The 123,299-nt window shown below is 39.4% G+C and overlaps 1 protein-coding gene, 1 long non-coding RNA gene and 1 pseudogene across 7 annotated transcripts; 2 read left to right on the top strand and 1 right to left on the bottom strand.

Annotated features, from left to right (window-relative positions):
* The first annotated feature begins 18,253 nt into the window (after window positions 1–18,253).
* LOC308634407 (heat shock factor-binding protein 1-like) lies at window positions 18,254–18,539 on the top strand (annotated as a pseudogene). The gene has a single exon. The product of its transcript is annotated as a heat shock factor-binding protein 1-like (transcript).
* Window positions 18,540–28,711: 10,172 nt separating this feature from the next.
* Window positions 28,712–107,935, top strand: SLC16A12 (solute carrier family 16 member 12). Of its 5 annotated transcripts, none has more exons than XM_081267567.1 (7): window positions 28,714–29,000; window positions 91,637–91,886; window positions 95,117–95,220; window positions 98,352–98,495; window positions 100,097–100,676; window positions 102,823–103,082; window positions 106,788–107,935. In XM_081267567.1, the coding sequence occupies exons 2-7, from the start codon at window positions 91,777–91,779 to the stop codon at window positions 107,048–107,050; spliced, it is 1,461 nt and encodes a 486-aa protein (XP_081123693.1). In that variant the 5' UTR covers window positions 28,714–29,000; window positions 91,637–91,776; the 3' UTR covers window positions 107,051–107,935. The 5 variants fall into 5 exon arrangements, with proteins under 5 accessions (XP_081123697.1, XP_081123693.1, XP_081123694.1 ...); XM_081267568.1 differs by having other exon boundaries at window positions 28,714–29,048; XM_081267570.1 differs by lacking the exon at window positions 28,714–29,000 and adding an exon at window positions 29,088–29,235.
* LOC308634015 lies at window positions 41,455–68,834 on the bottom strand. Its single transcript, XR_014018949.1, has 3 exons — window positions 68,698–68,834; window positions 44,077–44,228; window positions 41,455–41,752 (listed from the first exon to the last, which is right to left on the bottom strand). It is a non-coding gene; the product is annotated as an uncharacterized lncRNA (long non-coding RNA).
* Window positions 107,936–123,299: the final 15,364 nt, after the last annotated feature.

Below are 123,299 nucleotides of genomic sequence, written 5' to 3'. Positions count from 1 at the left end.
TAGACTTCATGTTCTCATTGCTTAAGTAAACTCAACATCTCCAATGTCAATGGCTTTTTATCTCAGGAGATATTGGTATTACTGAGTATCTTAAAGTGTGTTTTAGGCTAACATACCTTTGAATAACCTGGAGAATTTGTATAAAATGCCTGTTTGGGAGCCTTTTTCCAGATCTATTGAATCTGAATCTCAGGAGTGGGGCCCCAGAAAGCTTTCTGTAAAACTCCCCAAATAATACTTAAATATTCAAAATATGAGAATCACTGTCTTAAAAGGTCATGTTACTATCAGTATTTAAAAGTGTATCCAGGGACTGTGGGTGTAATTCGGTGGTAGAGTCTAGCATGCAAAAGTCCCTGGGTTCCATCCAGCACCAAAAATAAATAAATAAAATAAATGCATATCCACACTTAAAACTTCCTGGGTCTCTGGCAGGTCATACCCAGTTGTAGGAAAATAGGTCTATGTGATAATCCACTAATGAATAACCCAACCCAATTGCTAACTCTGTGTTCAAAATGATTGCACCACATACGTGCCAATCAACCATATCTGTGGCAGGCATGATGACTATTCCCCCTTAAAACAATAGAGACAAATGTGTCCCCTACTTTGTGTTGAAACTGATTTGGCAAACACAGTTTTGTAATCCAATTTTAGTTTCCAATTCTCCTCCTACATTTTTCTAATATCTCCTTTGGCATGAGGAGGCAATTCTGAACTTAGTTTGCAGGGCAGAAGGAATGTCTTGGTGGGACAGTTACTCTGCTTGACATGCTGACACTCAGGTGATTCACTTTCCTCCCTTCAAACATGAAGTAACAAAGACAGATTTGCCAGGTCAACCTGACCTTACTGTTGCTGTCAACTCTGATTGCTCAAAAAACAAACAAACAAACAAAAAACACACAAACAAAAAACAAACACTGCATTTTTAAAGTGCCCTATAACCACTCTGGACACTTTAAGTACAATTGGAAAAGAAATATAAACATTCTCTTTCTTCCAACATATCGTTATACTGAATGGCAACTATACAATTATTCGGAGGTATAGGAAAATAGTAACCTGTCATACTATCATGCAGTTCTTCTTTATCTAGGGAACTCCAAATTTTCCTAACAACAAGAGAAACAAAATTCTGTGATAAAAAAATCTCAGCTATCCAAGTCATGTTTATAAAGGTCTTTACGACCGAAGTGCAGCTGCACCCCATTGTTTGCTAATATCCATTGCATGAAAAGCCTACTAAATTCAACCAGTATTCATAACTTATAACCTCTTATGATCCAACCTCTGTTTGTAGTCCTAATTTTTGCCAACCTAGAATCCAGGGCCCACTGATTATCTTAAGAAGGATTTTTATATTTTTCCCAAATTGTAACATAAAAGTAATAGCAAAGCATTGCTTTTTTTTTTTTTTAAGTTGTGCTCTCCATGAGCTGTGTAGAGAGAGCATGCTTTAAATTCTTCAGGCTCTGGAATGTCAAAATTCCCAGATGACTGAAAATCACTTACTCATCTAGATATTTAGGCAAGCTTTACAAAGTTTATTAGCACATAATACCTATATCTTGAGACCATATTACTTTGAAAGACCTGTACATATTGAATATTAGAAAATGAGCATATTGCTCTCAACTTTTACTATGTAACTGTTAGTTTTCCTCCCTTTGGTGATTTTATTTATCCAGAACCACAGACACATTTTCCCCCACTTAATGAGATGAAACTGAAGTTATAAAATGTCAGAGCACTATATTTGGTTTTGCTATGTATAGATTATATTATTCTGAAAGTATAAGGTCATAAATTTGGAGGCTTAAGCTATATGAAGTGTTTCATTATAAAGCTATATATATATATATATATATATATATCTTTGTGTATATATAGTTGTTTCATGGACTTAGTTGCAACATAAATTGCTATTTAAATCTTATCATTAATAACCATAAACATTTTATTTAAAATAAGATTGTATTAATTGTAATATTTCATGCAATTATGACTCTTATTGCTTCTTTGTTGCACTTAAACAAAGATTCCACAGGAGGTATACAAAATCCCCCAAGGATTTTGACATTTGAACTAATTACATCACTTGGATCAAGACTCCTTGTTATTGGAAGTCACAGCTGGCTGTTCTAAGGGCTGGCCACCCACAAGACTCACTGAGCAGAGGTGTTAAGAAATTTGGGGGTACATTTTCTGCTTTCAGAGAATCAATATCACATGGTGATTATAATTATTTTTTGGTTCTTTTTTCCCCTCATTATTATTTTCAACAAGCGTGACTTTCCTGAGGGTTCTGATGGAAGACAGAGACCACTCTTTCAAAAGTTAAAGTTGTAATGGCACACGCTTATAATCCTAGGAACTTAGGAGGCTGAGGCAGGAAGACTGCAAGTTCAAGGCCAGCCTCAGCAACTTAGCAAGGCTCTAACCAACTTAGAGACAGGGTCTCAAACTAAAAAATAAAAAAGGGCTAGCATCCCTGGGTTCAATTCCTGGTACCCCTCCTCCCCCAAAAAAGTTAAAGTTGGTATTTTAATCAACACAAGGCTGAGGCTGCAAAGAACATTCTGATCATATGACCACACCACATGTTTGATTTTAAATCAAGTCAGGGTTGTGGAGGTGATTAATAACACACATTGACTTGAAAGTCAATTGGCATGATTATAAAGGGAAAACTTTTCTGGCTTTGGTGAGGAAACATAATTGATCTTTACATTCCATTCTACTTTAAAAAGGCTTTCTAGCCTTTTAAAAAATCTTCACACTTGGGTTACATATTAAGCTTGGAATTATATGGTTTACGAATGTGAGATTAACACACTTTCATCTTGGCATAAATATTCTCCAAATATTTATTTAAAAATATGCAACAGTTATGGCAGTCATAATTTAACACAGATGGTAGGACTACACGAACACTATGTATTAATAGCAGAAGTAGTCTATTTGAATTTTCCTAAAATTTTGCTGCTGGGAAATTTGAAGGGACCTAAGTCTAATTTATTTCGACTCTGTGCTTTGTGGAATACACAGAAGGTTTGGAATGCTTCCTCAGAAGTAAGAACTCCAGAGACGTGCACAGCTGTCCAGGACAGAGGGAGTGAACTGCCAAATGTCCACAAGGGCTGGAGGGCAGATGTGAGGATTCACGCCTCCATCCTCTTCTGGCTCACTGATGTGTCCTCTCATTAGGATGCTTACTTCATTTTCTGGCTCTTTGGAGAACCAGCATTGGCACATATTCCCACACCAAGACTATTCATTTTCCTCATTAGGAAAGATTAGGGGGAAAAAGAGAAAAATGCAGGAGGGCAAAATGCATGTTGCCCATATACGCCTCCCCCACCTTCAGCTGTGAAAGACCAAAGAGTCTATTTCTATTTATTTTTTATTTATTTTAATTAGGTATATATGACAGCAGAATACATTTTGATTTATTGAACACAATTGCAGCCCAATTTTTCATTTCTCTGTACTTGATGTAGCATCGCACCATATGTGCAGTCATACATGTACCTAGGGTAACGATGTCCATTTCATTCCACCACCTTTCCTGCTCCAATGTCCCCTTCCCTCCCCTTCTTCCCCTTTGCCCAAAGTTCCTCCATTTTTCCCATGCTTCTCCCTCCCCCGCCCCATTATGGATCAGCATCCACTTCTCAGAGAGAACACTTGGTCTTTGGGTTTTTGGGATTGGCTTACTTTGCTTAGCACGGTATTCTCCAACTCCATCCATTTACCTGCAAATGCCACAATTTGTCTATTTCTTACTGGAAAATTAGTGACTCTAGGATATAGCTCAGGGCCTGGTGCACAGTAGGTACTCAGTCTTGAACAAAAGCATGTCTCCTCTAGTCATACTTTCCTTACTTTGTAGGGACTCACAAATGATGTTTTTATTTGTTCTTTTACTTATTGACCCATCCACACAATACATACCAATTAAGGACCCACTGAGGACCCACTACAATACCAAGGACCCGACAAATATTTCACCTAGACACTTCATTTCTGTCCACAAATTGTATTGTAAAAATAAACATCATTTGATTTTTCAAGCACTTTGTTTCTATTTGGCATTCAGTAGTTTCCCCACAGCACAGGAAACTATGTCATCCATGTCAGGAGCCACCTGATGTCTTCCATCAAGTGACAATTGAGTCTGCCTAAACTTTTGGCCCAGGAGGTAGTTATTAGTGAGCATAGGAAACAGGTGCAGGGCCCGTAAGATGCAGATTTCTTGGCCCTGTCTGCAAGAGATGCCAATTAATTTGCAGGGTGAGAGGCCAGGTCTTCAAAATTTTTAAAAATCTCCCCAAGTGATTATAATGTGCGGTCAAGGATAAGAGCCACCAGATTAATGGGCAGGAAGGAATGCTGAAGGTAAGCAAATACTCATAGTATTTCAGCATCAGCAAACACTTAGTGAGAGCTTCTAGCTGCAGGGCTTTGGGTGAAGGAAGATATTAATTTTTCTGAGCAGGATGATGTGATGAAACCATGTTTCTTCTTTTCATTTTTTTCCAACTTAAAAGTTATAAAAATAACACAAGCCCCTTGTAATTATTTCATAACATGTCAAATGAAAGTCACAGTTTCTTCTTACCCTACTCCCTTTTCCCTAAGATAAGTATTCGTGTCATTTCAGAAAATATTTTTCCAATTTTTCACTATTATACTTGCATTTTCAGGTATTCATTGAGAATATAGCATTTTAACACCATAGACTGGGTATCTGCAGATTAATACATACTTACATACTAGAAATATAAAACCATACATGGAATAATAGGAAGTTCAAGAGAAGGTTCTTTGAGGAGGAGACAAGGGAGGAGGTAAACAAGAGGTGGCTTCACCAGTGGAGAAATACACTGAGTCTCAGGTAGACAAGTGTTATTTATATCATACTTCTCTAAATGCATGAAGTGCAATACGGATTTATGCTTTTATTTTGTGTCAATATTCATTTTTTTCCCATTACTGGTGCTGAACCCAGGGTTGCTCTACCATTGAGCTGCATTCCCAGCTCTTCTTTAATTTTCTAAATTTTGAGACAGGGCTTCACTAATATGCACTGGCTGGCCTCAAATTTGTGATTCTCCTGCTTTAGCCTCCGGAGTTGCTGGATTTATAGGCTTGCACCACTGTACCTGGCTTGTAATACATTTTAAAATATGTTCTTATAGAACAGTTTTAAATTCAGAGAAAAATGTGAACAGAGTTCCTATCTATACTGTGCTAGTGTTCCCTATCATTAACATCATTAGCACGGTACATTTGCTACAGTCAATGAACCAGCATTAGTACATTACAATTAATTGAAGTCCATATTTTATTTAGATTTCCATAATTTTTACCTAGTAACCTTTTTCTGCTCCAGGATTCCACCTAGGATATCATATTGTTTAGTCATTGTGCCTCCTTAGATGCCTTTTGGTTGTGACAGCTTCACACACTCTCCTTGTTTTTGATGACCTTGGCAGTTTTGAGAAGTACTGGACAAGCAGTTTGTACAATGTCTCTCAACTGGGATTTGTCTGATGTTTTCTCATGATTAGGTTGAGGTTATGGATTTGAGAAGAAAGGTCACAGAGGGAAAGTGCCATTCTTTTGTTTGTTTCCCCACTTTGGTATTGGAGATTGAACCCAGGGGGCAATTAATCACTGGGGCCACATACCTAGCCTTTTTAAATTTTTTTTTTATTTTGATACAGGGTTTCACCAAGTTTCTTAACACCTTGCTAAGTTGCTGAAGATGTTTTCAAACTTGTGATCCTCCTGTCTCAGTCTCCCAAGCAGCTGGGATTACAGGCATACAACATTACGCCAATCTAAAGTGCCCTTTTAATCATATTATGTCAAGGGCACAGACTATCACAACTGGTAAGATGTTAATCTTGATCACTTGGCTTAAGTAGTGTTTGTCAGGTTTCTCCTCTTTAGATTTTCCCTTTTTAATGCCTTTTTGATACTATACTCTTTGGAAGCCTCTATGTGTGGTCCACACTAAAGGAGTGAAGAGTTATGCTCTACCTTACATGATTTATTTTGAATTCTTGTGTAAGGGGAAGGACTCTACAGATGGCCCCTAGATCTCAGTCAAAGCAGCATGATGGGAATTCACTTCTAGATGTTTGCCAGGAGCCCCTAGGGCTCTTGAATATTGATGCCCAGATTTCCCTGCTGAAGCAAGCAACAAATTGCATACCATTGTGCTGGAGGGGCTTTTAAATTTAGGCCAAGGTTCTGTACCCAATGTGTTGGTTCTCATCAAGTTCCAGATCAGAAACCACATTATTCACACTCTTCCTGCAAGATCACCCTGCCTGGGCCCCTACTGAGAAGTGTCGTATCCCTGGTCTCCTGTGTGCCTTTAGCACGTTCTAACTTCTAGTATTTTTATTTAATTATGAAGCTTCATTATTAAACTCTAAATTTTAAGGAAACTGGCTTTCACATCTTCATCTTTTTGTAGCACTTAGGGCATTCCCTCAGTGGACAAATGATAGGACAAATATTTTCTATTGTATGTTTTGTGTAAATGTAGATATGACCAATTAATATGCTCTACACATTTACTGCATTTAAAACTAACACTTTAGTAGTAGAATTTAGTATATTTACAACTTTAACAGTATCTAGAACATTTGTAACATCTAATTCCAAAACATTTTCATTACTCAAAGGAAACCTTGCACCCAATAGCATCAACTCCCCCAGGCCTGGGCAAGCATCAATGTGTTGTCTCTATGGATTTATCTATTCTGAATATTTCATGTAAATGGAATCATACTTATTTTGCATCTTGCTTCTTTCACTTACCACAATGCTTTCAAGGTTCACCTGTATTTGTAGTATGTGTCAGAATTCATTTATTGTCATGGTTAAATAATTAAGCATTTTGCCTTCTACTGAAGATACATGGCCTCTGCCCTGATCTTACCACTAGATGGCATCACTTTCCTGGTTGTTGCCTAAGCTGCTTAGTGAAACTAACCAAACTAAAGTGAAATTTTATCAATTCAAGGACCGCTTTCATTGCAAAGCCGACTCATACCTAAAAAACTAGCCTCTGTGGCTTCTTTCGTGCCCCATCACACACTATGCCATAGGTCTAGTTATTATATGTGGGTTATGGGCAATTGTGGTCTCTAGAAAGTAATGTTTTTCAGATGTGTTTAAAAATATTTCTTTCATATTGAAAGAATTATTATACCATAAATCTTTTATTCAACCATCAGTGAATAGTACTCCTGTCAAGGTTTGAATAAAAAAAATATTATAGGGGATTTTGTTTTGTCCTTGTGAAATCTATGTGACTTGATTTAGAAAACCTGGTTCTATTCATTAACTAAAGGATCCTAGGCAATTTACTCAACCTTCTTGGGTTTACTTAATCCTCTACAAAGGGATAAAAATAAGTAACATCTTTCTTTCTGAGTCTGATGGGTTTCAAATGAAACAATGTCTGTGGAAATGCACTATAATCTGAGAAACATGTTAACTTTGAGTATTTAAAAATTCACACTCATGTTGGTATTTATGTATTAAACTATTAAGGTAGTCGATACAATAAAGCCCAGGGCTTATCAAGGATTTGAACAATCTAAAAGGCAATTCCATTTTGAGGATCTCTCTGGGGCTACTATCATAGAGGGTGCTTTGAAAAGATTCTGTGCAGAAATTCTAGCAATTATTACTTGACTTAGCTAAAATACATTTTGGTATGAGGAGCATTTATCCTATCTGGTGACAATAGTTCACAGCCTCTTTGTACCTTTAGTGCCCAATATGGATTTTGACATGTTATAAGCCTTAAAGAAGTATATAATGTTCTGGACGTGGTGGTACACATCTGTAATCCCAGTGGCTTGGGAGGCTGAGGCAGTAGAATTGCAAATTCAAAGCTGGCCTCAGCAATTTAGCAAGGCTCTAAGCAACTCAGTGAGACCCTGTCTCTAATTAAAATATTAATAAGGACTGGGGATGTAGCTCAGTGGTTGAGAATTCCTGGGTTCAACCCATGGTTCCAAAAAAAATTATATAATGTGAAACAATAAGCAAATTCCATTTCCTGTATTTTTCCCTCAGTTGACCAGGTTTTGCTTTAGGGTAACAACAGTTTCCTTGTTTATTAAATTCTTCTTACCTGGCCCTCAAAAAAATACAGCAAGTGAATTATTAAATCCACTGAATTCTTAAATGAATAGACAAAAATATTACTACTAAAATGAGTTTAAGATAGTTTAAGTTTTGATATTATTACCAGCCTGTTACAAGTTATACATTCTCTGTTAGTTGACACAGCTGCTTAATTAAAGTTGCCCAAGAGGTAATCATTTTTTTAAAAAAATATTTTTTAGTTGTTGATGGACCTTTATTTTATTTATTTGTATATGGTGCTGAGAATCGAACCCAGTGCCTCACGATGCTAGGCAAGCTCGTTACCATTGAGCCACAGCCCCAGTCCAGAAGTAATCATCTTTTGACAGGTGTTGTTCATAGCTAAGTTTACAAATAATTCAAGTGACCTGAATTTTCCAAAATATAAGCAATACAGAGCTCTTTGCATGTGTAGGAAGAAACGGGATCTTGAAAACAGGATAGACAGAATTACATGAGATGATCCACACAAAGACTTCAGCTGGCAACTTTGGGATAACAAGGTAAAGACCTCTGGGCAGTTGAGGCCCTGCAGATCCAGTTTAGCAGGTTGGGTGGGGACGGGATTTCTATCCACTCGCACCTCCTTGGGTAGCAACCTTGCTTAATGAACAACTTGCAGAACTATTTTTGGAAGCTCTAGTGCTAGTTATTGTCATTTAGAGATGGTAGACAGAGTGGTCAGACTGCTTCCTCCACATGAGCTGATGCCTAGTAACAGAATTACCTGGGCCTTGTTTCCTCAAAGGAGACAATATTTTTTTATTGGTGCATTATCATTATACCTAATAGTGGGATTCATTATGCCACATTTGCACATGTGCATAATTTGCTGAGTCTTATTCTCAGTGTCTTTCCTTTCTCTATTTCTCCCTCCCCCACCCTCTTGCTCAACTCTACTGATCTCCCATCAATAATATATATAAAACTGGGGTTCATTGTGGTATAATCCTACATGGACATAGGGTATTTATTAATTCATGGTGCTGGGGATTGACCACAGGCCTTCAGGCAGGCTAGGTCAATGCTTTACTTCTGAGCTACAGCCCCAGTCCCTGATTCCTAGTCTTTTGGGGGAATCTCCATACTGCTTTTCAAAGTGGTTGTACCAATTTGCAGTCCCACCAACAATGCATGAATGTACCTTGTCCCCACCTCCTCACCAGCAATTATTATTTGTATCCTTGATGCCTGCCATTCTAACTGGGGTGAGATGAAATCTTGGTATAGTTATGATTTGAATTTCCCTGATTGCTAAGGATATTGGACACTTTATTATATATTTATTGTTTATTTGTATTTTTTCTTTTGAGAAATACCTGTTTAGCTCATTTGCCCACTTTTGACGGGGTTGTTTGTTCTTTTGGTGTTAAGTTTTTTGAGTTCTTTATATATTCTGGATATTAATCTGTTGGACGAGAAGCTGGCAAAGATTTTCTCCCATTTTGTAGACTCTTTTTTCATGTACTTATTTCCTTTTCTGTGAGAAGTCTTTTACTTTCATGCTATTCCATCGACTGATTTCCAGTTTTCTTGAGCTTGAGGTGTCTTATTAAGGCAATCAGTGACTGTGCCGGTATGGAGTGTTGGCTCTGTTTTATTCTAGCAGTTGCAGTGTTTCTGATTTAACTCCTAGGTTTTTGATCTACTTTGAATTGATTTTTGTTCAGGGCGAGAGATAGGGATCTAATTTCATTCTTCTATTTATATGGATATCCTGTTTTCCTAGCACTATTTATTTAAAAGACTATTTTTCTCCAATGTGTTTTTGACATCTTTGTCAAGGATCAAGATGACTGTATCTGTGAATTTGAAGAAGACAATAATATTCACCTTATTGGGTGAATATTAAGCAGACCAAATGAGTGGATACTAGCAAAATGCAGAAAGGTGTTTTGCAAATGTCTATATTCCAGAAAATGCAAGCTATTATTATCAATATTTTCCAGATAGACTAGTTCTAAAATGATAGACAAGGCAAAATTGCATACACCAATCCTTTGACGGTCTTGTGGAATGGGATTCAGGGTATTGAGGGTTTTTAAAATTAATTAATTAATTTTAATTAGGTATATATGACAGCAGAATGCATTTTGATTCATTGTATACAATTGCAGCACAACTTTTCATTTCTCTGATTGTACATGATGTAGTGTCTCACCATATGTGCAGTCATACATGTACCTAGGGTAATAATGTCCATCTCAATCCACCATCTTTCCTGCCCTCATATCCCTTCTCCTCCTCTTTGCCTAATCAAAGGTTCTCTATTTTTCCCAAGCCCCCACACCTCCATTATGGATGAGCAACCACCTATCAGAGAGACCATTCGGCCTTTGGTTTTTGTTTTTTTTGTTTGTTTTTTTTTTGGATTGGTTTACTTTGCTTAGCATGATATTCTCCTACCACATCCATTTACTTGCAAGTAAATTATGCAAGTGCCATAATTTTATCCTCTTTTAATGTTGAGTAATATTCCATTATGTATATATACCACAGTTTCTTTATCCATTCATCTATTGAAGGGCATTTAGGTTGCTTTCACAGTTTAGCTCTTGTGAATTGAGTTGCTATAAACATTGATGTGGCTGCATTAATATAGTATGCTGATTTTAAGTTCTTTAGGTATAGGGTGAGGAGTGAGATACCTGAGTCAAATGGTGGTTCCAATCCAAGTTTTCTAAGGAATCTCTATACTGCTTTCCAGATTGTTTGCACCAATTTTCAGTGCCACCAGCAACGTATGAGTGTGCCTTTTCCCCCACATCCTCTTCAACACTTATTGTTGTCTGTATTCTTGATAACTGCCATTCTTACCGGCGTGAGATGAAATCTTAGAGTAGTTTTGATTTTCATTTCTCTAATTACTAGAGATGTTGAACATTTTCTCATATATTTGTTCATTGATTATATATCTTTGTCTGAGAAGTGTCTGCTTAGCTCCGTAGTCCATTTATTGATTGGGTTGTTTGTTTTTCTGGTGTTAAGTTTTTTGAGTTCTTTATATATCCTGGAGATTAGTGCTTTATCTGATGTGTGTGTGACAAAAACTTGCTCCCAAAATGTTGGCTCTCTCTTCACCCCATTGATTGTTTCTTTTGCTGAGAAGAAGCCTTTAAGTTTGAATCCATACCATTTATTAATTCTTGATTTTATTTCTTGTGCTTTAGGAGTCTTGTTAAGGAAGTTGGGGCCTAAGGGTGTTGAGGTTTTGAAAAAAAGATTGTTCTCTGCGCAGAGCTCTGATAAGAACACCATGGCCACATGATCTTGCAGAGAATTATAAGTACTTAAACCCTATTGGAAACATCCAAAGTTAGAGGAGCATGAAATTCTTCCTTATAACTCCATAATATTATTTACTACTTCAGTTCCAGTGCCTTTCATCTGGGTGTTCAGCAAATATTTGTTTGGTGGGCTTATGCAGTCCTGGGAAATTTCTACAACCTTTGTTCTCTGTTCATCCAGACAGCTTATTTGTTAGGATTGCTAGTTTGTTCTGAAGTCTGAAGTCAGATGAGACAGTTTTCTCAATCTCTTCTCCAGAAATAATTACTTATTGATACCTTTTCAAATATGACAGCCTCCTAAAGCATGCTTTTCTTTATCACTTGGATTTTCTGTCACCTGCCTTTTATTATTATGAATATTCCTGTTCCCGGGATGACAAGGAATATGAACAAGCACAAGAATCCTCAGATTGCATTCTGCTGGAATTTGAATACCAGACTTTCTCAACAGACTTCATTTTTAAGGATATTTTAGGTTCACAGCAAAATTAACCAGGAAGTACAGACAATCCCATATGCTCTCCCCTCTAACATCCTCTCCCACAAGCAACATCCTACACTAGAGAGGCACATTTGTTACAGTTAAACCAAAATCAGCATGTCCTTATCACCCAAAGTCTGAAGTTGGTATTAGGGTTCATGCTCTGTGTTGTACATTCTGTGGGTTGAAATAAATAAAAAATATTATGTGTCCACCATTACAGTATCATACATAACAGTTTTCTTTTCCTAAAATTGCCCTATGTTCCAGCTATTCATCTCTCCCCACTGCCCACACCTGCCTGAAGCTCTGGTAATCACTGATCTGATAATTTACAATCTCCACAGCTTTGCTGTTTCCAGAACACCAACACAGTTGGATTAAAACAGTAGGTGGCACTTTCTCATTGACTAATTTTGCTTAGTAAAGTGCATGTAAGGCTGCTCACCCTAGTACCCTGTTGTTTTTTTTTTTTTAAGTAAGTGACGGTGTAGTGGTGTACACCTGTAATCTCAGTGGCTAGGGAAGGTTGAGGCAGGAGATCGCAAGTTCAAAGCCAGCCTCAGCAACTTAGCAAGGCTGCAAGCAACTTAGTGAGATGCTGTCTCTAAATAAAATATTTAAAAAGGGCTGGGGATGTGCGTCAGTGGTTAAGTGCCCCTAGGTTCAATGCCAGTACTGCTAGAGAAAAGAAAAAAAAAAGCATTTAAGTTTCTTGGGTGTCCTTTCATGGATTGATAGCTAATTTTATTGTATTTTATTTTTCATGTTTTGGCAGTACTGGGGTTTGAACCTAGGGCCTTCTATATGCTAAGTAAATGCTCTACCACTGAGTCACATCCCCAGCCCTTTTATTATTATTATTGGTTCTTTTTAGTTATACATGACAATAGAATTCATTTTGATATCATTATAAAAGCATAGAATATAATTTGTTCTAATTCAGTCCCCAGTACTTTTCCCCCTTCCCTTCCTCCCACCCCATTTCCTTCCCTCTACTGATCTTTCTATTTATTTATAATTTTGTTTAAATTATTGTCTTGTGACTGCACATGATGGTGAGATTCACTGTGGTATATTAATATATACATAGGAACGTTGGGTCAGATTTATTCCACAGTTTCTCTATCGACATGGCAGGACCCCTGTGTGTTCTGCTGTGTTGCATCAAACCTAGTGCCCCGAGCAGTTAGTTATTTGCTGAGGGCCATTACCAAGTAGGAAATTTCCTTGCCAGCGTACCCCATGTTAATTTCGCTGTTGACATTGCATGTTAGGTGACCCTGCCCAAGGACGAGGGTGGATCCAGGATTAGGGTGTATCCTGCAGTTTGAGGAAGTATCCCAATCCTTGGGTTTAGGGCGTTCCCGGTTTAAGACAAGTTTAAGGCGTTCCCAGTTTAAGACCTTGGATTTTAGGGAAGTTCGATGTTGAGGATTATTGCTGCTGGAATTAGGGCGTTCCTGCTGCCTAAGCTCCTGTTGAACTCTCGTGAGATTCAGAGGGCATTTTGGGAAATAAGCCTCGTGGAGTAGGTGAATTGGGTGGCAGCAGAACTGGGATTGCCCCAGAACGTGTGTGGAGGCCGGTGTGAGTTCGGGAATAAAGAATTGCTGTTTGAATCTACAAAGCTGTGTGGTGGCTCGTGATTCTGTGCCCAGCCAAGACTGCGGCAGTTATTGACTGGTCACAGGCCATCAGCAGATAAAGGTGTGGGAAGTTCCAGTGGTGAACACAAGAGGATGCTGTTGTCTCATCTTTCCGACCCTGGCTCCCTTTAAAATCTTGGATATCCGTTAAATGCGTTTTAAAACCTAGCATTAAAGAAGCAAGTTCTTTATTCTATTGGGTTCAGTCAAAATATTTAAGACAAAGCAATTTAAACTGACTATCCCTCTCTATTGGGTAACATAAGGCATAACGATATTATAATTAAGGGAACGGTCTGTGCCCTCTTAAATACTAATTTGCTTTATTAATCACTGTGGGCCCCTTTCAGAGATAATTGCTAACCCTGAACACTTCATTCCACATTTACTGACTGCCTTATAGGTGCTGGGAAATTTTCTGGGATCTAAGTGGGGATCCCGGTATTTAGCCTGGTGGATCTTCCACCAGGAGAAGGTTGGGGGCAGAATATACCTGCTGACATAGGTTTGACAGCCTTGAAACTTGATCTTGGGGATTATCTTGGAAATAGATTTACGAAGGTGAAAGGGGATTTGGAAATACCTAGTGGAAACTCAGATGCCTAGAGGGGCCAAGTGAGGACTGCCATTAGGTGAAGAACAGGTGTTCTCTCAGTCAGCTTAGGCTACAATAGACTACAATTTTCTTCCTTCCTTCCTTCGTTCCTTCCTTCCTTCCTTCCTCCCTCCCTCCCTCCCTCCCTCCCTCCCTCTCTCTCTCTCTCCCTCCCTCCCTCACTCCCTCCTTCCCTCTCTCTCTTTCTTTTTTTCTTTTTTTTTAACAACCAAAAGCAACTCCTCCTTTCACTATAACACACACACACACACACACACACACACACACACACACACCCCTTATCCTGGAGTCACCAAAGAGGAAGTATCACTCTGGAAATGTAAATTAAAAACAAACAAACAAACAAAAAAAAAAACAAGAGGAATGAGATGACCAGGCAAACCACTTTGTTGTCTTCCCACCCCCGCCCACAGCATGAGTGGTAAGCAAAGGTAGGGTACAAGTGGGGTCTCTTGTTTTCCTGTTTCCTTACAGAGTTTTCTAGACTAATAAAAGGGCTTCCCTTCCTGGACCTGGTTCTATGTCTCCTGCTGAACTTTGCCACGACAGAGCATGGGGTATGACCATCCTCAGGTACTATCAGAAGTGAGGTGGGTAAGTTGTGCCTTCCTCCCTTGATGCTTGTGAATAAAAGAATGGGCAAACCAGGCAGGGAGTCCCTGAGACTAGATTTTTCCAGGGAACTCAGATTTTGATTTTTCAAAAGAAGCCAGGAATCCAGACTTTCATAGAAACTCTCCCAATTTAAAAAGTTTATCAATGAATGAGAATTTTTTTAAATGCTTTGAGGGTCAATCCAAGCTCATTGGAGACCTAACCTTGTATCATTGTCTAGGAGTTTAACTGATAACCTAATTCAATCCCTTAATTTTACAGATGAGTTGATAGACTCAGAGAAGTTAAGGAATTGCTCAATGTTATCACAAAATCTATATTCCTTTCATTTAGTCATAAAATAGCTACAAAAAGTGGGGAATATGTCTGATAGCTATTGACACCACTGTTGAAATAATTTGGGATTGAGATAAGCCATGCTCCTTGGCAATATTCATGCTAAGATGATTTGAAAGTGTGTGATTTATACAAATAATGACTGTACTGTGGACCTAATGTGGAAAATGAGGATTATTGCAGAAAGGCTAATGAGAAGACCAAAGCTCTGCTACCCTGACTGTCCTGTGTTATAAGCAGGCACCAGGATGATGCTGTCAAATATGAATTGTTACCAACACAACAGTGTGTTGGAAAACAGATACAGGATAATGTCACAAGAAATCCTGGACAAGTCAGAAATTAGTATTTTATGAATCTAATAAAAGAAGTACATACAGATTTTACTATTAAATTAAAAAGAATGGTCCAATATCACATAGGAAACACAATAAATATGTGGATTTGAATGAGTGAATGAAGGAACATTCAAGTGAATTCAGTAAGAACTGCAAATTTGGGGTCCATTTCAAATGCATTCAGTGTTCATTTCATGGAACCAGGGAATATTTTTTTTTCCAAAGAAAGTGCTACTTCTTTGAATGTTTATCACACCTGGCTAATTTTTGTGTCAAACTGAAATTCAAAGAGGAAAGCCAATGGCAGATGTCATTATCTGGTCTTGCTAAGTTTTTAACTTGTTTGTCTTAGGGACTTCCACACCTTGAAAACTTTGAATCCTTTCATTCATTCATCCAATAATTGAATCCTAAATATACATCAGGCACCACGCTGGGTGCTGGGAATACGACGACGGCAAATGTGGTGGGCACCATTTTGGTTCTCATTGAGCCAGATGGTTTAGAACCAAACGTGATAAATGTAAACAACAACAAAAAAACTCACATTGAGCCGGGCGTGATGGTGCACACCTGTAATCCCAGCAGCTCAGGAGGCTGAGGCAGGAGGACTGCAAATTCAAAGCTGTCCTCAGCAATTTAGCGAGGCCTTCAGCAATTTAGCAATAACCTGTCTCAAAATGAGAAAAAATTTTTTTTAAAAGGGGGCTGGGGATTTGTCTCAGTGGTAAAGTACCCCTGGGTTCAATTCCCAATCCTAAAATAATAGTAATAATAAATAAATAAAACTTCAAATTGGATGGAAAACACTCTAAAGCCACTGGGATTCAGTTTACTGTTTCTAAACTTTGCAGAAACAAAAACAAGCTAGCATTTTTATCATGTTATGCTTCTCCACACTTCACATTCTATTAGAATAAAATATAATTAATGATAGTTATTATTTATATTGCTAGAAGCTCTTTGGTTCTTCAAGATGCTTGAATGAATTGTGATTTATTAACTTAGGGATGTTATCATAGTCTTATCTAGAACCATGAGAACTAATTAAGATGAACATGTAAACTTGTGTCTCAGTGGAAGGAAGCAGACACAATGGTATCTTGTATGTGTAATTTGGATAACACAAGATGTACTTAGAGCATAGACAGTAATGGGGACTTGGCCATTGTTATTTATCGGGATGTCTTATTCATTTGCTTTGGCTTTATCCTGATCAAATACTTTCTTCAATTTGCATTTTCTGAATGAATAAAGGTGAAGTAGAAACTTGCTAATTAATTCATTGAGAAGATCAACAGAGAGAGTCAGAAAGGGTAAATCAACCCCAGCAAAGCTGGCTATGTCCCCTTTTCAAACAAGTTTAATTGGTCTTCACTTGTGTTTCTGCTGTTAGCAGATGTTAGCATCCCTCCCTTCGAATGACTTACAAAAATGGTCTGATCTTTCCAAGCACAGACATCCTCCCCTATAATTCAGCTCAGGAGGCTGGGGCAACAGGATAGCAAGTTCAAAGCCAGCTTCAGCAACACAGTAAGGTCTTAAGCAACTTAAGGAGTTGTCTCAAAAAAAAAAAAAAAAGGCCGGGGATGTGGCTCAGTTGTTAAGCACCCCTGGGTTCAAAAAGATCAGATTTAAGAGGTGGGAACATGAGTTGAAGGGAATAATTCTATAAAATGAGCCCACTGTGCTGACCCCCACATGCTTTCTTTTACAAGAAGCAATTTACCTGCAGCCCTACCTGGCTTAAGAGGACAAGATAATGCCACATTTCTCTGCAAACTACCTGTTACCTGCAGAAGAAATGGAGGCCCCAAATAATGTTGATAAGAGGAACCCAAGTTAGCTTGAAGGAGGAAACTTTTGTGGCCTTTTTAACAGACCAGATACCAGAACTCAGGGAGACAAGGATAATTCCTCCTAACCATAAAATTTGTAAGAATTTATGTTTAAGAATCCAATTAGAACAAGTTAGCATGGGCCAAAGTAATCTAAAATTGTCTTAGCAGTGGGGACTCGAAAGTCTGATGTTATCCTGCTGTCAGTCAAGTCAAGGGGTGCTACTGTGTGGGATTTTCTGGATCCCAAATAAAACTGGGGTATAGGAGAGTGCCACAGTCTGGCTGGGCACAAAATAACCAAGCCGCCACAAAGCCTTGTAGGTTCAAACAGCAACTCTTTATTCCCAAACTCTCACTGGTACTCTACACACACTTCCCCGGGAACACACTCCCTCCACCACACTCCCTCCACGGGCTCCCCACGCCAATTCTCCCAGAACCCCGCAGTAACTCAATGGGAACTCCAAAGTAGCCGGATCCGCCCTAATCCCAGCAGGATCCACCCTAATCCTGGAGCCACCCTATTCCCGGAGCAGGGTCACCTTTCAACCATTCTAGCAAAATGCCAGGCTTCATTCAGACTAAACTGTGGCTCTCAGCAGGAGAGGCACATTGTCCCTCTCCTCTTGGAGTGGACCCACTCTCTCCTTTGAGAGTGTTCCATTTACCCCTTTCCCATCCCTTCTAATAAACTGTTAATCTGAGCGACCTGTCTGAAATCTTTCTGATTGACCAAAAGAATTGGGGCTTAAAGGGGGGAGGTCTTCATATTGCTTCAGTTTCCTGGAAGGCCCAGCCCTGTAACACTTATCACTCATTCTTTCTTGAAAGAGCCTTTATTGGTGGACAAATGAAGTGTGGGTGATGGTCTGAGACATTGTAGCCAAACTGGGAACTGAGGACATGGCCGAGACTGATCTCAAGATAGTGCATGACTTCACCATGGTGGTGCAGACACTCCTGCAGCAGATGCAAGATAAATTTCAGGCCACATACAAGCACATATTTGGAAGAATTAACGGTACGAGTAGTCACCTTGATGATCTGTGGAAAAATATCACAGACCTCCTGACACTGGGCTGGGGTAGAAGAACTGGAAGGTGAAAACATGATACCTGCTACACAAAAGAGTTGTAGGTTGCTAATTACACTGGAACACCTTTTTCCAAGCCAAGAGAAGACAGAATGACATTTTTGCAACTAACTACTATGTGTAAACAAGTTTTTATGTTATAGTGCATTCTTACCACATACTATGCAATTAGTTTTTAGAGTGATCTCTCTCTCCTGACCTCCAGGTTTGGAACTTGGTCAGTTGTGCTCTTTGTTATTAAACACAAAAATTTTGGTGGTTCCTGTGAAGGAAAAAAAAAATGAAGAAGAAAGAATGAGACTGTGTGCTCTTTTGCTGGTGCACAGCCTGCCCTTCCCTCTGTGATTATCATACTTACAGAAGCCATGCGGTATTTGTTCCATCCTGTATCTTCCTTATCTCCCTCACTAGACCTTGCAGGTATTCCCCAAGGGCCAGTCCTTGCGCAGCTGCTCTAGCTTCATCTCACCTCTGAGGCACTAATTTTTTTCTGGCCCAGAGTTTCCCCCCATGGCCCCTGATCTGAATTTCCAATACTAGCTGGGTATTTCATTGCCACCCCAAGTTCCATGTGTCCAATATTGAATAGTTCACAAGCTGTTAATGATCCACTTCCTCCTGGCTATGAGTCACAGGGGCTTCTCCCAGTCTCTTCCACTCCATATCTAATCAGTCTCTTTGTCCTATTGATTTTCCCAGTTCTCATTGAAATGGCTTATTTACTCACTTCCAAATACACCTCGAACTTTTCCACTGCAAATATTATTGTATGCAGTTTGCTCAACCAAGACTACTTTCCTACTTGCTTATTCAAATGCTCCAAGAAGGGGCACGAGCCCCACCTATGGCTTGCCAACTTCTCTCCCAAGCAATCTACTTTTCTTCATTGTCCCAGCAAAAGTAGATGTCCTTTATGGAAAGGATCAAATACTCCTTCTTATGGTAAGAAATTCTTTGTTGTTCTTGAAACCCTTTATTGTTATTCAATCACTCTCATTTACATGGCTATTTATATTTCCAGTTAGCTTATAGATTCCTTGAAGACAGAAGTCATGTCTTAAAATGCCATTGTACTGTGCACAGAGCCTCTATAGACCAGATGTTTCAGCACACTAGTTGGTTGTTAGCTTTGCACTGCATCTAACTAGTGACAAGGAGTGATCCAATTTATAGGGTGTGGAAATGGGCCCCACTTCCTGTTAGGAGGAGCTACAAAGTCACATTGCAAAGAAAATGGAAACAGGGATGGTGGAGAATCCCAGCTATTTTCGCACTCAATCTGCCCCAGAATTAGACAGTCCTGGTTTGAAACTGGACAAATTCTTTAACCATTCTGAGCCACTTTTTCCTCAGTTGGAAAAGACGTATTGTGCAAGTTGAATAAAATAACACATAAGGCCTGGGACATGATAGGTACTCAAAAAATATCCTCACAACTCTCCCTCCAAGTAATTGCTCTTAACATTAAAGAAATTAATTAATTTTATTTAAATAAAATTTGGGGAAACAAAATGCTAAAACCAAGACATATTTCCAGAAAAAAAATGACAGAAGAGATGAGTCTGAATACATTAACTAGAAAGTAGCCTGATGTTAGTGAATGAAGAAGAGGAAGAGGAAGAAGAGGAGGAGGAGGGAGGAGGGAGGAGGGGGAGGAGAAGAAAAAGCCCATGTGCTGACCCAATGAGATCAAGAAAAGGTAGGACAGAAAGTTTGTGGGTCAGACCATGGGGAGTTTATCACTTTCCTTTTTTCATATTCCAGAGCTGGTTGGAGCGAGAGAGAATTTGGGAGATATAGAAAAAGAGACTGAGTCTCAAAAGAGAAGTGCCCATGAGCAGCTGGAATTCAGGAAACACTAAGGAACTTATAAAATGCAAAATAAACATTTCTGAGCAACCCAGAACTTATCCTCAGCCTGTGCCCTTGGCTGGCACCCTTGACCCATGCCTTTGCGTGCAAAAAGTAACCGGAGGGCAAGTAATAGCAAGCACAGGGAAAACTGGCACAAAATTAAGTAACTACCCTCTGACTCCACCTCTGGTCCAGCCCCTTGCTCCTTTCTCTATATAAATATCAACACCCCAAACCAATGCCTTGCGGTCTCTCTCTCTGAAGATGGTCCATTCTCCCTTGAATATGTGTTGCTTGCTTTACCATCAAAATGTCTCTCCCTTGAGACAACCTGCAATCTCTCTTGAATGTACATCTGCTTTCTTTGATAAATTTGTCTTTATCTCTGACTGGCACACGCCGAAATTCTTTTCTATCACAAATGATAAGGACCTCACTTGTCTCGAATCAAGGTCCCCTTCTACTAGAACTGCTCTGGTGACAGGAGGACTAGATGAGTAAATTTTCTTCATCTCTCGTTCTCCACACATTTATTCTTATTCTAGACATATCCTCAGAAGGGTTTTAGATGGCCCAGAGAGCACTTTAAACTGCACAGCAGCACCCAGCTAGGACACTATTGATGTCAGGGATGAAGTATTGGGTTACATGTGGGTTCTGCCAGTGGTTGCTGGCTTTGTTCATGATAAATGCTTCATAAACACTAAGTGAATGGATCTATTAGAGAAGAACAACAGTGGTGATCAATAAAGGTGACACATAACTGGCATTCACTCATTCTGCAAAGATTTATTACATTTCTATTCTGTGGGCCTTCGGGAGTGGTAAATGGGTCAGAAGATTCCTGTCATCAAATAGTTTATTCTCTATGTGTTCAAGGAAGGGATTTTGTATTTTCAAGTAACATTTATTAAATGCTATGCTTCAATTACTGTGCTAAACACTTTTCAAGTTTAAATCCTATTGAACCTTCACCAAGGTCTTATGAAGAAGGGAAATAAATGCACTAACTCAAGTTCTGAGTTGTTGTGTAACTTACTCAAGGGCACCCAGCTAGCAAGAGATAGAGCTGAGCCTTAAACCCAGATCCGATGCCAAAACTTGGGTTCTTGATGACTATGGCTAGATTTATGGGGGGTGGAGCTTTGTGGGAAAACTGGGATACTTATTTTTCATTTTCTTATTTTTTTAGTTTTACTATTTTTTTAAATTTTCTTATGAAAGTTTGAAATAGAAAAAATTGGAAGAATTCCACCACGAATATCTCTATGTTTTTACCTAGATTCTAGGTCAATATTTTAGAAAATTTGATTTATTACACAGCTATCCATCTCTCTCTACCCATTAATCATCTTATACTTTTGATGCCTTTCAAAACAAGTTACAGACACCAATAGAAGTTGAGATTGGAATTTGACCTTGAAGGATGTGGTCAGATCTCTACAGGCAGAAGAGAGGGAAAGGAGAGGCCATGCAGACATGGGAAAGAATATGGGTAAAACCTAGGCACTGTGATTTCATGAAATAAGAAGGTTGTGAACAAAGGGTGATGGTTAGTGTCCAGGAGCATGGTAATAAAGAAGGCTGGATGAAAGAAGCCAACCAGAAAATTATTTTCATTTCAGTGAAGTAAATATGGGAAATAGGAACCACCAGAGTTTCTGGTAGAAAGAATGCTGGGGGGGCTGGGGATGTGGCTCAAGCGGTAGCGCGCTCGCCTGGCATGCGTGCGGCCCGGGTTCGATCCTCAGCACCACATACCAACAAAGATGTTGTGTCTGCCAAGAACTAAAAAATAAATATTAAAAATTCTCTCTCTCTTTCTCTCTCTCTCCTCTCTCACTCTCTCTTTAAAAAAAAAAAAAGAAAGAAAGAATGCTGGGCACAAATAGTGTCAGGAAGGTTAGTTGTGGAGACGAGCAGGGAGAAACTGAAGTAATGGAACCCTGGCTATTCTAGTGCGCCATGCATGAGGGAATCTGAGACTGCAGAGCCCTATCAATAGACGGGGAGATAAAACTGTTAAGAAAATGTAATATAAGAAGTGTAGTGATGTTTAAATTAAAGAATAATATTTTCTAACAAATAGTAATTCAAAATAAGACAATCTAAATTTCATTTTCCAAAAAAAAAAAATGTTGTTTCACCTGTAATTTTTCAGAGAACCCCTCACCTTGATAGGAGCTTTATAAACCAGTAGTGGACCTCTGTATGGTTTGGATTGGAGGTTCCCCCCAAAAGCTCTTGTCTGAGACAATGCAAGAAGGTTTAGAGGAGAAATGATTGGATCATGAGACCCTTAATCCAATCAGTGAATTAATTCCCTGATGGGATTAACTGAGTGGTGACTGGCCTTCGGTAGGTCTGGCTGGAGGAGGTGAGTCACTGGGGGTGTGGCTTTGGGGGGTGTTTGTATCTGGTGAGTGGTGTCTCTGCTTTCTGATCATTATGTGAGCCGATTCCCTCTTCTACACTCTTCTGCCATGATGTTCAGTCTCACCTTGAACCAGGGGGAATGGAGCCAGCTGTCTATAGCCTGAGACCTCAAATAAACATTTCCTCCTCTAAAGTTGTTCTTATCAGCACAAAAGCTGTCTAAAACAACATCCATGTCCTTCCAGTGGTGGTCCAGGTCAAGCTTCAGCCACTTTCCCTTTGTCATCTCTGGGTTTATCCCTGAAGCACTCAGAGAAGGCACTATGTCCTCCTCCAGTTTTGTGCTCACCCCATAGGGACATTTAGCAGTGTCAGAGGACAATTTTGATTGTCTTGATGATGGGGTTACTATTGGAATTTAATAGGTAGAGAGAGACCAGGGATGCTGTGGAATGTTCTACAATGTACAGGGCAGCCTCACAGTAAAGGAATCACCAAGTCCAAAGTATCAATAGTTCAGAGATTGACAGTAACCTAATTGGTACAGAGGTTGGGATAAGTTGCTGCTCAATCAATGTTTTTGGAATGATAATAATGGTCTCATTTTGTAGATGAGAAATCTGAGGGTCAGACTTTAAGAAATTTCCTAGGCTCATACTGCTAAAAAGTGGTAGAAAGATTTTTATTTTGGTCCTCTGATTGTAAAGTCAACATCTTTCAGTTATACCATGATTCCAGGAAGAAGAAAAATGGATTGAAATGATTCCATGACTTCAAGTCATCACAGATGGAGAATTTTAGCATCAGAGATCAAGACAGTGAGGTTGGAAAGGAGAAACTTGAGTTACTGAGGAGCAAAGAGAACAAGGCTGTGATAACTTCAGTTCCTGACATTTTAAAATTTGAAGTGATGTTGTGGGGGTGGGGGGGGGAGAATGCAAGTGGAAACATCCACTGGGTGTCTGGTGACAAGAAGTGGAGTTCAGAGGGAGGTCAGAACTGGAAATGCAGTGTTGCTGACAGCAGTCATGAGAAGGGGAATTGAGATATGTATCCAGAAAGGAGAGCAGGGGCTGCGGATGTGGCTCAGTGGAAGAGCACTTGCCTGACATGTATGAGGCTCTGGGTTTGATCCCAGCACCACCAAAAATAAATCAACAAATAATAAATAGAGTCAAGAAATAGGCGCTGACTTCTAAGAAAATGCTGATAAGTGAAGTAGTAAAAAAGGAAGTCAAAGAAAACAGTCAAGAGTGTGGATTTGAAAGGTGTCCAGAGGCCAAGATGTAAAGAAGTCAGATGAACAGTAGTCCAAGAGGACAGTTATTCAGAAATCTATGTTTCTTGATATCCAGATAAGAGTTTTGTAAGGGTCCGGCGGACCGTCGGAGAAAGAGACCACACAAGAGACTGGCTCCATGCAATTGGCAAAAGGGGATTTATTAATTCAGCATGCTGAGGTTCCAGGCTCACTCAGGAAGATAGAGCAGCCCAGAGCCCAGAGCAGAGGTCAAGCAGAGCTTAAGTACACTTTTTGGAGAGGGCAGGGGGCTTTGCATGCATCAGAACAAATCATCATGAGGCGCGGGAAAATTGAACAACAACTCTGAGACATGATTAGTCCATTCATTGGCGGGAACAGTCTGGGCAGGGGTGATTGGTCACTTCTAAGTGGGGTACACATTTAAACTGATTGGTTTTGGAGCCTAGATGCTTACGTGCCATGCTACCTGGAGCCCTTAGCTATTAAACAACCAGGGAATCAATGGAGATATTTACTGGGCAGTTCGGGTATTGTCCTAACAACTACAGAGATTACAGGTTCTGGGGGTAGCAGAGGAGTTGTAACAATGCCTTGTCTTTTTACTTTTAGCCCAGGCCTCGCCATTTAGAGACTTTACAATGCCCGGTCTTTTACACTTTAACTCAGACTTTTGCAGCTTAGAATCAGCTTAGAAATTTTACCTTTACAGTTTCATTATGTCTATGTATTGCCCTAGTTTGTGTAGCTGACAGAATAAAATACTTACGCCTTACTTAGGCTGCTTGTAGTTATTCTTAAAATCCGTATTAGTCTTAAAAATGAAATTTCTAATTCCATTTAGGCAAAAGCCTTAAGCTTCCATCCCAACCTCCAACCTTTTGGTAGCTTTCATTCTGATGTAAACACTCCAAATTCTCCTTATCTGGAGCCAATGTTCTTTTTATTTATTTTTTTTCTCTCTCTTTCTCTGCTGACCAAATAACAAGAGCAAACAATTCCTTCCATAATGGATGTACCCTAAGGTGAATGCTTCTCAGAACCTCATCTGAAAATTAATTGCACTGGTGGTACAATAGGATTTTAGTTAAGATACTTGTTATTTATTGCCTGCAAATGGTAGGGATTTGACCAAGTATGCTATGCCTCCAGGCTAGAATAATACAGGTAGCACTCAACTCTAGGGAGAAAAGGGAAGGGAGGGATATGGAGCGCAGCTATTAATGGTAGCTGAGGTACCAGATCAGCTGATCACATCAGAAAAAGGTTATTTAATTAATAATTATGTGGGGCTGGGGTTGTGGCTCACTGGGTTCGAATCTCAGCACCACATAAAAATTAAAAAAACAAAACAAAACGAATTGTGTCCACCTAAAACTAAAAAATAAATATTAAAAAAATAATGATGTGACTATAGTACCATGTCCCCTGCTAAAGAAAAAAATTATTCAGTGACACTTATTAGACCATGATAAGGATGACAATTCAGGACCATTGACAAGCAGAGGGATCTGCAGTAAAAGAGAATGGGTTCTACTCCAAATACAGCATGGAAATTGACAGCTAAGGGAAAGGATGGAGAAGGGCTGGAGGAAATATCATGCGTAAAGGAGATTGTGTTGCATTACAATTCTTTTTTTTTAAAGAGAGAGTGAGAGAGAGAGAGAGAGAGAGAGAGAGAGAGAGAGAGAGAGAGAGAGAGAATTTTAATATTTATTTTTTAGTTATCAGCGGACACAACATCTTTGTTTTGTATGTGTTGCTGGGGATCGCACCCGGGCCAGCGTGCTACTGCTTGAGCCACATCCCCAGCCCCACATTACAATTCTTGTAACGCAAAAATAAATAAATAAAGTAAAAGAGATTGTGATAAAAGTGACCTGACAGGATTCTTGCTGAAGGTAGGTCAGAGTAATCAGAAATCACATGGGGGATGATAGAGGATAAGGAACCTGGTCAGATCTCCAGGGTCATCAAATATGGCGCAAGGGGGTCTTGCTAACCTGACTTACCAATACATTTTGATAACACTAGATTTTTGTAGGGAAGTACACAGAAGACCTAGAGAGGTTAAGAACTAAAGCTGGACCAAACAAATAATCTTTATCACCCTCAACTTTTTTTTTTTAATTTAGAAAGACCATTAAGTAATAGAATGGTTTAATAACTATAACATATTTACTATGTTCAGGGCATTGCATTAAGTACATTCTATGGATTATCTCATGTGAACTCTCACAAGGGCTCAGTGGTTCAGATTTAATTATTATTCCACTGTTGGCCTTTGAACAAATCACTAGGTCTTGGAAAATCTCCTTATCTGTACTCACCTCCTTACCAAAATCCTGGCCTATAAGCATCAGTGGCCAAAAATGGTTTATGGGCTGCCCAGTACAGTAGATGCCAGCCACACATTGGTATGAAGCACTTTGAAATGTGGCTAGTGCAGCCAAATAGCATTAAAAACAAGCAAATAAAATACACACACACACACACACACACACACACACACACAAACTGAATTTAAAGCTTGGTGCAGTGGCACCTGCTTATAATCCTAACTGTTGGGAGGCTGAGGCAGGAGGTTCACAAGTTCAAAGCCAGCCTCAGCAACTTAGGGAGGCCCTGAGCAACTTAGGGAGGCCCTGAGCTACTTAGTGAGAACCTGTCTCAAAATTTAAAAATCAAAAAGGGCTGAGGATGTGGCTTAGTGGTGAAGCCCTTGGGTTCAGTCTCCCGTACCAACCAACCAACTAATAAACAAATAAAAACCAAAAAAAAAAAAAATCCCACCCAATTACAATTTAATTATTTAATTAAAATGTAAAAGTAAAGAGCCACATTTCAGAGCTCTGTTGGACTGTGCAAATATTTTCATCACAGAAAGCTCTATTGGACAGTGCTATTTAGAACAGATACTGCATCTCTCTTCCTGCCTGGTTGGATTCTAGGGTTCTACCTTTAATTTTCTCCCAGAGTGTGAGCTTAAGGGCTTTCTTCTCTCCTTCCCAGTTCCTCCAGTCCTCCAACCTAAGAGAAAGGCCATTCCTTTTCTCTGCCCATATCCACAGCAGCAGCTATTTTGACAGCTGTTATGTGGGGGACCCCACAGGAAGTGAACTTTCTATATCAGGCTCTGCCTATCTCCTTTACACTATTCTGTTCTTCTCTATCTTCCTCCTCCTCCTCCTCCTCCTCCTCCCCATCATCATCATCACCCGCCCCCACACACAATTATCAAACTCTTAAAGGATAAGACTCTGTCAGAGACAGAGTTAGGCAAAACAAATCTGAACACTCTCAGAATAAAATAACAACCACACAGCACTTAATGGAAGAAGCAAAATATTTGCTTTGGGCTTTGTTTGAGGCCCTGCAAATGGTGATTGAGAAGGAAACCAGTGAGTTTTCCTTCTATCCTTAAAATAAAACAAAACCGGTGTCTTACATTATTTAACTGAGAGAAGTATTTTATGAAATGCAAAGGTATTCGAGGCTTTAACCTAAAGACCTTGACAACTGAGAGTTCAGGGCTCAAGTCTGCCCTGTTTTAGAGTTTCATTTTCAATGCTAATGAATTCTTTCACTAGCTGTATTCCTTCCTTCTTATGTGTATTTTAAACATATGTTCACTAGCCCTCGCTTAGATTTAGCTTAGAGGTTTTTGCAAATGAAAAATAGGACTTAAATTCAGATTTATAATTAAAGGGCAAGAAAGAGAGGGGAGGGGAAAAGGTAAAATGACCAGAAGGAAAAATGAGAAAGAACTTCACTATTCTGAAAACATCCCAAGTAGGTCTGGAGATGTGGCTCAGTGGCAGAGTGCTTGCCTAGCATGAACCAAGCAAGCCCTGAGCTCAATCTCCAGTGCAGCAACAACAAACAAAAAGCCCTAAGTGGCAAACAGTGCTAGTATCAGTGACTTTCTATTTCCCTTCTTAGAGAAAAGTCAAATTTATTTAGAAACTTCGATGTACATCTGAGCCTCTAAGGAATCTTGTTAAAATGCAGATTCTGATTTAGAAGATTTGTGGTGGGGCTAGATAGCCTGCATTTTTAACAAGCTCTCAGGTGTTGTTGGTCAGTGGATCACTATGAGTAGCGGGAATGCTGACCTCAATAAGTTGGAATCAGAACTTATCAGTTCAGAGGGTTGGCTTCTGATAAGAAGAGCATTTTACGGAAAGGTTAGCCTAAAACCTGCCTATGTGGAGTACCTCCTAGAACGACTACTTTAGGTTTTAAGTCAACATTTACTGGAGGCATGTTATGTACTGGGCCCCTGCATCTCGCTCTCAGCAACCAAGTGAAGTTGGAGCTATTATTTTCCTTTATTGTGCAGATGAATGTACAGATGAACAAACTGAGGCTCAGATAAATGGACCGCCCGAAGTTATGGGCTTGTTAGCAGAGTTGAATGTAGGTCTGTTCGATGCTGTTAACTAAAGCTCTGGCGCATTAGTTTTCTGTGCTGTGAAATGGTTAGCAGGAGTCAGATCACCACCAGAGACACCTAAGAGTACTTGTGCCTTTTTCCTGATCTTGCTCTTTGACCCCTCGGGGAAAAGTTCATTTTGAAAATACTGAGCCCCCTTGGCTTGTTTAGGTCAGGGGCTCTCACGGTTGTTCCAAGGAGAGTCTGGTAGTCCTGGAGCGAGCTGGCTCGGGACACAGCTCGAGCTGATGCATTACATAACCACGAGGCGTCCCTCCTCCCCCGCGCCCCTCACCCTTGGCGGAGCCCCAGAACAGAGAGCGGATCCCAGTGATAAATCCCTTTTGCCTGCCCGGCACAGTTCCCAGCGGAGCTGGCGGGTGTGAACCAGGCAGTGCGTTCTGGGCGCTGAGCAGTGGGATTTTCCCCGCGCCGCACTCCTCCCCCGGTGCTGCCCTCAGGGCCCGGGGCCTCAGTCCCGCCGCGGCCTCCGCCCTGTTGGCTCCCCGCCCCTTGGAAGCGCGGACCGCGGTGCTTGAGGCTTGGGAAGAGGCCACCACTCAGGGACGCGCGGGTGCGCCCTAGGGGCATGTCGGCGCTCCACTGCCGAGGCTGCAGCGGTCCCCGCGAGGTGAGGCCGCAGCGGGACCGGGCTGCGGGCGGCGCGGCAGGAGATCGGGTAGGGAGTGGGGCCGTCTGCATGGTTTGAGGGACTCAGCAATCTGGTCCCACCAGGATGTCCCAGACTGGGTCTTAAGAGCGACTTGGTGCCCGGATCCCTAGAACCGGGCCGGGAAGCTCCCTGCTGCGCTCACCCTCTTCGCTCTTCCGACAGAGTGGGCTGTGCCAAGGGCGAGGTGGCTCAGGTGGCACGGGCATCCTTCGAGACAGGGTTCCTGGGTGGCGGGACAGTGGGGCGATAGGGATGGGTTTGGAGCTGGCGGAGGACCGGGACGCTCCATTCTTTCTATGCTGTCCCAGTACCCAGTGCGCGCCGTGAGTCTCCGACCCCAACTTGGGTCGCTCCGTACGCCTGTTGGGTTAGGACCGAGACACGTGCCCATTCTTTCCGTCTGTGCCCCGCCGCGCTTTGGCGTAATTTCTGGACAGGTGACTGGAGAGCCTTTGGTCTCCATATCCCGCGGTTTCCAAATGCAGACTTCCCGATACAAAAGAGAACGGCTTTCTCCTGCATTCAGTGTTCTCTGCAATTTTTAACCATCAAGCCCTGAAATAATGTTTATTTACTTTTTGTGGTGTCTTAAAAATATACTGGCCTTCAAATTTTTCAAAGGATTAAGCGTAGTTTCTCCAGTTGCTTCCTATCTGGGGAGGAAAAAAAAATCGGTGATACTTTGCAATGAGAACTCACAGCTCAGCATTCTATACCAAACCCTTCCATTTTGAAGAGTCTGTCTTTAGTTTCTTTCCCCTACCTGATTCTTTGCTGAGGTCTGGGCGCTCCAGCCTCTCAGCCAGGAAGATCTTCAGGCCTGCCAAATGAAGAAACATTTGTTTCCAAGGTGTCTGAACTCCCTCGCTTTTAAAATCCGACAGCCGCTCCCTACCCCTCGCATAATTTGTCTCCCTGCCAAAATCATGGCAGGTTACAGCTAATGGTGTCTAACTCTCCTAAGGTGTCCAACCTGTGTCTGTTGAAGGAATGAAAGATGGAAAAGAGTTACTTAGTGATCTGGCTTGATCACTTATAATCACAGGATCTTAGAAATCAGGATTTCATAGATCATCATCTACTAGAATCAAACCTTCATCTTTCACAGCCCAGGACACTCAGATCCAGATCTCCAGGATAGGCTAAAGTCATGTTAAGATAGAGGGAAAACCAGCACTTGAATCTGGGCCTTCTTGTTTCCTCCTAGTTCTGTTTTCCAGGCATATTGCCTGCCCGCGTTTGAACAAAAATGATATGATTAGAATCACCTCATATCATTTCCTCTCCTTGCTTTTTATTTATCTTTTTAAAAAAATCTGGTAGAATTCTGAAATAGATAAGAGAGGTTGATTTAGTCAAACTGCCTTTGTAGCATAATTGAAAGAAAAATAGGCATCCTTAATTTTAAGTAATATTTTCAATTCTTCTTTATGAAGATGAATATGCAAATATAGCCCAGGTGAATCCCACAGGAAGAAAAGTAATCAAAATAGATGAAAGTCTACACCAAACTGTCCTTGGAGTTTCTTCTGATTCTGTACTCTGGATGGTGATGTTTGTTTAGAGATAAAGACATGATTTATGGTGTTAGAACTGACTTGAGAAAAGTGGCTTATAGGAGGACCATTTATTTGTTATGATTAATACCATGATCTATAACAGAAGTTGTGGTTTAAAATTTCAAGGAATTGGTGCTGGAGCTGTAACTCAGTGGTAGAGCGCTTGCCTCACACATGTGAGGCACTGGGTTTAATCCTCAGCACCACATAAAAATATTTTTAAAAATAAAATAAAGATATTGAGTCCATCTACATTTAAAAAAATCAATTAAAAAATAAAACTGACTTTTCTAGTATTTTAGAATTGCATTACACTGCATATTTTTCGCATTTTAAAATTTAATTCAAATTAAGTAACATATTTATTGAGTGCTTACTATGTGCACAATACTCTTCTGGACATTTGGGATGTGTCAGTGAACAAAACAAAGAACTTTGATCCTGTGGAGCTCATGTCATAATTCATTCATTAGAATTTTTCCAGAATTTTGTTAGGCAGATAAAAGAGAATTGCAGTTTCGCTTAAAGCAGGGAAATGAACACAAATGTTCCAATTTGCCTTCCTCCCAATCCCATGATTCTGTTGATTAAACATGGGAAGTAAAAACAAAAACAAAACAAACAACTCAGCTGAAGTTGCTTTGACTTTGACAAACTGACTTGCTACTATATATGAATAGCAGTGCTCATCTTCGGCTGTTTAAAATATGGAGTCTTTTTCCTTTATTGTAGGGACATCATTTGGTGACTTTAAGACTAATGAAGCATAGGAGGATTAGTTTTCTCAAAAGTGTGAGTGCTACCATGTTACTGTTGGAGACAGTAATTGCATTAGCTTGCAGAATGTAGCTGGTTTTTTATTTATTTATGAAGGTGGCATTTCATTTTTATTTTGTCCCCCTCTCATCTCTGAATTCTTAGGCAGCACAGTGTTGACTTATTGGTAAATCTGTTACTGTGATTGTTTCATTAGACATTCCAGTTTTCAATGTTCTCTAATTCTCTCATTTGCATTTTCTTCAAAATGGCATGGTTTGCAAGCTCAGGCATGTTTGTTGTTTCTAACAAATGCTTATCAAAATGTACTTGGCAATCTTTTCATCGTATACAGCCAAAAAAAAAAAAAAAAAAAAAAAAGAAGCAGCAACTACAGCATTCAGTGATTCAGTGCAGCATTTGGGTTTGTTTTTTGCATTCCTCACCTAACCAATTGCTTTGCTTTTAGAAATTATTGAATCAGAAGTTATTGAGTTTATGAGTTCCCTGTAAATATATATAAAAATTCACCCATTTAAGTAATGTAATTTAACTGAGAAAAACCAAATCCACAGTTGAAGGCATTGAGAGATTTTGAACACAAAGATTCTCTCTGTGTCTGTTTTAAATTTGCTGTACATCAAAGGATGCTAAAAGTGTTATTAACTAACAGTGTCCTATTTAAAGGTGGTCTCTGTTAAACACATTAAGTCATAATTTCTGATGGCTGCTGGGTACCCATGGAAATTGATTTTTATCTTCATTCACCCACCACTTTGTTCCATCAAATTCTCATCCTGCTGCCTTTTTCTGTATTGATAAGGGGGATGAGTTGCTGTAGCCGAGTACAAAGTTGCATGTCATTAATTAATTATTTAATAAACTTATTAGTTTATTATACTTCTACCATATTTCAAGCACCTCTTTTTCTGTGCTGGTGGCAGTAAGGGGTTTACAGACACAGAACCTGCCTCTGAAGAAGCTTTCAGCCTGATTTGGAATATAGAACATTCTATGACTGACTAGCAGTTATAACTAGCATAAAAGATAGGTAAATACTTTCCATATTAAAAGGCAGGGGAAAGCATGCAGTCACTGTGGGGAGTTGAGGGTTGGGAAGACTTTATAGAGAACATGTCTGAGCTGCTTCTTGAAAGACAGTAGCATGGTAAAGCTTTCATAGAGGGGAAAGAATAAACTCCCTTTATGGGAGCACATTCTTACCTCTTCTGTTTCTTTTTTGTGGTGCTGGGGAAGAACCCAGGGGCTTGTACGTGTTAGGCAAGTGCAATACCACTGAGCTACAGCCCCAACCCCACTTGCTTCTTTTTGAAGATAGATAGAAGACTTCTTATTAGGGACCAATTGAGGTTGTGTTGGGTTGTCTAGTAGATACTTATCGCTCTGCACCCTTCTGCACACCTCCTCCTCTGTCCTGGGTAATGGACCACTGATCAATACCCAAACAACTCAATTGTCTGACCAATGTTTCCCTTCTCCTCTGAAATATACTGATTGTTGCTCAGAGTACAGAGATCATTGTAGCAATAGCAATCACAATAAATTTGCATAGTTTTCTCTTTACAGCTCAGGAATGCACTTAGGGTGCTGTTTGGTCACAGTCTTGTTTATGCCAGTTGTAATTTTTCAGTGTAATTAAATATTGCACAAATTAATTTAACGTGAATGCCAACAACGAGTTTGTGTCTATGAAAGCTGAGTCAATTTGCCATATGGGCCCTTGTGTTTGTTAGTCAGCTCCTGGTTGCTATAATGAAATACTTGGGGTAATTAGCTTTTCTAGAGAAAAGGTTTATTTTGGCTCATGGTTTTGGAGGTTCCAGTCCAATATTGGGCAAACCTGCTGCTTTGCCCTTCTGGTGGGAGTGCTGCATAGCAATGGTGGGTTGTGCATGGTGGAGAAAACTTCCACCTTATGGCCAGAAAGCAAAAAGAAAAAGAAAGGATGGGTGGAGTCTGACAATCTCCTTCAAAGACATACCCCTCATTACCTAAGGACATCCCATAAGGCCCCACCCACTTCTCAAAGGTTTTACTGCCTCCCAATAGCACTACCGTGAGGACCAAATCTTTAACACTTGGAAATTTGTGAGACATTCAACATCCAAACTGTAGCAGCCCATGAATGTAAGCCACATTTTTTTAAAAAATCAATACATGCTGTGCCACGGATGAACCTTGAAAACATTAAATGAAAGAAGCCAGATACAAAAAGACCACATATGGTATGATTCCATTTATATGAAATGTCCAGAAAAGGCAAATCCAAAGAGATAAAATATGAATTAGTGGTTGCCAGGAGATGGAGGGAGATAGGGGGAAGTGGGAATGACAGATAATGGCAAAATGTTCTTTTTTTTTTTTTTTATGCATGTGATGATGGCTGTTTTCTGGAACCAGATAATGGTGATGGTTGCAGAACATTGTGAGTATACAAAATCACTGAATTGTACACTTTAAAATGATTGAATTGTCAAAGTTTATGTTAGGTGAATTTTATCTCAACTGAAAAAGACTATAAGGCTTTTTAAAAAGCCACATGAACAAACTACTACTCTTAGGTATAGAATACACAGCTATAAAGGGTTGGGAAAGGACAGTAAAAATCTAGAAAGATTTTGCACTCAAGCATTTTATATCTATCTTTACAGTCCTGTTTTAAGAAATGGGAGTAAGAAATCATGGGTGTGGTTTAACCAATAAAGGCAACTCAGAACTCCAACTGTGACTCAATATCCAAAGATTCGTGGATGCATTTATGTTCATTTATCTGACTAAAGTTGAAATAAAATGTTTGAAATATATTGATCAACTTTCAATTCTGTTTGAGTGACTTCGATTGCTTCAGTTTCCAGTATATCTTGAAAATGGCTCATCTCTCTGCATCTGGCTAGAAATTCTTGTTTATGAGCCTCTTGGGAAATATAATTAGTCACTTAAGCTTATGGAGGAGACTTGAACTTAGTTTTCAGGTTTCCAAATCCCTATAAAAATCAGCAACACTCTCCCCTACAACTGCCTGGTTTGTATATGTCAACAGAGTAGTAACATAAGATGTTAACTCCACCAATACTTCAAATTTATCACCCCAATAATTTGTAGAATATAATTTTTCAAAATAGTCCTGAGCACGATTCACCATCTTGTGGTTTATTTGACATATTACAAACGATGAGTGTAATTCCTTATTTTGGGGACAAACTGGTATTGTTTTTGTAACTCTGCTTTGCTTGATGAAATACTTTCCATAGAAATGAGCTCATATTTATCTATTGAAACCAGCTGTATTTCTTGAAATAGCAATTTCAGTTCTTTGAAATCTGTAACTTCAAAACAGCCACATTATGTCCCATGGAGGAACCACCAAAAAACCCCCCAAAACCCTCCCTCACAATCAAGTTAAATCTGCTTTAATAAAGAATAGTGTTGCTTCTTCAGTCAGATATGGGTCAGTCAGAAAGGTATCCCGAACCAAGCTTAACTCTCATTATTAAATAGCTATGAATAGGAGTAGTTCAAACTCAAAAGAATAACTGGTATCAAAAAGATGTGGTTTGTTCATATGGATACCTGATAACTTAGTAGCCAGAAATCAGCTGACTCAATGGTTCTTAATGCTGGATACTCCTTAGAATCACCTGGGAAAGAAAAATATACTAGTGCCAAGGCTCACTCCCCAAAATTCTGGTTCTGTAGGTTTGAGATAAGATCAGGGCATCTGTATTTTTTAAAACTCCCTAGTGAAGCTCACGTATGCTCAGGGTTGAGAGATACTTAGTAATTTTATGCTTCTTCAGAAAAAAAATTTTATTGAAAAAAAATAGTTACATAATATTTTAACATCTGATGAAAAAAATGATACTTTTTCTTATTTTCACTGTTTGTTTGTATTTACTCTATACGGTGCCCATTCAGTATAGGGGAATTTTTTCCCAATGGTTAAATTAATTTTTACTGATTTTTTACACCCTGTGGAATTTACTAAGTATACAGTATCAAAACAATCAAATCAACCTTATTGGTCTGTTTCCTATTGTTGTAACAAAATTCCTGAAGGTGAGAACTTTTTAAGGAAAAGAAGTTCATTTAGTTCATAGTTTTGGAGATCAAAAGTCCAAGATTGGGTAGCATCCTCTCTCTGGCTTCTAGTGAGGGTCCCCTTGGCTGTGTCTCATCGTGGTGGGTGGTATCATGGTGGGAATGTGTACGAGAGGCAAAGATCACATGGAGAGACAAAACCAGAGGAAGATTCAGTCTTGTCCTTTTTAACCAATCCACTCTATCAGAAATTAACTCACTCTGGGAGACCAGTCTTAATCACTTCCAAGGGTGATGCTCCCAATGACAACCACATGTCGTTAGGCCCTACCTCCTAAAGCTCTCACCAACTTTTAACATTGCCACATGGAGGACGGAGCTTCCAACGGTGAACCTCATTCAGACCATAGGGCATCACCAAATTGGAATAATTAGAGTCAACCAACAAATTAATTGACCAACATTTTTGTGTGTGTTCTTGGTGCTATCATACAGGTATATTTCTGAGGACAATAATTTGACCTTTCACTCTATAACGACAATCTGTTTCCTTTAAAATAACACAGATGTGTTTCCCTGAATTGAATGGTCAACCTTAATGATCAGACTGCTTTCGTTTTATTTAATTGTATCAAAATGGATTTTCAGAGTATAAAGGTTTTTACGTAGAAAGATATTAAAGAGGGCTATTATGTAAGAAAGAAGCTTTAACCTTGTCTTGTGTGACTTTAACGAAGTCTGATTGATTTTAGGTTGTTCTCTGTCATTAGTATTTATCGTCTGTGAGAAAATGTGGTAAAGTGATTGACGTGGAAACAGGAAAAACCTATCAAGAAGCATCTCACTTTTATCAGTTGGCTTTCTCAAATCGTGCTTTGACTGTTAATTTTTTTTTTTTTTGTTAAAAGGTGGTGCCTTCTAATTAAAAAAAAAACTATAAGTAAATAACAGATCTGTAGAGCAGAGGGAAGAGAACAGGGGGAGGGAGAAAGGGAGGGGGAGAGAAAGATCTGGGGTCAAATTAGGACAAATTATATTCCATGCTTTTATAATTATATCAAAATGAATCCTATTGTCATGTATAACTAAAAAAGTAGCATTTTTTTTTTTTTAAAGACAGTGGTGTCTTCATGGATCTTGACTCATAGACTTCTAGGAGTTTCAAGGAGCTTTTCAGGGGCTGTTACAGGGCACAGGGACAATGGGAAGGTGAGAGGAGAGCTTCAGCTTCCAGCTTAGGGCTTCTCTCTGGTGGGCCCCCCTGCAATGTGAGCAGGTGCTCTGGATTTGACATCATGGGTTTCCAAGTAAGATTTTTTTTTTAAGAGAGAGTGAAAGAGGAGAGAGAGGAGAGAGAGAGAGAGAGAGAGAGAGAGAGAGAGAGAGAGAGAGAATTTTTAATATTTATTTTTTAGTTCTCGGCGGACACAACATCTTTGTTGGTATGTGGTGCTGAGGATCGAACCCGGGCCGCACACATGCCAGGCGAGTGCGCTACCGCTTGAGCCACATCCCCAGCCCCAACCAAGTAAGATTTTGGATTTCTTGGCTGAGACAAATTTGTTACAACTGGGCTCCCTGTTTCTAAATCTCTGATTCCCTCGCCTCTGCTGAATTTGGTTCATGTCCTGGCAGCCACTAATTATCTGTAGCCACTGTTGTGCCTTTGTATTGAAAAAGCACAGTGAGACTTTGGTCTTATTTACTTTATAGATTTTGGTGCTTGTGGTGGGAGGGAGCCAAGTGAGCAGTTAGATATTTAGAGAAAGAAATGTAGATTGGAAATTATTTGTATAGAGACTCAGCTCAAGTCATATGTCTTCCTTCCTGAAGGGTGTTAATAGAGAAAGGTGAAGACGGGTCAAAGACAAAATCTGGCCTGTTGGACCAGACACCCTTCTCTATACTCACATGAACCCAGCACACATTTGGTCAATGAAGCTCTGTTTCCATGTTTTAATTTTATATTTTTTACCACATGCGTCTGCCTAACTGTCAAAAGAGTGTTTATGTGTGTGATCAGGGTGGAGGGTAGCCAGATGGAGTCAGAGCAGAGGTATAGGATATTGCTCCTTTCTTTGAAAACCCTCTATCCTGCACACATTTGTAGGGCCCCTTATGTATGCATATTGAAATGTAGAACAAGAGGATTAACTTGTACGGTTACTTTATGGATTTGCCATTCAGTCACTGTGGTGTTCTTTAACACAAAAATGTTTTAATAAATATTGTGACTGATCTCAGTGGTGCATGCCGAAATCTCAGCCATTCAGGAGGCTGAAGCAGGAGGATCACAAGTTTGAGGCCAGCCTGGGAAATTTAGTGAGACCCTGTCTCTAAATAAAAACATAAAAAGGACTGAAGGTGTAACTTGGTGGTAGAGCACTTCTGGGTTCCATCCCCAGTGTATAGTTTCTTAACGTTCAAACTAAAGAGATCACCCCCAGGTTTCAGTTCTCCCTAGTGGAACTAAAATGTTGTCTGCTGGTTTCTGGTTGTGACCCCACAAGGTCCCAGGGCTAAGTCTCGGTTCCACATGAATCTGTGCTTCATTGACCCATAACCTACCCTCAATGCTGGCCAGCTATCTGGCAAATTTAGTGACAAGGATCACTAGGCAACAGTATATTAACTAAATTTAAGAACTCATAAACACTCTTAGAAAAAGCTAAAGTACTCAGGTAAAGAATAAATAAATGCTCATAAATATGATACTTGTTAAAAGTATTTTACTTATTAGAGTGTTCCAATGATAAAGGGATTGGTCATTGTGTCAAAGATAAAGACCTACACATTTCTTACTTTCTTTTTACTTCTTTTTTTTTAAAGATTTTTTTAAGAGAGAGTGAGAGAGGAGAGAGAGAGAGAGAGAGAGAGAGAGAGAGAGAGAGAGAGAGAGAGAATTTTTAATATTTATTTTTTAGTTCTCGGCGGACACAACATCTTTGTTGGTATGTGGTGCTGAGGATCGAACCCGGGCCGCACGCATGCCAGGCGAGCGCGCTACCGCTTGAGCCACATCCCCAGCCCTCTTTTTACTTCTTTATCTTCAAAATTAAAAAAGTACATATTTGTATATTATACATATTATATAATATATAATTCAGTGAACTCTAAATTCTAATTTTATTAGATATGAAGGTGTCATTAAAGTTTCAGATGAGGCTGAGACAGGAGGATTCCAAGTTCAAGGCCAGCATGGGCAACACAGACCCTGTCTCAAAAAAAAAAAAAAAAAAAAAAAGGGTAGTGGCGGTGATGGCCTGGGATCCAGTTCAGTGGCAAAAAATGCTTGCGTAGCACATGCAAGGGTTTGATTCCCGGTACTGAAAACAAAATTCAAACAATTCCAAGGAGCTAATGTGCTCAAATTTGCTTTTCAGAATCTTCCTGGTATAGTCTGCTTTCTTTATAAATTCTTTCATGCTACAATAGCTAGTTGACTATAAATGCAGGCTATGTTATGGTGAAGTTTCAATTTATTTTTTAGTCGTTTTAAGCAGAAACTGCAGAAGAGACATTTGAATTCAATGAAATAAAATTATTTACCTTTAAAGTCTGTAGTAAAAATGCTGTGATTAAACAATGTTAAAATAACTCAGTTTACCTCTTCACCAGGCAGGTGTTTACTGTGTGTCACCACATGCTAGGTGCTGTGCTGGGTGCTGACGGCCTGCAGATAATAGATGGGCCCTTTACTCAGAGGTTGTCCACCTCTCAGAGAGGGCAGGTGCCTGTCCAGAGAATCACAGCACTGTGAGGAGTCTTATGACCACCTGCTCTGGAGGTCAGAGCCAGAAGCAATTCGGTCTGCCTAGGTTGGTCAGGTTGTTAAAGAAGTAGAGAGATTCCTGTGGTGAACATTCTGGCAATAAGAGCGACATGTACAGGTACTCCGAGGTGGAGAAGTGCACTGGGGTTGAAAGCACATCAGGTTCTTCACAGCGCTGCTCGGGTTGACATGCAGGGAATATAGCTCTGGTGATAGATGACACCAGAGGACAGGCAGGAGCTGGAGCTTTTAGGATCTTGTGTATTACACTGAGGACTTTCAATATTGCTTTGGCAGCTTTTACACAGCAAGAGTTGGGAGGCAGTGGGGGGTTTCATGATTAAATCAGCTGTGTTTCAGATAATTCCTAAAGGAAGTTTGAAGAAAGGCCCCAGAAAGGGATGAACTAAGGGTCTGTTGACAGAATGCAGGTGGGAAATAAAGTTAGTGCCTCCAGGTAAGACTTTTATTTATAGTTATATTCTTTTTTTTTTTTAAGAGAGAGTGTGAGAGGGAGAGAGAGAGAGAGAGAGAGAGAGAGAGAGAGAGAATTTTTTAAATATTTATTTTCTAATTTTCATCGGACACAACATCTTTGTTTGTATGTGGTGCTGAGGATTGAACCCGGGCCACACGCATTCCAGGTGAGTGAGCTACCGCTTGAGCCACATCCCCAGCCCTATAGTTATATTCTTGATGCCTGATATTCTGTAGGGGATATCTGATAGGCAGTTTGATATTCTGGGCAAGAAATCCAAATTTTGATATCATCTGCTAATAGAATCAGTTGAAATCACATGTCTGAGTATAATTACCTGGGGGAAAGTGAAAGAAAGGTATAAAGCAAGTTAAAGAATTAAGGAAAGGGGCTGGGATTGTGGCTCAGTGGTAGAGCGCTCACCTAGCATGGGCAGGACCGGGTTCGATCCTCAGCACCACATAAAAATAAAGGCATTGTGTTGTGTCCATCTACAGCTAAAAAATAAATGTTTTAAAAAAAGAATTATGAAGAATAACCAGGCTGTGCTTATGCGGTACCCAAGGTATGTCTTGGTCCTATGGTTTGGATATGAGGTGTTCCCCCAAAGCTCATGTGTTAGAAAATGCAGGAATATTCAGAGGTGAAGTGATTAGATTAGGAAAGCTGTAACCAAATAAGTAGATTAATCCATTTTATGGATTAATAATTTGAATAGGTGATGAGTGGTAACTGTAGACAGGTGGGGAGTGGCTGGAAGAAGAAGGTCACTGAGGGGGTGTCCTTGGGGTTATATTTTGTCCTTGCTGCCGTGAGCTGAGCAGCTTTCCTCCATATACCCTTTCACCATGATGCTCTGCCTACCCTTGGGCTCAGAGAAATGGAGTTGGCCATCCGTGGCCTGAGTCCTCAAAGTTGTTCTTGTCAGGTATTTTGGTCACAGCAATGGAGATTGACACACGTGCACCTTTCTTTTTATACTCTAATTGTCTACCTATGTGATGGTCTTTTTCACTGGGCCAACTGTAACGGCAGGGTCTGTGTCTTATTCACAGTGTTACTGCCACTGTGCACCTTCTGAGAGTGTCATTTATAGGTCTGTGTGTTTCTGCGCTGTGAACAGTATCCTCTTGAGTGGCACTTCAGCTGTTCCTGCTTAACTGATCCCAGCAGCCATCATAGTACCTGCTATGGTTTGGAGAAGGTTTGTCTACTCTGAGACTCATGTGGAAACTAAATCCCTACTATGAGGTATAAAAGAGGTTGGACCACATGGGACCTTTAAAAAAGGCGATTAGGGTTTTGCCCTCAGGAACAGATTAATCCATTCATGCTATTAATGGATTAATGGATGAATGAGTTATCTCAAGAGTGGGTCTGCTCTAAAAAAGCCAGTTTAGCTAGATCTCTTGCATATTTTCTGTCTCTCCCACAAGATGCCCTGTGTGGCCCCAGGACTCTGACAGCAAGATGGCTATCACCAGATACAGGCCCTTGACTTTGGTCCAGAATTGTGAGCCAAAATAAATCTTTTCTTTATAACTTACCCATAGTCTATAGTATTGTGTTTTTAGTAACAGAAAACAGACTAAGACAGTGCCTGTCATATGGTAAGTGTTCAACATGTTTATTGAATGAATGAATAAATGATACATCGTATCGTCAGAGGGAAAGAATCTAGCACAAGGAAGTAACAACAAGAGGTCCGCAGCACCCCCCTCATGGAGATTCAGGGAAGAACAGTTCTGATAATGAGAGCAAGGTGAACTTGCCAAGTGCTACAGAAGGGTCAGTTAATGAAGGGTGACAGAGTAACCACAGGAAATGAGGAGTCATTGGTGATAATGTCAAAAACATCTTGAGTGGTGCCTGAGGGAGGCAGGAGGCAAATTCCATTCCACTGAGGTGGAAGGGAGGACTAGGGGTGAGGAAATGGTGCAGACAGGTCCTGAAGAGGCTGGGTTTGTGAAGAGAAGAAAGAAATTGGTGACAGCCGGAAAAGGTGGTGAGGCTGTGGCAGTGGGGGGTGGGGGGGGGTTCTTCTCTGCTCTTTTCTTGTCTTCTCTCCTTCACATTCTTCCTCCTGCTTTTAAGAAGAAAGACACTTGGGTAAATTTCTAGGCTAAGGAGGACCCAGGGAAAAGTCTAGATTCAAGACGTAGCAAAGAGAAGAGGGAATACTCCTGGAGAAACTAAATACAAAAGGGCATGTCATTTTTTGAGGCTGGAAGAAAAGAAATAAGAATGTAGGTGGATATGAATAAACTAGAGGGATAAACTGAAGGAAAAGAAATGGAGAAGAATCCCAAAGGCTTCAGGTTCTGTCTGTAAAATAGTAACTAGTGTGTTTTGAACACTTTCGAAGTCCTGACCAGTCCTGTAAAGATGGAATTATTATCTAAAATACAGAGAGATTAAGCAACTTGCCTGAGGTTATACGGCTACTGAGTGTCAGAACCAGGTCACGGAGCCACTGACCATCTTGCTATGCTGCTGAAATCGACAAGTACACAGGGTGCTTAGGACTTCAAATAACCAACAGGCAAGCAGCAGGTACAACATATTGCTGCCCAGTCACACCCAGAACTTATTTTTGTTGGAATTCATAATCTGCAAGGTCAGGAGGTTTCCTCTAGCCAAACTTGCCTTACCAGTTACAGGAGTGGAATTTTTTGGATGTTTGGATTGATGTGGAATTAGGGATTGGTAGTGTGGGATAGAGATGCCAGCAAGGGAGCAATTGAAGTGATGACTGATGAGCTCTCACCTCCAAGGAGAAAGACAAGAGAGCCGGGTGATAGGATTAGAGAAGATGGAGCAGCAAGGGCGCATCTCAAGGAGGTTGAAAGCCAGGTGCAGTAGGAGTTAAAGAATTGGAGACTTGTGGAGGAGAGAAAGTCAGGCTTAGAGAGGGGTATTTTATTTTCACAACAACCCTAGGTTTCAGAAGTGAAGATTGGCATGTATCGTGATAGGTTGATGGTGTGGTTTGGGGATGGCATGGCTGACGGGTTGCAGGTGACCTGATGGGCCATGAGATAATCTCCACTGTGCTCTGCCTGCCATTGGAAGATAGTGCCTGGTGGCCCTAAGGGCTGGTTTAAACTTTAGAAAACTCTAACTCAAGTGTGTATGGGTCTGGGGAAATTTAAGTTAGCTGATTTACTGGCAGTCAGTAAAAAGTGCTTGATGGACTCAATAACACATTGTCAAAGAGCAGCTGATGAGCTTTGCCCTGTGATTTTTGAAAAAGAACTTGAAGTATGAATCAGCAAAACAAACAGATTTCACAGGTAACTGAGTGGAGAACTCAGGGAAAAGTCTAGATTCAAGTTGTAGAAAAGAGAAGAGGGAATACTCCTGGAGAAACACTCCTGAGATCTATCTCATGGCCCATCATTGTTATTTAGGAAGGAAAAGATGACCGACGTGATCAAATGAAATCTCCTCCCCTTCCTTCCTCCCCGCTTCCTTTTCTCCTGATTCTGTGCAGCATAACACTCTTCAGGCAGAGAGAGAGGCAGCTGAAGACCATCAGGCCTCCAGATGTGGAGCTTTGTTATGACTTGAGGGGGTCGGGGTCATACAGGATGAGCCGGAAGCTTGGGTGGAATTCAGTGTGGTGTCTCCTGCTTCTATAGTTAGCCAGGCGATGGGAAACCAGCAAGTGTGCTGACCCTACAGCTGCACAAGCCATCATCTCCTCTGCTCTGCCCATGTGGGATTCCAGGAAATCGGAATGAGACCCGACATGAGCTTAGAAAGCCCAGCGTGGGAAGATATAGAGCTACCAAGGAAGGGGATTGTATGTGTACCAGGTCTGATACATAAGTGGCATGAGTGGAAAATGCATCAGTGAGGATATTTGGGGATATCCCAACTGCCCCTGACCTTGGACTGGCTTCCATAGTAAGGAAAGTATTTCTCTATGTAATAGAAAGTCCAGAAGCAGAATGAATGACTGGGCTTTAGCTTTGCCTCTCTGTGATCTCTTGTCCTGGTCCTGCCATTTGTTGGTTGGTTTCTCAACCTGATCCTCCTCATAGTTTCAAGATGGGTCCCACAGTGTGAAGGGTCACACTGAGCTAGGAAACGTAGAGTGGATAGGGAGAGGACACTGTGTCATGTCTCCTCGGCAGTGAGGAAGCCTTTCCTGGAAGCTCAATGGAAGACAACTGTTCCTCAAATCATTGGTAAGAATTGGGCAATTGCTTTTTCCTTAAATCAGCTCATCCACCTACAAGAGGACCAGGATTACCATAATTCTTTTTTTTTGTTGTTTTTAATTTTATATTTTTATTTTTAGAGGTACTGAGAATTGAACTCAGGGGCACTCAATCACTGAGCCACATCCCCAGCCCTATTTTGTATTTTATTTACAGACAGAGTCTCACTGAAGTTGCTTAGCACCTTGTTTTTCCTGAGGTTGGCTTTGAACTTGTGATCCTCCTGCCTCAGGCTCTCGAGCTGCTGAGACTGCAGGTGTGCACCACAGCACCCAGCTCCATAATTCTTGATTATCCATTTTGAGTGGATGGGATGTTGAGAATCAGCTGCAAAGTCTAAGAGAGAGGGGACAAGAGGACATTATTATGACATTCAGGCAGCCTTGTGGAGGGGAAAGAGCCTCGGATGGCAGTCAATTCCCAGCTTCAGCATTTGTGAGCAGCATGAACTTGGACAAAGTCCCAGCTTCTGTGACCCTCAGTTTTCTGGAATTGTTGCAGAAATTGAAAGTGTTTTACATAAACTCTAAGTAAGAATATAAATGTGAATTATTCATTTAACGACAACAACAATAATAATAGCAACACCACTTCCACTTTCTCTTCCTGAGCACTTAGTTGTTGCAGGCACTTGGCTACAGGCTTACCTGTATGCTCTTCATCACTCACTCAGAATGTGTAGAGCCATAACTATACTTAAGATTCTTTGTTGGGCTGGGGATGTGGCTCAAGCGGTAGCGCACTCGCCTGGTGTGCGTGCGACCCGGGTTCGATCCTCAGCACCACATACCAACAAAGATGTTGTGTCCGCCAAGAACTAAAAAATAAATATTAAAAATTCTCTCTCTCTCTCTCTCTCTCTCTCTCTCTCCCCCACACACACTCTCTCTTTAAAAAAAAAAAAAAAAAAAGATTCTTTGCTAATTGCTTTATTTTCTATATTCTAAATGCCAGTTAAGCTGAGAACATGAATCACTAGGGTAGGGTAGGGGCAGAGAACAGGTGTGAGCTTAGTTTTATTCAGGGGTCCTGTTTTCTTGCCTTGTGTGACAGCATAGTGGCATCTGTGCATAGGACCTCAGATAATTGCTCTTTTTTTTCTGCTTCTGATTGTCTTGTTCACCAGTTCGCTGCACAGGGGATTTACAAAATCTAAGTGTGTATTTGCTTTTAAATCACTTAATGCTTTTCTTGCCAAAGTTTCTTTGTTCCCAAATATGAGATTTTTGCATTTTTCTGCTTTTGAAATAGAAGAGGGATTTTTCAAATGCTTATTAATTTCCTGTCTTATTTTTGAACCTCATGAAGAAGTCAAACCTGAATTTTTATTGTATTGAGGCATTGCGACCATGGGACCCATCAGTAAGGTATGAAGTTTGGAATTAGGCGACATTATTTTTTTGATGTTGCAAATTGCCTTGTTTCGGACATCCTTGTGACAGGAGCTTCTTCCATATTTTGGTTCATGTTTTTATGATAGATTCCTTGAAGGAGAACTCCTGGGTACAAGGTTTTGAACTTTGGAAAATACAGATTGCCTGATTAATCCATGGAAGCTCTTTGAATGGTAAAAAGAACACACTTATAGGGTTAGCTTGGGATTATGAATTTTGTCTTTCCATAATGCTTTATGTGACTGGGATCATAAAGTATTCCTAGAAAATTTGAATTGTTTTCATATTATATAACCTATTTTCCCCCAGAGCTCCGTTATAACTATAATAAAAATAGTTTTTATATGATTTAGTCTGTACTAGATTTTGAAGGGACCCAGCCCATATCAACTCCTCCCCCTTAATCCATCAAGTCTTGAGAAGAAACTAAACTTGTACATCTTAATCCTTCCTCCCTTTGTGTGAGTTACTTCTTATGAGATTTCTGATCCTGTGGTCACATAGACTCCCTGTAGGCCTATCTCGGGACACATCTGCTTCCCATTCACAGTTCTGGTCCTCACAGCAGGACCCCTGCTACACTCTTAAATATTTTGGAATAAATTGATAGGAAACATGACGTGGGAGATACTAGGGTTTTGCTGACACAGTATGAATATAGGATATTTGTTTTAGAGTTGTACTGGAGATGAAAAGATTTTCATTCATATGACTTGATGCCCCAGGGAATTCTTTGGACAATTCCTAAAATACCAGTGCTTTCTATACTCGCCCCCACCAAGATATATCGAAGATGAAGCTATTGGCAATAGAAAATCAGAGGAATGAACTGCCATTATTCTTAAATAGATTTTTAAAAATTACAGTTGTGACCATAATGTGTACAAAGTAACACCTATTAATATTTTAGTCACCTTATATGTTAGGTATGACAATAGGAAAAAGGAAAGACCCACCTGCCCAGGATGCTCCCAGCCCCAGGGGCCACAAAGCAAGGCCAGTAGTCCTGGGGAAGGTGGAGAGAGTGCTGTGGCAACTGTATCATTTGAGGGAGGGCCCCAGAGCAGCCCTGTGATGTGTAAGCCCAAATTGGAGACCCAGGAGGCCCTTATGCTGGGTCACAAAGCAAATCAATGGGAAAGCCTGGATTTCAATCTTCCTAGGCATAAATTGCATATTCTTTGTTTGCTTTGCTTGGGTTCTTTTTTCCAGATTTGAATTTTTAAAATTATCACTAAGAAAATAAAAGAGTATTCTGCTTCCCCTACTTTAACTGAGAACAGTTCAGTGGGTGTGCCTCCAGAAAATTGTCTCTGCCTGTTCAAATCACCTAAGGAAGCTAGCTGTGCCAGCGTCCAGCCAGGCAGAACAGCTGCTGGGGGGGGGCGGGAGTGCCTTGTCCTCTGTGGCACCTACCTGGGTGAGACTTGTGGCATGCCAGCTCTGGGGACCAGGGAACTCCCAAGTTTAGCAGTGAGGAAAAAAAGCATGGCCTCACAGCCCACCCTTTTGGCATAGGAGAGCTAATGGTACCCTCTGGTTTTCTGCCTGCACTGCTCTGACTTCCCAAGCAGAGAACAGGGTTCCTCAGTAGTGGAGAGGTCGTGGGGAGGCCCGTCATCTTTTCTTTAATGTCTGGTCTTGTTGGTGCCCAGCTACTTTGCACAAAAGGAATGAAGATACCTAATTCTGCAGATAACTTGTTTGAGTGGCTTTGGGCAGGTCGATTCAAGGTTAGATGTCTAGTCTCAGTTTTTCACCTAAGGTGCCCCCCCCCTTTTCCTTTCTCATTTTAATGTTTCTGAAATAAAATGTGATTGGCATTAGGTATGTATCAATAAAGTGTTTCTTAATTTTCCTTTTTTATCAAAAAGTTGTTAAAGTCAATGGAGTAACTTACAATTTAGGTTATTTTAGGACTGTGGGAATATGACAGTCGGTCCATTAAGGAGTCATTTGAACAATGACCACAGCCTGATAAATTGCTCTGTGAACTGTGAAGCACTGTATAAATACAAAGGATCAGAAAGTTGCCAGCCAGGGAGTCAAACTTCTCAGAGGTGCCCAGTCAGGAACTTCTTGACTTCAAAGCTACATGACAGTCTTCTATTCAATGAAGTTGGTATTCTAGATTGTAAGAATGTACATTTCTATTTTGTCCTCCACCCTTTACAACTCAGCCATTTTCCTTTTGAATTAAATAAACAAACATGGTTCCTAAGCATCTGGATTTTTCTTGGATCACCTCCTTACTATGGATTTACTGGATTCCTAGCCTTTGCTGGAAGTATCAGGATGGCCACAAAACTCTTGTTAACCAGAATATTAATCCAAAAGAAGGTGTTGTAATTCAAATTGAAAACTAGAATGCCATTGAGTGCCTAAAATAGGCCAGGCATATTAAAAAACAATTACTCAGACACTGCACTCTGTTCTGGTCCAGATGGAGTTCAGTGTAGGCAGAGCAAAGAAAGAAACACAGGTACCCAGCTAAAATTTCACTTTTCAGCTAATTCTACCAATTTGCCCTAATAACAGGGGACTCAATCAGATCCAAATAATGTGCCCTTTACCTGGTAGGAAACTAGGTAAAAATAGGGCGTGAATCAAATAACCCATGGAAGCAAGATCACAGAGCGAATATTTACATTTTGCAAAAAATCTGTTATGTGAGCAAACAAGTGCAAGTTAATGGTCTGTTACAGCACTGAAAGCAGGAGATGCAATCAAACACCCTGGGGGGCTCAAGTATGAAGTAGCTGAGCTATTGCATGATGGTGGGGGGACGCGTTGGACTGTAGCCACATGGGAAGGATTGACCCATTCTCTCACCTTTCAGCAGATACATTTTTAAAAAAGTTATTCAGGTCTTATTTCATTTCTTCTAGTTTTGGTAAATTGCATATTTCAAGAATTGTCTACAAACTTTCTTGGCATAAAGTTTGTAAACTGTTCCTTTAAAAAAAATTGTCCTAATTTGTTATACATGACAGCAGAATTTTGACACATTATACTAAATGGAGTATAACCTCTCATTCTTCTGGTTGTACATGATGTAGAATCACACCAGTCTGTAGTTATATATGCTCATAGGGTAATAATGACTGATTCCTTCTAATATCTTTCCTATACCCATACCCCCTCCCTCCTTTTACTCCCGTCTGCCTAATCTAAAGTACCTCTATTTTTTCCTAGCCCCCTCCCTTATTGTGAATTGGCATCCACATATCAGAGAAAACATTCAGCCTTTGTTTTTTTTTTGGGGGGGGGGATTGGCTTATTTCGCTTAGCATGATATTCTCCAGCTCCAACAGACACTTCACAGCAGATACTTTTGTTCTTTCTTGGTGCTAGGAGTTCATTAGTAATCAAAATCGACTAAAATCCCTGTCCTGGAGTTCATGATCTAATCTGCTGCTGCCTTAGAAAACAAGTAAACTAGAATTATCTCTATTATATTAGAATAATTATATTAAATGTATCTCCAGGGGGCTGGAGTTGTGGTTCAGTGGTAGAGTGCTCACCTAGCACATGCAAGGTCCTGGGTTTAATCTTCAGCACCACATTAAAATAAAGGTATTGTGTTCAACTACAACCAAAAAGAAAAATATTTTTTAAAAAAATGTATCTCCAGGTAAAAGTAAATTAATCAGACACATTGGTGTGCTCCTGATCTCTGAATAAATTGAACAGATTTTGGTTTTGTTGGTGTTGAGATGTTTTCCACATAGAGAATATTTCTGGATTAATGATTTCTGGATAAACAAGATTACTATAATTATAAGAAGAGGTAGCTTATTTTTGAAAATCTACTTGGTCTGTTGCCCTGATTTGACAAATAACCATAATTATTAAGTATTATTGGCTCTTCACAGCAGCACCTGTTTTTTTCTAGTTTTGCTGTTCAATTGAAAATAAAAACTTTGTCGTGAAAAAATCCCATTTTCTCCATCATGTTACAACTGTGGTGACTTAGTGTGGTCAGCTCAGGATGGCCTAGTGTGGTTGAGAGGGCTGCAGGCAGTGGATTCCCTGCAGGGGGGCTGGGTGGGGGCTGGTGAGCATGAACCAGCCCCAGGTCCCCAGGAGGCTTCACTCAGGAAGTGCTTTTCAGGCCTGGTTTTCCAGTGTCCTGCTCCAGCAGGGCTTTGTGCAGTGTGACTCTGATGAGATCACTACAATAACAAGCCTGAGAGCCTGGACCTTGGAAACCGGAAACGGTATGCCTTTTTCTTTGAGCTTCTTGTGGGAAAACAGGGATAAGAACCATTGGTGGCTGCACTTATCTTTCGTTTCAACAAATGGAACTTCTGCTATGTCTGAAAAGGAGGCAAAATTAATCAGTGGTGTGAGAGAAAGAGCAGGTGGCCGGCAGGGACTGGAGCTTTCTGGCACTTACCCCCAAGCAAATTAGAGGATATTAAGGAGATGAATGCTTGTGGCATGGGTTTTTGTTTCAGGACCTTCTTCAAATGTGTACCTGGAGCTCATTAATTTTGGCAAATCAACATCCCTGATTTGGGGGACTTGCCACTGGAGAGACTTGGGAGTTCTAACAGTCCTAAGTGGTCTTAGGGAAATCTCTCCCCACTAACCAAGTGCACCCATGGAGGAAGGGCACGTGAGCACCCACTGGGAAGGGAAGCACCCACTGGGAAGGGAAGCAACCATCAGCCGGGAGGAAGGCACTCACCAGAACCTCCCCTTGCTAGTACTGGATCTCAGGTGTCCAGTCTCCAGAACTGTCACAGGGTAAATGTCTGTTTTATAAGCCACCAGCCTGTGGTATTTTGGTGTAGCAGCGTGAGCTGATTATGAGAGGCATAGTGCTGCTCTTCTTAAGGTATTACCTGGTTGATGGTGTTGTTTCTCTATCTTTGATGACACCATGCTCTCCTGGACCTCTTTTTAATTTTTTGGCCATGCTTTCTAAATTTCTTTGAAATCTTCTATTTTCCTAAAAGAGAAGTCTCCCTTCTTTTACACCAACCTTCAGAGCAATGTGTTATTCAAATAGTGGTCCCTAGATCAGCATTGGCTTCACTCTTGAGTCTGTCAGAAGTATGAATTTCCAGCTCCTTCCAAACCTGCTGAATCGGAATCTGTTCATAGAAGTCTGAGATGGCCTACTCTTCTAGGATTTCGGTGGTCAACTGTTTGTCCCAGCATTCAAGTATTCATTGGATGTCTTAGTCCATTTTATGTTGCTATAACAAAATAACTGAGATTGGATGATTATAAAGGAAAATGTTTATTTGACTCGTGATTCTGGGGCTGGAAAGGCCAAACAGCACTGCACTGGGGTCTGATATGCACACCTCTGGCTATGTTACAACATCACAGAGAAGTAGAAGGGGAAGAAAGCAAAAGAAGCCAAGTACAAGGGGTGGCCTTGACTTATAACAACCTGCCCTCTTGGTAACTGATACAGTCCCGTAAGACTAACTCATGACATGAGCACTAATCCCTTCCAAGGGGTTGCCCCTATCTTCCACTAGGCACCGCCTCTTAAAGCATCATCTTCTAGCACCATCACATTGAAGACCCAGCTCCAGCACATGAACCGTTTAGAGGACAAACCACATTAAAACCATAGCATCTGGACACCAGATCTCTCTCCTGGGCTCTAGTCCAATCTATCCAATAGAGCTGCTGGACTCTCTACTTAGAGGTTTTTCATGGGGATATCACACTTAACCAGTCTGTCTTTGTCTGTTTCCGGTTACTAATAACACAACACTACACACTGGGTAAGTTATAAGGAGAGGTGGAAAATTTTGGCTCATCATTCTGGTCCATGGTCAAAGAAATGCATCTAGTGATGTATCTGCTGGCACAGTCCTGAGGCAGTGACGGGCATCATATGGCAAGAGACGGGGATTGAACATGCGTGTTCTGTGCCCCCTCCCCTCTCTCCTAAAGCCACCATTCAATCATGGAGGGTGCACTCTGATGACTACCTAATCCTAAGTGTCCCCCAAGGCCCCACCTCTGAATACCATAGTCGGATTAAGTTCCCACCCCCTTAATACCTCACAATGGCCATTACATTTAACATGAGTTTCAGAGGAGACAAATCATATTCCAACACAGCCAGTTGGACTCTGCGTTTCCCAAATATGCCTTTCCTCTGTTGGTTAACCAACAAAAGACAAGGCATCTCTGGAAACTTCCTTTAGAATTCCCAATTGACCACGTACTCCTGCATTGAACAGTTTCTGTGGTGCCCTTCAGAGCTAATACCTGGTGTCCACTGGTCCTTCCAGCCTGTTGTTCAACAGGCCTGGCCCTGAGTGCTCAGTGCCTCTGTCAACTTCTTGTTAATTACTTTGAATATTACCCATTGAATCATGTTAGATTAGGAATACATCTAACTTTTCCTCCTTGACAGTAAGTTTCAAAGTGCACCAGCATTTTATAAATATTTAATATTCAGTATTAATCATTATGTGTGTTGTTGTTAATTATTAATACATTCCAAATACTAGTGGTTAATAAATATTTTTAGTGGTAAGGAAATATGACATTCTCTGATTTCAGTGTCAGATTTTCAGAACATTTGTGAATGACCATAGTAAATCCAAAGGAAGGACTATTAAGAATGTAGTGTGTGGGGCTGGGATTGTGGCTCAGCGGTAGAGCGCTCACCTAGCCCAGTGGGACCCGGGTTCGATTCTCATCACCACCTTTTAAGAATAAAGGCATTGTGTTGTGTCCATCTACAAAAAAGATTCTCTCTCTCTCTCTCTCTCTCTCTCTCTGGAAAAAAAAAAAAAAAAAGAATGTAGTGTGACCTGATATATCATGTGATTAAATTTTAGGGAGAGAGGAGTCAGAGGAAACCTAATTGTCCAACAATAGAGGGGGTGGTGAAATCAATTAGAGCATACTCATACAATCAAATGCTATGCAACTATTATAATGATCAGGCAGAGTTAAAAAAAAAAACCATTAGTGAGGCTGGTCCGATGGTAGTGGGTTATCAGAACTTATTAACATTAGTGTCACTAAAGTTGATATACAACCCCCCACTGCTAAATTTGACTGGCTTAAAAAAAAACCATTAGTGAAAATACATCCAGGGTATCATATTAAGTGAGAAGAGCAAATTATGGATAGTATGATAAGCTTTTTTTTTATTGTAGTAAAATGTAGATTTCAAAATCTCCCATTTTAACCTTTTTTTTTTTTTTTTTGTACTGGGGATTGAACCCAGGGACACATTTAACTACTGAGCCACATCCTCCTGCCTCAGCCTCCTGAGTCGCTGGGATCACAGGCATGCACTACCATGCCTGGCCCATTTCAACCATTTGTATGTGTACAATTCTGTGTCATTAAGTACTAAAAAGGAAAAACAAAGTGTATACCTCTATAGTCTGCTCCTAATATTTCACTTACAATGCTAGATGTGTGGAGTTCTCTTTCCAAACTAAGCCATTCTCCAATTCTCTGTGTCCGGTGACTGGGTGTCCTACAATTTAACTCAGTTCTGACACTATGTACCCGGAGATATCCACAGGCTAAGGGTCCAGTCCAGAGACTTCCTCACTTCAGAGGCTCATGGAAAGTCTATGATGTCACTTCTACTTTGACCTGATTGGCTATAAATCAGAGGTCCCCCACCCCCACCTCTGAGTTCAGTCCTATGCTAGAAAAGCCCACAGAACTCAGGAAAAGTTTCCTTATTATATTACCAATTTACTGCAAAGGATATATTAAAGGATACATAAAGTGAGGTTGAAGGAACCCCAAGTGCAGAAGCTTTCCTCCCATGCAGTTTTGGGGTTGCACCACCTCCTGGCCTATGGTTGTATTCTTACACCACCAACTCGGAAGCTCTCTGAACCCTGTGCTTTTTAACTTTTTTATGAAGGCATAATTACTTAGGCGTGATTGATTAAATCACTTGTCCTTGGTGATTAAGTCAGTCAGCCTCTCCCTTCTCAGGAAGTTGGGGGTGGGATAGTACCTCAAGTTCCAACCCTCCTGGCAAACAGCCCCCATTCTCAGGGTCTCCAGGAGCCCCCAGCCATCAGTCATCTCATTAGCATGCAAAAAGATACCGATGGCTTTCAAGATCTTAGGTTTTCTTAAAATTCCAAGGGTTTTAGGAGCAGTGTACCAGAAAACCAGGGCAGAGATGATGTATATTTTTCTTAATATGTCACTAGTACATTCACATTGTTGTGCATCAGCAGCCATCTCTGGTCCTTGTCATCTTCCCAGACAGAAACTCTGTACCCACCAAACTCTTAACTCCAGCTCTGGCAACCACCATGTCACTTTCTGCCTTTATGAATTTGACTATTCTAGATACTTCATATAATTGGATCCATGCAACGGCTGTCTTTTTATGGCTAGCTTTCTCTCACTTAACATAATGTTGTCAGGTTTCACTTATTTGTAGCATGTGTTGGATTCTCCTTCCTTTCTAAGGCTGCATAAGATTCCATTTTGTGTGTGTAACACATTTTGTTCCTCCGTCAATGCATGTTTGTATTCTTCGACTTTTTGGCTATTGTAAATAATGCTGCTGTGAACTTAGGTGTATAGATAACTGTTTGAGTTCCAACTTCCAATTATTTTGGATGTATGCACTTGACAGTGGAATTGCTTTGATCATATGGCAATTTTATTCTTTAATATTCTGAGTAACCTCCATACTGTTTTCCACAGAGTCTGCACCATTTGATAATTTCACCAGCAATGAACAAAGTTTCCAATTTCTCCACATCCTTGCCAACATCTATTTAATTTTTATAGTGGCCATTGTAATGCATATGAAGTCACATTTTTATTTCCAAAAGTTGTAATTTAATGCTTCAGGCCCTGGGTTAATTTCCCAGGGCTGCAAATATATATCTTCAAAGTATTTCTTCCAAATAAAAACAGTGCTTGCTCGGGTCACAGGATACAGATGATTTTAATTGTCCTTTTGCTCTATCTTCTCCTTTTTCTGCAGTTAGTTAGAATATATCACATGTGTAATGGAAAGTGTTTGAGACTCAGAATCAAGCTGCATCACCTCTGAGGGTGATAGCAACTCCTATGGCTCTGGTAGCACAGCCTCATACTTCTTGATTTGGGACTTAATACCTTCTGTGTCACCTTCTGCATGTTGAGGCCATCCATGGATGCACCAGCCCTTGAGGCCAGGTGCCACCTTTTCCTGTGCCAGGTGAGGCAGAAAGCGTTCCTTGGAAGTAGATAAGACTATGGAAACATGATAGTCAGGCCTCAGCATGTCTTTCTTGCTCATCTTTTTCTCCACATCTATTTTTAGTGCAAAGAAATCTCCTTTGAGTTTGTTCATTCACCAAAGTTCTGGCTGGTCCCCTCAATTAATTTCAACTGCAAAGGGTACGGTATTTCCTGCCTGTTCCATGAAACTGTGTATTTTGCAATTTCCCAAAGAGTTTAAGGCTCCTAACAAGTGTTTATCTCAGCTTACAAAGCAGTCAAGATTTCCCATGTACCATTTTGAAAAAAAAGGTGGGAGAAATCTTTTCCTGGAGCTCATTACTTTTTGTGAAAATAAGAGGTATCTACTTTATAATAACATAAGTTATTCTTTTCTTTCTTGAATTACTATGTTTGATTATGTGCAGGCTCAGAGTGGGGGTTACAAAGTGTTTTTATTTTTTTAGTGTTAGAGAGCTTGATGAAGCAGGGGACAGGTGATAAGGAAAGGTACACTTGTTAAGGGCTTCTTTTCTTTCTTTCTTTTTTTTTTTTTTTTTTTTAGCAACGAATTGCACAAGATTGACTGCTACAGTCAATTATCAGTGACTTCTTGTGGGGACATATTTTTTGTTCTTTGTTTGGTTTTGTCATGATGATTCTGGCTGCCTAGTTTGAAGGCCAAAGATTTGAAGCAGAAGAAAAGAAACTGTTAGAGCTGCCTGCACTTGAGCTGTTAGGACCATGCTTGGTTTGTGCACATACAGGACAGAGACGGGAGGTGAGATGATTAAATTGGGGATACTTAGTGCCAGAAGGAGTTGAAGCTGAGAATGAATCGTGCATGGGGAAGTACAAGAGTAACTCCATTTCCTCATCACTCTACATCTGAATAAGGTCACAGTTTCTTTCCCTCAACATTTCTTCCTTGTGCTCAGATTTCTCACAGACTTCTCAAAGGAGAAATAAAATGGAGTCCTTTGGCTTTCTGTCACCTTCCTCCCTAGCTTCCAGCCTTCTGGTACGGAAGCTCGCTCATCTTCCTCCATATCCTCTTCTCAGTTTCCTGGTTCCTTTCGCTCACAGTTGCCCAAGCCCTAGTGGGGACAACAAATTTGAATGGGGATAATTGTAGACTCCACCCACAGCATCTTTCTTCCCAGTCTCTTCTCAATTTTATTGTGAACTTGTCCTCCCCAATTACAGCGGGTCCCCAATTTGTGACCATGATCAACTTAAGATTTTCAGCTTTAAGGTGATGCGGCAGCCATATGCATTCAGAAGAAATTGTAGTTTGAATTTCAAATTTTGGTCTTTTTCTGAGCTAGCAATGTCAGTTAGATACTCTTGTGATGCTGAGCAGTGGCAGAAAGCCATAGCTCTGAGTTGGTTATGTGATCACCGGAGGGGACAACTCATGCTCCCCAATGTATTATGTTATCTGTGTTTTGGGATATTGTGTTTTATGGGTTTGCATCCCATTGTGTTTGCAAAATGCCCGTATCTGTGTGTACACACACACTTCATTATTTTGAGCACTTTGTTATAAAATAGGCTTTGCCTAACTGTAGGCTAATGTATGTATTCTGAGCACATTCAAGGTAGGCTAGGCTAAGCAGCTATGATGTTTGGTAGGTTAGGTGTGTTATAAATGCATTTTTATGTTGTGTGTTTGTGTTTGTTGTACTCGTCAGTATAGTACTCCCCACTGAACCCAGGGGTGCTTTACCACTGAAGTACATCCCCAGCCCTTCTGATTTTTTTTTTCGGGGGGGAGGGAGGGAAGAATCTTGCTAAGTTGCTGAGGCTGCTCTGGAACTTATGATCCTCCTGCCTCAATCTCCTGAGTTGCTGGGTTTGCAGGCATGTGCCACTATGCCTGGATAAATGCATTTTTGATTTATGGTCTTCCTTCCTTCCTTCCTTCCTTCCTTCCTTCCTTCCTTCCTTCCTTCCTTCCTTCCTTCCTTCCTTCCTCCTCCTCCTCCTCCTCCTCCTCCTCCTCCTCCTTCTTTTTTTTTGTTGTTGTTCTGAGGATAGAACCTGGGGTCTTGTGCATGCTAGGCAGGTGCTCTACTCCAACCCTACAATTCACACTTTCAACTTTCTGTTGAGTTTATCTGGATATATGTTGACTCCTGGTAAGTAGAGAAGCATCTATATTGTGAACAGGTACACCTGTCTTTACCCACCTGACCCTTTTTCAGGTCATTGGCTACGATGCATCTGTCCATGTCTCTTTATTTAGATATATTTAGAACCCCCACCTCCCGAGGCACCATGTTCTAGCCTTACTGGACTTTCCCTTTCCTCCCTACCCTCACTGTGTGAAATCACTCCTGTGCTGCATCATGCTTTGTGTCCCCACAGTGAAAGCAAAGAGCCATTAAGAGAGAGGACTTTGGCAAATGAATGGGATTTTGTAGGGACCTTTTATAATTCTGAGCGGGATTGGAATAGCAACTATGGATTAAATGGCATTACACTAATTTGTGAGTTTTCTTTTCTTTCCTAAGTGAGTTGCCTCCTATTTTTTTCCCCAAATAAAACATGGGTACATTTAAATAGTGATGTTAATCAAGGACCTCCCACTTTAGTACTGTATATTCAATGTAAAAGGAAAATAAGGTAAAAGAGATATGGTCGAATTTCTTATTACATGAGAAATCCATCTTCCTGATGTAATATAATAAGACTTGTTATATGCAAAGAGAACGTCACTTTATTTTCTTTAATGTCCATTCGTTTTCATGATGTGGGGCTGCTTTTGAGTATTTACCAGAGAGAGATGAACTAAGTGCCTATCTGTTTTGACAAGGTGTACTTACCACCAAACAGGAACCATTTGATCCTGATGTCAGACTGTAGTTTTGATAATGAATTAATCACATGTTTCCTGCCAGCTTTGATGATCCTTGTTGATCATCTTTTCAATCTTTGGTGAAGAGAGAAGAGAAAACAGACTGCTAACTTCTTTGGAAAGATGGAGGTCTCGTTGATATAAAGTCAGGAAATTCATGATCCTCTGCCAAGTTAATATTTATAAGAATCCCGTGGCCTCAGTCTGTGGCAATCAATATGATTTGGCAGCTGGAAACTTACATGCACACTCCTTATGGAAGGGTACTGACATTAGCAATGCCTGGCATGCATGCAGGCAAGACGACTGTTTATTTGCTTCTCTAATCCTAAGGGATCAAGGCACTTGACACATTTTTGATAGCTCTCCAGTGAGTTGCTCTGAAATGCTGCAAACTTCTAGGCAAGTTGCTGAATTCTGCTCAGGAATATTATCCATTAGCTGGCGAGTGCAGGCAGAACTTTATTCTCAGTTTACCAATATTTCTCTGAGCCTCACCTTTGCTTGAATTCCAGCATCAAATGGTCACTGTAGCATATATCACCCTACACTCCCCTTAATGAGACAAGGGACTTAGGCTGTTGTAAAACTGGGGATCTGTGAGTAGCCACCCTGTAGATAAATTAAAAGCAACACAGTAGCATGGTACAGTGGCACAGGCCTGTAATGTCAGCTACTCTAGAGGCTGAGGCAGGAGGATCACAAGTTCGAGGCCAAGGGATACATATTGAGACCTTGTCTCAAAACAAAACAAAACAAAACAAAACAAAAAAACCAGAAGGGCTGGGAATGTTGGTCAGTGGCAGAGCACTTGCCTAGCATGCATGAGGCCCCGAGTTATGCCCCTACCACTATAAAAGAAACGAACAAACAAACAACACAGTAAAGATCACATTGTCTTCAATTCACTTTCAGTTTTAATAAACATTTATTGGGGCACCTTTGTATGTTATGCATGTTCTAGGTTCTGGGAATCCCACAACAAATAAGATTGGCAGAAGTTCCTCAACAACTGGAGTTTACACGTTCATAGTGAAGACTAACAATGAACAAATTAATGAAACAACTTAAATAGAGACAAATGTACTATGAAGTAAATAAAAAAAGACTAATTTAATAAAGCATTATTAAGGAATGGGGATGACAGAGTCATTATAAAATTATTTTGGTGGGGAAAGTATATCTTAGAAGAGATATATGAGGTGAGACCTGAATGATTTGAAGGAGCAAGCTTGGTGAAGACAGGTTAAAGTATTCCAGGCAGGTAAGAGCAAGTGCAAAGGCCCTGAGATAGAAACAAGTTTAGCATTCTGGGAAGTTTGTCCATTATGAGCAAGGGTAACTGTGGTAGCAGGTGAAATTTGAAGATGTGAAGCGGGTTAGATTCTTTATGGCATTACAGGCCATACTGACGTCAGGTGTTCTCAGGCAATGTGGAAACAATTAGAGGGTTTTAAGCAGTGGAGTGATGTAGTCTGATGAATAGCGCTGCCTTCTACCAACTTCACATTTATAGTGCAATCTAAAAAGCCCTCCAAAACATGTCAATGTATCTATTGTAAGAACATTATGGAAGGTGTTATTCTACCTCACGTAGGTCTTCGATGAGGAGTTACGGAGGTAATGCAGTGGTTAAGAATTACTCTGTCTGAATTCCAGCCTTCAGTGGAATTTGTAGGGAACCTGACTGCTGCAGCCCTGCAGGCAGGGTTAAACATCTGTGTGACCTTGAATAAGCCTGTGACTTATGGCTTCTGTTTCCCTAATAAAAAAAAAAAAATAATGCATGTTTGAATTACTAATGTTGGGCCCCTTTGGGCTTTTCCAGTTTGGATTTTTCCAAGGGATGCCTGAACAAACATTCTCATACATGAGCTCGGGTGCACTGGTATATGCATTTCTGTTGCCACAGATTTAGGAGAGGACACACAGAATGCTGCCTTTAACTATTTTACATGCTAAGAGTTTTCCAAGATAATCACATCAAGTTTCACTTCTGCTAATAGCTTAGGAGAGTTCACTTGCCCACGTTCTTGCCAACACTTCAAATCCCAATCCTTAATTAAAAAAAAATCAATCTGATGTGTATATAGTGATATATCATTGTGAGTGTATATATTTAATTAATAGACTGTTTCTTAGAACCATTTTAAGTTTACAGAAAAATCAAACAGAGGGCTGGGGCTGTAGCTCAGTGGCAGAGCGCTTGCCTAGCTCGTGTGAGGCACTGGGTTCAATCCTTTGCACCACAGAAAAATAAAAAATAAAGGCATTCTGTCCATCTACAACTACAAAAAAAAAATCAAACAGAAAATGTAGAGTTTCCACCTACTCTTTCTTTCTGTCCCCTCACAGTTTCCCCTAATGTCTTGCATTGGTGTGATACATTAGTTACAATTGATGAACCCAAAATGATACATGATTATTAACTAAAGCCCATAGTTTAGGTTGGGATATATACTTCTGATGCTTTTTGTTTTAATTTCTTTGATTAGAAATGAAATTGAGCAGCTTTTCATATATTCATTGACCACTAGATTTTCCTTTGTGTGGACTGACTGTTCAAATCCTTTTTCTAATGGTTAAAATTGATAAAGGACATTCACCATTTTCTCTGATAAGCCACCTATTTGGGCATGGTGCTTCACCTTTTCCTACCGGCACCAACTGTGTCTCCAAACACAGTATGTAGGATTCCCACAGAGTAAATACAGCATTAGCTTTCTTTCCAAAGGGAAGCCTGATTGTCTGAGGGGACAGAAGCTTTTAAATACTTACCATCAACTTTATTTTTAACCTTTTTTTTAATATTTATTTTTTAGTTTTCGGCAGACACAACATCTTTGTTTTTATGTGGTGCTGAGGATCGAACCCGGGCCGCACGCATGCCAGGCGAGCGAGCTACCGCTTGAGCCACATCTCCAGCCCCTTAACCTTTTTTTTTTTAACTTTATTTTTTTTATATTGATTATTCTTGATAGGAACCCTTTGTTGGTAATATATGTTGCAAGTATATTCTTCCTTTCTTGGTCTTATCTTTTTATTATTTTCCTACTGTCTTTTGATGGACACAAGTTACCAATTTTAATGTGGTCAAATGTAACAATGTGTCCTTTATAGCTGCTGGAGCTTTTTGAGCCACACTTTTGAATTCTTTCCCTACCTCCAAATCCTGAAGACACGGTAGTCCCCTTATCTGCAGGGGAGACTTTCAAGACCCCACTGGATGCCTGAAACTGGACAGTACTGAAACTTAGATACACTGTGTTTTTTCCTATATATGCATACTTAGGATGAAGTTTAATTTTTCAGTTAGGCACAGCAAGAGATTAAAAATACTAACTAATAACAAAATAAAATGATTATAACATTATTCTGCAATAAAAGTTACGGGAATGTGGTCTTTCTTTGTATCAGTTATCATGGGCCAGGTAGCACAGATAGGCTGGATAGAGGGCTGACTCATGTCCTGCAGTGGGGACAGAAAAAGACAGCATGAGGTTTTATTATGCTCCTCAAAATGGAGATTTTAAACTTGGGAATTGCTTATTTGGGGGATTTTCCATTAACATTTTTGAGCCAGGTTGATGTGGGTAACCCAAATGGGCAAAACCAAAACAAGAAAGTGGGTATGGGGAGTCTACTGAATTATCTTTTTTTAAAAAAAAAACTTTTCTTTTTTTAATATTTATTTTTTTAGGTGTAGATGGACACAGCACAATGCCTTTATTTTTATGTGGTGCTGAGGATCAAACCTGGGTCCCGCCTTGTGCTAGGTGAGCGCTCTACCACTGAGCCACAATCCCAGCCCCCTGAATTATCTTTTTAAAGTTTAATTATATTACCTTACATCTTTGGTTGTATAATAAACCTGAAATTGAATTTTGTGTGAATGGTGTGAGATTGGGGGCTGAGGGGTTTTTTTTGGGGGGGAGGGGGCTGAGGGTTTTTACATTAATTTTATTGAGCACTCAGATGTGGGATATATTTTTATAGCACTTTCCCACCTATTTCTCCTTGTTATTCTTGGGTATGGGACTCTATTAATAGAAAGTTGGATCTCCCAAACTAATGCATAAACTTTCTTAGTCTTCTTAATATTCTATATCTTCATGTTCTTACTTATTTTATGGGATATTTCTTTGACCTTATCTTCTAATCCTTCAATTATTATTATATTCTTAATTCCAAGGGTTTGTTTTTGGTTCTCAAAATATTTTTTTCTTCATAGCATTCTATTCTTGTTTCACTTATGCATTATCTTTTCCTTTTCTCTTTGAAGATATTAACTATATAGATTTTCTTTTTCTTGAACTTTTTTCTTTCAGAGCCTTATCTGTCCTCTCTTGCCCTGGATTGTCATTGTTTTCTCTGATTCATTTTTTTTCCTTCCCGAATCGACTATCCCATTTTATCATAATAATTAATAATTACATGGCAACATTTGGTTGTTTATTAGTCTCAGAATGAGACACTAAAGAGCCACTTGGGAGGAAGGGCTTGAGTAACTTAAGTTGGCAAGTTACATTCTAGAGTGGGCGGCCCTCCAAACAGCTATTGGGTGTGGTTCCTAAGTAACACTTCCAAGCCATAGTCCTTTTTCTCTTAGCCTGATCAGTTTCTCCAAAGAATTTTTTTCACCCCCAGAAACCAGGAAACTGGTTGCTAGTGTACTTGAAGTCAAATGGGGCTGGGGAGATTGGATGGGGCATTTCACCATTTGCTCTGATAAGCCACCTATTTGGGCATGGTGCTCACCTTCCCCCACCAGCACCACCTGTGACTCCTAACACAGTATGTAGCACTTCCACAGAGTAAATATAGCATTAGCTTTCTTTCCAAAGGGAGGCCTGATTGTCTGAGGGGACAGGAGCTTTTAAATACTCACCATCAACTTTATTTTTAACTTTATCCCATTTTTACTGTCTTTAGAAATTCTTTATTCCTTCATTTCTGGGTCTTTTGGGGGCTCTGCAAGTTGACTTACTTCTAACTTTCCTGCTGGATTAGGTTTCAGTGATCTGTGTTTTGCTAAGTCAGATACCATCTGTTCATTCACTTCCCAGCTTCCAAAATTTGTTTGACATCTTTGGTCTACTGTCGACTTCTCTCCTGTTCTCTTTAACCTTGTGGCTTATTTCCCTTTTATTCCATTACTATTGGGGCATTTTAGGAGACAGCAGAGATAAACCCATGTGTTCAATCTGCTACATTAAATGGAAGCTGCATGTATCACAAGGTATTTAACTAATTCCCTGCTAATAGAGAATTATGCTAATGTTTTGCAGTTACAAATGATGCCTATGCACTCTTATACAAATGTATCTAAATGTTTGGGGGAAAGTTACTGTTAAATTCCTAAATGTAGGAGCATTGGGTCAGAAGTTAAGTACATTTAAAAGTTTTGATGGATACTACCAAGTCACTCAAAAAAGTTGAATGAATTAATGTTCTTATCAACAGTGTGTATGAGTAGAACACAAGTTTTTATTAATGAGTTAGCTACATGTCCTCAGTGATGCTGGGTCAATAGATTTCTTTGCTTGTATTTTGTAATCTTTGTAGGATTTTTTATTAGATAACTGAAAAACTTGATATTAAACATTATTGTATTACAGTTCTTCCAGAAAAAAAAAGATGTTGTGTGCAAGTGATTAAATTAATTTGTCAATAAAATAGAGCTAATATAATTATTTGGATTTTCTGTATTTTTGCTGTGTTCTTCTGACTCACAGTCATCCAATTTCATAGGTTGCTTTCAATTTCAAGTTTTACCAGAACTTTAAACATTAGAGGAGCTGATGATTTTGTTATAGTCTGCTTTGACAAGATTACCTTGGGAGAAACCCTCTGTCTGCTTGATGGTACAAACTCCTATCGCCAGGCTTCTGACATGAATACTGGCCCATCTGATTAGTTGAGTGTTTGTGCAAAAAGAGATAAAAGTGTTTAGACCTGTGAAACATTGGTAGTGTAACTATGTGGAACGGAGAAGCAGCTGAGAAATGGGCAGAGCCAGGGACTGGGAGTTGATAGCTCAGAGTCCGCATTCTGGCTCAGCCACATATTTTTGCTGAGCTTGGACAATCACAGAAGCTCTGAGCCATATTTATAAGACAAAAATAATAATCTCAGGACTTAAAGGTGAAAGTGATAGAAATCAAACTCAGGGTGACAAAAACCACAAAGCTACTTCATTTATTCACTTAAAGAGAACCTCAAGGACAATATTCAGATAGAACAAAGTTCAGATGCTTAAACAATTTCAGAATACGTATTTCTCTACTTCTCACTCCTGTTCTTTCCTGGGTTGGCTTAACGAAGACAAAAATGGCCACCAGCAGTTCTGGGCTTGTATTCTGTGACCTGGGAACCCCATGCGAAGGAAGTACTCCTTCCCAGTTGTTCCAGTAAATGTCTCAGGACTGATTGGTCCAGCTTGGTTCCTAATTATCTGAATGAGTCCTTGTGTCTCTCATTGGTCAGGCTTCTTCAGGTGCATGTAGATTCAAGGCACATAAAAACGAATGGGTAAATTGCCAAAGGAAAACTGAGATGCTGTTGCTTAAAGGAAACAGGATGATAGTGGTCAGACAAAGGCAAGAAATGACCATTAACCTTCTCTGCTTTGCTCACTTGATTGTCCTGAGGCTTAAATACAGTCATATTTGTGAATATAAACTTTTATGGGTATTCACTTATAACTTAGTAATAAACTTAACCAAATAAATTATTTATAGTTAATTTTTGGAAATCCTTTTGATCATGAACAGGTCATCTACATTCTTTTTCTTAAAATTGCTCTGTGTCACCCATGAAAAATAGGATAATTTCAAAGATCGAGCAATAATGACTTTTAGTGGATAATTTATATACATTTATCATCACACTTATAGAGTCTTGTTTAAAATGCCTTGGCCAATGAAATAACCATGGGAGATTATTAGTTATATCTTGGTATGCATAAGATAAAGATAGCTTTAAAACTTTGAAATTGATCTTTTGTTTGTTTGTAAGTATGACAACACAAACAAAAGAAAACAAAAGGAGGACTCAGCATATGTCAGCTTCAAGGTGTGACATCTTTCAAATATTCCTTTTCTTGGTAACCTATTTTGATATTATCCATGAATTGATCTAAACTTTTCTTGAGTATATTTATGCTTACATTGATATTGCTTCTTGGGGGCTGGGGCTAGGGCTCAGTGGTGGAGCGCTTGCCTGGCATGTGTGAGGCACTGGGTTCGATTCTCAGCACCACATAGAAATAAAATAAGGGTCCTTTGACAACTAAACAATATTTTAAAAATTTGATATTGCTTCTTTCCTCAGGAAGGCTCGTACCTGAGACTGCAAAGTAACTAGTGCCGACACTCCACCCCCAGTCACTTTCCATATACATCAGATCTCCTCTTGTCCCTTGGCACATCAGACTTCAACTCACCATGATAATTGTGCAGAATAACGTCAGCCAGATTTCAATATTTCTGTGTGAAGCTTATATCTCACTTCACCTTGAGGTCTCTGCATCCTAGGCCATATTCTTCTCCCAACTTCTTTTACAAAAGGAACGTGTTGTTCTCTGGGAGTCCCCCAAACTGCCCAAAGAAGAGCATCCATAGGTTTCTAAGGCATCATTTGGTAGGAGCTGTCACCATGTTGGTTTGTTGCTGATGGTGCTGTTAACCCAGACCTGGGCATTGGCAAGCCCCAACATATTAAAGCTAACTTATTTAAAATCTCACGAGCCTCTCACACAGCCCATCAATTTGAAGGTGAGAGGCTATGATTCCCAAGTCTTCATTAGCACTCTTATAGGTGCAGAATTAATTCAGAAAGGAAAGGGACATTCTGGGAGGCTAGGGTCCCTGGCTGCCAAGCTGCTGAAAAGCTGACCCTCTGGTTCTCTTCTCACTATAGCATGTCTGACTCTGAACACTGGCCACAAATAGGTGTCAAAAAGTCATAGTTGCTCCTATGATAATGTTGACCTACAGAATTAAAACACTGGGTTATATTTTTCGCCACATCATTCTAGATATTTCCTTTAAATTCTCACTTATGCAGTTAGATGTTATTTTGCCTTAGAGGTTACTTTGTCCCAGGATGATCTTGCTCATCCAGAGGAATCTGACCCTTTGTACAGACTCCACAGAGCCCAGGGCTTCCTTCCCAGTGGGTTGCGAAAAGGAATCCTGGTGGCTGGCCCCCAACCTTTTGAAGCACTGCCCCTTGGCAGTGAGGGGTCTGTGTTCCATCCTGTAGTTTTAGATATCATCCTTGAGTGTCTTTGAATCTGCAAGAATCAATTCAGTACCAGTAAACCACACATCTCTCTTCTGGAACATACTTATTTACTGTGTCTTTATCTTTGAAGTGCTAACTACAAACATAATTTTTTTTTCCTTCAAAGAGTTAACGTTATCTTAGGAAACAAAGGAGAAAAGAAAAGAGAGAAATAAGGCATCCAAGAGGCCCCCGTTTCCATACTATTCATTTCGGGTCTCTCTTTGTTTCTAGATTTGTTCTATCATATGCCCCAGTCACATAATTTACTTATGCATTCAATTTGCTAATTTTTTTCCATTTTATTTTGTGTTACATAACATGCATGCTACATAATACATTGCTTTAACCTTCTCACAGGGGTAGATGACCATAAATGAGTTAGTGTTTCGTCAATCATGAAAATGCTTTTTAAACCAGTGTTCTGCAAACTCTTGGACAAATAATAATAACTACTCCAAAGATGCACTTTCCATCAAACTCTACCAATATGGGTAATGGGAAGCCCTCTTTCCCCTGCTCTGGGAACCTGTGCATATATGCAGTACTACTCTGGGGTGAGGAAGCAGATTGATGATTCCAGAGAGAATCTGGGGTGATATCTTGGCAAGGATTGCGTAGGCCAAAACCTACCTCTAGGCATCTTATAGGTGATGGGCTTCATCTTGACTCTAAATTTAATGATGTTTTTATGAATCCCAAATCCCCTTCCCTGACTGAGGTAAGGGAGGAGGACTCATTTCTAAGTCTTTATGGGTCCTTCTTCTACCCTCCCTTGTCTTTCCTTATTTCCTAACTCCTCTCTCCCTCTCTTCCATCCTATCTTCCTTTCTTCTCTTCTTTTAAATAAGATAATAAGTGACCCATTAGTCCTAAAGTACCTCAGGGAACCTGGGGCAGGAAGAGCCAGTGGGCTTTATGTAGGATAGTTAGCAGCATCCCCAGCCTCCGCCTTCTGGGTGCCAACAACATACCTCAATTATGACAGCCAAAAATGTCTGTGGACTTTGCCAAATGTTCCCTGTGGAGCCAAATTGTCCCTGGTAGAGAACCACTGGTGCATATGAAATTGTTTTCTTGTTCTGTTCTTGGTTCTTCTGCATATACAGCAGAAACTGGCTCCCCAGAACCTCCCAGCACCAGCCCTACTCTGTGGCTCCATTTCCCAATTCCTAGCTCCAAAGATATAGAATCAGGATTTGTTTCAGGCTTTGAATTGGTTCTTTGAAATGAGGGTTGGACTCCTGGTCCAACTAGCAGAACTGGGGAGGTGTGTATCATACAGTACAAACATGGTGACGGGTCCTCCAAGACAAGAATCATCCTGTGGAGCTGAATTTTCCCTTGTAGTTGTTTGTTCTCCATTCATCGATTAATAGTTCCAATTTAGATGGGAAAAATTCTAAAAATATTTTTTAAAATTGTCAGTTTTTTAAACATCATATTGTACATAAATGGAACATGTATAATTGTGGAGATGGTATAAAGCAGTCAGTTGAGAACACAGGCTTTGGAGACAGACTATCTGGGTTCCCTTTCACTGTACCGTGTGCCAACTGTGACATGGACAGGTATTTGATCTCTTTGTCTGGGTTTCCTCATCTACAAAATGGCAGTAATGATACATCACTCAACAGATGCACCAGGCATTGTTTTAAGCGGGTTAATTAAACTGTGTAATTCTCACAACTGTGAGTTTAAAGTTTTTCCAGAAATCCTTAGGATCAGATTTTTGAAATGGTAAATAGAGCAGGATTTGTACTCCTCCAGTGGGTCTTAGGGAATGAATGTCCTGTAAAAACGCACCAATGACTGTGCCCTAAGACATAAGGATATTCCCTGCAGAGAGATGCTTAGAAACTCTAAATAGTAAAGATCTTGCCACCAAATAAGTGAGCTGCTAATATTTGAAAAATTTTTGTTTGCAGAACTTTTTGAATTGTACATTTGCATATTTATCTTCATCTTATAGTTTAGGAAAATGGGTTCATAGAGACTGAGTCAATTGACTAAGATTACACAAGGGCAGAAGCTGAGAATTGAATGCAGTCATTTTGATGTCACAGAGGACTGCTCTTGGCCACGGTGTTACAATTCTTCATTCTTCAGAGGGTCCTTTTGAGGACTGACTGGTATAAAAAGCTTGCAGAGCAGGGCGGGCACATTGTGAGTGCTATTTAGTGATTGTGATTTTCTGTATTCTAAGAGGTCATCATGATTTATTATCATAGCAGTTGACAGTGCAGTGATGTATTTGGTTCTTTAAGGCAGGGATTCCCAATCTCTCTCAGGGAGGCCCCCTCAAAAATCTTCTAAGCTACACTAGAGTTGATCTTGTGGCTGTGGCTGGCCCTGGCAACTGGGCTATGGCCACCAGGGATTCTGCCCAACTGCCCTGTAAGCTGAGGGGGTCTGCCATAAACTGAATATCTGTGTCCTCCCAAATTCAAAGGGGGAAGCCCTAACTTCCAATGGGACTGAACTTGGAGATAGGGCCTCCAAGGGAAAAAAAAATAAGGTTAAACATTAAACCCAATAAATTAAGGGTCATAAGGGTGGTCCCTGATTGGATTAGTGTCCTATGTCTTTGTTTTCTGTTGTTAATAATAATAACACAATGTCACAGACTGGATATATTATAAAGAAAAAAGGTTCATTTTGGCTTATGGTTCTGGCCCAATGTGGAGGAGCCACATCTGATGATGGCCTTGAAGGCAGAGTCCTCAGGTGGAGACAAGGAGTTTGAGAGTCATCTAGTCAAACTGGTTTTTATAGCAAACACACTTTAGAGATTAAACTCATTAATCCACTAATTCTATGAATGGATTAATCCATTCCTGAAGGCAAAGCCCTAATCTCCCCTTAAGGGTTCCAACTGGTCCCACCTCTTAATACCTTATGATGGGGATTAAATTTCAACATGAGTTTCAAAGAGGAGAAACCATATTAAAACCATAGCACCTTATAAAGAGAGATGCCAAAGAACTCCAGCTTTATCTCTCCCATGCATACGCACTAAGGAATGCCATGTGAACACCTAGCAAGCAGGTGGCCATCCCCAAACCAGGAAGAGAGCTCTCACCAGAAGCTGAATGGACATCTCGCCTCCAGAACCGTGAGAATATACGTTTGTGTTGTTTGGGCCAGCCAGTGTGGCATTTTGTTACAGCAGCCTGTGTGGACTAATGCAGCTTCACATCACCCCTGTAGCCCAGCTTAGCAGTCAGGAGTCCTGTAAGAAAGCAGATAGATGTGTCTCTCTCTGCAAAAAAATGATTTCAAGCTGATGAATTTTCTAGATTTTTTCTTTTTTCTTTCCCTCCTTCCCTTTCTTCTTTCCTTTCTCTACTGTACTGCTGTTAGATTCTCACCTGTGACTTGTCACACTTGGTTACAGATTTGACAGTGATACTCTTTCCTCCCACACTGGGATAAATAACTTTTGATCATCATTGGTGGGTCTAAAACCTGTAAAATAAAACTTAGTGTAGAATGCCCAATAAAAATATATGGACTGCACTGACATTTGGAATGCTCTTAATAGTAAAGTAGAGGAATTTTTTAGTAGATACCATCACCATTCATCAACCTGTGTGTGTGTGTGTGTGTGTGTGTGTGTGTGTATGTTCTTGAGAAATGAGACACCAAATGAAACTGAATGTGACACTCTTAGAGGAGCGTGCATTTAAAATGTGAATGATTAAGTACAGATTAAACTATAATTTTCAATTTTATAGATGATTGATTATTTGGCAGAAATCAAAATGTTTATTTTCTCTGTTCAGACCACTTCATTTAAAGATTCCAAAAGAATTCAGTATAATTGAAGTTTTAACTTTTATCTTAAAAACAATGATTCATTCTTCTTCTAAGCCCCTGTGAGGACATTTTGTCATTGTCAGTATTTTCTCAAGGAGTTTATCAAAGGAAAGAAAATGATCTCCTTGTGTGCACCTAAAAAGCACGAAGAACACTACATTCTGCTTCTGTCCAGCACAGTTGTTCTAGAATGGACTTTTCCACTCTGTGCTATTTACTCATCAAATATTGCTTCACTTCATTTTGTAAGAGGAAAACAATTTTGAAAATTTTAGTGAAAGTTCAGGCTGGAATAAGTTCTTATTTTACACGTATACACTCACATGTATGAAAAACTCTGTCAAGTAAATTATAGCCAACCTTAAAATATGATAAAAAAGTTTATTCTACAAATAGATCCTTTTTCTTTATTTCACTTATTTCAACTAGTTGGGCAGACAAGAATTAAAGAGAAAATTTCCACATATGAAAGAATATCTCAAACCAAAACCCTCTCAAGTACTAGTGGGAGGGTACAGTCTTGATTAGTTTAAAAAAAGAGGGCAAACATAAAATGATAAATATATAAATAGCACTGTCAGTTGCCAAAGAGTTAGAAAAACACATGTGAATTGATGTTGTATGGGGAAAAAAAGTGAAACAGTTTGCACACACTTAGTTACAACCATTTAAAAGTAGTTTTTATGATTTTTTATAAAAAGACAGTCTAAGAAATTCAGAAAAGGCAGGAACAGGACATTCATAAGCTTACTTTTCTCAAACAACTGTTTTTCACTTTTGTGTGTTCACTTCTCCTCTCCTTGTGAGTGTGTGTGAGTGTGTGTGTGTTTCTACAGTTGTGTCCATATCACATATATTGGTGTTCTGATTTTGAGTTAGGAGCTCTACATAGGCATTTCTGTGTGCTGTATCAGTCATTGTGATTGTCATTTGTAAGGATTTATTACAGTCCATGGATTGGACACATCTGTGTGCAACTTAGGACAAACATTTAAAAAGGGAAGAGAGTATAGGATCATACATTTGGTGTCCAATTTGACTGTAAGATTTCAGCACGCTGTTCTAAAGAGAGAATTAACTACAAGCTACAGTGAAGAAAAAAATTAGTTTAAATGTTCAAGGGACATGATATTTTTTGGATTTATAGTTTTCGCTCTTATTTTCCCTGTGCTAGTCTCCCTCATTCGATATTCAACTCTTTTTTTGTTGTCTCCATATCATAGTGGAAAATTGACATGGAAATATGGAGACATGGGTCTCTGTTGATAGTTTTTCCTGTTGGACTACAAGAAATACATATGTGTTTTTGGCTATTTTTATTTCCTAGTAATTATGATTAGTAAATAGTACCAAAGATATTTATGTACTAATAATTTTTCTAATAACTATGTCTCTGATTTAGCAATGGGAATGAGTTTAACTTAGTTAAATATTCTTAACTTAGTTAAGGTTTTTGTTTGTTTGTTTGTTTTGTTTTTGGTGTTGCTGGGAATCAAACTCAGGTCCTTGCACATGCGAGGCAGGGACTCTACCACTGAGCTACATCCCCAGACCCTAGCTGAGCATTTTTTTGAGTACCAACTCTGTTACTCTGTTAGCTGTCAGGATAGAATATAAAATCTATTACTTTTTAATTTGGAAAATTATTGAAAGGAGCAAATTAAGATGAAAAGTATATCTGTTTATTATAGGGAATGAAATTGACATTTGTTAATATGTGACTATTTTAATATGTGTCAGATGCTTTTCCTTGTATTTTGACATTTAATTGTAATTTAAGCCCATTAAAGAACTGTTTATTCCAAAATACACAACAGGAGAGATTCAGAAAACCAAGTTGCAAGTCAAGATATATACTAGTTACAGAGTTGGACAGTGCCTCCCAGGGCTCCTAAGGCCCTGTTCCAATGGGCTTAAAAATGTAATATAAGTATTCATATTGGTAGCAAATTTTTAAAGACCTCAGTGAGCAGTTTTATAATTGAGGGGAAGAAAGTCCTTAGAATTATTTAGAGAGGAGTGTCCCGTGAGAGGAATGTGGGTTTTTTTCTTTTAAAATTTTTTTCCATATTTTTATTGGTGCATTGTAGTTGAACATAATGGTGGATTCATTCTCATATATTCACACATGCACACCATACAACAATGTGATTTGGCCAATATCACTCCCCAGTGTTTCCCTTTTCCCTCCCCTCTTCCTTCCCTCTGTTCCCTTTCCTGTACTGATCTCCCTTTGATTTTCATGAGATCTCCCACTCTTTTTTTCCCTCTCTTTTTCCTCTTTAGCTTCCACATGTAAGAGAAAACATGATTCTTTACTGTCTGCATTTGGCTTATTTCACTTAACATAATGTACTCAAGTTCCACCCATTTTCCTACAAATGATATAATTTCATTCTTCTCTATGACTGAATAAAACTCCATTGTGTATATATTTACTTCTCTCTCTCTCTCTCTCTCTCTCTCTCTCTCTCTCTCTCTCTCTCTCTTTTGGTACAGGGATTGAACCCAAAGGTGCTTAACCACTGAACCACATCCCCAGCCCTTTTTATATTTTATTTAGAGACAGGTTCTCACTAAGTTGCTGAGGCTGGTTTGGAACTTATGATCCTCCTGCCTTACCCTTTATAGCCACTGGGATTACAGGCAGGTGCCACTGTGCCCTACTATTTATTATATTTTCCTTATCTATGATAGATACCCAGGCTGGTTCCATAGTTTGGCTGTTGTGAATTGTGCTGCTATAATCATGGGCATATACATATTACTATAGTATGCTGATTTTAATTCTTTTTTTTTTCAAAGAGAGAGTGAGAGAGGAGAGAGAGAGAGAGAGAGAGAGAGAGAGAGAGAGAGAGAGAGAGAATTTTTAATATTTATTTCTTAGTTCTCGGCAGACACAACATCTTTGTTGGTATGTGGTGCTGAGGATCGAACCCGGGCCGCACGCATGCTAGGCGAGCGCGCTACTGCCTGAGCCACATTCCCAGCCCCCCTGATTTTAATTCTTTAGGATAAATACCAAGAAGTGGTATAGCTGGGTCATATGGAGCTTCCATGCCTAGTCTTTTGAGGAGCCCTCATACTGATATACATAGTGGTTGCACTAATTTACAATCCCAGAAACAGTGTAAAAGCGTTGCTTTTTCTCCATATCCTCTCCAGCAATTGTTATTGTTTGTATCCTTGATGGCTGTCATTCTAATTGGAGTAAGATGATATCTCAATGTAGTTTTAATCTGCATTCCCTACTTGCTAACAATGTTGAACACTTTCCCCCAACATATTTGTTGGCCTTTCTTTCTTTTTTCTTTCTTTCTTTCCTCTTTCTTTCTTTCTTTCTTTCCTCTTTCTTTCTTTCTTTCTTTTTATTTCTAGGAAGTATCTGTTTATTTCATTTGCTCACTTATTAGTTTGTGGGGGTTTTGGTGTTAATTTTTTTTTAGTTATTTGAATATTCCGAATATTATCTTCTGTCAGAGAGTAGCTAGCAAAGATTTTCTCCCAGTCTGTAGATTCTTCACGTTTTTAATTATTTCTTTTGTTGTGCAGAAATTTTTTAAATTTGATACTTTATCAACTGGGCATTATTTTCTGAGCTTTTGGGGTTTGATTGAGAAAGTGACTGCCTGCCCCTATATGTTGGAGTGTTGACTCTACATTTTCTTTTAGGGGTTACACAATTTCTGATCTAATTCCTATGATTTTGATACATCATGAGTTGACTTTTGTGTAGGGTGAGATCTAGGAATCTAATTTCATTCTTCTACATATAAATAACCATTTTTTTCCTGCACCTTTTCTTAAAAAGGCTTTTCTTCGGTGTATGTTTTTGACTTATTTGTCACAGGTCAGATGACTGAATCTGTGTGTTTGTCTCTGGTTCTTTTAGTCTGTTCTATTGGTCTGTGTGTCTGTTATAATGCCAGTATCATGCAGTTTTTGTTACTATGGCTCTGTAGTATAATTTGAAGTCAGGTATGGTGATTCTTTCAGCATTGCTTTTTTTGGCTTAGAATTGCTTTGGCTATTCTGCATCTTTTATTCTTTAAACTAAATTTTAAGACTTTTTTTCTAGTTCTGTGAAGAATGTCATTGGTCTTTGGATGAGGTTTGCACTAAATCTGTATATTGCTTTCAGTAGTATGGCCATTTTAACAATATTAATTCTGCCTATCCATGAACATAGGAGATCTTTCCAGCTTCTGAGATCTTAAATTTCTTTCTTCAATGTTCTGTAGTTTTCATTTTGGAGGTCTTACACCTCTCTGGTTAGATACAGTCTAGGTATTTTATTATTAGGCCATTGTGAACAGGACTGTTTTCTTCATTTCTTTCTCAGCAGATTCATTATTGGTACGTTAGGAAAGTTATAGATTTTTATATGCTGATTTTATAACCTGCTACTTTGCTGAATTTGTTTATTAGCTCTAGCAGTATTCAGGTGGAGCTTTTTGGATCTTCTAAGTATAGAATCATTGCATCTGCAGTGATAATTTGACATCTTTCTTTCCTACTTTTATCCCTTTTATTTCCTTCTCTTGCTTAATTGCTCTGGCTAGAATTTCTAATACTATATTGAATAGAAGTGGTAAGAGTAGACATCTTTGTCTGGTTCTAGATTTTAAAGGAAATGCTTTCAGTTTTTCCTTCATTTATTATGATGTTGACTTTAGGTTTTTTTTTATGATGTTGAGGTAGTTTTCTTCTATCACTAATTTCTTCAGTGTTTTTTATCATGAATGGGTGCTGAATTTTGTTGAAGGTTTCTCTGCATCTATTGAGATGTAGATTTCCTTTTCTTTTTAAAAATCTTTCTGAGCCAAGGTCTATTACTATTTGCAATTGTACCGCAGCCTAAGGGCCTCTTATAAGCCCTTGTCAAAGAAATACTTATTCAGAATATTTTTCACACCCAACTTCAGGACACATGTAAATGCCTTTACATGAAGTCTGTGCATAGGGAATGGTGACTGATCTTCTTTTGTAGTTTATGAAGTTCTAATCAATATAATTATTATTCTCCAATGTTCTCCTGATTTAAAAATACAATAATCATACGATATGGAAAATTTAAGTTTCTTATCTCTTCCATCAGACTTCTGGTGTCAATAAATAACAACAGCATTAGTATTATAGCTAAAATATATTTGAACATTTACTACATGCATGTCCTGTGCTTCATGATATGATGTGAGTCATCTCATTTCATTTCCACAAATCCATGAGGTATAGGAATTGGGATTAGGAAGGATCAATAAAAAGCATTCACCTTTCCCCTAAGTTCCAAACTAATTTAGAGGTAGAACCAGGTGTCAAACAGATTAAGATCAAAATATCACTATTAATTGCTAATATTACCAATGACTGGGGAGTGAGACTTAAAACTACCAGCCCAAATAAGGTTGCAAGTACTTTGACCATGAAAAAGGCTTACTCAAGTCTCAATCACTGGCAGCTCCTAAACAACCACAGACCTCCTTACAAGAATATTTGACCCTCTTTCATTTATAGTATGGAACTGCTGAGAAGCATAAATGTTCTCTACTTACAGGAAGATCCTACATGGGAAAAAAAAAAAAAAGAGGAAGGGCCAAGGGGATAATGCACAATTGTTTCTTCCAATGAATCACTGAATTAACTCCTCTTATGGAGAAAAGGGAGGAAGCCCAGGAGTGTTAACTCTACTGTGGTTCTGCCACATGGAATCATGGGAAAGGAGGTCTGTCCCCAGTTGCACGTACTCTACATGGCCTTATCCTACAGATAAGGAAACAGAGGTACCAAGACCCTGAATAGGAGCTCACTTGGTAAGTAGCAGAGAAGTCTAAATAAGGTCACTGAATACATAAAACATGGAGTCAGGATTTAATAAGGCAGCCCAGGACAGCCTTAGACTTGGCTCAGGTACAAGGCACTGGGAAATTTAGAAAGGGAGGGAAGATGCAAGAGGAGTTAAAAAAAAAAAAAAAGAGTGAGAGAGAGTGATAATGGTTGGACTTGTTGTGAGAGTTGGGAAGGGATCAAAATCACCTGTATTTTTCTAGCATACCTAGTTTAGAAACAATGAAAACATTTAAAAAAAAAAAGTGACTCCAGAAATGAATAGTCAGTGCTTTCTTGGACAAGTGTTTTTGAGGTACCTTATAGTTGACTGGAAATTTAAGTCTGCAACTTGGAAGAAAGATTGGAAGCAGAGATTTTTAGATTTTAGTTGTCCATTTCAAGGAGATTGCTGGCTGAATCTAAGGGAGTACTCAAGTCTAAAAAGCTTTATAAATGAGTTTTATATTTGAAATACCAAAAGATTTGAGTTGATATCTTCAGAGATTTGATCTAGTTTAAAGGCAAGGCCTGCATCTCCCAGGACTTGACCATGACCCTAACACACTGCAGAGCAAGCTTACAGGTGACACCAACCTACCGCAGTTTCTGTTTGTCTCTCCAGGTTCTGTCATCCAATTTCCGCCCTATTCTCTACCCTAGGAAGCTGACCTCGATGCATATCATCAACTAGACTCCCATTAGGTCCAATAGTGCCTCCTCTGCCCCTGCTGCTTAGAAGGCAGAAGGAGCATGAGGTTGGTGTTTGCATTCCCTTGCCTCCTTTACTATCAGATCCTATGCCGGAACGTTTCCCTTCACCCAAAACCTTCTGCAGCAACTTTCCAAGGTTCTAGTAACTGCTTTCTCTCCCTTTGCCCCTTCGGTCCTACGTGTAATGGCTTGCAATTGCTACTGTCCTGGGAGACTTCACTTCTTGTGTTGGATTTTATTAACATTGCTATTTCCTTTAGAAATAATGTCTTTGTTGAAGTCTCTTCCATTTCCAAGTTACTCCTGGGCCTTGAATAATACACCCTGAAAACCAGAAGAGAATCATGTTTTCTAAGGCACTAGTCTTACCTGTAGTAAACAGAGGGGCTTCTATTCTGTGGGACTTAGACCTGGGAGGAGATGACAGAATTAGTACATGTGCAAATTCACATTACAGGCAGTAGTCTCAGTGGCTTGAAGAATATCCTACACAATTGCCATGATTTTTAAAAATGCACATAAGTGTCTTAGTGAGTCACAAAATAAAATAAAAATTATTTGAAAATATTATGAAGTTCATTTTATCTCTTCCTATGTTTTTTTAAACAACAGATAACTTAATATTAACAATACAACTTATTACCAGGCTTAGCTAAAGGCATATTTTTAAGCTTATAGATTGCACACACATGCAAAAAAAATATTGAGAACTAGTTTCAGGGCCCTTGTTGTTCAAAGTTTGCCCAACTTGTTTGGGTCCCTAACTAGAAGGAGGTGGAATGAACTGGCTCAGTCATAACTATTTCTATCAGGATAAGAACAAGGACAACCAACCACATCTAGGGGAATTTTTGTATTTCTAACTTTCATTTCAAGGAAGAAAGTCAGGCCCTCCGTCTCTTACAGAAAAAAGAGCACACCACATTTTCGGCCTTGGCAACACCTTGTCCTTTGTGTGACCTGCTGTGGCTCAAGCAGTGAGCAGAGTCTACAGAACACAAAAATAAACATCTCTGAGGGCCTGTGGAATTTGATGGCCTGTGTAATGTGGGGCAGACAGTGGGCCTCAGGCCAGGCTCTGTAGGTAAGCCCTCCCGCGGCCCACACTCCTTCTTAGCCACTCTGCAAAAGCAAGAAGAGTGAACCTGGCAGTAAAGCTCTGTTTCCAGGTTTGGGCTGGTCTGGGGTCAGGCCTGGACATGCCCCCATGTACCCAGGGAGCTCTGCTCACCTAGGGCTTTATGAGCCAAATGCTGGCTAGGCTGGTTATAGTGGATAAAAGAACAAAGAAAACACTGGTGATTTATGGCCCCCATTCCTAAAGCTCCTTGTACCAACTCCCATGTGATTTGAGAAAAATCTTTGGAACTAGAGAGTTGAGGAAGTTCATTCACGAAATACTTTTTGAGCATCTCTTCTCTTCCAGGTGCTATCCTGGAGGTAGACTGAGCAAATGGGAACCATAGTGTCCCCTGCTGTGAGGGAGCTCACACTGTCACACAGATGTGTGTTCGTCTGCCTGCATTCTCTTTCAGACACCAGTTTTCCATGATGCTCCATGATATAAAGGGTTAACTTCTAACCAACTGAAAATTTTTGACTCCTTACCTCTTCTGTTTCAACAACATGGCGGAGGGCCGTGATTACAGAGTGTAGCAAATATTGTTGTATAGACGGGCTGTACCGTTCTTCAATAATAGGTTCTCTGTTGACTAACAAAAAGACTGTCAAATGTGCCTCAAATTCCCAGGTTCTCCTCTGCAGCCAAGAAGCTTTGAACATCACATAATCTGACTTAATAATTCCACATTCTGTAAGAGTGCAAAATTAGAATTAAAGAATTCCACAAAGGGCACCGAGTTAGACAGAAAAATTTATTCATTACACCACGTAAATATTGAGAATGATCTCTGTACCAGATAATTTGCTAGGTGCTCGGTTACTTGATTGTATGATATATCTATGTATGTCATAAGATACACACATACATGTGTATTTTTTTATTTCATATGTATATTTTTAAAATCAATCAGGGCTACAGCTCAGGCCTATCACTTATTTTACTTTCAAATAAGAGAAAAGATTTCATGACTATAGAAAATGGAAATCGGAGGCAAGTTCCTGGTTATAAACTACACTGTCAACAATTTAGAAGTGAGCATATTTTTTTTCTGATGTTGCCTAGAATCCGTGGCTCTGTGTATCAGGAACTGAAAGGGTAGAAGAGAATTTTGCTTTCTACATTCCGCCTTTAATGTGAATCACAGTTGTATCTTTTCCTTCCTTTTTGTAGACCAAATACCATATAAATCACTTTGCTGTTTATTCTGGGTCTTATGTAAAGTATTCTTATCCTCAAAATATCACACACAGTGTAGAAACTTTGGTAGCTTTCTTAGCAAAGGTCAATGTTTCAGTTTAGTGCCCAAAGGTCCCTGACAGGCATCCAAAAATTTATGGTTGAAGTCAGTAATTATTTACTTCCCTGTTACCAGGATTTGTTGGAGGACAAAGCAAAGAGAAGCAGAAAAGAAAAAAATAAAGAGTGAATCATTAGTCTTTCTTCATCGAAGAACCTATGGGCAGTGTTTTTGAGCAACAAAAGTAAATCCATATGCAGTTAAAGACATCCTAAGACCCAGACCTTGATCCCTGGATCAGAGTGTACAACTTGGGCAGAGCGGGGCTTCCCTAACTTCCTCTCACATTAGACCCTCCTGGAAACTGACTTTGCCCCCAGGATAGGATTCTATAAAGCTGGAATTCTTTGCTATTCTGGCATAAGGGCTTTGCAGGTAGTTGCTGAAATTCCCTCACAGCATACTTGGAAAACTGTCCTTCCACGTCCTTTACACACATGGTCCCTCTGTGTTTCCTAGTCAGAGATCGGGATGTTAGATGGGGCCTGGAGTCCTGGGTTGGGGAAGAATCATATATTTAATTCTTGGTACGAGGGGATAATACAATGTCAAGAGACTGGGCAGCAGGTTATCCTCCATGAATATCCACAGGGGTTTATAATCCACAACGTTTAGCAAATATATATGCCAGGCACTGCTCTATATGATGGGGACACAGTGTGGAAAACGTAACAGGTATGGCCTCCACCATGATGGAGCACAGAGGCCATGGAGAAACAGCAGTGTGCCTCGATGAAGAGCGCAAGTCTGAAGTCAGACCTGAGGTGGGACCTTGGTAGGACATTGCTTGCTTTATTTGTGAAGTGGAGATTATAATACCTGCTTCATGGGGTTGGGATGAATGTAAGCTGGAATAACATTTATAGCAGTGAATTCAGAGCCTGGTGGCTTAAGTGCCCTAAATAGTAACTGTTGGTATCATTATTATTTTGTGACTTTGTCCCTGGCCTAGGAGTCAGAGATGAGCTCGAAGAGCTGGCGATGCCTCTCTGACGAGAACACTATGCTTCAGTGTGCTCCACATAGAGACAAGCTGGTTGTGTTAAGTACTCTTCATCTTCTAGTTATAATGGATGTTTTTCTTGCTTTATGTCTGGAGATTAGTTTATTTTTTAATGACTTGAGTGTGTGTGTGTGTGGGGGGGGGTTCCTCAGTGAAGGCAGAACTCTTTTTATTCATTTATTAGGCATTAATTAAGCTCTTACTGTGTACCAGGTTCTGTGTGAGTGTGTATAAGAGTGGTGTATGTGAGTGTGTGTGTGTGTTTGAAAGAGAGAGAGAGAGAGACAGACAGACAGACAGACAGACATGCAGTTTGGGGGTGGTGAGGAGAATTGAGGGGGAAATATGTCTGAAGATAGTTTCTGTTCAGTGGAGTTAAAGAGTCTAGCAATAGAGATAGATCAAGGTAAGTAGATAACAATGATGTCCTTGGTAGTGCAAGAAGCAGGCATGGGCAAAGGTCTCTAAGAGCCTGGATACGGAAGATACCTGCTTTGAGGTGTGGATGCAGTTGAAACAGGAGTGATAGAAAAGTCAGATGGGGAAGTGGAGAAGGAAGGAAGGAATTTGAAGGTAAAAAGAACAGCATGTAAAAGATATAAAGCCTGATATTTTTAGTGAGTTGCAAAAAAATTTATAATATCATAAGTAGGTGAGGGCAGATGTGGTGGGCTGGAAATGAGGTTGATATTTGGTAAAGGAGTGGTTGTGCCTATGGTTGAATATAGTTTCTACTGTGGACTTTGAGGACCAGGCAATGCGCTCAGTAGATGCTGTCTGAGGACATTGAGTTTCCATGATCACAAATAGTGTTTTTGTTTCCTTCTTGCTACTACAGAGACAAGAGTGTCTACATAGACAGGTTTCAAATGAGATTCCCTAAGGGCTACAAATAATGTATCCTGAAAGAATACTGCCCCACTGCAGAGGGTCCTTCCAGTAGGGAAGTGTCCATTTGGAAATCTCACAATTTTTGGTTGCTATAATAAATCTAAACTTTTTCCTAAGCCTCCATTTTAAATGAAGGCAAAATTAGGGTGTTCATTTTGCAGTTTGTGTCCTAGGGAAACTGTCTATCCACAGATTATGAAGATCTTTCTCCTTTGTTTTCTTCTAGTAGTTTTATAGTTTTTGCTTTTATGTTTATATCTATGACCCACTTTAAGTTAGTTTTTGTGTATGTTGTGATATAAGACTCAAAATTCATTTTTTCCCACACAAACAAATGCACAGATCTGTATCTGGGCTCTGTTCTATTTCATGGATCTAATGTGCCAATATCATACTATCTTGATTACTTTGGTTTTAGGGTAAGTATAGAAATCAATTGATATAAGTTTTTATCCTTTATTCTTACTCTTAAAAATGACTTTGTTTTTTTCTAGGTCTTTTGCATTTTCATATAAATTTTAGAATCAGCTTGTAATTTTCTATTAAAAAGAGAATGTAGGTTGAGATTTCATCAAAACTGTCAGTCAACTTGAATAGATATGATATTTTCCAAGTTTTCTAATCCATGAACATGGTCTCTGTCTCTTAGTCTTTCTCTCTCTCTCTCTCTCTCTCTCTCTCTCCCCCCCTTCTCTTTCCTTCATAAATTTACCTCATTGCTGTTTTGTAGTTTTTAGTCTACAAGTAATGTACATATTATGTTAAATTTATTCCCAGGCATTTCATATTTTTCATGCTACTACAAAGTGATATTTTAAATTTTATAATTGTTTACCACTAATACAGAAAAATGCAACTGACTATAGGAGGAAAAAAATCACAAATTTCATTTAACCACAATTAATAGCTATGTGTTTCAAAATATATCACTAAGTAATGAACAATCACATAATGGCAGAAAATACCTGCAGTACATACACCTACAAAGGATTTGTATGTAGAATATAATAAATTCTTTAATCTCAACAATAAAAAGATAATCCAATAAAATATGGGCATAATATCTGAATAGACATTCATAAAAGAAGATTTATGGATAATTAATGATTATGTGAAAAATGGTTGACACCATTAGTCATCAGGCAAGTACAAATTAAAACTGTAATGAGATACCATTACCTACTAAGTATTGTTCAGGTTTTGGGGCAACTGGAACTCTAGTAAGTTACTAGTAATATCATATAACCACCTTAAAAAATTTGGCATGTTCTTCTAAAGTTAAATATACACTTACCATATGACTCAGCACTTTCATTCCTTGATGTTTACTCAAGAGAATAAACATATGTCCACAAAGAGGCTTGTGTATAGATGATCACAGAAGTTTTTTCATAATGGTTTAAAACTGGAAGCAACGCTAATGTTCGTCAACAGATGAATGAATAAACAAATTGTAGTACATCCATAACACAGACTACTATATTCAGTATTAAAAAAGGAACTAACTAGATACAACAAACTGAATGAATCTCAGAATATCATCAGGAGGGAAAAGGGTGATAACTCTGTGGTAGAGCCTGTGTTCAGCACATGCTAGGCTGAGGGTAGCCAATCCCTAGCATGTGTGTGGACACACACACACACACACACATACACACATACACACATACACACATACATAATCAGCAAAAGAAGTCAGAAACAAAATAGCCCACATCATATGATTCCATTTTTATAAAATTCTTGGCAGATAAGACTAATCCATATTAACAGAAAGTAAACCAGTGGTAGCCTGGTCCTGGGATTGGTAAGGATCTGATGGAGCATTGGCAAGGAAGCCTGATGGAGCATTTGTGGGTGATGAAAATGTTCAGTCTTGATTTTGGTGGTTGTGGTCACAAGAGTGTATACATTTGTCAAATGTACTGAAATGTAATTTTAAAATAGTGTGTTTTGTTGTATATCAACTGTGCCTCGATTTTAAGTTTTTAGCCGTCTTTACAAATTTAATCTTCTTCAGCTAAGCGCAGTCTTTTCTGCAGATTACTTAGTCAAATCCAAGGTTAATCTCCTTATGAGCATTGTTTCTCCCCTCTCGGGCTTCCCCCTTTAGAAGTGTCTGGTCTGGGGACAGCACATGCAGCCCTGTGGCAATGGCAGAGATGGTGGTTGTCATACAGGTTGCTGGTTATTCACTAAGATCTCATGAGCCTGTGCAGAATTCCCCCCTCATATTGGTCAGTGGGACCCCTGCTGATCTCCTGGACCTCGTAATACAATGAAACTCATCTTGCTGGTGTCCAGGTGTTGACTTCCACCCTCATGGTGTGTTGTGCTGAATCGTCTGCTGTTGGCACAACCTGTGGTTTGTACTTTCTGTATGAAAGTACTTTCCCCAGGGCCTGGAGAAATCCCCCAGCTTTCTTGCTAAGTTCTTCTTAAGGACCAGCTGTCATTCCCACTGGGCCTACTATACTTGCCGGAAAGTCACTTTCCCTTTTGCCACAGCCCTCTCAGCTCTTAGGCATCTTCTGTGTCTCCACTGAGAACATGGGAGAAATGTCTTCATCAGTGGCTCACGTGACCTCCTTGGGACAGCTTCTCCATCAACAGGCGAGCTTGGGCGCACTCTCTTCACTGTACCACATACCTGCCCTGGTCAGACTCAGGGAGTGAAAGATGTGTCCCTGGGAAACTTGGGCAGGTCATCACTCTTTCTTTAAAACAAAAGCAAAAACAAAAACAAAAACACCACATTAAAAAAAACCCACAAAAAACCTTTCCCTTTCTTCCCAGAATGGGCTTCTACTTTCCTTTCTGCACGGTGAGCACTTCCCTACAACACAATCTATGGTTCCTTGCCTTGCAGAACTAACCTCATTCCCTGTAGCTGCAAGTTCCTTGCCGTAGCCCTAATGACTGACGAGGCAAGAGGCAGTACAAGGTTTTGTTTTGTTTTGTTAGTACATGAATTTTTAGAAATGCCATAAAAAAGGAACAGACTGGTAAACTTCACTGCTCTTCAGTGATAACAGAGAGCAAAGCCAATTTGATTGACTGGGAGTGCTTATTCTACCAGATGACCTCAATGACAGGGAAGGTACACTGGATTATCAGCCACCTGGGTTGGGGTGGTGGGTGACACCCGCAATTCAGCAGCCTGATGAATCAGGAAAGAGCGGCAGAGAGGAAGTGACTCACACAGCATCTTACCAAGGAGTAGGGTCACTTGGACCCAGCCATCTTGATTTCCACTCTGAGTGTTTTCCTGTCATACCCCTTTACCTCTTTTGTGGCTCAAACTGATTCATAAAGGAAAAGTACAGCGAAAGGTTAAGAGGCTGGAAATAGAAGGGATTGGGGAAGGAAGTCCCTTGTTGGAAGCCTTCCAAAAACAAGTGGATCCAGGTCCACTCTTTCCTTTTACCTAACTGCTTACTGAATGATGTAAGAAGTTTGTAGGTTTTCTACTGAGAAAGGGGATCGCTTTGGAAAAATTCACTGAGGGCAACATGAAAGAGTTTCCCCACAAATGGAGTGTTTTACAGGAGGGTTATTGAGTGTTAGCAAGAATTCTTTAGGAATGACTAGATCTTTTTTAAAATAAGAAGGAAAAAGTAAAATGAGACTACATCCCAATTTGTACTATAAGGAATAACCTTAGTAGAGCAACACAGTAAACAGTATTTTGTTGTTGTTGCTTCAGAAAATTTTTCTGAAGCCAAAATAAGAATCAGAATGCAGTTACTTTTTAGTGATTGGTGTCAAAATACAATAAATTGGATGTTCATTAGTAAAATGAAGAACGGTTTGATGGTAAATGCTCCCCTGATTTTCAATTTTAAGTACACTACTAACTCAGAGTAGCCTTTCCTAATGTATTTGTCTAATATCAGGTGGGTTAATTATTTACAAGGATGCCCAGGTCAATGTTGCAGGGAGACTGTCAGGCTGCTTCCAAATCTCTAGGAACTGAGACTCACCTTGTCTAACCTGCACATTTCTTCAGAATACATACAAATCTGCTAGACATTTTTAAAAATATTTATTTTTTAGGTGTAGATGGACACAACACAATACCTTTATTTTTATGTGGTGCTGAGGATCGAACCCGGGCTCCGCCCGTGCTAGGCACCCGCTCTACAGGTGAGCCACGATCTCAGCCCCATCTGCTGGACATTTTTGAGAGAAACTCACTTGGGCTGTTTTGTGAGCAGCAGTCTACCCTTGTGCCAACCCTGCAAGCTGCCCCTTCTTCCTTTTGTCGTGATTGCCCATATAAATAGGCACTGAAGCTTTAGCATCGCTTGGACATCTTGTTGACAGAAATTCCAGTAGCAATTTTTGAAATCTTAAGTGCAGATGGACCCATGCACCCCTCAAAGCCAGCCAGAGCTACGTGTCGGCTCAGATGTCAGGAGAGGCCCTTCCCTACCCTGAGCTTTGGTTTCACCATTATGAAAATAGCGTCATCTGTGAGGGTTGTGAGGCTCAAGGGTGAGTATTCACAGGCAACTGTGAGTCGCAGTTCAGCACACACGTGTGTTCAGGGAGGAGGACGTCGCCTGCTCTGTGGCTTCACCTAGGTCGATGCTGCCTTATAACAGTCCTTTGTTCATCATGCTGTTGCTATGGCAACACTGGAATTGTTACTTAAAATTTTTTTTGCATTTGTACAATTGTAATTTTTGAGATTTCCCCATAAATCAGTTCTTATAATTGTGAGGATGCCAAAGAGGGAGTATTCCATCAAAACAAATGAAAAGAGACACATTTGGGGTTAGCAGAGGCAGAATATAATGCTTAATATTCTTATAAAGAAAGGAAACATTGTATTTCACCAGGAGCTTGGTGTTCACTGTGCATCATTTATTGAGTAATAACCTGTTTTCAATGTGAAGTATCAACAAATGGTATGGTTATTTTTAGTCTTTGAGAAGCCATATAAAAGAGATTTTTGTACTCACATTTTATACTATAGTGGACTTGAAATAACTATTCAAGAAAATTGGGGGTTATTATACAATTGTATATACACATTATACACACACACACATGCACGCACGCACACACACATACTTAATACAGTTTTGAAGATTAATAATAACTTAATCATGCCAGTCCAACTATATTCAAACTATATTCATCTTTGCATATTCTTGTTTTGTTTTGTACCAGGGATTGAACCCAGGGGTACTTTACCACTTAGCTACATCCCCAGCCCTTTTTAATTTTTGAGATAGGAACTCACTAAATTGCTTAGGGCCTTGCTAAGTTATGATGCTGGCCTTGAACTGGTGATCCTCCTGCCTCAGCCTCTGGAGTCTCTGGGATTACAGGCGTGTGCCACCACGCAGGGCTCCTCTTTGCATAATCTTGCATACAATTTCTACATAAATTTCACCTCGCTTCCCCCAGAAGGTATATACACTTTCAGAATATTCTTCTTGCTTTCATGTTGCATCATAAATGCTTCCCATATTGGAATATTATCTCCTTATTTGTAAGTTTAAAGGATTACATAGTATTCCATTTATTTACTGGATTGTAATTCTCTAAACACTTTCCATTTGTTGAGCATTTAAATTGTTTTTGTGTTATATATTATTCATAAAGCAATTCTAATGTTTTTGCTCTTAGTGTTTGCTTCCCTAAAATTGTTTTCTCAGAATCATTTTGCAGAAATAGAATTGCAGTTCAGTGAATATGAATCATTTTCTGATTCTTGATCTACAACACTACACTGCTCTCCAGGACTGTTGCATGGCACTGTTTCAGTGTTTAATAACAATTGGCAGTGCCACTGAAGATGGTTCTCATACAGTACATTTATGGGTAGGTAGATTTACCCTTCCACTGGAAGACAGCTTAGTGTAGGAGGTTATTTAAATGGAAAACCTGAGACTAGGACCAAACCAATGCAGAGGTTTCTTTCTTTTTAAAATATTTTTTAGTTGTCAATGACCTTAATTTTATTTACATGCAGTGCTGAGAATCAAACCCAGTGCTTCACACATGCTAGGCAAGCACTCTACCACTGAGCCACAACCCCAGCCCTTAATGCAGTGGTTTCTAAGCTTTGACTTTTTGACTGTAAAATTAATTCTATCATTTCATGACACACTGAAGCTAACTGCATTGGCTTAACTGATTATTTATTCCATTATTTGCATTTGTATGCAGGTGTAAGCCAAATCTTGAATGCCGACCCTGTTGGAACTGAAAGAGAAAGCAAGCATGCTAGACATAAAGCGTAATATAAATGTGATTCACATATGACTGTTTAAAAAGCTTTGATTTATGCCAACATGATACAGGCAGAAGTTGAAAATTGTATTGCCTTCGGGGTCCTGAGGAGTTGTCCATGAGGGAAATAGCATGGGGTTGGACAATCTGGGCCATCAGGGACAGGTGAAGTGGGAGTACAGATCTTACCTGAATTGGGACACTACCACTTGGTCCCAGCTTATGACTTTTATAAAAAGTGTTTAATTAGTGCATTATAGTTATATATGAAAGCGGGGTGGGGTTCATTTGGGCATGTCCACAAAGGCATGTAATAGAGCTCCATTTCGGTCCTCAGGGCTTCCCCTTTCCCTTCACTCCTTGCAACGTAGAAACTTTAGTGCTTCCATTTTTTTTTTAGGAGTATTTGGATGTTTGGATCTTTAGGTTTTAGATAAATCTTCTGATATGTACATGTAGTAGCTAATATAGTCATTGACATTTTTACTAATTAGTAAATGTCATTCCGGATGCAACAAAAATGCCCTAATGTTCAATTTGGTCACTGCTGCCAGTTTGAGATTGCTTTCATTTGACTCTAACTGCAATCCAGTGAAGCAGGCAGAAGAGGGTATTTTTTGTTACAAACAAGGAAGCTGAGGCCCAGAACTGATTGTCCCACCGTTTGTGCACTGCCTGTCCCCTGGTGACATAAGCTTCATGAAGCCATTTCCTTCACTGCTCACAGCCCAGCTCCTGGAATCGTTTCTGGAGCATGTGGACACTTGGAGAAATATTGACTGAATGAATGAATGATGAACAAATGAAATGAAGTTAAGTCACACGTCAAACAATGTCTACATTTCTGTGCCAAATATTCCTCATTCTTTATCTCATTTTAATTTGACAACATTTTGAGAGAGTTAATAATATTATTTTGTAGTAGAGCAAGCTGACGCTCAGTAAGTTGCCCTGAGTTCATGCATTTTAGAAGTAGAGACTTCAGGCCAGAACCCAGATCCTCCTTGGATTGCTGATTCCTTTCTCTATCCTACTCTTATCTATCTTACAATATCAATATTACAACTCTGCCACATAGTTGTAATATTGATATTGTCCACCCTATTCTCCCAAACCTGGGCTTTTTATCTTGCATCGCCTCTTCCTATGCTGCATGTGGGGGAAATACAGAGGTGATCAAAGTATTATTCTATGAATTACCTGGTTTATTGCCATACAAAGAAAATTTTTGCTTAGGTTCATAATGCTTAAGGAGGAGGGGAATAATGGGAACAGTCTCACAGGGAGTACATTAGATGTACATTAAGCACTTAGTGAGTGAGTTCCAAATTTATTGAAGTCCAGTTACTCAGGAGCAGACCTCTGTAGAAAGGAAGATGTAACTAAAGTTTGAGGTGTATCTTTATACAAGCAGTTTTTGGAGGAACTGGCTCTACCATTGCAGCAGAGATCTGCAGTGTCACATGAGGTGCCCTGGTGCTTGAGGGTGGTGCCGGTGTTGGTGGCAAGTGAGTGTTCAAGGCTTGGAAGCCAACATAGTGTCACCCTGTTACAGCCTGAGTTCTCAAGTCTTTGGAGAAGCAGCCAGCAGAGTGTAGTTCTGCCGTGGCCTAAGTTCTTAAAGTGTCAGTCAAACCCTTGAGATTATATATATCTTGAAGTTCTGTAGTTGCTATGGTTTGGATCTTGAGTGTTGTGCAAAGGTCCACATGTTAAAGGCTTGGTTCCCAGCTTGTGGTGTTACTGGGAGAGTCCTTTAAGATGTAGGTCCTAGTGGAAAGTCTTCAGATTATTGGGAACCTACACTGGAAGGGGATCGTGGGACTCTGGTCTCTTTGTTTGTTTTGCTCCATGGCCATGAAGCAAAGGGTTTTGCTCTGCTACACACTCCTGCCATGATGTGCTACATTGTTTTAGCCCCCCCCCCCAGGCCTAATACAATATATTTGCCCAATCATGAATTGGAAACTCCAAAACTGTGAGCCAAAATAAACCTTTTCTCATTATAAATTGATTATGTCAGGAATTTGTTATAGTGATGGAAAGCTGACAAACATAGTAATTGAGGTTAATAACTCACACATGGGGGTCTGATGAGGTTTAATGTAACATTCCTGAAGGAAGAGGGAGTTTGCTCTCACATATGAGGGTTTGATAAGATGTTGTATTCTTAAACAAAACATCAAAACAAAAAAAAAATGCAAACTCCAAAAGAAAAACTTTATATAATAAACTATGTATTTGGAATCATTTCAAAGCAACATAACACCCTAGAACAACGGCCTACACACTTTCTCTGTGAAAGGCCAGATATTAAATGTTTTAGATTTTGTGAGTCACACATTCTCCATTGCAAGACAAATGTACATAAATGTGTATGGCTGGGTTCCAGAAGCCACATTTTTCTTGAGGGCTATAGTTTTTCAGTTTCTGCCCTAGAAGACAGGGAAATCACCCACTCAACTGGGTAAGTTCCTAGATCATAGTAGATGTTTAAATTCTGTCTTAATTATTTATCTTTACTTAATGATTTTTAGAAATGTTTACTGCTGTTGCACCTTATGTTACTCTGAGGTTGCAGTGGTGTGCTGGTAAATACGTAACAGCTAGTTCTCTGGTAGGATATAAAGGCTTTGATGAGTAGTTTGCCAATTTATGATTTCCGTGGTATATATTATTGTTATGGCCAATTTCAACTCCTCAAGATGACTGAACACAGCATGGAGAGGACATGCAGTTGGGGCTGGCTCTGGAACCTTAGTGTCTGAGGGACTAGACCAGTTTAGATTCTTCTGGAAGAAGTAACAAAAATTCCAACTAGTTATAACAATAAGTAAGATGTACTGTTATTTAATAAGCTAGAGAGAGTGGCTCCAGAAGTAGTTAACTCAGCTGCTCAGTGACATCACTGAGGTCCCAGTTCTTTTTATTGTTCTGCCCTGCTGGCCTTGGCTTATTGACTCTGTCCCTGGGCTAGCTTCCTTCATGGTTAAGGGGTGGCTGTTGTAGTCCCAGGTATCAGGTCCAGATTCAGAATGCTGACAGGATGAAGAAGGGCTTGTTTCTTTCCTGTGTCTTAAGAACAGGGAAACATTTCCTGGAGGATTTCCCCCAAAGCCCATTGGCTAGAATTGCTGTACATTTCATCCCTTGTCACTCACTGACAGAGGGAGGGAGATCAGCCACAACCCATTCCCAGAAACAGGGAATTGGATCAGCATTCCCTGAAGCATGTGGCCACTGGAAAGAGCTGGTAAATACCTACCTGAGCAAAACCAGGGATAGGATAGAATGGAGAATGGGTAAACTATGGATTTTGAGTGAGCAGCCAACTGCCTGCTATAGTAGTCTGTGTTTGTGAAAACTATGAATATAGTAGCTCTTTTAAGTTAGTCTTTCTCTGAGTGTTTAATTTGAGGGAAAAAAGTAATAGGCTATTAAAGCTACTTATCTACAGCACAGATTTATATTTTGGAGGGATGGATCCTGAAGCTCCAGAGTGTTAGAAATTCCTTTAGAGGACTGGTTTTGCTTTGAATTTGGAGATAATTCCATGGCTGATGAAGCCAGTGATCTACAGACACCTTTCAGGGAAATAGCAATGGTACCATTTTAAAAAAATGCATTTATAGCTGCCTCAGCCTGCATTTTACATCATCCTTTGAGAGTGTCATCAGCAAGAGCTGTATGTGTAGGATCAGGCAAAAATGTTTATGAATTTCTACCACAGAATAAGGACATGTGATGGAAACCATGCTGGGCATGAGTTAGGAATAGTGGCCTTATAATCAGACCAGTTCATGTCCCACTTCTGCTGCTTAATAGTGATAATAGTAATTGGGAAAATTAAGCTCTCTAGCCTAGTTTCTTATCTACTTTCTTTGGGTTGTTATAAGCATTAACTTTTGGTTATTCTGTCTCTGAGCTGTGGAATAGCACTTTGGCCTATGGAAAGTATTCTATAAATGGTAGCTCTATATCATTGTTTTCACAAGCCCTGACACTGGTATTTTTGACTATTAATCCCTAGGCCAGTTATTAATATTATTATTTCCAATAATTATTTTTATTTTCTTTAATCAGTAGGTTTAGTATCAATATTGGTCTTCCAATATTTTTGATGAATCTCTAATACTTTTAAGCTGTCTACTTGCTCTCCTTTGTCAGCCTTCCCACATTCACAGGATGGCTAATAAGATAAAGAGGAGGCACCTGGCTTCAGAGTGAGCCATCTTGAGTGGTGTATGTGGAATTACTGTTGCTGCCTCTGCTTCACTACCTGTACTCTGTATTTGCTCACAGAATTCACCGGCAAACAGTTTGTTCCAGTGGCTTCAAAGATGTACTCATGCAAAATTCTGTTGTGAGCCATTTTCTTATATTAACACATAGCTTATTATGCAGTTTGGTTTGCCTATAATTTACCAGGTGGTACATAGTCTATGTTCACCTGATAATGCACACTTTGTCATGCTTGAAACAATCTTTCGTTTAATTAATGTTAATACTTCTACTTGCAATCATAATGAAATTGTATCAACAACTGAGTTATTTGCTCCATCCACTAAAAAATGTACCTGTCAAAACTCTTATTTTGCCTCTTAAAAAATTTGTCCTTAACTATAGTTAAGGAGGCTGAAGAGTACCTTAAGGAACTTATTTCCTTGCATTTTCTATGGGGCCAGAATCCAGGCACAGCTTAGTGGGGTCTTTCCCCAAGGGCCTCACAAAGCTTCAGCCAAGGTGTCAGCTAGTCTATGTTCTTAACTAGGGAAAAATCAGCTTCCAAGTTCACTTGGGATGTTAGCAAAAATAAAAACAACAACAACAACAGCAAAAAAAAAAAACCAAAACAAAACAAAACAAAAAACCAAAAAATAACAAACCTCTAAGATCCGTCAGTTTTTTTTCCCCCTTCTGTTAGATGACAGTTCCTGCCAAGTGGCTGTCCATGGGCAGTAGGCAACATGGTAACAGGTTTCTACCAGGCCAGTGGGAAGGCCAGGGTACAATCAGGAAAGTAACAATCACTTCTTAACAAATGAAAAAAAATCACCTTTGGACAGGGCAATCAAATACAAATATGTCCCCATTTTTGTTTGTAGATGGCCAGTAACCCATGTGCCAGGTAGCATTCTATGCCGACCTTGAATAACAACAGGAAGCCGCTGAGCAGCAAACTCTTCTCAGAGATCATAACTTGCTGTTGGAATAACTTAGAAAAGAAGAAAAAGGAATTGGAACCATGGCAAAAGTAAATAGACCTGGTTCTACCTCCCCTCCAGATGGAGGATGGGGCTGGATGATCGTGGCTGGCTGTTTCCTTGTTACCATCTGCACCCGGGCAGTCACCAGGTAAGTGGAGATTTTCTTCTTTTCTTTCATTTCCTTCCTTCCCCAGGCTGATCTTGAACTCCTGGACTCAAGGGATTCTCCTACCTTATCCTCTCAAATACTGGGACAACAGCTATCATCTCTGCCTGGGATTTTATTCTTAGTTTGTTAAGAAGACCTGGTTTGTCTTTTCTTCTAAATGTGCTTCATTCTATTTCTGAAACTATCATTGTGAAAGTGTGTGTGTGTGTGTATTTCCTTTGCACAGATTTTTTTTCTTTGCAAGTTCTGATATTCAAGAGTTTGGGAGAGTGGTCTCTTCTATAATATCTGATATGTGTTAGAATATTTAGGAGTGTTAGGATATTTTTAGACCAAAAGTAATGGCACACCAGCATTCATTTTCATCAGCAGCTCTAGAAGATGTGAAAGTATATGACATATTTCTTTTTGCCCTCTATCTTTCTTTATCATTAATATGAAATATTTAAACATGAGATAACATGGGACATGTCTAGATTTGCACATTAGAGGAGGAATTTGTTCCATGGTATTTTCAAAATGAAATTACTGTTCTAGAGATTTTAAAGAGTTGATAAATTCACACCCAAGAAGCTAAGTTAATATCAGATATGTGTTAGAATATATAAGCTGACATGGTTTCAGAAATGTGCAAGATGATTTCTGCAAGTTCATTTTTCCAGAATTTTCTTATCTGTCATATTCATGATAAATGTTAATTAAGATAAATCTTAATCATTAAGATTTAATAGTGGAAGTGGAAAGCTAATTGGGTGTGTGGTTCCTAATTCATAAATCAACAAAGCACTATGACAAGAGATCATAATGGTATAACATGTGTCTTTGAATCTAGGGATGAGGAAAAAGAATGCCAAGTGACAAAAAGTGTGATTATAATGCTTACAGTAAATTTGTGAGCATATCATATGGAGTTACTCTTATGCAGGGTTAGAAACTATATTCACCCCTGAAAGAAAAAGCTTGTAACTTGGGAACCCTTTGGTTCAACAGGTACTGAGCCCTTTGAATCTCACAACCTGGAATTAAGATTTTTTAAATTTCATTTTAAATTTTGGCTACGGTGATGGATGCTGAGTTTGAGGTTGAAGAAGGGGAACAACATAAATACAGGAATTCTCTCATTCTCATTTGCTCATTTCTTTCTCTCTCTTTTTTTCTCTCTAAAAGTATGGTGTTTTCTTTGCTTAAGTTAGATGGGTATACATTGCAACTCATTTCATTTCATTTTTATTTGGAATAAATACTTGAGATCTGCATATGTTAACTCTTTCCTATCAGGTGCTTTTTCCTCCCCAGTAGTACTCTGCTTCTTCTCTGGCAACACATTTTTGACAGTAGAAGAAAGTCATTTGCATTTATAACTTTATTTGAAGGCATCATCAATAAAGGCATTAAACCCCACCCCCACCCCAAAAGTGTCCTGTCATAGTGCCAAGGGGACAGTTTTCTCCAAATTCCTCTTACAGAGACCTTCTACCCTGTTTCCTAAATGACAAAAGTGTGACAGTGTGGCCAGCATTGGACTCTAAATGTCCTGAACCAGGAAGCAGCCAGGAGAACTGGCAAGGGAAACAAGTAGGTAATCCAAGTGTGATTCATTCAGTCAGAGAATCAGTGCCTATTGGGAAAACAACTTTTAAAAAAAATTTTTAAAATTTACTTAAATCCTAAATATCATGCAATCCAAATTTTAAAAATTTGGAAATATATAAAATAAAATGTCTTTTTCTCCTCACTTTCCAAATCCCAGTTTCATTGCCTAAAGCTAACCTCATCAATAGTTTCTTAAGGTTTGCCCCAAAATAAGACAAAACAAACAAAATCTCCCAACCTTATATGAACATGGAATGCATATTCTTTTCATTTATATAAAATGGGATCATATTATATACACTGTTTTCTACTTTCCCCCCCTCACTTAGTAATATCTCTTAGAAATCTTTTTGTATTAGCACACATGGCTGTACCTCACTGAAAAATAGCTGCTTACAATTCCACCATATGAATGTATCCATAATTATTTGACACATTTTTATTGATTGAGCATTTATATTGTTTTCTGGTTTTGCTGTTACAAAAAGTGTTACAATATATGACCTAAGCCAAACTGAACAGACACTTAACAGAAGAAGAAACACAAATGATCAACAAATATAGGAAAAAATGTCCAACCTCTCTGGCAATTAGATAAATGCAAATCAAAACTACACTGAGATTCCATCTCCAGTTAGAATGGCAATCAGTACATACAGATCAGAACCATCATTTTAATACTTAATAATACAGTATTTAATTTATATGCCATAATTTGTTTAACCAGTCCTTCATTGATGAACAGTTAGTTTGGTTACAATATTTGGCTACAATAAATAGTTCTCCAAAATATATCCTTTTATGTATATCTATTATTATCACCATCATCATGATCTGATTATTACCTTTGTATGAATCCTAGAAGTGAAACTGCTGGTTTTTGTTTTTTTTTGTTTTACAGTATCTTTATTTAATTTACTTATTTATATATGTGGTGCTGAGGATCCAACTCAGGGCCTCGCACGTGCTAGGCAAGTGTTCTACCGCTGAGCCACAACCCAGCCTCCTGGGTTTTGTTTTTATAAATTGCCTTTTATTTTTAAAATTTTAAGTTGTTTAACCACCTTTTAGAGTTATGGATAGTTGGGCCTGCTGGCACACACCTGTAATTCCGGATATTCCAGAGGCTGGGGCAAGAGCACCACAAGTTTGAGGCCAGCCTGGGCAACTTAGTGAGACCCTATCTCAAAATTTTAAAAAGGGGTAGGGCTGGGGATGTAGCTCAGTAATTAAGCACCCTTGGGTCTGGTCCCCTGTACCAAAAACAGGAAGCAAACAAAGAAAGAAAGAAGCAGCAGCAGCAGCAGCAGTAGATGTTAACACAGTATTAAGATGAATAATGTTATTCTTGGCCTGCTGTATTTTCTATAAATCCTTCTCTAGAGCAAGGGTCTTCACATCTACTTGTCTTCAGGAGTCCCTCTGTGGGTTGAATGCTTGTTGTTCTGGTTCTCCAGAATGACCCAAATGGTTCACGTCTGAATTCCTACTTGCTATTCCTCAATCAGTAAAACTCTTGGAAATTGAAAAAACTGATTGAATCAAAACTTTAAAGTTCTGGGTCAATTCCATGTTTATTTGCTTTTTGTATAAAATGCCTGCCTTGTATTTTTCAGATGTATCTCAATTTTTTTTGTGGAGTTCCAGACATATTTTGCTCAGGATTATGCACAAACAGCATGGATCCATTCAATTGTAGACTGTGTGACTATGCTTTGTGGTGAGTATCACATATTGGGATAGAGAATTATCAGATACCCTTGAACTGTCATGCCCATGACCTCTGACCAGATTACAGAAAATGACTTTGATTACCAGTTTTTCTAAGTGTAAGGATTATGTTAAAAATTGTACCTTGAGATAGAGTCTCATTAACGTTTCCCAGGTTGGCCTTCAACTTGTGATGCTCTTGCCCCAGCCTCTGGAGTATCTGGAATTACAGGTGTGTGCCAGCAGCTCCCTCCCCGCCCCCACCGCCCCCACCAAAAAAAAAAAAAAAAAAAAGAAAAAAAAGTTGGCTAAGACTATATTAAAAGAAAAGATCAATCCTACCTGTATCCAATCTAACCAGACTTGCTTTTGGTTTTGGCTGATGCTAGATGGGAGAAATCATTAATACACAGAAAATGGCACATATCACCTGGTTCTTCCATGTAAAGAGGTAGGATGCTGATCATCATAGAACTTGTCCTGATTTGGGGAGTAGTTTACCACATTGTACATGCTTGACTTTTGTTTTACAAATGCCATAGCATCCTTTTTATCCAGTCCAGTAAACAGTCACTGAATAGCACCACGAGTCATTTCTATATGCTCTCCTAAGTGAGAGGCAAGAGTGTTGCCATTACATCTCAAGTCTTGGTTTGCATCCCATTCCCTTCCCAGAGGGTTCAGAATTTGTCTCTCAGATTTTATCTTTTCATGCATAAATCTTCATGCTTAGTAAAGTGTTGGGGAAGGATAGGATTGTATAATCAGGAGCTAAAAATATTCATTCACTGTGGCTATAATTTCATTCAAGAAACCTCAGAGGTTCTTTTTAAAGGATGTAGAGTGTTCTAAAAATTCATGGAAACCAACATTGCATTGGTATAGAAGGAGAAAACAAACTTTGATGTTTTTCTTTTTATAAATTTCAATCACAGTTAGCAATTGTTAAAGTTTCTAAGATCGGATTAAATTGGAACAATCTGTGTACGGCCTAGACCCACTTAATCCTTTCATTTAGAAGAGTTTCTAGTACTCTAGAAAACTTATTTCTTCAAGCCATGTCTCAGTGGCAAAAGAGAAATATTATAATATTCAAAAACTCATATCTTCATCTGATTCCATTCTAGTTTCTGACTCATTTATTTTTAGGAAAAAATGTATATTCTCAGGAGTCAATTGAATTGTGCTGAAATGTATTTCTTGGGAAGAAGTTGAGAGCAATTGTAGAACTAAAAACAGATTTCATGAGAAAACCAATTTGACTTTTTCAACTAATAAAAGGTCTTAGGAGACCAAAAAATAATATATTTTGGCTTTGGAGCCTGATTTTTTTTTCCCTCTTCAGCTATCACTTGATTTGAGGGTCATGTTGTTAGTCACAGCATTGGTATCAGCTCGCCAAGAGGCTGTCTGTCTTTCTCAGAGGATATGGGTGACTCATTTCCCTCACTGTTATCTTTTGGAGAATATTTGTAATCCCCCAAAGAGGGGTAAATGGCTTTAAGTGACCGATGACTATGTGAGACTTTGAGGGCCATGTCAGAAGCTCTGTGCAGGAACGTGAGAGCCCATATATGAATACAAGCTAAGTAACTCCACATCATGTATGACCACAAAAGTGGGAAGATATACTCCATGTATATATGGTATGTCCAAATACATTCTACTGACATATATAACTAAAAAGAACAAAGAAAAATTTTTTAAAAAACAGAACGTCAGAGCTGTTGCTATACCCAATTATATATTCTTACCTGCTCACTAGGTCAGATAATACTAGAACATCAGAGTTTAGAGTATGGACAAGAGACTGCTGAATCACATCTGGGACACCCGCTGGGCAAAATTTGCCATATGATGAACAGAGAAGTGAACCTTATTCATTGAATGTGTGTGTGTGTGTGTGTGTGTGTGTGTGTGTGTAAATTTTGATATAAATTTTGTCACTTTCCAACAAACATAGTAGGGCAACCTTGAGAATTCTGTATGTTCTTCAGAGATTCACTCATTCCTCTTCTCCAAGGGTTATATATATAGCTGATGTCTGAGTCTACATGGACATTGCAGTCCACCTCCATTTTAAACCTGCTCCATACAGAAATGATCATATTATACGGCTGCCCAAAGCATTAGCTTTTCTGATTTTATTCTTAGAGTACTGGTGTCTGCATGAATTTTTCTTCAGGAAACAAATCACCCAGCTTTCCTACCCATCAATCTTGCCATTGTCTGGGAGACCAAGGAGTTATAAGATGAAATAACCCCATACTTAGCGTCAGTTGCCCTAAGCTGTACTTCTTGGTGACCACAGGCAGCTATATACCTCTCTTCTGGACACATGCAGCTTTAACTAATATTCTATAAGCCTTGAGGCCAACACAATTCAGATACACTGGCAAATAGCAGATGAAGTGAAGCCAACCAGAATGTCACCATGCATGTAAAACAATTTCCTTAGAATTTTCTAGGCTTTGATCTCTCATCCACATGATGGCAAGCCTGCATGCATTGCCCGATGGTGGGATTTATCTCGCATTTATCTGCTGCATGACATTGCTGGTGGCACAGGGCTGCCCACTTTCTTTCTCCACCAATTAACTGTCATCATCATTGCTGATGGTGTATGCCAATAGTACATCAAAGATCCTTGTTCAAGTGACATGTAATTTAAGTAAAGAGTTGATCCACTGTTTAAAAAATACCCTATGGTCCTGGGACTGTGGCTGTAATGGAATGAAGATAAGGAAGAGGTACTGAAATGCAAGGCGGGCCGCTTGAGTTTTATACTGGCTCTGCTGCTCATTCTCTGTCTGGTCATGGACAGGTCACTTCTCTCTGGGCCTCAGTTTCCAAAGCTGTAAAATCAGTGAGGTGGGCTTGGTGCTTTAATGGTCGATTGTTAGGGTTGTGGTTGTAGCCCAGTGGTAGAGTTCCTGTCTAGAATGTGTGAGGTACTGGGTTCAATCCTCAGTACCACATAAAAGTATATAAAATAAAGGCCTAAAAATGTTGTATCTGCTTAAAAATAAGTAAACAAACAAAGGTTAATTGTTCTCTGCCCTGCCAATGCAATACCACAGCCTTCTCACAGGATCCACAGGACATTTCTGTTGAACCTCTTTTTTTTAATTATTTTTGAAGCTCCACTTGGGAGTGCTGTCAGTAACCACTTATCCTGTCAAGTGGGAATCATGCTGGGTGGCTTGCTTGCATCTACTGGTTTCATCCTGGGCTCATTTGCCACCAGCCTGAAGCATCTCTACCTCACTCTGGGAGTTCTTACAGGTAAGGGCGCCTTGTGCTACTCATCTCACCCTCTTCCACTCAGGTGTTGCCAAGCATACAACAGAGCAGTGATTTTTAATATATTCATTGTGTTAGATGCACAGTTTAGCTGACCTAGGTTATGTCTGCCTACCTAGCAGTTAAACAGAGTTGCAAATGCTATTGCACTACCCTAATGAAAATGTATCACCACCTTAATTCATCCATAGGATAAAGTAACTATTACTTTTCTCTTCAGCATTAATATATGGCTGAGGTTCTGTATTCAGAAGAAATGAGATTTCACTCAGCACGATATAAGTTTTCAGCAATGGTCATTCTCCTAATTTCTTTGCCAAGACATTAAAATACTATCTGTGTTTAATCTGAGTTTCCCTTGTTTTATGATGAATATCATTATCCAGTAAGTAGGAATTACCAATTTAAAAAAGATAGCCCCTTGTGAACATTCCTATATTACACATAATTTACATTACAGATAATTTATGGCACCATTCTCAATGTTATACAAGCATTGCTTCAAAGAATCATAATGAATTCCATGCAAAGAGAAGCATCACGTGTACTTTCCATAAATCACACTTAAGGGACTGTGTCAGATCAAGATGGCGTTGGTTGGTGGAACTGGAATAGCAGTTTGCTCATCATTCAGAGGAGTGTGGAGAGTAGCACCCACTCTTATCTGGGTACTGTGCATGGATCAGGCCAATAAAGGATGTAACCTTCACAGGAGGCTGTAAATCAAGCTAAAGAAGATATATCCACCCCTAGTAACCTGAAGGGCCTGATGGCTAAGTGATCAGAAATCTTTTATCAGGGACTGTCCTGGTTTTAGCTCTGAAAGTCCCATATCCAGAAACCCCTAAGTCCAGGCAACTCTAGATTGCTGACCACCCTGCACTGTAGATGGAAATAGATCTGAGGGGGTTTCTTCTTTCCGTTCTCTGACATTCTAGATGCTATGAAATCTAGGCTTAAAGCACTACTCATTCTCAGGGGCTTTGTTTTGAAACTCTGTTTGTGATGCCTTGATGGGGCCAATTACTCTTAAGGAGGACCAATCAAGTCCGGATCTTAATTTAAAAAGTAACAGAAGCTGAAAACCTTTAGAAATCTCTGGACTGTCAACATTTTTTTTTGCTGACCTTAAGGGATATTTGCAGATTGCTATGTTCATCAATAAAGTTGGCATGATGTTTCCTGACTATATGATGCAGTCATATATGTTATTTCAATCCAAACTCCAGAGTGGTCCGTATTATCAGTGTTGTATCTTCATAGGCAGTGAAGGTTACAGATAGTTTATGGCACCATCCAGATTTTCTAATAAATTCCAGTTTAGTATGTATGATGATTTTTAACTTCTTCATTTAAAGTTGCTTAAGAAATTATATTTTTCTAAGAAGAAAGTCACACATATTCTGTATTTTGAAAATTATGGGTGACTGGTGAGGGGAGACTCATTTTCAGCTTGGTTTACAAAACAGCTTTTAAAGGATTTTGCAGAAGGTGCGGCTCTCTGTACTCCAGATCTTCTGAGATGGCTTCTTCCACTGGCTGCTCATGATGTTCCAGCACTCACAGAGTTCTCTTTTTCCCAGGTCTTGGATTTGCACTTTGTTACTCTCCTGCGATTGCCATGGTTGGCAAGTATTTCAGCAGACGGAAAGCCCTTGCTTATGGGATCGCCATGTCAGGGAGTGGCATTGGCACCTTTGTCCTGGCTCCTGTGGTTCAGCTCCTTATTGAACAGTTTTCCTGGAGGGGAGCACTCCTCATTCTCGGGGGCTTCGTTTTGAATCTCTGTGTTTGTGGTGCCTTGATGCGGCCAATTACTCTTAAAGAGGACCGTTCAAGTCCAGAGCAGAAATGTGACTGTCGAACTCAGAAAGAAGACTGTAAGCGGGCAGCTCCCTATTCACCTTTGACCAAAGAATGGGCGCAGACCTGCCTGTGTTGCTCTTTGCAGCAGGAATACAGTTTTTTGCTGATGCCAGACTTTGTTGTGTTAGCCGTCTCTGTTCTGTTTATGGCTTATGGCTGCAGCCCTCTCTTTGTGTACTTGGTGCCTTATGCTTTGAGTGTCGGAGTGAGTCACCAGCAAGCTGCTTTTCTTATGTCCATACTTGGGGTGATTGACATTATTGGCAATATCACATTTGGATGGCTAACCGACAGAAGGTAAAATCCATGAAAACACAATCAATCAGTTCCCCACTAGGGGACCTTGAGTCTTGAACTTCCTCTCAACCCCTGACACTATAGAATACCTACATCTGAAGAAGTTTAGCAAGTCCTTGGTCTCTGAGGGCCACTCCCTAGATCATGGGTTAGCAAGGTTTTTATGTAAAGCAACAGATAGTAAACATCTTTTAGGTTTGTGGGCCACATGGTCTTTAGCACAGCTACCTAATACGGTGTTGTAGCAGCCACAGACAACACGTTAACAAATAAGAGTAGCTGTGTTCTGTTGAGACTTTATTTATGCACACTGAATTTAGAATTCTCATGATTTTTACATGTCACCAAATATCATTCTTTTGATTGTTTCCAATTATTTTTAAATGGAAAAAAGTCATTCTGGGTTCACAGGTAGTCCAAAAACAGGTGGCAGGCTGGAACTAGCCAAAATTTGCCTACCCTTGTTCTAGATGGTTTACAATGTTGAGTCTAAGTTGCAGAAGCCAAGGGTAACTACAAGTTCTTGCAACATATTTAATTCCATCCCAAGTAAATGTTGTCCTCAAGCAAGACAACTTCTGGCTGGTGTTATGGGTTTAATTTCTTTTTAAGTACCTCAGAGAGGGGCTGGGGATGTGGCTCAAGCAGTAGCGCGCTCACCTGGCATGTGTGTGGCCCGGGTTGGATCCTCAGCACCACATACAAACAAAGATGTTGTATCCGCCGAGAACTAAAAAATAAATATTAAAAAAAAAAGTACCCCAGAGATTGACTTGCAATGGGAAGAAGAGCAGAATCCAGGCAGGAGGGCCAGATACCATAATAATCCATTATCTGTAGCCACATATTTATGTTTGACAGTGAAAATAGTAAGTAGTTCTAAGTAGACTTAGAAACCAAAATGATAAGAAACCTACCAAGTAGTGTCTTCAGCAAATGCTCATCTGTTTGGATTGAAGTGTGTAGGTTACTCATGTCTCCTAAATGAAGGACTCTTTATACTTAAATTACGACTTGGGAGAGCTATGTCATGAAGCTTCTCACAAGTTATGTCTTTGGTAATTAATCAGGTTCCAACTGCCATTCTCCAGTGTTATGAATACAATACTTAGGAGTAATTCCAGTTTTTGTTTTTTTTTGTGTTTTTTTTTTGTGGTGCTGGAAATCGAACCAAGACCTTGTACATGCTAAGCAAGTGTTCTATCACTGAGCTGCACCTCTAGCCTCTCCACATTTTTAACTAAGGAGGAAAAGGCGGAGGAAGGGAAATCTATAAATAGCAATTCAGTGAGAAGCAGCTTATTGTAGGTCTGCAGGAGGATCTCTAGTCTGACACACGTAAGACATAAGTTCTTGTGCCTGCTCTGCCCTTGATTAGTCCTGTGACCCAGGGAAAATCACCTAACCCTCAGATGCTCAAGGGTCTTCACATGTCAAATAGATCCGTGCAATGTTTACTGGTCAACCTGATACCATTTTGTGAGGCTCAAATAAGCTGGGAAGAGAAAAGTGTTTATAAAACAAGCTGCTAGAGTTGACATTGTAAGAGTTTCTGAAATAATTGGTGATGTGGATGGGTTTGGAGTTACAGAGGAAAAGTAAAATGGAAGTTCCACTCACTGGGAAAGTTTTTAAATAAGACTTAGTTGTAGTACAAGGCCTTTGTCATCTCTGGCAATTCATTTTAATGTCTTCATATTTCAATTTCCCCTTTGTATAGCCACTTGAGTTATATGCAGATACCAATGGGTAACATATCTAAAGGATTTAATATGGTAGATGGCTAAAAAGTATTAATATCCTGACACTCTGCATATTTCACAGCTACCTTTAGAGTAACTATGAAATTGGTAGCCTTCTCATTTTAGAGTGAAAGAATTTGAAGTTCAAAATAGGCAGAGTAGATGATAGAACTGGTTTCCATCTTCCACCTTCCTTATTTTATAGCACATATTCTTTCTACCATACTGTGCTTCCTGGGAAGATAGAGTACTGTATTTGCATATGCCAAAAAAAGACAGGAATGTGTAATGGGGGAGCCATCCCTATAAATAATTGCAATGCTTACTGCTGCATGGCCGTGGTTTTAAAGTTTCTTTATAGCAACGGTGCATCCTGCACTCATTCTTGTTTTTCAAATCCACAGGTGTCTGAAGAATTACCGGTATGTTTGCTACCTCTTTGCTGTGGGCCTAGATGGGCTCTGCTATCTCTGCCTTCCAATGCTTCGAAGTCTCCCCCTCCTGGTGCCTTTCTCTTGTACCTTTGGCTATTTTGATGGAGCCTATGTGACCTTGATCCCAGTAGTGACTGCTGAAATAGTAGGGACCACCTCTTTGTCATCAGCGCTGGGTGTGGTGTACTTCCTTCATGCAGTGCCCTACTTGGTGAGCCCACCCATTGCAGGTAAGTGTTCAGAGATCCCCCAACCACTTTTGTCCTATTGATTGCAAAGAGTGAATCCCTCTTCACAGACATACACGATGAGGATTTTAAGAGAGTTGAGGAAGAATGAAAGAGAACAGGATGCAAGAGCCACCCCAGAACATCATGATCTTACCCACATTCTTGTTTTTTCCAATCATATGGGAACTTCAGCCTTCCTGGAAAGAAAAAAGTCCCAAATTAGCATCTCCGTTCCATTCCACACTAATCATGAGAGCAATGGAATGGAGCAGCTGTTCAGATTTCTAAGTGAGTAGAGCACATTCAGAAGGAAACCTGGTGGGAGGATAGGGTTCCAACAGGGGGCAGTGAGGATGAAATGACAAAGTGCTGGTGGCATAGTGGGGTGTTTTGAGTGACAGGCAAAGAAGCTGGGCTCTATGTCCTTCAGAGTCTGTGGACAGTATTAACGTTTTTGTGCACGGGGGTAATGGTAAAAAGGATATGACACTAGGTTCCAAATAATTACTAGGACAAAGAAAATAAACATGAAATATCTTACTAACAATTATTTTCTTTGCAAATTATATTGGTAATCCACTGGGTTAAATGAAAATATATTAAAATCAATTTCTCTATTTGTTTAAAAGAGAGAAAGAAGTAAAGGAGTACCAAGATAACATATTCTGTATCTTCACAGTAGTACTATATATCCATATTTATATGTTGTCATTTTTTATATTTATGGTATCAAAATTCATATTACTTTAAACTAAATAGGGCAAATTGTACTATATATAAATTATATCTCAACAAACATGACTTTAAAAAAGAAATCTAGTTCATGAAGTATTTTAACAGTATTGGGCACATACTAAGTTTTTATAAATACTTATATACTAAATATTTATAACCTGATAAATAATGGCTATTATTATGATTCATTAAAACAACCAGCATCAAGCTGTTTCATAGTGGGGTAGGAAGGAGGAGCATGAGAGGAATAGAGGAATTCCAGATAGGGCAAAGGGGTGGGAGGGGAAGGGAGGGGGCATGGGGTTAGAATTGATGGTGGAATGTGATGGACATCATTATCCAAAGTTCATGTATGAAGACATGAATGGTGTGAATATACTTTGTACACAACCAGAGGTATGAAAAATTGTGCTCTATGTAATATGAATTGTAATACATTCCATTGTCATATATAACAAATCAGAATAAATAAATAAATTGTTAAAAGGATATTTTAGAAACATGTGATCTAGCAATTAATCCAGTGATTTAGGACAGAGGCAGTTCAGATTCCATTTTAATAGTTCAGGAATCAATTGATAGAGGCTTAAACTAGGGTTGCTGCAGGAGAAGTGGAAATTAACTCTGGGGACAAGGAGGAGATTTGAAAAAATATAAACTGAATTCAGCATAGGGGGATGAAGGGGAGAGAAGGAAGTGAAAGATGACTTAGAAAATAATGTCATGATTGAAAGTCATAGGGAAATTGGAGACAGTGGCTTTGTCTGAAAAATAACAAATTTAAAGTTGAGATGTATTGAGATATCTGAAATAAACAGGTGAAAATACTCAAAGGAGTTATTCAAATAAAATATGTACTTTAGGGAGTGAAGAGATTTGGATATACAGATTTGGGAGTCATCAAGTAAAGGATCTAGCTGTAAAATGCTAGCCAGGTATAGTGGCGCACGCCTGTAATCCTAGCGGCTCGGGAGACTGAGGCAGGAAGACAGCAAATTCAAAGCCAGCCTCAGCAACTTAGTGAGACACTAAGCAACTTAGCAAGATCCTGTCTCAAAATAAAAATTTTTTGAAAAGGGCTGGGGATGTGGCTCAGTGGTTAAGCACCTTTAGGTTCAATCCCTGGTACAACAACAATAAAAATCTGTGAAATGCTATAGAAACTGGGAGCATGATCAAACAAATAATTCCACAAACATTTACTGCATGCATTAAACAAGTAATCCAACAAATATTTATTGCTTTTATAACCAGCATGGTGTTTGACACTGGTGATTCAGTAACAAACAGGTCAGAACCTATTTCTTCTTTCTGGAGCACATGGTGTAGACCAGTGATTCTGGGAATCCTGCATCCAAATTTCCTAATACCTTTGCCAAAATTTGTTGCAGATTAATTTGTTGCAGATTCTTTGAACTTTTCACCTAAGATCTGAATCTTTGGGGGTAAATTCCAAGAATATGCATTTCCAACCAGCTTTCTTATGATGTTCATGAAAGTAAATGGTCTAGATTATTATCTGTCTAAATTAAAACCAAGAGTGAACAAGACAGGCAAGAGGAAAAGGACCCAAATACTTGCCTAGGAAGAAGGGAGTTTCTTGAGGAAGGCAGGATTTCTGCTATTTGCTGCTATTATGAATGCACAGTTTAAGGTTATTTCCAAACCCCAGGTGAAAGTTCCTTATCAGTCTAAACTCCACAATATGGGATTCCAAGTTTAGTCTTCATTTTTGGAAACAGCCCTTCACATATTCCCATGTCCTCTCTCCAAAGCTAATTACAGGGCTTAACAACTTTTAGGAACAGTATAATTCTGCTACATATCACAAAACCCAAATGAAATTGGGATTCCTGGACCTTTTTTCCCAAATTCTGGCAAATCAGATATTATACACATGAATGGAAGTTAAAGGATTAAGATGTGAGTTCATGTCATAATAATTTTCTTGTTTATTTATCTTTAAATGAGAACTCTCCACTCAGTCTCTATTTGGTACTTCAGAAATACATGTGTAAATCAGGTGATAAATAAATGTTTGAGAATAGCTGAATTGTAGAAAACTTTATAGGACATAAAACAATTTCTACAAATGCCATTTTTGACTAGTAGATTTGAGATGGGCAAAAGGAGAAACCAAATACTTCTCTGGTAGATTTCTTGGCATGTAAGCCAAATTTGGAGGAATTAAAAAAAACTTTTTGTTAATCACAAAGTAATTATCTACCACAGTTCAATTTTATCACACTTATTCTCTGATCATTTTAGTGCATATTTTGCATATCATACACCTGGTTTTCCTCAAAATTTAAACCAGGATAGATGTTGAGATTAATTTGTTGCAACAAGAGATAAAGGAAGTAAAAACTGTGCTTACAAGTGTACACCTTCAGAAGTATGCTTTTGCAACATCTATGATGGTCTGAAATTCTGATTTTCAAACTGGATGGGATATAATATAATTTTCAAACTGGATCCAAATTAAGATTTGGACATTGCTCCACAGCCTATTATATTATTTAAGATAGTCGTGGGAGCTGGGAATACCACTAACACTTAATGTGATAATATTTTCTTAACCCCCTGAATTATCCCAGCTTCAATAATCTGAATGATGTTGAAAGTCACAGGATACATAATAAAAACTTAAGTTTTTATCTTTTCTACCAGATTTCCTGGGTTTACTAATAACTAATTCTTACTGTGTGATTACTAAGTACACAGCACCATTCCAAATATCTCACTTAATAACAACAATCAATTTGTTTTTAGAAGTTGCCCTAAAAAATAGAAAGCATTTCTCAGTTGATGCACAATATTTTTAGGCGGTCTGCTTTTTGCCTCAAAATTGTCATGTTAGCACTAGCGATCTATTGTTATTATCCTTACAGATTATTCGATTTGCGAGTGGGTAAGAGCAGTGATTGAATTTTCAACTTAAGGATGTAATTTTGCTGCTGTCTGTTGCAGGATGGCTGGTGGATACGACTGGCAGCTACACTGCAGCATTCCTTCTCTGTGGATTTTCAATGATCTTTAGTTCTGTGTTGCTTGGCTTTGCTAGACTTGTAAAGAGGATGAAAAGAACCCAGCTGCCATTCCTTGCCAAAGAATCTGATCCCAAGCTGCAGCTTTGGACCAATGGATCAGTGGCTTATTCTGTAGCAAGAGAATTAGATCAGAAAGATGGGGCTTCTGTGGCTACAGCAGCTCCTGGTTACAACCTCACTTGACCAATGGCCTTCAGCCTGGGAATCTTTGGGGCTGATGGAAGAAAGGCCACCAGACTGGGCATATTTCTGAAGCATTTTATTTTGGCAGAAGTATTGCCTTCTAGGGAAATCATTATTATTGTTTTGTTAACATATTTATAAGGGAAAATAGAAAAAAAATAAAGAAAGCTGGACTAGCCTAGAGTTTCTTCATTTGTAATTTGGACTTGTAATATTGCTCTATGGGGAATGGAATGAGTTGATAGTGTTGGCTGTGAATAAGGGTAGTTCCAAGGCATAGCCAAAGCAGGTGACCTGGCAGCAGCACTGTAATCCCCAACACTCTGCTCCCATCTCCACCCCCTTTATCCCCCCTCAGCAGGCAAACAGAAACACTGACACGTGGGATTACTTACCCTATGCAGTTTGCAGAAGTGGGGGGGGGGTCATCTTGGGTGTGCTGGCAGAGTGTGAAAATGCCAATCCTTTTCCAAGGTGGAGTTCCTCATTAGGGTTTTAAACAGGGTGGTTAAAGCATACTTGAGATTCTTGCAAAGGTAATGATTAATATAAAAAGAGACCCCCCCCTCCCCATACCCCTTTCTTAGTCTTCCAGCTAGCCCTGGCTTCTGCCAATGGGTAGATATCACTTTGAGAATCCATGAAATGCCATGGTTGGAATGGCATCTTAAAGGGTAGCTGGTAAGATCTGTTTGAAATTGCTTGAAATGGAAAGCTCCTTTCCTAAGACTGTCCCAGGCACACACCTCTGTTACTATCACATACTAACTGTAAATTCAGGAGGACCTGTCAAGTCACAAGGGCAGCCTTTCTAACTTTTCTAAAATATTAATGATGCCAAAACTTCCCACTTTTTTTCTTCAGAGTGAGGGAAAAAAACAACAACGCTCATTTAAACTGCAGACACATTTCTGCTAGGAACAGAAAAATGTTGGCAGTATTCCAACTGAGCAGGAATTGAATTCTTGAATCAGCAGGTCTCTGGTGAGCATTTTCTTTGCAGATCAGACATTAGATTCATCATTACCCAGAAGAGGACTTGGGGGATTTGAACTGAAAAATATTACCCTAGAGATATTCTGAAGGTGAGATCCTGTGTTCGTTCTTGGTGCAACGCCTAGTGCCTTTCATCTCTTTATGGATAATAACTAGAAACCTAACCCACTGGATTATACTAGTTTATTCATCCCCCAGATACCCCACTTTCCTGTGTTTTGGGATCATTTCTGAGTTTTCAGATCCAAGAGGAAGGTTTTGGAGAGAGAAGAGAAAGGCCAGGTCCCCCGGTTTATCTCTAGCTGTTTGAAATTCACAGAGTCCCAAGTCATGTCAGATCTATAAACACAGATGAGTTGTATAATTACAATGGGGGTGGGGGTGTGAGGTTAATTATTAAAGAATTTAAAACCCAAACTTCAAAAAAATATTTTGACCCCAAAGACCATTTAGCCCACTATCCCTCAAGAGGCCTCTCCAATGACCTGCCAGGGTTACAGGAATTAAAACAAAGAAAGGGGGAAGATTTGAAGTTGGCTGAAGAGTCCTTGCTTGGAACTGAATTATTTCACAAAATTAATTGTTAGTTTATTGCCTGCAGAATGAGATACTGGCTTGATTTAATATTTCATAATTGTTTTCCAAAAAGAAATATGAATGTTGTCTGTTATCTCTTTCCACAGTTTGAGAATTGAGTTTTTGAATCCATGGAATTTGTCATTTGAATTTTTAAAAAATATTTTGAAAAAATCTGTAAAAAAAAAATCAAAGTTAAAATGAAGTTATATATGTTTGGAATAGCACTTTACCTTAAATATCATTTCTTAAATCTTTAAGCCAAATATTTTTTAAAATCTAAGTAGCTATAAATACTCACACATATTTTTTCATAGTGATCACAGTAAAGTTTTTGTTTATGTGCTTCTATAATATAATTTCTCTAGAGTATTTATGAAAAATGAGCATAATGAGAGGTTTTAAAGATTTGTGTAAAATGATTTGGGATATTGTGACTTTGTACATGCATAAAATTTGCATTTTACTTTCTCTCCTGGAGCAGAATTTTCAGAAAGCCAGTCAGAAAAATGTAGATCCACAATATTGCCATCTGCTCAGAATTTTACTGTTAATGTTCCATATATTTATATGGTTTATTTCAAAACTGAAGAATTCATGGGAATGATGTATTTTATGGGATCAAGAACAAAACTGTAGTAGAATGATTCTACATCTTGAATATTTCTTTATATCATTGTAAATTTTACTTTGGAATTGACTGAGTAGAAAAGCAGAAAAAATTATCTACTTTTATAGTTGTGCTCTACCTTTGGGCCCTTTGTTCAGATTATAATTTCACTAATAAATTAGATATGTATGCTAATATTTTCCTATTTCAAATAAAATGAGTTTATAGTCATATGCTTGGAACAATTTTTTCCTTGGACAAAGGGTTTGGACAGGATGGTGAATGAGTTTCTCTGGTAATGCTAAGATGTAGGTAGGCGATCTACAAAATTCAAACCCTTTATTGAGTACTTCTGCTGTGCTAGCTACTCTACTAGGTGCTTCCTATGCATTGTCTCATTTAATCCCTACTAACCTATATCATTACAGTTTTGTAGATATGGTAACTGAAGCACCAGATCCCACAGGTTAGCTGCCATTGTGCTCCAGTGCCGTGACCAAGATCCTGTAACACTGGAGTACTTGTTCAATGCTGGAACCTTTGGTGCCTACTCGGATCATCTTTTGTGAGTTCAAGAAGCCATTATGAAGTAGGCTCTCCCTTGGGCAGATAAAAATCCTTTGCATTATGCTTCAACTTTCCAACCAGCACAGAAGGGAAGATTTTAGATTGGAAATTTCCAAGACTTTTCCCAAGAGGTCTCATCAAAGACACTACTTCCAGCTAATTTGCTGGTGACTGACCCAGGCTTTTCTTTGGGAGTTGAGGGATGGAGATATTGGGGAGCATACTTTTTCCCCAAAGTGAGTTCCACCTTCTGAGTGACCTAAGGCATGCCTTCCCAGTCAGCAGTGAGTTCTTTCTGAAGTGCCTGCGCCATTGCCAGTGTCTATTTGGCACTCACCTTCCTGGTCCTGATAGATCTAATTCTGAAAGTATTTATTGAAATGAAATAGTATGAATTCAGGGTAGATATAAGAGTTTCTCTTCTCATGCTTCAAAGTTTGAGTCTTTTTAATTTTTTTAACTCCACCAGAATATATATTTTTATACCTGTTACCAGAGCGCTAAAAGTCCGTCAGTGACAGTAATTGTGATTCTGTCTCATAGTACACAGAAGTATTTGGTGGCAGGATTGGGTATTAAATAATGACAAAAAGAATTTAAAATAGAATACTTCACTAATGAACATTCCAGACATGTACAAAAGTAAAAAAAAAAAAAAATAAAATAAAATAAATGAATTCCATGCGCCCATCCCACAGAAGCTACAATTCCTACAATTCCTCCCCTTCAAAGAAATAAGTTGGGTTGGGGATGTGGCTCAAGCGGTAGCGTGCTCGCCTGGCATGCGTGCGGCCCTGGTTCGATCCTCAGCACCACATACCAACAAAGATGTTGTGTCCGCCGAGAACTAAAAAATAAATATTAAAAATTCTCTCTCTCTCTCTCTCTCTCTCCTCTCTCACTCTCTCTTTAAAAAAAAAAAAACAAAGAAATAAGTTGGAATATATTAACATGTTGGTAGAATATGCCTTCCAGAATAACTGAACTTGCTGCCCAGAATAATGGAACTTGGCAAGAACAACTTTTCATACCAGCAGAGGGCATGGGTGGTTGGTATACTGTCACCTATTAATGGGCTCCATTGCTCACAAAGCAGACTGGGAACCCTTTTTTGCTATGGACTTGGAATCTGAATTGAGGGTGAAAACTTCCTCCACTACTCTATATCCCTCTTGCAGGCTTATATACCTGAGGCCTAGGATGACAATAAGGAGAAAGTGCACTCGAGGTCATTATTTCTCTCATTGTTCTAAATTGATTAAGAGTCTAGGATCTCTTTGAGAGGTCTGGGACCTAAGATTGGTCTAAAATCAAAGAAAATTACTCTATTTTCTCAAGGTTTTGACACTAAAAAGAATTAATGTGGCATTATAAATGCAGTCCTTTTAAAGCTTTCCCCTAAAAGTGTTACTTTTGTGATGGCAAGTATGGTCTTCTCACACCAAAGGATCTAATGATGGAAGAGGTAGAGCTCATGATCCTAGGAAGAAGACTTATTCTCATTCCAGGAGAGTTTGTTTTTGCAACTGGGTCAGAGCAGGGTCTAAGTGTGTGTCTTGGGAAGAATCTGGAAATGAGGGGATGGGATGGGGAAGCCTCTTTGTTCCAGCAGTCACCAGAGATCTCTGTGTCTCTAAATGTGTCGATTCCTGTTCACACAGAGATGGGAAAAAAAATCAGATACCTAACTTTAGTATCTAAAGTTCAAATAGGGACCAGGTGAGGTGATGCACGCCTGTAGTCCCAGCAGTTTGGGAGGCAGAGGCAGGAGGATCAAAAGTTCAAGGCCAGACTCAGCAAATTAGCAAGCCCCTAAGCAACTTTGTGAGCCCCTAAAAACTAAAAAAGGCCGGGATGTGGCTCTGGGTTCAATTCCTGGTACCTAAATAAACAAAACTGCAAAATAAAGTTCAAACAGGAAAGGGGAAAGCCTTTTTCAAAATCACAGTATTTGTAGGTTTGGTATGACCATTCAATACCCACACTGGAATATGACTGTGTTAGTCAGCTTTTTGTCGCTGTGACAAAAATACCTAGAAGAACAACTTAGAGAAGGAAAAGCTAATTTGGGCTCACAGTTTCAGAGGTGCAGTTCATAGTCAGCTGACTCTGTGACCTGAGGTGAGGCAGAACATCATGGAGGGAAGCTGCTCAGCTCATGGCAGCTGGGGAAAAGAGAGTGACAGTGAGGAGCCAAGGACAAGATACGAATCCCAAGGGCACACCTCCAGTGACCTGCTTCCTCCAGTCATGCCCCACCTGCCTACAATTACCATCCTTTAATCTATGTGTTATGGTTTAGATATGAGGTTTCTCCCAAGAGCTCATGTGTGAGACAATGCAGGATCTTCAAAGGGGAAATAAGGGGAAGTGATTCAATTATGAGAGTGTCATCTAAGCAGTGGTTCAATCCATTTATGTATTAACTGGGATATAATTGTCAGCAGGTAGGATGTGACTAAAGGAAGTAGGTCATTGAGGGTGTGACTTTGGGGTTTATATTTTGTCCATGGCAAGTAAAGCCCTCTCTCTGCTTCCTGGCTGCCATGTCCTGAACTGCTTTCCTCTGTCATATCCTTTTGCCTTGATGCTCTGCCTCATATTGGGCCCACAGCTATGGAGTTGACCAACCATGGTCTGAATCTCTGAAACAATGAGCCAAAACCATGTTTCCTCCTCTACATTGTTCTTGTCAGGTCTTGTTCATAGTGATGCAGAGTTGATTAAAACACCATTCAAATTATTAATCCACCAAATGGATTAACATGTCAGTTACCTTACAGCTCTCATAATCTAATCATTTCACCTCTGAATATTCCTGCATAACCTAACACATGAGATTTTAGGGGAGACCTTATATCCAAACCAAAACAATTATTTACAAGGTAGCATGGAGTGTGCATCCCCTGTTGGGCTACATCCCCGACCTCTCTGCATACTTCAGCACTCAGTCTACCAGTTCCTCTAATTACCAAGCTCTGACTGGGGGCATTTTGTATGTTGATCCCTATGTACACTCACTATTTTTTTTTTCTTGCAGTATTGGTGGCTGGACCCAGGGGTGCTCTACCACTGAGCTCTATCTCCAGCCTCTTTTATTTTGAGACAGGATCTCTAAGTTGCTACAGTTGGCCTAGAACTTCCAACCCTCCTTGTCTCAGCCTCCCAAGTCACTGGAATTATAAGCATGTGCTGCCTGGTCCAGCTCACTTCTTATCTTTTGAGCCAGAGCTTCAAAGCCACTTCTCTAGAGAATCTTTAATCACTGCCCGTATCTATTACATATCCTCCACCTGCATTATTTTTTCTCATGTTCTTCAAAGAACATGTTAGTCATAATTATATATTTGTGTTTTTATTTTAATATTCTATCCTCCACTCTTTCCAGAGAAACCCCACAAGCTGAGAATGGAAAGCATATTGACTTATTCACCATTAAGTCCTGTGTCTGACACATAGTAGGCACTCAATAAATGCTTAGTGAATGAATAAATAAATGAAAAGAATACATGAACAAAGGAAAAGAAGAATGAATGAAAAACATGCTGCAGAAAATGTGACACAAATAAGGGTAGGGCTGAGCAAAAGTCTGGGGTGCATTTGTTTGAAGTTGTTCTTTTTTAAAATATTTTTTTTAGTTGTAGTTGGACACAATACCTTTTTATTTTATTTATTTTTATGTGATGCTGAGGATCGAACCTAGCACCTCACACATGCTAGGTGAGCACTCTAGTGCTGAGCCACAACCTCAGCCCTGAATTTGCTCTTGAACCTGGAACAGAAACAATATAGTAGATGTTCGTAATTCAGCGGTAAAGAGAACACCTTGTGAGAGGTGTCACATAAACAGCAGGAGGTCCAGAGCATTGAGTATTGCAGTTCAGGTTTGGGAAAGGGAATAAAGTGGCAAAAAGGAGAGTTGGTAGAAAGATACTAAATAACTAAAACTTTTGAGGCCTGAATGTAAAAATGATACTACAATGTTCAACACAGATTTAGTTAAATAGCTCTGTTATGCACAAATAATTAGAACCCCTGGGAAGGGGCACTGCTCACAGAGAGTTTTGGAACACTGGGAAAAGTATCTTCACACATGCCACAACATGAAAGGACAGGATTTTGTTTATAGGCATTGCACAGCTGTTTTTATGTTTATGTTCTACGTGAAATCTCTATTCCACAGTTTGGGCCGGTATAGAAGTAGTCCCTGACTGGAGTCTTTTCCCCAGACCCGTAGCTAGCTGTCCCCTAATTTAATAGGACATTACTGAAAATTAGCATGCTGGCAGGCATTTTTAAGAGTTGTTGAGCGAAGTTACATAAACCAAAAACTACTTTTATTAAACACTTTTTTGCAGGCTGGTACTATGTTATACACAGTGGGGAATTAAAAATACACAACACCCCCTCCATGAGTCCAAGTTTACTGTCTAATTGGTAAAGTGAAATAAACTCAGTTTCTTAGCTTTTTCTTGGTGTTGGTTATTAATCGCTGAGGGTGTAACACACTCTAGAGATTAGGAGAGGACGGATTCATTATGGGCTAGAGAAATTTTAAAAAGGTCCTAGGGAATTCTAAAATGCAGGGGTTAGAATCAGCCCCAACTCTTTTCAGGAAGAGATTGGGAGTGGGGAAATGATGGTGGGCAGACACTTTTTTTTTTTTTTTTAAAGAAAGAGTGAGAGAGGGAGAGAGAGAGAGAACTTTAATATTTATTTTTCAGTATTTGGCAGACACGGCATCTTTGTCTGTATGCGGTGCTGAGGATCGAACCCGGGCCGCACGCATGCCAGGCGAGCGCGCTACCACTTGAGCCACATCCCCAGCCCTGGGCAGTCACTTTGTATGATAAGCTGAGAAGTTCCAGCAGACATCTGAGGCCAGGGCAGAACCAAGAACAAGCTGACATAAAGGTGTCTGGGACAGAATGTTGCTGGGATTGGGGCATTGCATTTGGCTTCTCTAGGTTAAAAGGAGAAATTTTCAAGGCATTGGGTCATACTTCAATATTCATCTCTCTACTCTAAAAAGGAATCATTTGTAAGCCCTCTCTCACAGGGTCCAGAGCTGCAGAAAGATAGAAAAGCTTTTGAAAACAGATGTTATGCAGCACTGCCATCTGCTGGACTTAGTGAGAATGCTTTCTAGAAGTTGCAGGTGTGTCCAATTGTTCACCTCAGCAAGGCTGGCCTTAGCACAAACATTTTTATTTTTTCCTCTTCCAGCCCCATCCCCTGCTTGCTGTCCACTCCACACAAAGCCTTTTACTCCTGCGAAGGCACATGATTGTAATCCCAGGTTATCTGGGAGGCTGAGGCAGCAAGATCATGTGTTCAAGACCAGCCTCCTCAATTTAGCAAGCCCTTGACTCAAAATAAAATTTTTAAAGGGGCTGGAGATATAGCTTAGTGGTAGAACACTTGCCTAGCATGCACGAGACCCTGGGTTCAATAACCAGTATCACAAAAAAATATATATATTGTGATGAATTTTTCAGTATTTTGATTGCCTATGTGAAGCAACAAAGTTAATATGAATGACGAGTCATGACTAGGGGTGGCCACTAAATTCTTTCATGTAAATAAACTTTTGGAACCCCTCTTCCCTTCTTGAGAACCCAGATTTCAATCCTGGGTACCCCTTTTTATTCCCTATGATGAGCCCTACAAACATGTTGATGGATTTGGTGTGCATTGATAAAGGATTAAGTTAAAGTGTGAAATGCAGAATCTCAAATATATATCAGAAGTCTAATTTCAGAAAATGTTGAAATTGAGTGATAGGAGAGTGGATTCTGGGTCTATTTGGAAATATAAAACATCAGGCTTATTATACCATTCTCAGATTATGACAATTTTAGCGATTAAATTTACTTTAAAATGTGTATTCCTACCAAATGGGGGGAGGGTTCTGCTGTTTATTTGTAATTACAATTCCATTTAAAGGAAAGTGGATCATGTAAAGTGAAATATCTTTCTGTTGAATGAAACAACTTGCTGAACTTGGCTATGCATGGGTGGGTCTGTGGCTTGAGTATAAGGATAAGAGAAAAAATGAAATTGTTCTGTTTAAGAAAAATAGAGAGATGTTTCTTGTTTCTGAGGGAGAAGAATAGGCATAGGGAATCAGGCTAGGCCCAGAGTCATGGAAAGAAGCAGGAATACCAATAAATGGTCAAAAATCTTTACTTCTTCCCCCTCCTCTCTCCATCCTGTTTTTCCTTCGTTTCCTTCTTTCTTTCTTTCCCTTTTCCTCAATTCCCTATCCTTCTACCTCTTTTTCTCCTGTAAAAAAACAGAGATTAGGGGCTGGTGTTGTGGCTCAGTGATAGAGTGCTCACCTAGCATGTGCGGGACACTGAGTTCGATCTCAGCATCACATAAAAATAAAATCAAGGCATTGTGTACAACTACAACTAAAACAAAAAAATTTTTAAAAGCCAGAGATTATCTAATATTAAGTTTTAAGTTGTAGGTTTCCTGCCTACTGAAACCTTCTAAGTAAAGTGTTTTTATACACAATGGTCTGCAAACAGTTTTTAGTTTTGGTGTTTGATTTAGTTTTTATATTGTTTATTCGTTTGATGAAACTGTTAGAGTTAATGTATTATGCAAAAAGGAAAGCTTGGAGAGAGAGCAAGTCCCTCTCAAGTCAAATTAAATTTAGTGGTAGACCCTAGGGTCTCAGAGCCACTTTCCAGAGTTGAGTCCTAGAGGCTAAAGGCAGGCCCAGGGATATTAAGGGGCAAATTCTGGTTGTTGCATATATTACAGCACTCTGCCTCCTTCCTTCCTTCTTCCCTTTCCCTCTTCCTTTCTCTCTCCCTTTCTTCCTTCTTTTTAAGGGAAAAATATGAATCTTCATTTATCATGTGTAACATGTTTTGAAGTATGTTGTTTTCAGCAATGGCTACACCCAGGCATCTCTCTGGTGTCTTATACTGCTCTCTACCCTGGGAGAGGTCTGATAGGGTTGGTGTGTGCACAGGGATGCATCCTTCCTCCCAAGAGCAAAGGACTAGGTGTCCTGGCTTCTGAGAGTTTAATGATTCTTTAGCTTTCCACAGTAGATTTTTTTTTTTGAAGAATTTATTACAAATCTCTGAATTTCAACATCCAGTTCTTCACTAGATCTAGTCCCTTGATTTTTTAGGCCATTCTCTCAGGGGCTTCAGAGCAGATTTGAACCCCGGCATCACAAATGACTAATTCCATCTCACAATTCCTTCCAGGAAGTTTTTGGGGCCTTGGGTAAAATAGTGTCTGGTGACCTATGATTGTAGAATGTCAGAGCTCCGAATCATCCTCTAGAATCACCTATGTCTCTGAAAATATATGATTCTGTCTGCCCTTGTGCTCCACCTCAAAGTTGAAGCCTATTTAGCAAGTACTATAGAGTGGTTAAGTACTAGATCCTAGAGTCAGACATCCAGGGTTTAAGTCCTTTCCTACTTCTTATTAGGTATGTGACTTTCGGCTTATTTAATGTCTCTAAATTTCAAAGTACTGATTTGCAAAAGGAAATAATAAATATGCCTGTTTTGGTGATTTCATATCTATTTTATTAGCATGATACACCTACTGCCCTTTGACAGCACCTACAGAGTTAGCTGTGATTTTCCCATGTGTCTCTAGAGTCTAGATCATGTACACTGTCCTCAGAGTCCAATCCCCTGTATCAATCCATGCTTGCCTGTGAGGTCTCTGAGTTCTCCCAGGGTCTGGCTTTCCCAAAGCTTACACTTCTCACCTTTCTTATTTCTTTGGTTACCCTGCTTAGGTGTCATCATAAGAAAAAGGATATTGAGAATTCTAGTTCATCACTTTGTAGAGGAGCCTCTCAGTTCAGAGAAAATGGGAACATATACATGGCATTTCTATGCACGTGTCTCGCAATTAGATGCTGTTTTGTCTTTGTTAAAGTGAAATAAATAATATGTCTAATGAACAAATTTGTCTTAGCAAATAGGAAGCTGCCAGAAAAGGAGGTGGTTGTAGTTGGGATAGGATTGGGTGTGTGTAGTTTGATCCCAGGAAAAGAAAAAGTTAAGGATAGGAAATCACATCTCACTGATCCAGAAAATTCTAGAACTAATAAATAAATTCAGCAAAGTAGCAATATATAAAATCAATACTCATAAATCAAATGCATTTCTATACATAAGTGATAAATCCACTGAAAAAGAAATTAGAAAAATTACTCCATTCAAAATAGTCTTAAAAAATATAAAATACTTAGGAATCAACCTAACTAAAGTGGTGAAAGGCCTCTAAAATGAAAACTATGGAACACTAAAGAAGGAAATTGAAGGGCTGGGGATGTGGCTCAAGCGGTAGCGCGCTCACCTCGCATGCGTGCGGCCCGGGTTCGATCCTCAGCACCACATACCAACAAAGATGTTGTGTCCGCCAAGAACTAATAAATAAATAAATAAATATTAAAATTCTCTCTCTCTCTCTCTCTCCCTGTCTCACTCTCTAAAAAAAAAAAAAAAAAAAGAAAGAAATTGAAGAGGCCCTTAGAAGATGGAAAGATCTCCTATGCTCTTGGGTTCACAGTTACTATTGTTAAAATGGGCATACTACCAAAATTTATACAGATTTAATGTGATTCCTATTAAAATCCCAATGTCATTCTTCATAGAACTCAAAAAAGCAATCATGAAATTTATATGGAAAAATAAGAGACCCAGAATAGCCAAAGCAATCCTTAGCAAGAAAAGTGAAGCAGGAGGCATCACAATACCAGACCTTAATCTATACAAAAATAGCATGGTATAGTAACAAAAACAGCATGGTATTGGCACTAAAATAGATCTGTAGACTAATGGTACAGAATAGAAGACACAGAGATTAACCCATATAAATACAGTTATGTCATACTAGACAAAGGTGCTAAAAACATACATTGGAGAAAGGATAGCCTCTTCCTCAAATGGTACTAGGAAAACTGGAAATCCATATGTAGCAAAATGAAATTAAACTTCTGTCTCTCACCATGTACAAAACTCAACTCAAAGTGGATCAAGGACCTAGGAATTAGACCAGAGACCCTGCACCAAACTTGGAATGGAACCACCATCTGACCCAGTTATTCCACTCCTTGGTCTATTTTAAGTCCCAAAGGATTTAAAAATCAGCATAACTACAGTGACATAGCCACACCAATGGTATAGCAGCACAATTCACAATAACTAAACTGTGGAACCAACTTAGATGACCATCAATAGATGAATGGAAAAAAAACTGTGAGATAGTATACACACACACACATATATATATATAATGAAATATTACTCAACTTTAAAATAGAATAAAATTATGGCATTTGCAGGTAAGTGGATGGACCTGGAGAATATTATGCTAAGCAAAGTAAGCCAATCCCCAAAACTAAAGGCCGAATGTATGTTGATTTTAAGTCCTTTGGGACTTAAAATAGACCAAGAAGTGGGATAGCTGGGTCAAATGGTGGTTCCATTCCAAGTTTTCTGAGGAATCTCTATGCTTTCCAAAGTGTTTGCACCAATTTGCAGCCCCACCAGCAATGTATGAGTGTACCTTTTTCCCCGCATCCTCTCCAACACTTTTTTTATACTTTATTTTAGTTGTAATTGGACACAATACCTTTATTTTTTATTTTTATGTGGTGCTAAGGATTGAACCCAGCGCCCCCCATGCGTGCCAGGTGAGTGCACTATCACTGAGCCACAACCCTAGCCCTCTCCAACACTTACTATTGCTTGTATTCTTGAGTGGGGGGGGCATGGGTAGAATAGAGGAACTCTGGATTGGACAAAGGGGAGGGAGAGGATGGGTTATGAGGATAGGAAAGATGGTGGAATGAATGGACATTAATACCCTATGTACATGTATGATTGCACAAATGGTACATCTCTACACTGTGTACAACCAGAGAATTGAATGTTGAACTCCATTTGTGGGTGATGAATTGAAATGCATTCTGCTGTCACACACAACTAAGTAGAACAAAAAATAAAGTGGGGGGGGGCTCACAACCGTGGGTTCTTTCTCTCTTCGGCTCTCTTGTCACGTGAGGAACGGAGAGCCTCTCCTCTGGAGGAGAAGCAGAGATCAGTGTCATTAAGTCTTCCTTGCCTTGATCTTGGACTTCCCAGCCTTCAGAACTGTGAGAAATAAATTTCTGTTCTTTAGAAATCCATCTCAGGTATTCTGTTTTGCAGCACAAAATGGACTCAGACATATATTGGGGGAATAATGGCCAGTGTCTCATTAAGGGGTCCTTCTTCCTGCCCAGGATAATCCAAGCCACCCTAAAACTTACAATTTCGAATAATTAGTAAATAACAAAGCCCAAATACTCAGAAATATTTACAGAAACTGAAGCCCCTGATAGATCTAGTCCACATAGGTTCTGGAACTAGATGAAGAACAAAATGGCTCCTGCGGTTTATTTAAGGGGCTACACCAAAGGCAGGGATAAAGTTTCAAGGGCGGAGTCTTGCTTCCTGATGGTCAGCAGGTTGATTGACATCTTGGCAGGTCACACCCTTCTCAGGTGCTGTGTGTGATCTTTGGCAGAGCTTGAGGGGGAAGTTCACCTGCATGCCATTCCCCCATCAATCCAGCCTTGCATCCCAGGGATGAATCCTACTTGATCATGGTGCATGATCTTTTTGATATGTTTTTGTATACGATTTGCCAGAATTTTATTGAGGATTTTTGCATCTAAATTCATTAGGGATATTGGTCTGTAGTTTTCTTTCTTTGAGGTGTCCTTATCTGGTTTGGGAATCAGGGTGATATTGGCCTTATAGAATGAATTTGGAAGTTCTCCCTCTTTTTCTATCTCCTGAAATAGATTATGGAATATTGGTATTAGTTCTTCTTTAAAGTTCTTGTAAAACTCTGCTGTATATCCATCTGGTCCTGGGCTTTTCTTGGTTGGTAGTCTTTTGATGGCTTCTTCTATTTCCTCACTTGATATTGGTCTGTTTAGGTTGTTTATATCTTCCTGACTCAATCTGGGTAGTTCATATGTCTCAAGGAATTTATCGATGCCATCACTATCTTCTATTTTGTTAGAGTATAGGGTTTCAAAATAATTTCTAATTATCTTCTGTATTTCTGAATTGTCTGTTGTGATGTTGCCTTTTTCATCCCGTAAGCTAGTAATTTGGGTTCTCTCTCTTCTTCTCTTTGTTAGCGTGGCTAGTGGTCTATCAATCTTATTTATTTTTTCAAAGAACCAACTTTTAGTTTTGTCAATTTTTTTGATTGTTTCTTTTGTTTCGATTTCATTGATTTCAGCTCTAATTTTAATTATTTCTTGCCTTCTACTGTATTTGCTGCTGATTTGTTCTTCTTTTTCTAAGGCTTCGAGGTGTAGTATGAGGTCATTTATTTGTTGGCTTTTCCTTCTTTTAAGGAATGAACTCCATGAAATGAATTTTCCTCTTAGTACTGCTTTCATAGTGTCCCAAAGATTTCAATATGTTGTGTCTGAGTTTTCGTTTACCTCTAAGAATTTTTTAATTTCCTCTTTGATGTCTTCTGTAACCCTTTGTTCATTCAGTAGCATATTGTTTAATCTCCATGTGATGTAGGATTTTTCCTTTCTAATTTTATTATTGATTTCCAATTTCATTCCATTATGATCAGATAAAATGCATGGTAGTATCTCAACTCCTTTGTAATTGCTAAGATTTGCCCTGTGACATAATATATGGTCTATTTTTGAGAAGGATCCATGTGCTGCTGAGAAGAAAGTGTATCCGCTTGATGTTGGGTGGTATATTCTGTATATATCAATTAAGTCTAAATTATTAATTGTATTATTGAGCTCTGTGGTTTCTATTCAACTTTTGTTTGGAAGATCTGTCCAGAGGTGAGAGGGGTGTGTTAAAATCTACCATGATTATTGTGTTGTGGTCTATTAGACTCTTGAACTTGAGAAGAGTTTGATGAACGTAGCTGCACCACTGTTTGGGGCATATATATTAATGATTGTCAAATCTTGTTGGTGTATGGTTCCCTTGAGCAGTATGTAGTCTCCTTGTTTATCCCTTTTGATTAACTTTGGCTTGAAGTCTATTTTATTTGATACAAGTATGGACACCCCTGCTTGCTTCCGGGGTCCGTATGAGTGATATGATTTTTCCCAACCTTTCACCTTCAGTCTGTGTATGTCTTTTCCTATCAGATGAGTCTCCTGTAGGCAGCATATTGTTGGATCTTTTTTTTTAATCCATTCTACTAGCCTATGTCTTTTGATTGGTGCATTTAAGCCATTAACATTTAGGGTTACTACTGAGATATGGTTTGTATTTCCAGCCATATTTGGTTATGTATGTTACTTAACATAATTTGTTTTTCCTCTATGCTTAGTTTTTCCTTTACTGTACTACCTCTCGCTGTTGGTTTTCATTGTTATTTTCCATTTCCACTTCCTGTAGTGTTTTGCCAAGGATGTTTTGAAGAGCTGGTTTTCTAGCTGCAAATTCTTTTAACTTTTGTTTATCATGGAAGATTTTTATTTCATCTTCAATCCTGAAGCTTAATTTCGCTGGATACATGATTCTTGGTTGGAACCCTTTTTCTTTCAGCGTTTGAAATATGTTGTTCCAGGATCTTCTAGCTTTCAGAGTCTGTGTTGAAAGATCAGCAGTTATCCTGATTGGTTTACCCCTAAATGTAATCTGCTTCCTCTCTCTTGTGGCTTTTAAGATTCTCTCCTTATTCTGTATGTTGGGCATCTTCATTATTATGTGTCTTGTTGTGGATCTCTTATGATTTTGTACATTCGGTGTCCTGTAGGCTTCTAGTATTTGGATTTCTTTTTCATTCTTTAAGTCTGGGAAGTTTTCTAGTATTATTTCATTGAATAGATTGCTCATTCCCTTAGTTTGGACCTCTGTACCCTCTTGTATCCCAATAACTCTTAGGTTTGGTTTCTTGATGTTATCCCATAATTCTTGGATGTTCTGCTCATGATTTCTTAACATTCTCGCTGAGCTGTCTATGTTCAAGTTGAAAAACTTTGTCTTCGTTGTCTGAAGTTCTATCTTCTAAGTGTTCTACTCTGCTGGTAATACTCTCATTTGAGTTTTTAATTTGGTTTATTGTTTCCTGCATTTCCAGGATTTCTGTTTGTTTTTTATATCCTCTATCTCCCTATAGAGTTGATCTTTTGCTTCTTGGATTTGTTTATGTAATTCATTGTCAAAGTGATTTTTCATTGTCTGAATTTGCTGTATAATGTCTTCCTTGAGACTCCAGATCATCTGAAGCATGTGTATCCTGAACTCTTTGTCTGACATTCCATCAGCTGCAGATATTACCTCATCTAATGTTGAATTGACCTGTATTGTTTGTGGTCCTTTCTTTCCTTGTCTTTTCATACTGCTTATGATTCTTTCTAGCTTTGTGAAACTGTTGTGCTAATGTTTTTCCCCTTATATATTAGTATTGTTCTTGTATAGCTCCAAAATCCCTTTTTTGCGGAGACAGACAATGTTAACA

Source organism: Spermophilus citellus (assembly GCF_964194105.1).
Source record: "Spermophilus citellus genome assembly, chromosome: 15".
Classification (NCBI taxonomy): Eukaryota; Metazoa; Chordata; class Mammalia; order Rodentia; family Sciuridae; genus Spermophilus; species Spermophilus citellus.
This window is presented reverse-complemented; position numbering and strand designations above follow the sequence as displayed.

Bases quoted from the DNA above. Each gene is read 5' to 3' on its own strand.
- SLC16A12 (XM_081267567.1), top strand. From the start codon at position 91,777: ATGGCAAAAGTAAATAGACCTGGTTCTACCTCCCCTCCAGATGGAGGA. The intron at 91,887-95,116 runs GTAAGTGGAGAT...TGTATTTTTCAG, and splicing joins TGCACCCGGGCAGTCACCAG to ATGTATCTCAATTTTTTTTG. The intron at 100,677-102,822 runs GTAAAATCCATG...TCAAATCCACAG, and splicing joins GGATGGCTAACCGACAGAAG to GTGTCTGAAGAATTACCGGT.